The 108,083-nt window shown below is 43.1% G+C and overlaps 5 protein-coding genes across 14 annotated transcripts; 2 read left to right on the top strand and 3 right to left on the bottom strand.

The window, feature by feature from the left end:
* Positions 1-13,520: 13,520 nt before the first annotated feature.
* On the bottom strand, positions 13,521-21,919 carry LOC100009510 (butyrophilin-like protein 1). 5 transcript variants are annotated; one of them, XM_008249233.5, is made up of 10 exons: positions 21,647-21,919; positions 20,983-21,119; positions 18,120-18,470; positions 17,173-17,454; positions 16,838-17,038; positions 16,269-16,289; positions 16,156-16,182; positions 15,952-15,978; positions 14,954-14,980; positions 13,521-14,303 (listed from the first exon to the last, which is right to left on the bottom strand). In XM_008249233.5, exons 2-10 carry the CDS (start codon positions 21,062-21,064, stop codon positions 13,804-13,806), a joined length of 1,518 nt encoding a protein of 505 aa, XP_008247455.3. In that variant the 5' UTR covers positions 21,065-21,119; positions 21,647-21,919; the 3' UTR covers positions 13,521-13,803. The 5 variants fall into 5 exon arrangements, with proteins under 5 accessions (XP_008247455.3, XP_089189397.1, XP_089189398.1 ...); XM_089333271.1 differs by lacking the exons at positions 13,521-14,303; positions 14,954-14,980 and having other exon boundaries at positions 15,944-16,397; positions 21,603-21,919; XM_089333272.1 differs by lacking the exons at positions 13,521-14,303; positions 14,954-14,980 and having other exon boundaries at positions 15,944-16,397; positions 21,607-21,919.
* A 2,733-nt stretch (positions 21,920-24,652) lies between these two features.
* LOC100351205 (butyrophilin subfamily 1 member A1-like) lies at positions 24,653-37,610 on the top strand. Of its 2 annotated transcripts, none has more exons than XM_008249235.5 (10): positions 24,653-24,941; positions 25,394-25,511; positions 26,024-26,371; positions 30,560-30,841; positions 30,962-31,129; positions 31,982-32,002; positions 32,089-32,115; positions 33,243-33,269; positions 33,465-33,491; positions 35,275-37,610. In XM_008249235.5, exons 2-10 carry the CDS (start codon positions 25,433-25,435, stop codon positions 35,931-35,933), a joined length of 1,638 nt encoding a protein of 545 aa, XP_008247457.4. In that variant the 5' UTR covers positions 24,653-24,941; positions 25,394-25,432; the 3' UTR covers positions 35,934-37,610. The 2 variants fall into 2 exon arrangements, with proteins under 2 accessions (XP_008247457.4, XP_069930812.2); XM_070074711.2 differs by having other exon boundaries at positions 25,384-25,511; positions 35,275-37,607.
* Positions 37,611-39,714: 2,104 nt separating this feature from the next.
* LOC100348151 (butyrophilin-like protein 2) lies at positions 39,715-54,717 on the bottom strand. Its single transcript, XM_051835596.3, has 8 exons — positions 54,639-54,717; positions 51,943-52,290; positions 49,322-49,603; positions 48,142-48,162; positions 43,179-43,526; positions 41,952-42,233; positions 40,939-41,034; positions 39,715-40,374 (listed from the first exon to the last, which is right to left on the bottom strand). The coding sequence occupies exons 1-8, from the start codon at positions 54,715-54,717 to the stop codon at positions 40,163-40,165; spliced, it is 1,668 nt and encodes a 555-aa protein (XP_051691556.3). The 3' UTR covers positions 39,715-40,162.
* Positions 54,718-60,190: 5,473 nt separating this feature from the next.
* Positions 60,191-81,881, bottom strand: BTNL2 (butyrophilin like 2). 5 transcript variants are annotated; one of them, XM_089334114.1, is made up of 12 exons: positions 81,753-81,881; positions 80,067-80,932; positions 79,435-79,957; positions 78,019-78,337; positions 74,728-74,811; positions 72,068-72,415; positions 69,456-69,737; positions 68,280-68,300; positions 63,658-64,005; positions 62,433-62,714; positions 61,421-61,516; positions 60,191-60,856 (listed from the first exon to the last, which is right to left on the bottom strand). In XM_089334114.1, exons 5-12 carry the CDS (start codon positions 74,804-74,806, stop codon positions 60,645-60,647), a joined length of 1,668 nt encoding a protein of 555 aa, XP_089190240.1. In that variant the 5' UTR covers positions 74,807-74,811; positions 78,019-78,337; positions 79,435-79,957; positions 80,067-80,932; positions 81,753-81,881; the 3' UTR covers positions 60,191-60,644. The 5 variants fall into 5 exon arrangements, with proteins under 5 accessions (XP_089190240.1, XP_089190239.1, XP_089190241.1 ...); XM_089334113.1 differs by having other exon boundaries at positions 79,435-79,476; XM_089334115.1 differs by having other exon boundaries at positions 74,728-74,807; positions 79,435-80,932.
* An 18,575-nt stretch (positions 81,882-100,456) lies between these two features.
* RLA-DR-ALPHA (major histocompatibility complex, class II, DR alpha) lies at positions 100,457-105,065 on the top strand. The gene is given in 5 exon segments (NM_001171118.1): positions 100,457-100,604; positions 102,629-102,874; positions 103,337-103,618; positions 103,879-104,043; positions 104,684-105,065. Coding segments are annotated over 4 exon segments (768 nt in total). The 5' UTR covers positions 100,457-100,519; the 3' UTR covers positions 104,034-104,043; positions 104,684-105,065.
* The last annotated feature ends 3,018 nt before the right edge of the window (positions 105,066-108,083 follow it).

Below are 108,083 nucleotides of genomic sequence, written 5' to 3'. Positions count from 1 at the left end.
AACCAGGCAGAGCTCTCAGGCCCCACCCATCTCAAGCCTCCAAGGCTCCTCCAACAGCAGGCAGTCCACTTAACACGGACACAGTATTTAAAAAAAAAAAAAAAAAGCGCACAGTGACGCAAGAAGAATTAACTATGCCGAGTAACAAACACAGAAATAGAGGGAGCAAGATCAACGACGACACTATGATGCCTCCAAATAAGCAAAACACCCCAAGCCAAGAGTATGAAGATGATGAGATAGAAGAAATGCAAGATACGGATTTCAAAAAATTTATGATAAGAACATTTAGAAGTTTTCAAAAGCAAATCCTTGAACTACAGAAATCCTTAATGGACAAGATTGAAAATCTTTCTCGTGAAAATGAAATTTTAAGGAAGAGTCAAAATGAAACTCAGAAACTAGTAGAACAGGAAAGTGTAATAGTCAAGAGAAATCAAAATGAAATGAAGAGCTCAATAGATCAAATGACAAACACATTAGAAAGCCTTAAAAACAGAATGGGTGAAGCAGAAGAGAGAATATCGGACTTAGAAGATAGAGCACAGGAAAACATACAGTCAAACCAAAGAAAAGAAGAGGAAATTAGAAACCTGAAAAATATTGTTGGGAATCTACAGGATACTATTAAAAAAACCAACATTCGAGTTCTAGGAGTTCCTGAAGGCATGGAGAGAGAGAAAGGATTAGAAGGCCTTTTTAGTGAGATACTAGCAGAGAACTTTCCAGGTTTGGAGAAGGACAGAGATATCCTAGTACAGGAAGCTCATAGAACCCCCAATAAACATGACCAAAAGAGATCCTCACCACGACACGTGGTAATTAAACTTACCACAGTGAAACATAAAGAAAAGATCCTAAAATGTGCAAGAGAGAAACGTCAGATTACTCTCAGAGGATCTCCAATCAGACTCACAGCTGACTTCTCATCAGAAACCCTACAAGCTAGGAGGGAATGGCGAGACATAGCACAGGTGCTAAGAGAGAAAAATTGCCAGCCCAGAATATTATATCCTGCCAAGCTCTCATTTGTGAATGAAGGTGAAATAAAGACCTTTCATAGCAAACAGAAATTGAAAGACTTTGTGGCCACTCGTCCGGCCCTGCAAAAGATACTTAAAGATGTGCTACACTCAGAAACACAGAAACACGGCCATCAATATGAAAGAAGGGAAAGGAAGAACACCTACCAGTAAAAGAGCATGGGAAGCTCAAAGCATATACTAGAAAATATTTCCGGGAAAATGGCAGGGCAAAGTCACTACGTATCAATTGTCACATTGAACATTAATGGTCTGAATTCTTCAGTTAAAAGACACCGTTTAGCTGACTGGCTCACAGAACACAACCCAACTATTTGTTGCCTACAAGAAACACATCTCTCTAACAAAGATGCATGCAGACTGAAAGTGAAAGGTTGGAAAAAGATATTCCATGCCAACAGAAACCAAAAAAAAGCAGGTGTAGCCATATTAATATCAGACAAAATAAACTTTAATACAAAAACTGTTAAGAGAGACAAAGAGGGACACTATATAATGATTAAGGGTTCAATTCAACAGGAAGATGTAACTATTATAAATGTATATGCACCTAATTACAGGGCACCGGTCTATTTAAAAGATATGTTAAGGGACTTAAAGGGAGATTTAGATTCCAATACAATAGTACTGGGGGACTTCAATACTCCACTCTCAGAAATAGACAGATCATCCGGACAGAAGATCAACAAGGAAACAGCAGATTTAATTGACACTATTGCCCAAATGGATCTAACAGATATATACAGAACTTTCAATCCTACATCTACAGACTTCACATTCTTCTCAGCAGCGCATGGAACCTTCTCTAGGATTGATCACATACTAGGACATAAAGCAAATCTCAGCAAATTTAAAAGAATTAGAATCATACCATGCAGCTTCTCAGACCACAGCGGGATGAAGCTGGAAATTAGCAACTCAGGAAACCCCAGAAAGTATGCAAACACATGGAGACTGAACAACATGCTCCTGAATGAACACTGGGTCATTCAAGAAATCAAAAGAGAAATCAAAAACTTTCTGGAAGTAAATGAAGACAACAACACAACATATCAAAACTTATGGGATACAGCAAAAGCAGTATTGAGAGGCAAATTTATAGCAATAGGTGCCTATATCAAGAAATTGGAAAGGTACCAAATAAATGAGCTTTCAGCGCACCTCAAGGACCTAGAAAAACTGCAGCAAACCAAACCCAAATCTAGTAGGAGAAGAGAAATAATTAAAACCAGAGAAGAAATTAACAGGATTGAATCCAAAAAAACATTACAAAAAATCAGCCAAGCGAGAAGCTGGTTTTTTGAAAAAATAAACAAAATTGACACCCCATTGGCCCAACTAACTAAAAAAAGAAGAGAAAAGACCCAAATCAATAAAATCAGAGATGAAAAAGGAAACGTAACAACAGACACCACAGAAATAAAAAGAATCATCAGAAATTACTACAAGGACCTGTATGCCAGCAAACAGGAAAACCTATCAGAAATGGATAGATTCCTGGACACATGCAATCTACCAAAATTGAACCAGGAAGACATCGAAAACCTAAATAGACCCATAACTGAAACAGAAATTGAAACAGTAATAAAGGCCCTCCCAACAAAGAAAAGCCCAGGACCAGATGGATTCACTGCTGAATTCTACCAGACATTTAAAGAAGAACTAATCCCATTTCTTCTCAAACTATTCAGAACAATTGAAAAAGATGGAATCCTCCCAAATTCTTTCTATGAAGCCAGCATCACCTTAATCCCTAAGCCAGAGAAAGATGCAGCACTGAAAGAAAATTACAGACCAATATCCCTGATGAACATAGATGCAAAAATCCTCAATAAAATTCTGGCCAACAGAATACAACAACACATCAGGAAAATCATCCACCCAGACCAAGTGGGATTCATCCCTGGTATGCAGGGATGGTTCAACATTCGCAAATCAATCAATGTGATTCACCACATTAACAGACTGCAGAAGAAAAACCATATGATTATCTCAATTGATGCAGAGAAAGCATTTGATAAAATTCAACACCCTTTCATGATGAAAACTCTAAGCAAATTGGGTATAGAAGGAACATTCCTCAATATAATCAAAGCAATTTATAAAAAACCCACAGCCAGCATCCTATTGAATGGGGAAAAGTTGGAAGCATTTCCACTGAAATCTGGCACCAGGCAGGGATGCCCACTCTCACCACTGCTATTTAACATAGTTCTGGAAGTTTTAGCCAGAGCCATCAGACAAGAAAAAGAAATCAAAGGAATACAAATTGAGAAGGAACAAGTCAAACTATCCCTCTTTGCAGACGATATCATTCTTTACTTAGGGGATCCAAAGAACTCTATTAAGAGACTATTGGAATTCATCGAGGAGTTTGGCAAAGTGGCAGGATATAAAATCAATGCACAAAAATCAACAGCCTTTGTATACACAAGTAATGCCATGACTGAGAAAGAACTGCTAAGATCAATCCCATTCACAATAGCTACAAAAACAATCAAATACCTTGGAATAAACTTAACCAAGGACGTTAAAGATCTCTACGATGAAAATTACAAAACCTTAAAGAAAGAAATAGAAGAGGATACCAAAAAATGGAAAAATCTTCCATGCTCATGGATTGGAAGAATCAACATCATCAAAATGTCCATTCTCCCAAAAGCAATTTATAGATTCAATGCAATCCCAATCAAGATACCAAAGACATTCTTCGCAGATCTAGAAAAAATGATGCTGAAATTCATATGGAGGCACAAGAGACCTCGAATAGCTAAAGCAATCTTGTACAACAAAAACAAAGCCGGAGGCATCACAATACCAGACTTCAGGACATACTACAGGGCAGTTGTAATCAAAACAGCATGGTACTGGTACAGAAACAGATGGATAGACCAATGGAACAGAATTGAAACACCAGAAATCAACCCAAACATCTACAGCCAACTTATATTTGATCAAGGATCTAAAACTAATTCCTGGAGCAAGGACAGTCTATTCAATAAATGGTGCTGGGAAAACTGGATTTCCACGTGCAGAAGCATGAAGCAAGACCCCTACCTTACACCTTACACAAAAATCCACTCAACGTGGATTAAAGACCTAAATCTACGTCCTGACACCATTAAGTTATTAGAGAACATTGGAGAAACCCTTCAAGATATTGGCACAGGCAAAGAATTTCTGGAAAAGACCCGGGAGGCACAGACAGTCAAAGCCAAAATCAACTATTGGGATTGCATCAAATTGAGAAGTTTCTTTACTGCAAAAGAAACAGTCAGGAGAGTGAAGAGACAACCGACAGAATGGGAAAAAATATTTGCAAACTATGCAACAGATAAAGGGTTAATAACCAAAATCTACAAAGAGATCAAGAAACTCCACAAAAACAAAACCAACAACCCACTTAAGAGATGGGCCAAGGACTTAAATAGACATTTTTCAAAAGAGGAAATCCAAATGGCCAACAGGCACATGAAAAAATGTTCAAGGTCGCTAGCAATCAGGGAAATGCAAATCAAAAGCACAATGAGGTTTCACCTCACCCCGGTTAGAATGGCTCACATACAGAAATCTACCAACAACAGATGCTGGCGAGGATGTGGGGAAAAAGGGACACTAACCCACTGTTGGTGGGAATGCAAACTGGTTAAGCCACTATGGAAATCAGTCTGGAGATTCCTCAGAAACCTGAATATAACCCTACCGTTCGACCCAGCCATCCCACTCCTTGGAATTTACCCAAAGGAGTTTAAATTGATAAAGAAAAAAGCGGTCTGCACCCTAATGTTTATTGCAGCACAATTCACAATAGCCAAGACCTGGAACCAACCTAAATGCCCATCAATGGTAGACTGGATAAAGAAATTATGGGATATGTATTCTTTAGAATACTATACCGCCGTAAGAAACAACGAAATCCAGTCATTTGCAACAAAATGGAGGAATCTGGAACACATCATGCTGAGTGAAGTAAGCCAGTCCCAAAGGGACAAATACCATATGTTCTCCCTGATCGGTGACAACTGACTGAACACCAAAAAGGAAACCTCCTGAAGTGAAATGGACACTATGAGAAATGGTGACTTGATCAGCATAGCCCTGACTGCTAATGGACAACTTAATACATTATCCCTCATAGTATTTTTTTTTTGTCTGTTCTACTTAATATGACTGGTTTAATTCTGTAATTATCACACAGTTATTCTTAAGTGTTGAAAATTAACTGAAATGTGATCCCTGTTAAACATAAAAGTGGGAATAAGAGAGGGAAGAGATGTATAATTTGGGGCATGCTCGGGCTGACTTGCCCCAATTGGTAGAGTTGGAAACATACTAGGGGATTCCAATTCAATCCCATCAAGGTGGCATGTGCCAATGCCATCTCACTATTCCAAGTGATCAATTTCAGTTCACAATTGATCATAATGAAAGGACTAAGAGTCAAAGGGAGCACATAAACAAGTCTAGTATCTGCTAACACTAACCGATAGAATAAATAAAGGGGAGAGTGATCCAACATGGGAAGTGAGATACTCAGCAGACTCATAGAATGGCAGATGTCCTAAATAGCACTCTGGCCTCAGAATCAGCCCTAAAGGCACTCGGATCTGGCTGAAAAGCCCATGAGAGTATTTCAGGCATGGAAAGCCAAGACACTCTGGCAAAAAGATCTCTGTGAGTGAGATCCCAGTGGAAAGAACAGGTCTTCAAAGAGGGAGGTGCCTTTCTCTGAAGGGAGGAGAGAACCTCCACTTTGACTATGACCTTGTCTAAACAAGATAAGAGTCGGAGAACTCAAGGGGCTTCCATAGCCTTGGAAACTCATGACTGGTGCATAGGGAGATTACTGATACCATAAACAGGAGTGTCAATTTGTAAAGTCAACAACAGGAGTCACTGTGCACTTACTCCTCATGTAGGATCTCTGTCCTTAATGTGCTGTACACTGAGGCTTAATGCTATAACGAGTACTCAAACAGTATATTTCACTTTGTGTTTCTATGGGGGTGCAAACTGTTGAAATCTTTACTTAATGTACACTAAACTGATCTTCTGTTAAAAAAAAAAAAAAAAAGAAAAGAAACTATCAATTCCCAACTTGACTCTCACTGGGATTAAACATGACAATAGGTCTGCTCTGATTTCATCATCATTTAAAAAAAATCATCTATTATTTTTCACTTTATGTTTCTGTGTGGGAACAAACTGTTGAAATCCTTACTTAAGGTATACTAAGCTGATCTTCTGTATACTAAGATAATCGAAAATGAATCTTGATGTGAATGGAAGGGGAGAGGGAGTGGGAAAGGGGAGGGTTGTGGGTGGGAGGGACGGTATGGGGGGGAAAGCCATTGTAACCCATGAGACGTACTTTGGAAATTTATATTCATTAAATAAAAGATAAAAAAAAAATTAAAATATATATATATATATTCTTTTGAGTACTTTAAAAACATTCATTTACAGTTCTCTTACTTGCATTACTTGAAATATGGATGCTGTCATTCTTACCTTCGTCTTGTATTTAACATGTGTATGTGTGTTCATGTGTGTCTGTTTAGTTTGACTTCCTTACGGCTCTGATTTTGAATTTTTTTATGATTATGTGCTATGATATATTTTATTTAGATCTGTGCATTTTGTGTTCTTTTAGTTTGGTATTTTATAACACCCAAACATTTGGCTTTTCCAAGGAAATTCCAAAAATTCATGGAAATTTCATGATTATCTTTTAATTTCATTTTCCATAAACTTTTTGAAGCCCCTTCTTATTTCCCATCCTCAATCCCAGGCACAAGACTGCAGTTCCTATCTATGAGGCCTTTGGATGCTTTTCTGTGTCTTAGTGATGCTTTTTCAATTTTTCCAAGTAAGAAAGAAGTGTGTGTTCCAGTTGGAATAATTTCTATTTATCTATCTTCAAATGCATTAATCTTTTTTCTGCAATGGATAAACTGATTTGAATCCCATTGAGATATTATGAAATATGTATTTTTTATCCCTTCCATTTTTTGGCATGTAACTTCTAAAAACCCTAGAATTGTATCACACTAATGTGGGAGTACAGATTTCTCTTAGAGTAATTTGTTCTCCTTGGATATATACCAAAATCATACGGTACTTTTATTTTTAGTTTTTTGAGGGATCTCCCTGCTGTATTCCACCTACACTGAGTGTGCAAGTCTATTCAGTAAATGATGCTGGGAAAACTGGATTTCCGCGTGCAGAAGCATGAAGAACGACCTTACTTACACCGTACACCAAAATCCACTCAACAGGAATTAAAGATCTAAATCTACAACCCAACATCATCAAATTATTAGAGAACATCGGAGAAAGGCAAAGACTTCTTAGAAAAGACCCCAGAGGCACAGGCAGTCAAAGCCAAAATTAACAATTGGGATTACACCATATTGAGAAGTTTCTGTACTGCTAAATAAACAGTCAGGAAAGTGAAGAGGCAACCAACAGAATGGGAGAAAATATTTTCAAATTATGCGACCAATAAAGGATTAATAACCAGAAGCTACAAAGAGATCAAGAAACTCCACTACAACAAAACAAGCAACCCATTAAGAGATGGGCCAAGGGCCTAAATAGACATTTTTCAAAAAGGAAATCAAAATGGCCAACAGACACATGAAAAAATATTCAGGATCACTAGCCATCAGGGAAATGCAAATCAAAACCACAATGTGTGTGTGTTTGTGTGTGTTTGTTCGCATGTGTAAATTGTTGAAATCTACTTTGTAAAAGTTGGTCTTCTATGTATAAAGTTAAATAAAAATGTATCTTAAAGGATAATGGAACTTGGAATGAGCAAGGGAGGAGGAGTGGGGTGAGAGTGGAGGAGGGAGGGCAGCATAATGAGAAGAATCACTATATTCCTAAAGTTGTACTGATGAGATTTGTACTCATTAAATAAAATGTTTCTTTAAGATATATATATAAAAAAAAAAAACACACAATGAGGTTTTACCTCACCCCGGATAGAATGGCTCACATACAGAAGTCTACCAACAACAGATATTAGTGAGGATGTGGGAAAAAAAGCACACTAATCCACTGTTGGTGGGAATGCAAGCTGGTAAAGCCACTATGGAAGACAGTTTGGAGATTTATCAGAAACCTGAAATTAGCACTACCACACAACCCAGCCATCCCACTCCTTGGAATTTACCCAAAGGAAATTAAATTGGCAAATAAAAGAGCTATCTGCAACTCAATGTTTATTGCAGCTCAATTCACAATAGCTAAGACCTGGAATCAACCTAAATGCCCATCAACAATAGACTGGATAAAGAAATTATGGGATATTTACTCGATAGAATACCATATAGCAGTAAAAAAAAATGAAATCTGGTCATTTGCAACAAAAAGGAGGATTATGGAAAACATCATACTGAGTGAAATAAGCCAGTCCTAAAGGGACAAATATCATATGTTCTCCCTGATTGGTAACAACTACCTGAGCACCTAAAAAGAAACCTGTTGAAATGAAATAGACACTATGAGAAACAATGTCTTGATCAGCCCTTGTCCTGATAAAATAAAACTTACTATTTTATTCTTTTAGTATTATTTTATTATACTTAATACCATTGGTTGAACTCTTTAATTAAAACAGAATTATTCTTAGGCATTTAAAATTAACTAAAAATGACCCCTGTTAAATATAAGATTGGGAATAAGAGAGGGAGGAGAGTGGGAATAAGAGAGGGAGGAGATGTACAGTTTGGCACATGCTCACTCAGACTTACCCCTAATGGTAGAGCTAGAAATGTACCAGGGGATTCCAATTCAATCCCATCAATGTCGCATGTTCCAATGCCATCTTACTTGTTAAAGGGATCAGTTTAATTCATAATTGATCAAAAAGATAGGATTAAGTATCAAAGGGATTATATAAATAAGACTAATGTCTGCAAATAGATAGAATTAAAAAAAGAGAGAATGAGCCAACATGGGAAGCAGGATACACAGCAGACTCATAGAATGGCAGATGCCCTAAACAACACTCTGGCCTCACAATCAGCCCTTAAGGCATTCGGATCTGGCTAAAAAGCCCATGAGAGTATTTCAGGCATGGAAAGCCAAGACACTGTGGCAAAAAGAATGACCTAAATGAAAGATTTCTGTGAGTGAGATCCCAGCAGAAAGAATGGGCCATCAAAGAAGGACATACCTTTCTCTGAAGGGAGGACAGAACTTCCACTTTGAATATGCCATTGTCTAAATGAGATCGGAGTTTGTGAACTCAAGAGGCTTCCATAGCCTTGGCAGCTCATGACAAAAACCTCAGGGTGATTACTGATGTCATAAATAAGAGTGTCAATTGTTAAATCAACAATGGGAGTCACTGTGCGCCTGCTCCCCATGTAGGACCTCTGTCCTTAATGTGTTATACTATGCTAATTAACAACAAAACTACTACTCAACCAGTACTCTATATTTTGTGTGTCTGTGTGGGTGTAGTCTGTTGAAATCTTTACTTAGTATATACTAAGTTGATCTTCTGTATAGAAAGATAATTGAAAATAAATCTTGATGAAGAATGGGATGGGAGAGGGAGTGGGACATGGGATGGAGGTTATGGGGGTAAAAGCCGCTATAATCCAAAAGTTGTACTTTGGAAATTTATATTTATTAAATAAAAGTTGAAAAAATTTTAAAAAAGGAAAAAAATAAATAAAAGGTGATCTCATAGAAGTTTAGAGTATAGTGGTGGATTATCAGAGGCTGGGGAGGTAAGGGGAGGGGAGGGGTGAGGAAAGTTTGAATAATGGGTACTTTTTTTTTTTAAAGAGGCAGAGGATCTGGAGAGAGCTCTGTTTTTTTTTTCTTTTGACAGGCAGAGTGGACAGTGAGAGAGAGAGACAGAGAGAAAGGTCTTCCTTTTGCCATTGGTTCACCCTCCAATGGCCGCCACGGCTGGTGCGCTGCAGCCAGTGCACCATGCTGATCCGAAGGTAGGAGCCAGGTGCTTCTCCTGGTCTCCCATGGGGTGCAGGGCCCAAGCACTTGGGCCATCCTCCACTGCACTCCCTGGCCACAGCAGAGAGCTGGCCTGGAAGAGGGGCAACTGGGACAGAATCCGGTGCCCCGACCGAGACTAGAACCCGGTGTGTCGGCGCCGCAAGGTGGAGGATTAGCCTAGTGAGCCGCGGTGCCGGCCAATAATGGGTACTAAATCACAGCTACATGGGAATAAGATGTTCTAGGGTTTAGGGCAGTCATTTGGCATAGCAGTTAGGATACCACCTGTGCAGCCCAAGTCCTACATGAAGGTGCCTGAATTTGGGTACCATCTCCACTCCCAATTCCAGCTTCCTGCTAATGTGTATCTGGGAAGAGGAGGTGATGGCTCAAGCAGTGGCTCCCTGCCACCCAAGTGGGAGACCTGGATTGAGTGTTGGGCTCCTGGCTTTAGCCTGGCCCAGACTTGGCTGTTGCAGGCATTTGGGATTTGGGATGTGAACCAGCAGATGAGATATCTCTCTCTCTCTCTCTCCTCTCTCCTCTCTCCTCTCTCCTCTCTCCTCTCTTTCTTCCCTTCCCTCATTTCTCTTTCACTAGTTGCACTTAAGGCAAAATGAAATAAATTAAATTAAAATAAATAAATAAATAAGAAGTCCTGGGGTTTTGTTACACAGTAGAGTCACTGTAAGTAATGTTAGTGTACTGCATATTTCTCTATTTAAAAAAACTTGGAAGACAATATTTTGAATATTTTCACTATAAAGCAATGTTACATATTTGAGGATATATTTTTGCTATGATTGGTTATTACTCAGTATGTACATATATTAAAACATCACATGATATCATATGAATATGTGAAACTTTTCTGTGTCTTAAAAATGTAAGAAAATTTATTATTAAAAATAAAATCCTTGGACTCTTCCAAGTATAAGTTGTATTTTTGTATGCTAATGATTAGGGGGGTAGATTCTGGGCAGGGTGAGGCATGAGGGAGGGGGCCTTGTGCTGGTCACCAGAAAAATCAAGGTGGGATTAGAGAATTAAGATTTTCAGTCCCAGGGGCCAGCTTTATGGCATGGTGGGTGGAGCCAGTGCCTATGATGCTGGGGTCCCTTGTGGGCACCATTTCAAGTCCTGGCTGCTCTACTTCTGGTCCAGCTCTCTACTGGTGTACCTAGGAGGGTGGCAGGGGATGGCCCAAGTGTGTGGGCCCCTGCACCCATGTGAGAGACCAGGAAGAAGCTCCTGGCTCCTGATTTATGCCTGGCCCACCCTGACCATTGCAGCTACTTGGGAAGTGAACCAGCAAACCAGCGGGTGGAGGCTCTCTCCCTCTTTCTATCTCTCTGTTTCTCCCTCTCTCTGTGACCCTTCAAAAACAAAACGAAACTTTCAGTTCCAGAATCCAAGTTCCAGGGAGGAGAGAGGGGCTGAAGATTCGGTGAGCACTAAGGCCAATGATTTAACCAACTGTGCCCCTGAACATTCCATTAAATCCCAAAAGGACTGGATCAGAGAGCTTCTAGTGAACATGTGGAGGGGCCCAGAGTGTTCCACAGCCAGAAAGGGCATACAAATCCTTGTTGCACCCAAAACATTTCACCCTGTGCATCTCTTTAGCATCCTTCATAATGTTCCTTTATAATAATTCAGCAAGTATGAAAGTTTATCTGATTTCTGTGAGTTACTCTAGCTTGTTAGTTGAATCCTAAAAGAAGGTTGGAAACACTAAGAGAGCTGGTGAGTCAGAAATACAGATAAACAACCTGTGCCTTCAAGTATCATCTAAAGTGGATGCGGTCTTGTGAGAGCTAGCCCTCAGTCGGTGGTTTGATGCTGTCTCCAGCTAGATAGTGTCAGAATCAAACTGAATTAAGACATCCAGCTGGTGTTTCTTGCAGGATTGACTGCTTGCTGCTGTGTGAGGAATCCACCCCTCTCCCCGTTCTGGTGTCAGGAGCAGTCTTCGTATTGATTGTCAACTTAGCAAATAAGAAAAGTCCTTGAGTTTGTTTATCCCTGTATCCTCAGACTGATCCAGTTTCATCTTCATCTCACTTGTTATAGTTTTCATTTCTAGAAACTCAATTTGAATCTTATAAATTCAATCTCTATCATTTTGAACATTTGGAGATAGTTGTAACTTCTACTATAATGTTCTTGTCTGTTAATTCTAACAGCTGTATAAGTTATGTGTCATTTTAATCTATTGATTTTCTCTTTGTTGTTAATTATATTTTATTTTTTTCATACCAGGTCATTATTGATTGGATGTCAGACATTATGCATTTTACCTCATTGAACTCTCTTCTGGGATGAAGTTAAGACATTGCTAAACAACTTAGGACTTTTGGGTCTTTCTTGTTTTTAATATTTAATCATCAGAACTGTGGCTGTTTTGAGTCTAATGCTAATTATTTCCTGCTAATAAGACAAGAATCTTAAGTTCTTCATGTCCCAGTTTCAGTACCCAACGCCCACTGAATTTGCAAAGATTTCCAGCCAGGCTGATAGGAACATACTATTGCCATCCCTGTTTGAGTACTGGATACTGTTTCCTGTAATTGTTTGTTACAATGTAATTAATGGTTTTGATTGGAAGGGGAAAAAGAAGAATCTTCCCCCTACTTAGAATTTCCCAATATGTAATTATTCGCTTTATTAATATCTAAGGCAAAGCAATGGAATTTTCCTCTCTTCCTCCTCCAGTATGTGCTCACTTCATTATGGTGGCCCCAGAGCCACATCATGTTAACATCATCACATTTGTTAGAACTGGATTGTAATTGACATTTTTTTCTTTCCTACAATTATCCTTGCATTTAATATCTAATCTTGTCTGGTTATCAAATTAAAATTTAAGTTTTCTCCTTAAACATTTGTAAATAGCATTGTTTTGTAGTTTTATTCAGTGTTGCTGTTTTGCTCTTGAGAACTATGATGTTCATTTAATTTTTATTTCTTTGAACATTGCTTTAGCCATGCTAGTCTATGTGTAGTCCAAAGAACTGTGCTGTATACAATTTATTCTTCACCAGTTCTTTACTAAACAAACACAGAAAGAGTGTAAACAAAGCTTACAGAGCCAATTGATAGAATAATTTTACTTATACTGAATAGTTTTTAAAAAAATTTTTATTTGTTTATTTGAGAGAGAGAATTACAGACACAGAGAGGGAGAGACAAGCGGAAGGTTCTCCATTTGCTGGTCCACTTCCCAAATGGCCACAATGGCCAGAGCTGAGCACAGCTTAGCTGAGCTGAGCCAATTTGAAGCCAGGAGCCAGGAGCCTCCCTTGTCCTGGGCCTCCGACATGGGTACAGGGGCCCAAGCACCTGGGCCATCCTCCACTGCCCTCCCGGGCCACAGCAAAGATTTGGATTGGAAGAGGAGCAGCTGGGACCCAAACTGGCATACCCACATGGGATCCCAGCCCACCATGACACAGCAACGGCCCCTTATGCAGAATCGAATACTAAAATAATTGCCACGTCTTTCTAATTGCACATATTTGCTTTTATTCATGCCATTCTTGTAGCAGTTCATTTTAGGAAATTATCAATCTGGAAAATATTGAATATAAAGTTAGAAATTACATTTACAAAAATAATGAAAGAAACCTGATTCTTCTCTGCAGATTGTTCAAGGAATACCACTTTTTATGTAATAATCTCTATCCATGAGTACCCGTGGAGACCCCATGCTCAGTGGTGCCTGGGGTCACTGATCAGGACTGGAGTCCTGGGCTGCAGCATTTGTGTGAGATCTGCCTCTAAGTCAGTCAGTGGGCTGTGCACATATGGAGAACTCCACGGGTTTATGAATGAAGTAAGGATACAGTGATCCAGAGAAGCTGGGTTCAGTGAAGGAAAAGATGTGGTCACCACTATCTATGTCATAGAAAGAAACATCACTATCCCCATAATCTAAGAAAATCACAATCTTTTGTGGATCCTTTTCTATATGGAGAGTCTCCTCTTTAAAAATGTCTTGGAAACAGTAGCCAAGAGCCCGGTATGTACCTCGCTTCTTCTCTAAGACTCTGAATTTTTTCTTTGATGGTTCGCTGGATGATGCATTCTTAACCGTATTTTCTTCAAAAATGCCTAGCGTCCACTCATCAGCATCCTTAATGTCCACCTCCCAGTAATGTCTCCCTGATGTGAAATATCTTTGTTTCAATGAGATGAGATTCTGTGACTCCTTCCTGTGGTTCTCTTTTCCTTCTGTTCCAGAACTGTTCTCAGAAAGCCTTTCATTATTTATAGTCACCACAGCTAGAAGAACAAAAAAGAACCACCACTGAATATTTCAGAAAGTTGTTGCACAGATAAAACTCTAAAGAAACAAAGAAAATTAGGAGCTAGTGGTATAACAACACCTCTCATGGTGTGTATGTTGGGCTGGAATGTCCTCTCAAGGTGCATTTGATGGGACTCTTCTTGTTTTATATCATCTTTGCTACAATTAGCATCTGGGCAGAGTGCCAGAGTGGGCCAGGACTTGCAATATTTACTTGAGAATATTTTCTTTCCATGTTCTTTATAAATTAGGACCGTGATTTAATTTATAGAAGAATAAATGTCTACACATTCATCACCGTGTAATAGGTCTCACATAAACTAATCTCTAAAAATAGCAGCTGACTCTGCATTTCCAGCACCTATTACTTTGGGGTCTCCTCAGCTGAAAGGTTACATTAATTCCTGTTTTCAAAACTTAGTGGACCCCACAGACAAGAAAGCAGGCCAATATGTGGAGATGGAAACACAACCAGTTAATAGTTCAGGGTAGCATTTGATGACTTTCATGGTCTTCCATCTCTTTACCAGAATAATGGTACCTTGTCTTTTCCACTAGAAAATGGTGTTAATAAGGGAAAATGAGGAATGAAAGGTACATTGGAAAGAGGCCAAAAATCACTCACCAGGCTCGAACTTTTCCTTCCTCCAGTCTGAAAAAGAGCAATGCAAATTCAAGGGCATGCACCCAGGGAATGAAAAACAGAAGATGCTTCCTACCCTGGATGGCTACTTTCTCCTCCCAACTTTCCTCACTTCCTCCCAAAACCCCTCAGTCTCCAGTAGATCCAGAAACTATAGGACAAGTGAGATGCTGTCTGTGCTCTGTCTCAGCTTAGGTAGTTTTCCAAACTGTTTAAATCTATGCTCCTATATATCAATTCTTACTTGGTTTGTCTTGAATAGATAAAATTCTATTTAATATATACTTCCAGCTACAAAATATATTATCTGTTTTTATGTTTTAAGATTTATTTATTTATTTGAAAGGCAGAATTACAGAGAGATTGGGAGAGAGAGAGAAAGAGAGAGAATCTTTCATCTGCTGGTTTACTCCCCAACTGGCCATAACAACAGAAGTTGAGCCAGGCCAAATCTGGGAGCCTGAAACACCATCCAAGTCTCCCACATGGGTGGCAGGAGCCCAGGTACTTGGGTCATCTTCACTGCCTCCCCAGGCAAATTGACAGGGAGCTGGATTAGAAGTGGAGCAGCTGGGACTAGTACCAGTTCTCATATGGGATGCCAGTGCTGCTGGCGGCAGCTTGGTCTATTGCACCACAAAACCAGCCCCTATATTATTATTCTTTTATACCTTATTTGTTTATTTGTGGTATAAAAATACTGATGCAATAGATTCATTTTTTGACCAAAATCACTCTGAATTCTCCGTCCCCCTTCTCAACGTGAACAGACTAACAATGAGGCCTACACCAGCCTGTTGTGAAATTCACCAGGTAGTAATGACTTCCCCTTTCACTTTACCTCTAATTACCACACATTGATACCAAATACATTTCCACAAGTTGCAAGTGGGCAGGGGTATGTGCATGTACGTGTGTGTGTTTGTGGGACCCTGTTTAATGTCTATAGATACTAGGCAAGATTTAGGAGCATTATTTACCAGGATACAGCAGGGCCTTCTTCCAATCTGAAACAGAACAAACCCAGGTAAGCCAAGGTGAGGTAGTAATCTGTGATCTCACATTCCTTCCTTTCCTCCTCTTTTTCTTCCATTATTTCATCTTTTGTCTTTTCCTCTAAGGAGAGGAGCTAAGAAAGGATGAGACACCGGGGCATCAGGTAGGGGAAAGGCCAAGTCTCTTACCTTGAAGGTACAGTTCCTTACGCTGTTCTGAAAGAAACAACATCCCATGAGAGTCCCAGACAGGCATGAAAGGGGAAACAAACTACAGGGGCATGAGAGGCAGTAGGACTTACTGAGCTCTTTTTCGAGGCTTTCTGAAAGAGAAGGAGATATAAAACCCGTCAGCTGAGATTTTAGCTGTCCCTGAGTTTGGGGAGTAGTCAGATGAATTAGATTTGGCCTTCTCTTAAGGATCTCGTATTCTGGGTGAGAAGGGGCAGCAAACATGGATGCCCAGTCTAAAATAGCAAGTGCTAAGAAAAGTAGGGGATGCCTTGGGGTCACAGGGGAAGAAATAGCCATGCTTCATAAGACTTCAGAATTTCTTGGGTTTGTCAGAAGCTTACTCTTGAAGTACGAGTAGGGAGAGAATTCTGGGGAAAACATGTACAGAAGGAGAGAGAAATAGTTCTGACTGGGTGTGAGGCAGCCGTGGTGTGGTTTGAGGAGCCACATTTTGAGGCCTCCTTACCACGGTGCCCTGATCCAGCTTCCCACAGGGTTTTCTCCTCTGCACAAGACTCCTAGCTCTGCAGAATGCCTGGTCCCCTGTGTTTCCTGTGAAATCTCTGATTTCCCTATCTACCCAGTCCTCCCCAGCTTTTGCATGAACCTCTAATTTGCCCTGGTAACCACAATTTACCTTTGCTCTTAAATGCCTCTTCTTTTCCCTTCTTCACCCTATCTCTTTCTTTAGCTTTTCTTTCAGTTCTCTTTATCTCCCTCTCTTTGGCTTGACGTTCTCTCCAGCCAATGTAGGTGATCCCAACGAGGAGGAGACTCAGCACGGGGACCGTCCAAGCCAGGGCGGCTTTCCACGGAGACACCCTGGGGAAGAAGGGCTCTGCACAGGGGCGTACAGAGGCACTGTCAGCGACCAGCCTGGAGGAAGCGCTGCTGTTTCCCCAGGACTCTCTGCCGGCCTCCTCCCCACTTCCTGTCCTTACTCCTCCCTGGTGAGGCTTGGGCCCCAATCACCTGGGAGGAAGATGGCTGATGCGAGCTCCTGACGGGAGAGGGGATTCTGGATGGAGCAGGTCACATTGCCCAAGGAGCTGTCCTTGACAACGAGAGAAGCCTCCACCTGGAAGAGCCCATCGCCGTCCTGGGTCTGAGACTCGGGCGGCGATAGCAGCTTCCCGCCCGTGCTGTCTCTCCACTGCACCGTTGGCTTTGGGAACCAGCCTTCTGAGGAGCACAGCACTCGGATCCCACCGTCCTCAGGCCCCGTCATGTGAACACGAGGGACCGTGCCCAGGCCTGGGGAGAGAAAGCAGTTACCTGAGGTCTCGGGATCTCAGAGCGCAGGGTCTCTGAGGCCCTTCACTGAGGAGGAGACTGGAGCTCGGATGTGAGCCTTAGGCTGACTTGTGGCTCTGTTTTGAAATCAACTTACTGCCTTAGCAATGTATTTGGACTGAGAGAGCTTCTGGGTCATTTAGTGAAGAGGAAATAACAGGGACAGTTGAAACCAAACAAAAAATCTAATTCTGTTACTTAGTTTTCTCTCCTGATTAGGTTAAAATAATGCTTGAGGCTGTCAGTACTTAATACTACTGCTGAATAAATTTTCTGGGAACTTTTGTATGTCAAAACATCTTTTTTTTTTTTTTTTTTTGACAGGCAGAGTGGACAGTGAGAGAGAGAGAGAGAGAGAAAGGTCTTCCCTTTTTGCCATTGGTTCACCCTCCAATGGCCGCCGCGGCCGGCGCACCGCGCTGATCCGAAAACATCTTTAGATGTATTTTAGAGTGGTTAGCATAGACAGTCTTAGCCTTAGGTACAACCTAGGAAGCAGGCGTTTTACAAGGCAAAAATAGTGTGTCAGCACATCCCAGATGGCAAGCTGTGCAGGTGAGGAATCCAGAGGTCCTACCTTGCTCCTGGCTTTGCAGCATGCCCCACACGCTGCCAAGGTCACATACCTTCAACATTCAACTCCACAGTGGCCTCTCGCGAGATGTCACCGTCTCTAAAATAACACCGGTACTGGCCATCGTCAGAGGCCCGGACATTCTGTATCAGCAGGGTCACACTCCCCGTGTCAATGGAGTCGGTCACCAACTGGGTCCTGCCACGGTACTCCAGCATCTGCTCCTCACTGTGCTCCTGTCCGTCCTGGAAAACCAGCACCGCCGGGGAGATCTGCGCTCGGTACCACCGGATGTGCATGCCAGCGGCACTCTGCTCAGGGGACAGCTGGCAGGGTAGAGTGGCGTCTGCCCCAAGTGAGACCACGATAGGCTCAGCAGGACCCTTCACAGAAAACTGGGACCCTGCAGGGAAACCAGGCACAGATGGTGGGAATGAGTGACAGAGGTTGAGATTATAAGCCCAGTGATATTTCTTGATTTGGGAACTCAAACATATTTCTTATTTGTATAATTTTTCCAGAAAAATAATATGTGTTTTAAAATTTAAAAATTTATCTCTATAAAAAAATCTGTGCATATATAAATTTATATATATATACATGTATATATAATGTTTTCTCCAACTATATTCCTCTTACTCTCTTCCAACAGATTCCACTCATTTCTTCAGAAGTAACAACTATTGATAGTTTGGCATTTGAAAGGGCATTCCAAATAGTATTTATATGTAAATTATGTAGAAGAGATTTATTGATAATTAAATGTGGCAAAGTAACCCACTAAGCAATTATCTTTTCTGAAGGGGAGGAGAGTGGAGGTTATAACTCTCCTCACTCACACCTTTCTGTCCTAGGAGGGTAAGTAGACACTAGACATTTCTGACCTTGACCTTGCCCTGGGTTGGGAAAGGGAGACAAGATTTTATCCTAAAGATAAAAGTAGACTTTTAGGGGCTGATGCCATGGCACAGTAGGTTAATCTTTTGCCTGCAGCGCCGGCATTCCGTATGGGCACTGATTCTAGTCCCAGCTGCTCCTCTTCCGATCCATCTCTCTGCTGTTCCTGGGATAGCAGTAGAAGATGGCCCAAGTCCTTGGGCCCCTGCACCCATGTGGGAGACCCAGAAGAAGCTCCTGGCTCCTGGCTTCAGATCGGCACAGCTCCAGCCATTGCGGCCATCTGGGGAGTGAACCAAAGGAAGGAAGACCTTTCTCTCTGTCTCTTCCTCTCACTTTCTGTAACTCTACCTCTGAAATAAATAAAATATTTTTTAAAAAAAGTAGACTTTTAAAGGAAGATAGGGCTTTTTATTTATTTGCAAATAACTATGAAGGCTTTAAACCTTAAAGAATTTTTTCCTATGAAAATTACTTTCATGAAAAAGGTACAGGAAACAAAGGTTTGTGTGTCTGTGTTGAGAGGCAGGCAGCCCTTATTAAAGATGAAGGAGGTGCCGCAGAGAAAATGGAGATTTTGTCTGAGTTGTGAAATAGGCTCCTTCATCAAGTCACCTGAGCCATCCAATTAAAATTTTTAGTTAAAAAAAATTTAGTTGTTTATTTTCATTGCATTTGCAAGAGACATAAAGAGGAGTGAGGTCCTCATTCTGCTGATTTACTCTTCAAATACCCTCAAAAGATGGTGCTGGGCCAGGCAGAAACCAGGAGCCCAAAACTTAATCCTACTCCCATGTGGTTTGAGCCATTACTCACTGCCAGGGCGTGCATTTGCAGCAAGAAAACATCTTTATTGTAGAAACCCACGGTCACAAAGTGACTGGTAAAACTTGCATAGGCAGAGGCACAGGACATTGCGGTGCCCAGGTCCCACAAGTGTGATGATTCTGGGGTGGGAAGAATTCAGAACAGAGTGGCTGTGTGGGTGCCCAGGAGGACTGAGTACAAAAGGCAAGGGCATATGAACTTAGAGAAAGTGGCACTGACCAGCTGAGAGTGTGGACCAGACAGTCTAGGCAAGGAGAATGACAGTAGCCATTGTGCTGGATTGAGGCAGTGGTCCCCATTCTATTTCATCCCTGCATAAAATACTGGGTACTGTTGAAACTCAGGAGATATATGTTTTTAGCTACTTGATATTAGGATGTTGGCAATACACAGTGTGTGAGGAATTTAATTTAGAAAAAGGTATTTGGCATTACATGTAGCGAAAGCATAGTGGAAAAAATCATTGTGAATTCTTCATGTGAGATCATTATATAGCAACTGCTGCAACAACAGACATTTTAGTACTTGTAGTTGGCTCTACTTGTTTTTTCACTGTCTGCACCATCATTTTCAAGCTTTTCCTAAATCAGTGAATATTTACACTGCTTCCAACAATTGCTACAGACAGCATATCACACACATGGGAAAGCATTTCTGTAGAACAAAATTTTTATAGAATTTTTGAGTTAGCATGCATGTACATTGAAGTTTTTGGTACTCACCATCTAACTGACATCAAATTAAGGGGATGATAAGAAAAAAAATCATTCTTGTGATCTTGCATTTGGTTTATCTCCAAATCTGGCATCTGAAGCTTCATCCTATGGAACCTTTTATTTTATGAAGGGAAGACTCATGTCCCAGAAAGAATAGTAGTTTGTCCAAGATCTTAATCAATTAGAACTCAGAAGCTCTGGGTCTAAATTTGTGTACTCTAGACTTTCCTTGGCAGGGTGAAAATTACAAAGAATATTTTCACTAACAGATAAATCAAAGGTCAATAGGCTAAAGTCACCTATAATCAGTGACATTGTAGATAAATATTACAAGTATGATTTTACAAGATCTACCCAAAGGAGTAAGGGGAGATGATGTGAGAGAGTTTTCTTGACTGACACATATTTCCATTTATGTAAGAGGAGACATTGAAAAGAACCCAATAAATAAAAAGTATGAGGCAGAACACTGACCTGCTGAATACCAGATGAACATCTGGAGAAGGAGCGAAGGGAGAAGAAAACCAGATGGAGACAGCCTGGGAAAACGCAGCATCTTCGTCAGAGCAGAGGGAAATGTTCACTCTGACAGTGAATTATGTTGAATTATTCTGTAAGAGAAGGGGGTGAGACAGCCAGCAGTTTAAGAGTTCTTTAAGAAAAAAGAATTTTCTGTTCAAAGACTTAACTTTATATTTTATTTGGGCTAATTCCCCCTTACAGACCTTAAGACAAGCAGCATCAACTCCCCCTCCTCCCTGCTCAGTGGATTTTCCTTCTCTTTCTCTCTTTTTTATTTTCCTGAAAACCAACTGCTGCTACATTAAGTGTAGAATACTGTAAACTATTCTCTTGTGCTCTGCTTCTGTCTTGCTTCTCTGTAGAGTCACCTCACCAGGGCTCTCTTGGAATTGAAAACAATAAGTCAACACTGAACAATTGAAGTCAAACAGAACCAGATCACTCTCCTCAGCCAATCTATCTTCAGTTTTTTTGCATTTGTTTGTTTATTTACCAAAAACAGCTCTTGTGACTTAACTCCTTTTCTCCCCCTAAGCCCCAGAACTTAAGCCCCTGTTTGCCAGTAACCTCACCTACCACAGAAACCTCTGCAGATCACCACATATTTCTCTCTCACCATCTAGATGGAGCTGATGGATTTCTGGAAGCTTCTGGTCTCCTCAGTGCACCAATAAGCCTGGCTCCGTAGGCAGTTTGCACCTGGTTGTTCTCATAGTCAGCATCCAAGGGTGTGGCTTCAGGGTCTGGAGCTGGCAGGTTTCTAACTTCACTAAATTGGGAAAAATAGTCTTGAGAAGAGGGGCACACCTTGCTGCCAAGATGCACAGGTTTGTGAATGTCGTTCCCGGAAGGAATCTAAGAAGAAAACTGCAGCCTGACTTTGCTGAAGTCTTCAGTTATTTTAAAAGAGAAAGTAATAAAGTTCACTGCAGGGTACTTTGAACTGGGTTGGGTTACAGAGTAAGACCTGGAATATGTGCCCTTGTTGAAAATGTAGGTCCCTTCTCTCACTAGCAGAGGGCTGAAATCACATTATTCAGAGTGAAGGAAGCATCTTCCTGTGTGATGTTCAGATTTGTGCGTCTTTGCAATGTTCAAATTACTAAATCTATTTATTAGAGAATAAAAGCAAAAGAAGCGTAATTTCTTCTTACCATACTCTAATTGACATTAGAGGGCACTTGTAGAGTGGTGCAGGGGAAAGATCAGAGTTCAGAAATGGAGGGCTCTTTGTTCCACAGACTTAGGGCCCCCAATGGGAGACTAGAAAGAGTAACACGATTGTCCCAGACGTAGAATGTGTTCAGAGGAGCTTGCTTTCCATTTCATATTCTTCCTGAGCTCAGTTTTTCTTCATGTCAACAAGGTTTACCGATAATCAGGGACCCAAGCAATTGTCTAAATAGTAGGACTGATCTGCTAACAGTTTGGCTGAAGGCACCAACTCCTAAATGAATATTCTTTAGTCTCCATTAGGGGCATGCAGCTTTTTAGAAATCTAATCAATTAACATATAATCCACATACAGAATACATGAGTTTGGAAATGTACACTTCAAAGAAGTTTCACAAATGCTTACACTAATGTAACCACTACCTTGATCAAAATATAAAACAGTTTTGACTCTTGAATATTTCCCTCACATTCATTTTCAGCCACACCAGTCATATCAACAGTATTCTAATACAAATTATGATGGTTTAACCCTGTCTACTCTAAAACTTCAAAAACAACAACAAAAGGAATCATACACTGTATGAAATGTATGCTTTATGATTTGGATCCTTTGGCTAAACAAAATGATTTTTGAGATTTAGTGATGTTGTGTATATCAGCATTTTGTATATTTACCGCTGTTTAATATTACATTGTATGAATACCATGAGATACTTTGATACATGTATAAAATGTGCAATGTTCAAATCAAGATATGCATATCTATCTCTTAAAAATATTTATCATTTATTCACAGTAAAAAACATTCAAAATTCTTTCTTCTAGTTTTTTAAAATATACTATATATTATCTTTATCTATAGTCATGCTACTGTGCAATAGGATACCAGTACTTATGTATTTCTCCTAACTATAACTTAATACCCATTGATTAATCTTTATCCACCCCCCATACTCTCTTAAACTCTGGTAATGATTATTCTGTCAGCTTCTGTGAGATCAATATTTTCAGATTCCACATATGAATGAGATCATGCAGTACTGTCTTTCTGTACTTCACTTAACATAATATTCTTATCTCACTTAACATAATGTCCTCTAATTCCTTATATTACAAATAACTGTACTGCCTTCTATTACTGAATAGCATTCCATTGTGTGTATACAACACATTTTCTTCATCCATTCATCCACTGATGGACACCCTCTTTTATAGGACTGTTGGGAATATGAATTAGTGCAGCCGTTATGGAGAATTGTAGGGAGATTGCCCAGAAAACTAAAAATAGATCTACTATATGACCCAGCTATCTTACTTTGGGATATACATCCAAAGAAATTTAAATCAGCATATCACAGAAATACAGCTTTGTGTTCATCACATCACTATTCACAATGGCTAATAAATGGAATCAACCTAGATGTCTGTCAGTGGACAGGTGGATAAAGAAAATATAAATACATAATGAAAAATATAATATATATAAATACATAATGAAAAATACCTAGCCATAAATAAAAATGAAATCCTGACATTTGCAGCAAAATGAGTGAAATCAGAGGTTATTATATTAAGTATAATAAATGAATCACACGAAGACAATTAGTGTATGTTCTCACTATGGAGGCTTTAAAAAGTTGAGCTGAATTTAGAACTGTGATTACTAGAAACTAGGAAGGGTGACTAGAGGAGAAATAGGGGCAATTTTGGTAACTGCTACCAAGGCATAGTCAGAATTAAAAAAAAAAAAAAGGAAAGAAGGGTGGATTGAGTGGGGGAGGGAGTTTAAGAAGTAAGGTTATCTTCTTAGAATTGTCTCCATGAAGTACATGAAATCTGTTCTCTTTATATTAATAAATTTTCAAAAGAACTATGAAGGTAGAATTAATGAGTTCTATGTTCTACAGCACAGTGAGGCAATTGTACTCCTCAATACTGGATTATGTACTGTATAAAGAGGAGCTCATAACCGCCATACATAAAGAAAAGAGAAAGAAACATAAATGTTAACTACTTTTGTCAGTTTACATTTTATACATGTGTGGAATAACGTCATACTCCATAAACCTGTGCAAGTATCACATATTAATCTAAAAGTAGATATATGTTGCTGGCCTCTTAGTGCTTTGTGCACTACTTCACCTAATAATCACACAAAAGTTTCAGGGCATGTAGTATTATGACACTTATTGCCAGATGACAAAACTGAGGTGCAAAGAGACTGTATAACTTGCTCAAAATCTTAAGCTCATAAGTCCCCTCAGCAGGGTTAACTTAGGAAGTCAAGTTCTAACACCTGCGCTAGTAACTAGGCTCACACAGTATTTCTCCAGAAGAAAGAAATCAGTTGTTTCTGATCCTTTCTATCTCTTCTATGCATGTAATTATAAGATAAATTTATTATCTTTACCAGGTCAAAGTCCTTTTTTCTTGCTTTATTTTACTTTCAGTTTTGAATATGTTAGGGTGGCCAAGGAGAAGCCCGTTGCTGAAGGGATTCTGTGTAGGAGGCTTCTTGCTTCCAACTTCTGAATTCCTTTCGAAAGCTACCTAAGGTTACTCCTACGGCCCCACATTCTCAAAGCAGCTTAGACCAAGAGGCATAGGAGAGCCCTTTGAGCACCAAAGAAGGGAAGTGGAAAGAGTGGTAGGGAGGTGTTCAAGCTGGTGCCGGCGTAGTGCAGGGTCTGAGAAGTTCAGGATGCCTCCGTCTCTCTAAGAGGAACCTAAAAGCTGTGAGTGTTGCGCGAGCAGTTTCTGGGTGATGGGCAAGAGCGAGGGGAGAGAGGATCTGGGTCAGGATTGTGTGGGGTGGTGGAGGACCGGCTGAGTTCTGTCTGCTCCTTCTCTATGCAGGGATGAGTGGGGAGGCATTTCATGGAGCCCAGAGTGACGTTTGTGCTAAAGCCCTTTCTCTCCAAGGCTGCTCATGCCTCCCCTCCACCTCCTTACCCAAGAGACAGAATGTCTCCTTGAATAAAAGAAGAGTTTAGACAGGGTGTACCCTTGTGGAGGGTGGCTACTGACTGTTTACCTGGAGAAGAGAAACACAAAATATACATTGTGCGTCAAAGTCTTCCTCGGGTTTCCTGGCGGCTGTCTGAGGGACACAGGGGACTGCTTCTTAGAAGCCACAGTCTTTTGGCCCCGTGAGTCCCACTCTTGTTACCCCTGCAGTGATTTGCAGGACCCACCTCCACATCATCCCGCCCCCACGCTGGGAAACATGGCGAGTCCCCTGCACATCTCCATGCCAACAGAGCTCCTCTCTATCCTGCTTCTCCAGGCGGCCATATGGGGCTCAGGTGAGGATATTTTATGTTTTTATAACGAAGTTCTCTTGTTTTCTGAATAGAAGAATTGAATCACTTCTCATATAAATCTATGCTAATTCTAAAATCCTCTATTTTGCCAGAATGATTTATTCGCTTGTGCATCAGGACAAATTAGCCACCAGGTAGAATTATTTCACCTATGCCATCTGATTCATTCAGTTCTCAGCTTCATGATGAATGCATTTTCTGAATGCTGCCAAAGTTCTGGGTAAAAGCTCTAGCTTTGTGATTTTCCACCTGCTTCATAGAATTTACTACTCTTGCAATTTAAAAATCACTTGCTTCATGTGAAACTAACCTGGTGTTTGTAAGCTCCTCAAAAGCGGAAGCCCTTGTTGCCTTGATCCCTACCAGACCTTCAGGCTGAATATGCGCCGTCTATACTTGAGAGAATGAGATGTTGGTGGGCCTCTACTGGGACTGTGTTCTAAAATGCCCGGTCGTTCTGACACTCTTTTTACATTTGGTTCTGTTGATTCCAGATTCCTTCATAGTGAGCGGCCCCTCGGAGCCCATTGTGGCTAAGCTAGGCTCAGAAACCGTGCTGCCCTGTCAGGTGGACCCACCCATGAATGTGGAGACCATGGAGCTGCGGTGGTTCCGCTCGCAGTACTCAGAGGTTGTGTATGCCTATCGGGACGGAATGGCGCAGGTGGAGGAACAGCTCGTAGATTTCAAAGGGCGGGCAGAGCTGGTGAAGGACTACATCTCCGAGGGCAAAGTAGCCGTGAGAATCCACAGTCTCCGGGTCTCAGACAACGGGATGTACAAGTGTTTCTTTAAACGAGACAACGACTTTGAAGAAGCCACTTTGGAGCTCAAGATCATAAGTAAGTAATTCTCTGCAAATACAGGTAACTCAAGGAAATGTGAGTGACCCATATCTGATTTGATAAGATGATGTTAAATAGGGCACAAACCAGAATTAGAGGTGCTTGAAGCTGTTCAACGTTATAGACACTAGATTTTACCCCAGATGCTGTTGATCTGGGTGCACATGTATTATGCTATACCTTAAAGATGAGCCACTTCAGCGATTGACCTTATGCTCAGTGGATTAAGCTTCCGTGCCTGGGACCAAGTCCTACCTCTGCTTCTAATTCAGCTTCCTGCTAATACTGGGAGGTGGCAGCAGATGATGGCTGAATTATTTGGGTCTCTGCCATCCACTTGAGAGACCTGGATAGAATTCCTGACTCTTGGTGTAAGCTTGGCTCAGCCGTCTGTTGCAGGCATTTGGAGAATGAACCAGAGGATGAAAATCTCTCTCTCTCTCTCTCCCCTCTCTCTCTCTCTCTCTCTCTCTCCTCTCTCTATCCACTCTGGCTTTCAGATAAATAAACTTTAAAAATGAATTATTTCTATAAATATCTACTATGAAAATAAATAATTTATTCCCCACCCATGTCTCTCCTCATGACAGATATGAATGTCTTTTCATGTATGTCTCACTTTCCTGTTTATGTCCTTTAATTAACTGTGTGTGGCTTCATGGAGGGACTGTTTTCGGAAATTTTTTGTCAATTTATAGTCACTTTTTTAATCATATAATTATTGGAAGCATCCTTTCATCTCTATTTGTCTTATAATTGTATGCTGTCTTTAATTAGAAGAGTTTTTAAACATACATATAGAACTATCAACATTATCTTTCATTCTTCTTGGTTTTTTATGGAAGTTTTTATATCAATGTTGCCAAAAATATTCCACCTTCCTGTGTCCTGATACTTTTTCTGAAAATACACTGGAATTTTAATACTGGCTTTATATGTGTCACTACATAAATTTTCAAAAAATAAACTTGAAAAACTAGTTCCCAGATCAGGAAACAGAACATAATTAGAACCAGGGGGCCAGCGCTGTGGTGTAGGGGATAAAGCCACCGTCTGCCATGCTGGGATCCCATGGGCACCCATTCGAGTCCCGGCTGCTCCACTTCCAATCTAGTTCTCTGTTATGGCCTAAGAAAGCAGCAGAAGATGTCACAAGAGCTTGGACCACTGCACTCACATGGTAGACCCAGAAGAAGCCCCTGGCTCCTGGCTTCGGATTTGCTTAGCTCCAGCCATTGTGGCCATTTGGGGAGTGAACCAGCAAATGGAAGACCTCTTTATCTCTCTGCCTCTGCCTCTCTCTAGCTCTGCCTTTCAAATAAATAAATAAATAAATCTTTAAAGAAAAAAAAAAAGCCAGGAAATCTGTGTCTCCCCTTTCAGTCACTATTTCCTCACAGGAAATGACTAGCCTGATTTCTAACCTCAGAGATTAGTTTTGTGTTTTTTTTTTTTTTAAGTGAAAATTTATTTGAAAGAGTTACAAAGAAAGAGTGGAAGAGACAGACATTGTCCATCCACTGGTTCATTCCCCAATGGCTGCAATAGCTAGGGCTGGGCATGGCTGAAGCCAGGAACCTGGAACTCCATCAGAGTCTTCCAGGTTGAGTGACAGGGCCCAGGTACTTGGGCCATCTTCTGTTGCCCTCCTAGGCATATTTGCAAGGAGATGGATCGGAAGTGGATCAGCTGGGACTTGAACAAGAGCTCATGTGGGATGATGACGTCACAGGTGGCTGTTTAACCTGCTGCACCACATGCGATTTTGAATTTCACAAACTCTTTAATGTTTCTGTTTTATTGCTCAACATAATGTTTGTAAGTTTTCCCATGTAGTCACTTGTGTGTAAGTGTAATTCATTTCTGCCTTTTTAAAGTTATCTTGCTTTCAACATGTAAAACTTCAGCCTACAGAAATATTATTTTGGTGTAAAGTTTCATGGAATATCCAAAATATTTTCCAGTGTATGTTAGCTTATCTTTATGCCATTTGTAATTATTTTGGGAAATTTTAACCAATTTATACATATATCATTTTCCATTAATTTCTAGTGGAGATATCAGAGTGAAGTTTAAACTCTCTATATGATTATGGTAATTTATCTGTCCCCTTTTTTCACAGTGTCATGCTCTCAACTTTTTAAGTTTTGTATTTTTAAATTTTATTTTTTATTTATATAAAGGTAACAAATTTTATGTCTTTCAAATACACAGTTTTAAGAGCAAATGATACTTCCTCTCTTCCTTCCATCACACCTGCCCTCCTTCTTGTTTCCTTTCTTATTTTTCTTTTCCTTTTTGCAACGACATACTTTCAAAATACTTTATAACAACATGCTTAACCCTCTACTAATAAAGAATTGAACAAGTATTAAGAAAAAAAAAATCATTGTTCCTCAAGAGTATAGACAAGGGTTATAACAATGATCAAATCTCAACATTTCAATATTGCTCATATACATTACATTTTTTGGCCTCTTATATTAATAACTGTAAATAAGGGAAAACATGATATTTGTATTTTCAAGACTGGCTTATTTCACAAAGCAAAAGTGTCCAATTGCATCCATTTTGTTGTAAAAGGATTTCATTTTTTTAACAGCTGAGTAGTATTCCCTTATGTATATATACCACAATTAGCCTCTGCTAAGAGAAATTTTTTTCAACTGTGATATCTTTTTTATTTGTATGACCTGTCTTAAAGTAATAATTCTCAATGCTGTCTAGAATGGTATCTACAGTAGGCTCATGTTACCCATCTTTTTTATGTGTACTTTGCATAAGAAGCCAAATCCACTAGTTCTTGAAAGAAATAGTGACAAAATCTGTTCAGTCACATTACTGTGATTCTACTCTAGCATCCTCTCAGTGAGAAGTAAAAGATTTTCACAGACTCAGAACTCCCTCTTGGGAGTCATGCATTTGTCAGTATCTTCCCCGATCAGTCCACTGATTAATGGGGTACAAGTCTGACCTTTAGAAGCAAATGGTTTATTATATATCCATGCTTATCTTCCATTCTGTTAACCTTTGATATAGCCACTTCTGTGCTGAGGAATGGGTATCCCTTCTTTCTCAACACAGGTATAGCTTTTGTCTTCTTAGTTGGACTTGGAACTTCAACGGTTAAATTATCCCAGGAGGTTCAAGGTCTATTTTGTCTCTGTTCTCTTACTTCCCAATGTGACTCTGCTCCATTTTACTTAAGAACAGTTTCACTCAAACATTCACTTCCTTTGTTTAAGAGAGTTGGCAGCTCCCTTGAGTAATTCTGAGATGGATTATTTTCCAGATTGCTTTGTTTCCCTAAAGGGTATCCTCCCTAGGTCAGGGTCTGGTAATAAATATTAGCTCTGCTGTAATTTTTAGCACCAGAAAGATAGTGTAGTTAAAGTTCTTGATGCATGTCCTACATCTGAGATATTGGAGTAAGACTGAGCTAGACATACCATATGATATGAGGTACACTAATATGTAATCTTAGAAGTCAGGGTACTCACTGTCTGTGAGACATAGTGGGTTGTTCTAGAATCTGCTACTGTTATGTTCAATCTATTTGTAAATTCAATCTGACATGAACTGAAGAAACATAAATGTGTTGGCCAGGGAGAAGAAGGAGTAAGGTTTCAAAATAACTAGAAGAAACTTTACTTCTCCAGACACTCACATCATCTAGCTTCCTTCTTTTTATCTGTACTCTGGCAAAGATAGAAAATTTGGAAAAAATTGCAAAGGTAGATTGTTGAAGGAACTATCAGAAATCTCATTCTAAGCTCAAATAGTTTTCCTTGAGACTCCAGGAAATGGAATAGAAATTTATAAATAAAGATATGGAAATGTGGGTGTTTTTCTGAAACAATTCAACATAAACAAATTTCACTCAGCCCCTTTTCTGTTATCCTTCTGTGACCTAATTGCAAGTAAGCTTGGGTAGAGCGTATGTGACAGGCCTCAATGGATGTATTAATAACAGCTTCAAGTCTGCTATGATTTGTGAACCACAGATACTGATATCTGTCATGGGAGAACAGAAGCAGCCCCCTCCTCCCACACAGACCTTGGTCCTTCATCCATCTCCTGCAGACCTTGGTCTTTCATGCATCTCCCCACATCGGTGCTACTGTGTAACATTAGAGATTTCTGGACAAGCAACAGCAGGGTTTCACTTGAATGACTTCTCCACAGGTCTTGGTTCTGGCCCTCACATCCTCATGGTGGGTCCGGAAGATGAAGGAATAAGGCTGACGTGTACTGGCAAGGGATGGTTTCCCCAGCCTGAAATACAATGGAAAGGTGAAGGGGGAGAGAAGCTTCCATCGCTCTCTGAGGACGAGACCCAAGATGATGATGGATTGTTCCAGACAGAGGCATCCATCATCATTAGAGACAGATCAAAGAGAGAAGTGTCCTGCTCCATGAAGAACCCCTTCTTTGGACAAGAACAGGTGGAAACAATTTCTATCCCAGGTAAAGTCTTGCTTATTATGTGGATGGGGTGAGAGTCAGGAGGGAGTACTTGGGGATGAGATGGGGTAGGCTTGCCTGGTGTGTGTGTTTTTTTAATCACATGTGAGGGCTCTGCTTCAGAGTCCTTCTTCCCCAGGACCTCGCCTTGGAGGGCAGCATTTGCTGTGACTTTCTTCATGCTTCTGATTTGCCTGGGTGCTGTGGTGCTTCTGGCTTGGAAAAAAAAACAAGCAAAGAAGAGAGTGCAGAATGCCAAGGATGAAAAAGAAAAAGAAAGACAAGCCAAAGGTACACTGTGACTCATACATGGTGGGGTTTATAAATTTGTGGGTCTGTTAGACTGGCTTGATATAGGGTTGGCATCTGTTGGAACATGCAGATATATATACAGGTCTGCATTAGAATCCCAAGACCTTCAACAAACCATGGAGTCCAGGACCCCTGTGGGAAAAAAAAATAGAATCTAGTACTTGCTGATATAAACATGAAGTTAGAAAAACCAATCTTAGTAATTCTCAGCAAAGATACAGATTTTTTTGACTCAGTTAAAATTTAGAAGTATTTAGGATCTGGGCTTAGATTATAAACTAAAAAACAGACTTTAGATTTCTCTTATGTTTTTTTCCATTTTAGGATTGAAGAAAGAGCTTGATAAGGTCTCCTTTTTCCTAGCCTTGTAGAGAAATGGAGTCCTTACTCCATGCTTGGTGTCTCACATGCCATTATTTCTTTTCAGCCACACACAGCTCTTTATTTCTCTTGTGCTAGAATGACTCAGACATTGGAATTATCTGCTCTTCCAAAGTGTCAAGGCCTTTTATCCCCTTCCATAGATGTGTATATAGACCACACACAGTCTTGGAAATCTTCTCCAGTAGCCAAGGCCACTGCTTCACAATAGAATAATGCATCCAGTAATATAGGAAGGGAAGGGAAGCCCCACAGTTTGGGCAACATTGTCTTATATTTGCTGAGGGAGGCCATCAGTTCAGAGGCACTTACAGACCTGGGTCCATCAGTGTTAGAAAATGTGCTGTGTGTGCCCTAGGCCTGGTTGTGGGTCTGAGGGACATCATTGTTGGGAGCATCTTCATCTTTCTGCTATATAAAATCTATTCTGTTATTTTGTTTCCATTTTAGAAAACTTGGAGAAAGAGCTTGGTAAGTTCTCCTTTTTCTTTGCTTTGTAGAGAAATTAGAGTGTTTACTCCATGCTTGGCATCTCACAGGTCATTATTTCTTTTCAGCCACAAGGAAGGAACTGTATCAGCATGGTGAGTTCCACTGGTGTTATGGTTAAGCCATTCATCTCATCTGTCCCTCTGTCCTTTTTTTAAAAAAAATCATTTATTTATTTGAAAGGCAGAAGTATAAAAAGAGAAATACACACAGAGAGAAAAATATTCTATCCCTTGATCCACTCACCAATGGACACATCAACTAGGGTTGGGTCAGGCCAAAGCCAGGTGCCCAGAACTCCATCCATGTCTCCCATGCAGATGGCAGGGGCCCAAGTACTTCAGATATCTTCCACTACTTTCCCAGGAGGATTAGCAGGGAGTGCATCAGAAGTGGAGCAGCTGGAGCTCAAACCAGTCCTCTGATACAGGATTCTGGTATTGCAAGTGATGGCTTAATCCACTGAGCCACACTATGGGCCCCTGTCCCTCTGTTCTGATCACCTTCTATTCACCGTTTTTGGTGAAAGGGATCTTCCACCCTAAATTGCCTAAGATGGTGAAACACATGACATCTATACAGGACAGATGGAACTGAGAGCAGTGTATCAGTTACATGTACTCATGGCCTGGGGGAAGGGGACACTGTACATTACACAGGACCACAGAGGAGTTGCCCAAGAGAGTTAAGTGAACCATGAAGGGAGGTAAGAGGCAAACTGTAGCAACAAGAAGAGGAGGTGCTCACTATTTTCTGAGGAAGTAATGCGGCTTAGCTTGCTTGAATAAATTTGCATGCTGGCATGGAAATGATGCCCATTAGCTTGAGAACCAGGAGGGGCTCAGCTGGGTTGAGTATAGGGGTTTGAGCAGGGGAGGGAGCTTTCCTATCTGGTGGGGAGCAGGGGAACCTTTGTCACTTGAAGCAATGTGATCCCAAAGATGTCAGGGCAACACATAATATTTAGGCTTCAACATACAGCCCCACCTTCACACCTGCACCCTCTTCTCAAAGGACCAGACCCTTAGATTGGTGGAATGCTAAAAATGTCAGTAGACCAGAATATGTAAAAGAACACAAATACACTAGAATTATCATTAAGAGACAGACCACAGAAACAACACTTTCAGAAACCTCAGATTTCATATAGTCACAGTACATTTCATTCTCTGCAGTGAGGGCACCATGAATGGAAGCATCTAATTCTTTTCTTTTATTTCAGACTGGAAAAAAGCAAATTTATATGCTGGTGAGTAAATCTGATGCTGTCTGTGGCTTCAGCTGACCCAGGATCTTGTGAGATAGCAGACCATTGTCCAGAGACACGGCATCTTCTAGAGATTTTATTTTGAAACCAATGTGGGGTGGGTGGCAAAGGAATATCCCATTAGCTCACAAAATATGTTCTTGGCATGTTTTACCATAGAGTTTATTTTCTTTTTAGACTGGAGAAAGAAAAATTTCGAAGCAGGTGAGTTATTACCTTGTTCCACTCAACCTCTTCTATACAAATGAGAAGCACTCCTGAGAAGTCCTCTCATGGCCTTCATTCTAAGTCTCAATGGCTTCCTTTCTGTCCTGAGACCATGTATTCAAACAGCATGCATGGACGGTCTCTGACTTACAGCCTTTCAACTTTAAAATGGTAAAAAAGCAATTTGCATTTAGTAGAAACATTACTTCAAATTTGAATTTTGATCTTTTCCTTGTCAATGTATATCATGATGCTATTCTTAAATATTTTTCTATTTATTTATTTTCCTTTTATTTGAAAGTCAGATAGACATTGACAGAAAGAGACAGAGAGACAGAGCCATAGAGGCAGAGAGAGAGAAAGACAGAGGGAGAATATTTAAGTTGCTGGCTCATTTGCCAAATTTCCACACAACTGCTGGGCTTGGGCCAGGCAAAAGCCAAGAGCCCATAACTTCACCCAGATCTCCCACATAGGTGGCAAGGACTCAAGCACTTGGTTCATTAACTGCTGCCTCTCAGGTTGCACATTAGCTGGAAACTGGATCAGAAACAGCATAGTTGGGAGTAAAATCAGGCAATCTAAAATGCAATGTGGGCATCCCAAGTGTTTGCTTAAGCTGATTTGCCAAACATCCATCTCAACACAGTACTGTTTCATATCACTGGGCAGTAGCAGTGAGTTGCAGCTCCTGATCATCCAGGCAAACACTATCCAGGATAAACCACTGGATGCTCTGCAGGGTGCTGTGTTGATAGCATTTTTTGATATTGTGTTTTTATTTTGCCTCCCATTATATTATCAATAAATTACATGAAATTTTCAATACATTGTTGTAAAATAGGCTTTATGTTAGATGATTCTGCCCAACTATAAATGAATCTAAGGGATCTGGCTACATTTCAGATGGTACCAGGTAATCTATTTTTTTCAGGTAATCTTTTCTAGGATGTTAGGTAGAATAGGTGTATGAAGGACATTTTCAACTTGGTATTGTCAATTTACAACAGGCTTATTAGACCCACTGTAAGTCAAGGAGCATCTTTATATAACTATTTATTCAGTGCCAAGTAAATAAATATATCCTGATCTCTGGCTTAATAGGAAAATATTCATATAAATTGTGATACATATTTTGAAGGAATAAGAGATTATCAAGAATAAAAAAAGTGGATTAAAGGGTTTCCTAAACGGAATTATTATTTAAGCTGGCACTTCAGCAAATTCATGGATTTCTTCACATGAACAACATTGGAAGAATGCTTCAGTCAGAAGGAAGTTTATTGTATAACCAGCCTGACTCAGGAAAGAGCTTGTTGAATCACAATTAGAAAAATATAATAGGAGTACATGAGAAATAAATGATTTGGTCACTATATAAACCCATAGAAAAATGATACTGAATAGGCTTAAATGTAGGCAAGCACACAGTGACTGAGAAGATGACAAGACTTAACTCTTAAGAGAAAGAAAAAAAAATAACAGGCTATTTACAGAAGGGTGGAAGACCTCATCCTAAAATACACGACACTGAGGATTGTCAAAAGCAGTCATCCTGACTAGATTCTGGAACAGACGGTTACCTGAAGTCCTGTCCAGCTCTGGACTTCCACTTCCTCATGTGTCTCCTAGAACAGAACACAGGTTGTCTTGCCTACCCTTTGGTTGTCTTTGTCCTATTTCCTTCCTTTGTCCTTACACCGCGTTTCCATCTTTCTTAGGGCCAACAAGCCTCCCTGACTGACTGATCTTTTCTTCCTTGTTTTCCCCACCCCTGCAGTGGATGTTTCTCTGGATAAAAACACAGCTCACCGTGGCCTCACCATATCTGGGGATGGAAAACGTGTTTCTTTGGAAAAGAATGTTGTTCAGAACTCTGATGCTTCAAAAACACAGGGGACAGGAGGGTCTGGAACCATCTTCAGTGCTGTGGGTCAGAATTGCTTTGCCACAGGGAGATACTATTGGGAAGTAAAAGTACTTGGGGAGAAAGAAATGGGACACGGAGCTCGATGGGCTCTGGGTATTTGCCCTGAAACAGTGAATAGAGCAGGGTGGTTTGTGGAAAATACAGAGAAGAATTTCTGGTTGGTGGCCTACAAGGAAGGGAAGGTCACGACCCTCACCTCCAAGCCAGAGTCTCTGTCACTAAGAAGTTACCCTGAGAGGATAGGAGTTTTCCTGGACTGGGAGGCTGGGGATTTGTCCTTTTACAACATGGTGGATGGGTCCCACATCTATTCCTACACTGGCATCAACTTCTGTGGGAAATTCCAGCCTTATTTTAGCCTGCAAGGTGCTGGCACATCTATGACCATCTGCTCAGCTTCGGGTCAGACTGAAAATGTTCCCAGTTCTTCTGCAGAGACATCAGTAACTCACTTAAGGAACTCTGATACAGATGTCCCTCAGGAAACTAACACTCTATTATCTCCATAAGAAATAAAGTGTCAGCCCACAGGTACCCCGACTGCTTCTACTCAAGCTTCTTACAAGTGTGTTTTCCAAAAAGCTGTTCTGGGTGGAGTAGGTCCATTTCAACCCCTTTCAAAGAGGAAGAGGCAGGAAGAGAAACAGGGAAACTGGAAAAAATCCAGGGGGGATTTCCTGTACAGTTCTCAATGGGGAACAGCAGTGTCTTTGTGGACAGCAAGGTTTGTTACAGATAACGCCAAATAAGTATACGAGTCTTAAACCGTTGCTTAGTATGTGTTTATGCAAATACATTTAATTACATTAAAAATACCATGTATATGAGCAAAATTGACATTTTGAGATTTGATTGTTTCTAGCCCTTGTCTATACTCTTGAGGAACAGTGGTTTTTCTACTGACTACTTGTTGAGTTCTTTATTTAGTGGAGGGTTAAGCTTGTGATTATAAACTGTATTAAAACTATGTCATTGTGAAATTTAAAAGAAAACCAGGGGGAGGGAGGATGGGAATGAGGCAGGGAGGGAGGATAGGGTGGAAAGTATCATTATGCTATTAAAACTGTACATATAATAATATCTAAAATCTGTTCCTTTTATATAAATAAATAGTTATAAAATGAAAATATATATCTTCTTCTTTTTTTGCTGTTAGATGTGGAGGAGGTTGATGTTGTAATGGAAAGGTCACATTTCAATGAATTCTCAATACATGATACCACCATTGGAAATAAACAGAAATCTGCTAAACTCCATTGAAATGTAATAGCTCGGCTTGTGTGTTCTTCAGTTACCAGTGCTCCATGGCCTTCTAATGTTAGAGTCTGCCAAGGGGCAAAGTCCAATACAAAACCATAAATCAAGTCTTCTGAGTGGAGTGAGCCACTTTCTTTAGCAAATTCCCACTGTTTAATAAGTCCAAAATTGCATCCTTTGTGAGAATGTGAATGGCAAAGGAATTTGTATTGCAGTTTATATTTTCAGAGAGAAAATAGCTAAGTAGGAATGAAGAAACAACCGTATCCTTATGGATAAAGAGTCACTGCAAATATTACAACTTTTCTTTTTGACCATATTCTTTCCACTGTATGGATTTCTATTGGTCTTTACTGCATCCAAGCCTTCACCAGCTACTTAGCACCAAGGTTATGCCTTCAATGATATGATATATGAGCTTCTGTTGTTAAATGAATGCTGCTTTGTGGATAATAGAAAAGATACACTTAGATTTTTCTACACTACTGACAGGTCTTTAAGCTAAATTCTGAGAAGGTGTAGCCTCTTGCTGAAATTTCTCTATGCATAGTCACTAAGTGGTATTGAATACAGTATTTGTACCCGGGAAGAATCAATACAGAGCCCTGAATCCTAACTTCCACTTAAAGTAAAGAGAGGGCTTACACAGAGGTGATAAAGGCAGAAGAGGGGTTAATGAATGGTGGGAAAAATTAATAGGTTAATCAAATTAATGTGGTAAGGAGGGATTTCTGGACAACAGACTCTTGTACACAGGTGTCACAACAACAAATGGGAGTGAAACTATAATATAGAACAGAGACAATAATGGGTTCATTTAAGATATTTTACTTTTTAAAAATAAAATTATTTATCTATCATTATTTAAGAGGCAGGGGAAAGAGAGAGAGAAAAAAAGATCACTCCCCCAAAGACCTGAAATAGCCAGGGCTAGTCCAGGCTTGAAGTGGGATCCAGGAACACAACCCAGATCTCTTGAGTGGCTGGCAGGAGCGGAATTACCTAATCCATTACCCTTGCCTTCCAGGTCTGCACTAGTAGCAAGTTGTAGCCAGGAATGAGAGCTGAGAACTGAACCCCTCTCTTTTGTGAGAGATGAGCATCTTAACTGCTAAGCTAAATGCCTGGACCCTGAATATTTCACTCTTGTTGTACTCTTTGGAAATTCAGCATGAGATTTCCAAACGCATTTTTTTAAAACTTTTATTTAGCAAATGTAAATTTCCAAAGTACAGTTTATGGATTACAATGGCTTCCCCCACCCCATAACTTCCCTCCCACTTACACCCCTCCCATCTCCAGCTCCCTCTCCCATTCCATTCACATCAAGATCAATTTTCAATTATCTTAATATACAGAAGATCGATTTAGTATACATTAAGTAAAGATTTCATCACAAGCGCATTTTTAGAATCTCTTCTGCAGGGACCTAAATTCATGTTTTATTCTACAAGATTCTTCTACCCATCACATCTCCACTCATTTTAATGGGATTATGCCTTTCTGGAGGTGGACAATGAAAGACATTGTGAAGGTAGATGTCTTGTTTGATTCAGAGTTGTAGCAATGTCAGAGATACCAATGCCTGCATTAGCCTCATCTGTAACTGAGGGTAAGTTAACAAGCAGGGAGAGGTCTCCAAATAGCTTGTAGTTTCTGGAAAAGTAATGACCATAAATTCATCATCTGGCTTATTCCATTAATTCTTCATTGGTGGACAACTCTGGAAATCTTATTTTAATCAAGTTTATTACAATATGACAAGACATTTAAAAACTGAGTGACGACTAGAATGGTCAAATGCCTAAAACAAGAATTGTGTCTTATGTAGGATTATATCTCTATAGGTTGTATCTAACCCCAGGATGCAGTGAGCCTAAAGGTATGGACTCCTGCTTCTGGAGGTTGGTGCAATGATGATATTTGCCATTTTCCAAGCAGTGGGAGTCCTTTATTAGGATTGGCAATAAGCAAACCTGTTACACATTTGTTATTCCATTTATGTGAAATAACCAGAATAGAAAATTTCCTAAAGACAAAGGGTAAATTGGTAGTTGCCAGATGCTGGTGGGAAGAACAACTGAGGACCAACTGCTTAGTGGGTATGGAGTTTCCTTTAGGGGATGATGAAGATATTCTCCAACAAAATAACGATGGCGGTTGTACAACATTGTGAATATATGGAATAGTACTAAATTGCATGCTTTAAAATGATCCAAATGATGAATTGTACTTATTTTACTGAATTGAAATTTTTTAAATAAAATAAATATGTAAACACTTGTGGAAGAATAATACATATACTCCATATTCTCACACCCATTGCAATATGGGCTACTGTCTAAGTTCACCATGCACTGGTTACCTGCTTATCTGTGCCCGGTGAGATGGGGCACACACACACACACAAGAGGGTATGCGAAGTGGGTCTGTTATTTACAGACAAGCAAGGAGGGACAGAAGGAGCCATGGATCCATTGTGAGCCAGTCTCAAATATAAGTTCATAAGGGATGCAATATCATTAACCGATTGCTAGATATGGAAACTGAGGCAAAGAGAGGTTGTGCAGCTAATCAGATGTCAGATTGTGATCAGTAGGTGGGTATCACAGAGCTTGAACTAGGACATATCCCTGGCAGTTTCAGCCTTGGATCATGTTGGCGGCTGGAGTGAGGGTAAAGCACTCTCAGTTCCTTGATGATCACGCAAGCCCCTTTCAAGCCGTTGGTAACAGGAGAAATACATCTGGGAATCAGAATGCAACCCTGATTTCCAGATTCCAAGGTTGTTGAAGAGGCTCTCCTCAGTCTATGAAATACTCTGGAGAACCTCCATCGGCATACCAGAGAATGCAGAGCCCCAGAGCAGGAAGGTTTGGGGCAGGTGCAGATGTGGTGTATGTTGGTCATGTTGTGCGAGGAGAGGTGTTTGAGATCTAGTCAAGGAGATTCTGACCCATGGACGTTCTGATCCATGAACCACTTTCACGCAGAGATTTGGAGAATGGATGATGGCTCAGTATGCACTTCCTTTTTAAAAAATATATTTATTTACTTATTTGAAAAGGAGAGAGGGAGGATATATGTATACATGTGTGTGTGCATGTATGAAGAGAAAAAAAAGAGACAGATCTTTCATACCTTGTTCTATTCCCCAAATGGCTGCAACAGCCAGGGCTGGGACAGACAGACGCCAGGAGTTTGGAACTCCAACCAGGTCTCCTATGTAGATGGAAGGGACCCAGGCACATGGGCCATGCTCTGCTGCCTTCCCAGGTGCATTAGCAAGGGGCTGGATTAGAAGTGGAGCAGCCAGGACTCCAACCAGCATTCTGATGTGGGACATCAGCATTGCAAGCTACAGCTGAACCCACTGCACCACAATGCTGGCCTCCCAGTCCTCATTTCCATAATGATCCACTGCAATAGACCTCAGTCTCAGGTGACACAGAGGTGATGCCTTTCCTCACAACATCTTCCTTTACAACACTGGGGAGCTTTCCCCTCCTGTTCTCACCCTCCACCTCTCAGTCCCGCCTCCCTGGCTTGTGTGCCTCCTGGCCCTGCACGAGGAGCAGGTAGTCAGATCTCTGTTGGGTATCTGGCTGTTCAAATGTCCATGGGTCATATCCGTGGTTTCCTCAGAATCAATCGATCTTGAATGTGCTGTATTTAGATCTGGTATCACATCTGCTGTAAAGAAAGAAAATCTGTGATAATGACCCAATAACAGAAAGTATCAACTTCAAGCCATCAACAGGTAAGCATAAGTCTCAGTGACCCAAAAAATTTAAAGTGAAAGAACTTTCTGGAGCACACAAAACAGCTTCTCTATCCATATATGAGAAGTCCTTATCAGCAGAGCGGGAATCACCAATATGGGGGTCACCACGTGTACAAAGACCTTAATGAAATGAAAATGCCCACGCCAGCATTTCCAAGCTTTCAGCTTGGAAACAAGGACAACTGTGCACTAACCTCTTCCTCTCCCTTTACTAAATCACTGGGGAACAGACAGTAGGAAAGCAAATTGCTGCTGCTTAGTCCTTTGGCTTCTACCACTGCTGCAAATTCCAATCTCATGCAGCACTGATCCTCAATTATGTAAATGGAAACCATAGATTTTGATGTCTTGCTAATTACTAAATATTTACTGAGTGTCTGTTATGTGTGATGGCTGAAAAGAGAGGCCGGCAAGAGGGAGTAGTGAGCTTCCCATCACCAAGTATACTGCACCCTGCCACTCTTCTAACTTACCTTTCTTACGGCTCTTCCTCCTACTCAGGCCTACAGCCACAACAAGAAGCAATCCCAACATAAGCAGTATGATCCACAACAAATTCATCCTGGACTCTGAAATGGAAACCCCAGAGCCCCATTAATGAAATGGGAGAATATCGAGATTATTCTTTTCATCTGAGTGGCTCCCTGCCTGGAGAGGAGATGAGAATTGGGCCTCTTGAGGAGGCACTTGGTCCACTCCTGCCTGCTCCATGGATGCTGAGGAGAGAACACGTTTGTGTCTTGCTTTAGTGCTTACTCCTCTCAGAAACACACATGCAACACCCACAAATGTTTCCCCCTATCTTTCCCAACTACATCACACCATCCCTGGAATAGCTGAAGTGCAAAAGGATAAAATCGCACAGTCCACAACCATGAACAGGCAATAAGGAAAATTGGGTTTTTTTTTCCAAAAACTTTTAAAATTTGTCTACTTTATGAATTCAAAAGGCAGAGAGGCACAGAGATCTCCCACCTACTGGTTCGTTCTCCAAATGCCCATAACAGCTACTGCTGGGAGCTGGGAACTCCAACACTCACTCCCAGGTATATAAGCCACCACCTGTTGCCTCAAGGATGCACATTAACAGGAAGCTGGAATTGGAAGTGGAGCCAGGACTTGACCCCACGCACTCCAATAAGTGATGTGGGTATCCTAACCAAGTGTTCCTTCCTGGAAAATTGATTTCTGATCTGCAAGAAAACTCACCATGAGGGGAAAACACAAGCAAAGTGCTATTTATTTTCACAATAGAAGAAGGGATTTTTCAGATACAGTAAAATGGAACTTAGTGTATACCCAGTAATAAGCCTAACTTTAGGGATCTTGGCGGGTGTGTGAGGGAGAAACTCGGAGGAGTGGATCTCCTAAAGATCAGATTTGCGAGAGATAGCAGGTGTTTCATGAGAAGTAATAAAACAAATAAGTCTGGGTTGGTCTTGACAATTATTTCCCAAACTTAGCAGAAATAAATGGCATCACCCACCTGAGAAAGAAAAGGATGCTGTTTTCCTCTCACCCAAAAGGGGGTTGCTGATGGAACAAGTCACGTTCACAATGGAGCTCCTTGCCACCAATAAAGCCGTCTCCACATGGAACAGCCCACGGCTGTCTTGACTCAGGGCCTCAGAAAACGACGGCATTGCCTCTCCCTGTCTGTCCATCCACTGCACAAGGGGCTGTGGGAACCACCCGTCCGAAGTGCACATCAGCTGCATGTCTCCATCCTTCAGTCCTTCCATGGTGATCAGTGGGGAAGAGCCCACTCCTGGGGAAGAGAGATCTCAGATCTACAGTCAGTGACTCCCTGGGAGGGAGGAGGGGACTCAGAGGGCTTGCGGGAGACAGCAGATCTTAAGGGGCAATCCGCTCCACTCAGACGAAAGCAGCTGGAGCATGTCTTGTCTTGTGTGTAATTTCTGTTTGGGTGTTGTTGTTGTTGTTGCTTTGCCAAATCACCCTCGGATAGATTAATAAGTAAAACACAATTCCATACCAAACCTTTTTCTTCTGTCCCCGAGAACAAAATAACTTTACCAAGGCATGGATCACATGTGCAAGATAAAACATAGTAAGAGTGTTCTCTCAAACTCTTAAAAGTATCTACGTCCAATGGCAGAAAACAACGGAGCCCATTTACTTCTTGATGTGTCCTCCTATGGATACTTGCTAAGTGTGCTTTCTAATTTAGATTCAGAATGCATGGGAGGAACTTGTGTAACATCCAGGATTTTGGCCTGTCTTCAACAGCATTTGCTATCCCTGGAAAATCAATTCTCACAAATATCAGCAGTGAGGCGGGAAGTGGTTTCATCTTCTCCATCCCTGGCATGCATGCCAATCTTCATTTTTGTTTCCATGATAGATCTACTTTTGTCTACAAATTATTACACTTCCTGATAATCGCATTTTTCAGAAATTTAATAACAAAATGAGAAATAATGAGTTCTGTGTAAAATTAGGGAGTAGATGTCCCTAAACATATGGTTACTTTATGGACAGATTGAAAAGAATACAAGTTCTATACTCAAAGAATTAACTTTGGTCCATTTAAGCTTGTGATCTTTAAGTGTCTGTGACAGTTCTGGGCACCAGAGGATTCAATACACATTTGATAAGAAAATTTCAAATGCCAGAGAAATGTCCTAGGAGTTAGCATGTCAATATGTTAGGAATAGGTGTTGAACCCAGGACACATGTCTAGAATCCTTACCTACCACCTTCAGATCCATGCTGGCCTCCTGGTAGACATCATCAATTTCAAAAAGGCACCGGTACTGCCCATCATCTGAAGTCCTGGCACCATGTATCTGCAGTGTCAGTCTCCCCTCGTGGATCGCATCACCCACCAGAGCAGTCCTCCCTCTGTATTCCACCATCTGCTCTCCAGCCACATGGTCCCCGTCCACATACACTTGAACAGCTGGGTAACAGTGGGATCGGACCCACCTCACCTCCATGTTCTGTGCATTCACCTTGGGGGACAGGTAACAGGTTAACTCCACATCTTCTCCCACCCTGACAAGGATGGGATGGGAAGGCCCAATCACTGTTAGGGAAGCTGGTAAATACAAAGACAAAACACAAAGGAAAGAATAAAAGTGAAGTAAATGCTGCCACCTGCACCGACATCTCCAGTATTCAAGAACACCCCCGTGTGATGTCCAAGGCTGGCTTTTGAAAAGATGAGGGTTTCACAGACTCAGTATAGAGGTCATTCTTGTCCAAGGAAAAGCCATCTCATGATGTGTGCCAATCCCAATCACTGATTGAACCACCACTCACCCCTGCCTGTAATTTATTCAGTTTACGGATCAATAATAAAATGATTCCATCATTAAACATCACAGGATAAAATGAACACTATCACTTCAAATCTGGATGATATTAAACTATTTCTTAATATGTCTCTCACTTTCTTAAACTATAAAGATGTCGGCCGGCGCCGCGGCTCACTAGGCTAATCCTCCGCCTAGCGGCGCCGGCACACCGGGTTCTAGTCCCGGTCGGGGCGCCGGATTCTGTCCCGGTTGCCCCTCTTCCAGGCCAGCCCTCTGCTGTGGCCCGGGAGTGCAGTGGAGGATGGCCCAGGTGCTTGGGCCCTGCACCCCATGGGAGACCAGGAAAAGCACCTGGCTCCTGGCTCCTGCCATCGGATCAGTGCGGTGCGCTGGCCGCAGCGCGCCAGCCACGGCAGCCATTGGAGGGTGAACCAACGGCAAAAGGAAGACCTTTCTCTCTGTCTCTCTCACTGTCCACTCTGCCTGTCAAAAAAAAAAAAAAAAAAAAAAAACATAAAGATGTCATATTATTGCCAAAATCATTCAGTTGCTGTGAGATTAAACAAAATGACCAAGATAAAGCCCTTGGATCACCATACAATGTGACCAGAGGAGTATGGGCAAGATGCAAATGCTTTAAACTTGATAATTGGGAAGGAGTTGTAAATGGGTCTCTTGTGGATTTTTAGTGAGATAATTGAAGAAATCTTCCTCATGTTAGTATTTCTGGTACCTCGTAAGTCCAGTCCAGCCAAGGTTATATGTATGTGAATTTAAAGACACATACCAGATACAACGTCCTCACATAATTTAGAGTAAAACCTTAAGAGGAAGAATTGGTGCTCTTGACAGAACGCAGAATGCGGTACAACCATGAATCCAAGTTCTACCAGTATGGACAAGATCTTCACTGAGGGCTTTCCTGGACCACAGCTGTATAACAATTTCAATTCCCACAGGCCATGCCCTGCCAACTTTGCTCTATTATAATTCGAAGGTTGTCATTTTCTGACAAATGTAAAGATGGTTTAATACATGCTGAGACCACTTACAATAGAAATACGGGCATACAGTTTCAGATTCTCTGCACAGAAATCAATGGCCAAAACCATAACGTCCTTATTATATCATAGTCAAAATCTGCAAAGCGTATTTCTAGAGAAGAAATTCACTGTCAACACAATTTTAGCATTCAGATTATTCCCTTCTAGTCTATCTAAAATGTGACTCCAGTTATTTCCAATATGTTTTTGCTTTATCTTTTAAAATTTACCAAAAGCAATATTATCATCATCCCATGTATATTTGTTGAAATCCGAAGACAAGGGTAAGAATCCGAAAAAAATAAACTGAGCAATAGTTTGCTACTATTTTTTCACCCATAAATCTCAAATTACTTAATGGAAAAGGCCATTTCTTCTTCTCTGTCATTGTTAGGAGGATTTTTCCCCTTGTCTGTGACCTGTGGCACATATCAAATCTCAAACCAGTTTACCCTACTAGACATGGGTAATTAAGAGCAAATGTTAGGCCAGTGCCACGGCTCACTAGGCTAATCCTCCGCCTGCGGCACCGGCACCCCAGATTCCAGTCCCTGGCTTTGGATTGGCGCAGCGCGCTGGCTGTAGCAGCCATTTGGGGGGTGAACCAACAGAAGGAAGACCTTTCTCTCTGTCTCTCTCTCTCTCACTGTCTAACTCTGCCAGTCAAAAAAAAAAAGAGCTAATGTTGGTTTTAATGGGAACTAAAGGAAGCAAAATATAAATATGGAATTCAGTTAATTGGGAGTATTATAGATATACAAAGCTCCCATTTCTCCTGAATTCAAAGTTTAAAGTTCTAGGTAAATCATTATATCTTAATATTAATAATTGGTATTCTATACAAATATGATCACCTGGGGAGCTGTATATAATCTCCTTTTCCTATAAATTTTAGCATCCAGCCTTTCACACCATTAGTGCTCAGATTTATTGTCTGGTTTTTTAATATTGGATGTATGTTCCTGAAATCCTTCTGAATACTCACTTGAAAATTAAATCACATCTGTCGTGTGAAGTGCACTGAATTGTGTGCTAATCCCCTGAAACCGGACAGTCTTGTCATCCTACCCTCCCTGTGCTGTCAATCAGCACCTTCAGTGACGTGCTCTCATCACTGAATGCCAAGTTGATTCACCTTACATCCAGTGTAGTAGAACTGGGCACTATCTTGCAACTTAAGTTCAATCTGTTCATTTTAAAGAAGGGAAAAATAGAGACTAGTGGGTTGCCAAAACTGTGGTGACCAAGAACTTGCACTCTTAGGTTAGATAGACAATGATTATAAAGGAAAACACCAGAATTTCTTACAGTTTTCAGCAAACCACACACGCCTCTAAGATTGCTTCCTAAATAGAAAATGAGGATAAATCTGTTAACCTTTATAACTATAAGAAAAAATGAAACAATTCTTACAAAGCACTTGGCATATTGCTTGGAACATAATATTTCAAGTAACCAGTCACTGTTTTTTACAAACCAATAGCATATTTTGCCAGAGTAGGAACTGGAGTTTTAGTCTCAGGACCTGTGAGCAGGCTGGGTTTGCAGCAACCTCGTGTGTGGGTCCTTTCTCTTGGCCTCTAATTCATGGCAAAAGCACAGAGACAGCCACAGAGCACCTGGGCCTTTCAGCCATTCAGCACACCACCCTCCAAGCTCCTGGGGCTCAGCCCTTCTCCCCCAGCCTGACAGTGGGCAAAATGAAGCTCAAATTTTCCACCTTGTCTGTGTTCCCAGAAGTGAGCATGATTTGGGAAGAACCTGACAGGGATTGCATTTTGTGTCCCTGGTTTACAATGGGCATGTGGAGGTGGCTCAGAGAACTCAGGGATGATTCTTTTTATTTATTTTTTTTTTGACAGGCAGAGTTAGACAGTGAGAGAGAGAGACAGAGAGAAAGGTCTTCCTTCCACTGGTTCACCCCCAAATGGCCGCTATGGCTGGCGTGTTGTGGCTGGCACGCTGCGCCGATCCGAAGCCAGGAGCCAGGTGCTTCCTCCTGGTCTCCCATGTGGGTACAGGGCCCAAGCACTTGGGCCATCCTCCACTGCATTCCCAGACCACAGCAGAGAGCTGGACTGGAAGAGGAGCAACCAGGACAAAATCCGGCGCCCCAACCGGGACTAGAACTCGGGGTTCCAGCGCCGTGGGCGGAGGATTAGCCTAGTGAGCCACGGTGCTGGCCTCAGGGATGATTCTTTACCTCAAATCTCACTGTGGGACAACAGTTGGGTCAACCTACTCCAAACACCAAATTGAAGTCCTGATCTGTCACTAACAAGCTCCATGGGTTAAGGTTTCTGTCAGAACAGGCAGAAGACGAGCTGCCTTAGACGGATAGGGCTCACAGGCACCTGTCTGTCCCCAGAATATGGAGTTACCTTTGACCTAAGGCCCATTCCTTATCTTTATGGTCTGATGGGGTCAAATGTTTCACTCCAGAATCTAACAGAAATCAGGGTGTGTTACCCTGATCTTCCTCAATAACTCTCACACAGACTGAAAGGAAAGGTATACTTAAGCTCTACTGACACACACGTGGGGGCACACACACAAATGCACACACATTCCTGTGACAGGTGTCTCGATGGAGGGTGGGTGGGCATTTATGGGAGAAGGAAATGAGTGACCCAGGTTCATATGCACTGGGGCAGAAGCAGCCACCATGGGCTGGTAGAAGAGACCTTGGACAGGAGTAAGGCGTGTAAGGTGGAAAAACAGAAAATGAAAGAGGTTACAACAAGTTATTTTTTAAACCACTTAACTGCACTACAATAAAATAAGAGCAACAGCCCAACCATAAAGTTTAAAAAAATGCAAGAAAGTTATCACCCCAGTCATAGGGTTCCAGGTGGCACCTGGGAAAGAAAGTAACAGCCTCCTCTCTGTAGTGATGAATTCGGGGATCTACTGGGATGAGGAGCAGGTGCAAAACCCATGGCAGGGTTAGAGAGTGGAGGCAGTGACCTCCAATTATGATGAAGACACCGCCCTTTCTCACTCTAGGAAAGTTTGAAAATGGCCCCCAGGGCTGGCCAACTGCCAGGTGCCATTGCCAAACACTCAGAAGGCAGCTCTTTCGTCTCCTACACGGAGCAGAGGTGGTGTCTGTGTCATCTAGGTGTCCATCTGAGGCTCGCTGGAACCCCCCTGGCAGATATACAGTGGGAAAGGCCCTAAAAGAGACCGTGGTAGCCTGCACTTGGCCAGTCCCACCAATATGAACGGAGCCTAAGACTTGTTGAATCCATGCCTTGGTTTCCCATTTGGGTTACACGGTCTCAGCCTGGTGCCACAAGCTGTGTGCCCACAAGGCTCACCAGGCATGGGGGGAGGGGCAGGTCCTACTCACCCATCTCAGACTGGAATTTCTCTGGAAAAAGAATGAGAATAACATATTGAGGAAATTGGTCTGAAAGAAAGGAGAAAAGTTATCTAAAAAGATAAAATAAATCAAGTACAGTAAAATGAAACAAAGCAAGTTCTACATTTCATTGGAGAGTTCAATATGCAATGTGAAATGATGAAAAATGTTGATTTTTTTTACCACAGATCATCTAGTATTCCTGCTAGTTTTCCTTTTTTCTGAACAACAAAAAAATGCTCTCAGTATTATCACCCAATAATTCTGTTTGTTTCTGCAGATATTTAACTACCAGTTATAAAAAGCATACACATTAATTTTGTAAATACTCAGAAAATATAAAAATATGAGGACATAAACTTCACATTTGTAATTCCAAACTGAGACATTATAAGCTCATGTATGTATATATATATATATATTCACAAATATATTAGTCTGATTCATGTAAATGAGTAAAGAAAAATTAAATGTTAATAGTTAATATTTTATAAATATATATGTCTTCTTTTAACATCAACACATAACATTTAATTTTTCTTTTCTCATTTACATGAATCAGAATAATAAATACAGCCTCAAAAATCTTAATCCAGTTTTGTGATTCAAAGTCAATAACCTATGTGATTCAAAATATCTATTTATAGCTATATAGATAAATATGATCTTTATCATTAAATAATTTATCAATAGGATTAAGCCAGTAAAATTATTTGAAAATATTTTTGTTATTTTTATAGTGACATGAGAAATTTAACACTATATCATTTTATTGGGTTTTCTTTGGTTTTTGTTGTTCTTGTTGTTTTATAAGTGAGAACACTATTAAGATGCTACGTAAGTAGTTTTCTCCACCTTGCTTATTTTTGTCTGATAGGTCCCTAGGCCTAATTGGCAGAATGCAGCATAGGAAAAAAATTCAGTTGAAGGAATATAGTTTTGTTTTCCTAAGAATACTTGTGGTTAAAAAATCAATGCAGAAACAAGGTAGAATTTGAAAATAACTGCAGTACTTTCAACAGTTATTTAGTCAAAATACAGTGCATCTATTCCAATTATAAATGTTTTATAGGTTTTAATAGAGATTACTAAACGTGAGATTTGTCCTGACCAGAAACACAGGCGCCATGGCTCCCTGAGCAAGCTGGTCCCAGGGCGGAGCACTGACCTGAGAGGGCGATGACAGACACCTTGTCCTGGATGAGGACAGGGTTGTGGATGAGGCAGGACACGGTCTCTGCGGAGGCATCCCTGACCACAAGGGTGGCTTCCACGTAGAACAGACCATGTTCATCTTGGATGTGATGCTCAGAGACAGACAGCAGCTGCTCTCCCTGGCCATCCTCCCAGCGCACCTGCGGCTCCGGGAACCAGCCCTTTGCAGTGCACACAAGCTGCACTCCACCTCCCACAGGCCCCTCCATGTGGATCTGAGGGGCTGACCCCAGGCCTGTGGAGAGAAGTCACAGCCTTGAACCCCAAATGATGGCAGCACAAATCACACACAGTGGGATCCCAGTGATGCTGCCCACGGGAGAGGGTGGGCGCTCAGGGGCCAGGAAAGTAGAAGGTGGTCTAAGGCGTTCTTCTCATCAGATCTGGAGTTCAGGTCCACTTCCTTCATTCTCCAGTCAGTATCTTTTCTTTTTTAAAAAAGATTTATTTATTTATTTAAAAGGTAAAGTTACAGAGGCAGAGAGAAAGACTTCCATCTGCTAGTTCACTCCCCCAAATAGCCAGCCAGAGCTCGGCTGGTCCAAAGCCAGGAGCTTCTTTCAGGTCCCCCATATGGGCTCAGGGGCCCAAGGACTTGGGCCACCTTCTACTGATTTCCCAGGTCACAGCAGAGAGCTGGATTGGAAGTGGAGCAGCTGGGACTCGAACCAGTGCCCACATGGGATGCCTGCACTACAGGAGCAGCTTTACCCTCTATGCTACAGTGCCAGCCCTTATAGTATCTTTTAAGTTCAGCATCTGAGTGTATGCTTCTTCAGATGCAGACAGGGGAATAGGAGACAGGAGATACAATAACATTTTACTTCTTTCTTTAATACAGCAAACAAAGATGTGTCATCACTGACCCATGAATTCTTTGATGCCACTAACCCTGCCTTTTAATCTTAATATTATTTGTATCAGGCACTTCTTTTTGACATTTCAGATGATAATATGATCTAATTTAAACAATATGGAATTGTTTATATTTAATAACAATATTAAAGATAAAGTCACAAATCACCTGAAAGAGAATTAATCTCCTCTCTCTCTGCTTTTTTTGTGGGGGGAGGTTGGTGGTAGTGACCTTGGGATAGACATAAACTGCAGTGTGTGGAATGCAAGTTCCATGCAGAGTTCCTTGTGTCTAGATATCCCCTTCAATGGCAAGAGTGGCTTTGAGAAATCCTACTTTAGGATAACTTACAGAGCCATGAAGTTCTTTCTCTGTCCTACACTACACTTCCCAAACTCAAAGGGAACTATATTTTCACAAAGTACCAAAACCTGTAAAATACAGCAAAAGCAGTATTAACAGGAAAGTTGGGGGCTGGTGTTGTGGTGTAGCACGTTAAGCTGCCACCTGCAATGCCAGCATCCAGTGTGAGCACCAGTTCAAGTCCCAGCTGTTCCAGTTCTCTGCAAATGCACCTGGAAGACATCCCAACGACTTGTGCCCCTGAGCCAATGTGAGAGATAGGGACAGAGTTCCAGGCTCCTGGGCTTAGCCATGGTAGATCTAGGCCACATTTGGGGTGTGAAGCAGAGAATGGAAGAATACAACAGCATTCTTTAGAAACTGCCATTCACAGGGTGTCCCTACACCTCCTGCAAGTGCCCCGTTTGTTGAATGGTGGAGCACGAACATCTCTGTGAGAGCACAGTGTTAACCTCTTCAGCCTCATCACTGGCTCTCTGACCAGGGCATTGACAAAGCAAAGTTCTCACACCTCAGTCACCCCAAACAGAAGGACTCTCCAGAAAGTTCACAGAAAATGCCTATCGTGAGATTACCATGCATAGATTTCAAAAATTTTCCACCAAAATAAATTAAGCTTTTAATTCCACTTCCATGGACTTTTTGAAGTCCGCAAGGGGGATAAGGAACAACTGCTTCCACTGAGACACAGATGAGGAGCAGGAGCTGGGCTCACTCACTCAGCAGTCAACTTGCTCTGGCACACCAACCTTAGGTGGCACAAGCTCTTACCTCAGAAAAACTGCTAATGAATGGGGTAGGTGCTGCAGCTGGCATGTTAAGCCACTGCTTGGAATGCCCACATTCCATGAGGCAGTGGGGTTTGAGTCACAGCCACTCTGCTTCTGATCCACCACCCTGCTTATACACATGGGAAGCAGTAGATGATGGTTCAAGTACTTGAGTTCCTGCCATTCAGGTGGGAGGCCTAGATGGAGTTTCTGGCTTCAGCCTGGTCCAAACTGAGCTGTTGCAGCCATCTGGGGAGTGAACCAGAGATGCAAGGTGTCCTGCCCCCATGACTCTGCTTTACAAACAGGTAAATAATTCTTTCAAAGTTTCTAGGAACTATATGTTTTATATTTCAAATAATCCTCAAGAACAGTCAACTGTGTAAGTTTTAAATTTGGAAGAATATTTCACAAGTGAGCTTGTTTTAAAGATTTCAGAACCGTTTGTTTCAAGTGCCTCAGAGTAGACTATGGGGCACCAGGAATGGCTTTGACGACTCAAAGGGAATTCTTCAACTGCCAATAACCTTCCCACATGTTAATAAGCTCCTCTCCAGAATCCTACGTCTTTTCCTAGATATTCACCTGCTACTTTGAGCAGCAAGCTTGTTTCACTATAATAGTTGCCCTCTTGGAAACGGCACCAGTATTGCCCGTTGTCGGAAGCCTGGATGCTGTGTATCTTCAGAGCCACACGTCCCTCTGCGATGCCATCTTCTATCCACTCGACTCGGCCTTGGTACTCCTCCTTCTGCACCTCAGTCATCCCAGCTCCATCCCGGTATGCAATTACAGGTGCGCTGGGCTCTGAGTGGTACCACCTCACCTCCGTGTGCACTGCAGTCTTCTTGGGAAGGCGCTGACAGGTGAGTAGGGCCTCTTCCCCCACCATAGCCACAATAGCATGGGAAGGACCAGTCACTCTGAAGTCATCTACAAAGCAGAGCACAAAAGAGGAAGTGTCAGCCGGAAGCGCCAGCAGGAGGACCAGTGTGCTTGCCTGTGTTGTCCAACCTACAAAGACAGAGGGGGTGGGCTTTGCTCTCAACGTTTTAGAGAACTCCACCAGGATTCTTTGTGCACTCCTTTGTTACAGTCACAACCTTGTGTACTGAAAGAAAATGTAGTTCAAAAATTTGAGCACAAAAGCCAAACCTGTCACACACTAGCTGGACAATTTGGAGCAAATCTATTATTCTCAGTAAGTCTTTGAGGTTTATGATCTTAATTTCTTCATCTTTAAGACACTAAAACTATCATGTCTGGGTTGTTTTTGTACTCAGGGAAGTTAATACATAAATTTATTTATTTATTAAAAACTTATTAGTGATTAACATTTTAATTAGTTTCTTAAAATTTAGATAAGGAACTCATCGATTAGTCTTTTTGGCATCTCAGGATCACTCACTCTTGTCTAGGTAAGGCCCTGAGGTTTTCTTTTTTCTTATCCTTTCTCTAAAGAAGGTGACTGCAGTGACTGAATTAAGTACAATGCATGGTCCATGAGGACTCTCTGTGGTGGGTTAAGCACAGTGGTCCATAGAGAGTTTGAGTCCTCCAATCCAATTCTAAATCATGTCTGACCTTCCTTGCTACCTGCACATCAGAGATGTTTAATATTGGCACGCGTTGTTACTTTCAGGACCTCGTCTGTCATTTATGCTGTGCTCTTTCTATCTAAATGCCCCACAGCCACCTGACCTTTGTGCACACTCGTCCTCCAGGGGCAAACCTTTCCTTGTCAAATAGATGCTGCTCAAAAAGTCATCATTAAACTTGGGTGGAGATCTGTTTGTATTTTTTATTCCAAATATGAAGCAAGGGCTGAGGCTATGCCAGTCCTTTACAGACTAGGAAACCACAGCATGACTGAGAGAGGACGGCGGCCTCAGAACCTCACAAAACTTCCACGGCACCAAGTCTGCAGTCCACCTTCTGACGTCTTCACAAGATGTGTTTGTTTGTTTGTTTTTTGTTTTTTTTATTTTTTTATCAAATTGCCATTCTATGTTTTCCTTGGGGCTCTGATTTTTCTCTCTGACATCCACATTTCATAATTTTACTTCAAGGTATAACATTTTGACTGACAAAATTCAACTATTGGGGCCTGTGCTGTGGCACAGCAGGTAAAGCTGCCACTTGCTGTGCCAGCATCCCATGTGGGTGCCAGTTCAAGTCCCAGCTGCTTCTCTTCTGATCCTGCTCTCTTCCATGGCCTGGGAAAGCAGCAGAAGATGGCCCAAGTCCTTGGGCCCTTGCACCCACGTGGGAGACCCCGGCAGAGACTCCTGGCTCCTGGCTTCAGATCAGTGCAGCTCTGGCTGTTGTGGCCAACTGGGGAGTGAACCATCAGATGGAAGACCTCTCTCTCTCTCTCTCTCTCTCTCTCTCTGCCTCTCCTTCTCTCTCTGTGTAACTCCAACTTTCAAATAAATAAATAAATCTTTAAAAAACAAGTCAACCACTGAGGCTTCCAAGTCCATTTCTTGGAAGTCTCCTTCTAATTTCTTATTTCCAAGCACTTTTATGTTACTGAGTTCATGGTATGAGGCTGGCATTGTGGTGCAGCAGGTTAAGTCGCCATTTACAATGCTTGTTACCTCATATCAGAATGCTGGTTCAAGTCCTGGCTACTCCACTTCTGACCCAGCTCCCTGATAATGCACCTGGGAAGACAGTGAATGGTGGCCCAAGTGCCCTGTGGGAGACTCAGATGGAGTTCCTGGCTACTGGCTTCAGCCTGGCCCAGCCCTAGATGTTTTTGGCCATTTGGAGAGTGAATCAGTGGATGGAATCTCTCTCTCTCTCTCTTTCTCTCTCTCTCTCCTCTCTACTCTCTCTACTCTCTCTCCTCTCTCTCCTCTCTCTCTCTCTCTTCCTTCCTGACTCTCAAATAAGTAAAAACAAAATCTTTAGAAAATAAAAAAGAAGTAGCTCTTTGTCTTACCCCCAAGTTCACGGAAGTAGGAGAATAGATGAAAACACTAACAAGTTCCAGCCACTGGTCAGGCGTTTCTCATTCATGGTCTCATTTGATGCTCAACCTTCAGGTGTACATACTGTCATTGTTCTGACCATAAATGTGGAGAAACCAAAGCATAAGAGGCTCAGATAACTTCCCCAGGGTGACACAGCTGGAAGTGGAGGAACCCGTTTTGGAACTCAGGTGCTTTGGCCATTGGGCCCACGCTCTGAAATCTTGTGCCAGTCCTTAGGACTGAGCCCCAGGACTGGATCTCCAGAGCATTACAGTGTGTAGAAAGGGGAGAAGGGGATCATACCTGGAGGCTTCAGGGTCAGCAGGATGAAGAAGAAGGAGGCAACCGCACCAGACAGACTGTACTGCAAGAAGTCCAACATCCTGCCTGGAGCAAGCATGAGAGAGCGTGAGACCCAGCATCCGTGGCTTCCAACGGCTGTGCAGTCTGAACAAGGAATGAGCATCCACCCCTCTACTGTCCAACAGGGAAGCAGGCTTGGCTCCCGGCTGCCTGGTTAGGGAGCACATTTCTCCCTTACCTACAGTATTACACTCTCAGCTATGTTTCAGGCCTTTTTTTTTCAGGTAATCTTTTCTAGGATGTTAGGTAGAATAGGTGTATGAAGGACATTTTCAACTTGGTATTGTCAATTTACAACAGGCTTATTAGACCCACTGTAAGTCAAGGAGCATCTTTATATAACTATTTATTCAGTGCCAAGTAAATAAATATATCCTGATCTCTGGCTTAATAGGAAAATATTCATATAAATTGTGATACATATTTTGAAGGAATAAGAGATTATCAAGAATGAAAAAAGTGGATTAAAGGGTTTCCTAAACGGAATTACTATTTAAGCTGGCACTTCAGCAAATTCATGGATTTCTTCACATGAACAACATTGGAAGAATGCTTCAGTCAGAAGGAAGTTTATTGTATAACCAGCCTGACTCAGGAAAGAGCTTGTTGAATCACAATTAGAAAAATATAATAGGAGTACATGAGAAATAAATGATTTGGTCACTATATAAACCCATAGAAAAATGATACTGAAAAGGCTTAAATGTAGGCAAGCACACAGTGACTGAGAAGATGACAAGACTTAACTCTTAAGAGAAAGAAAAAAAATAACAGGCTATTTACAGAAGGGTGGAAGACCTCATCCTAAAATACACGACGCTGAGGATTGTCAAAAGCAGTCATCCTGACTAGATTCTGGAACAGACGGTTACCTGAAGTCCTGTCCAGCTCTGGACTTCCACTTCCTCATGTGTCTCCTGGAATAGAACACAGGTTGTCTTGCCTACCCTTTGGTTGTCTTTGTCCTATTTCCTTCCTTTGTCCTTACACCGCGTTTCCATCTTTCTTAGGGCCAACAAGCCTCCCTGACTGACTGATCTTTTCTTCCTTGTTTTCCCCACCCCTGCAGTGGATGTTTCTCTGGATAAAAACACAGCTCACCGTGGCCTCACCATATCTGGGGATGGAAAACGTGTTTCTTTGGAAAAGAATGTTGTTCCTCCAACAACACAGGGGACAGGAGGGTCTGGAACCATCTTCAGTGCTGTGGGTCAGAATTGCTTTGCCACAGGGAGATGCTATTGGGAAGTAAAAGTACTTGGGGAGAAAGAAATGGGACACGGAGCTCGATGGGCTCTGGGTATTTGTCCTGAAACAGTGAATAGAGCAGGGTGGTTTGTGGAAAATACAGAGAAGAATTTCTGGTTGGTGGCCTACAAGGAAGGAAAGGTCACGACCCTCACCTCCAAGCCAGAGTCTCTGTCACTAAGAAGTTACCCTGAGAGGATAGGAGTTTTCCTGGACTGGGAGGCTGGGGATTTGTCCTTTTACAACATGGTGGATGGGTCCCACATCTATTCCTACACTGGCATCAATTTCTGTGGGAAATTCCAGCCTTATTTTAGCCTGCAAGGTGCTGGCACATCTATGACCATCTGCTCAGCTTCGGGTCAGACTGAAAATGTTCCCAGTTCTTCTGCAGAGACATCAGTAACTCACTTAAGGAATTGTGATACAGATGTCCCCCAAGAAACTAACACTCTATTATCTCCATAAGAAATAAAGTGTCAGCCCACAGGTACCCCGACTGCTTCTACTCAAGCTTCTTACAAGTGTGTTTTCCAAAAAGCTTTTCTGGGTGGAGTAGGTCCATTTCAACCCCTTTCAAAGAGGAAGAGGCAGAAAGAGAAACAGGGAAACTAGGAAAAATCCAGGGGGGATTTCCTGTACAGTTCTCAATGGGGAACAGCAGTGTCTTTGTGGACAGCAAGGTTTGTTACAGATAACGCCAAATAAGTATATGAGTCTTAAACCGTTGCTTAGTATGTGTTTATGCAAATACATTTAATTACATTGAAAAAATACCATGTATATGAGCAAAATTGACATTTTGAGATTTGATTGTTTCTAGCCCTTGTCTATACTCTTGAGGAACAGTGGTTTTTCTACTGACTACTTGTTGAGTTCTTTATTTAGTGGAGGGTTAAGCTTGTGATTATAAACTGTATTAAAACTATGTCATTGTGAAATTTAAAAGAAAACCAGGGGGAGGGAGGATGGGAATGAGGCAGGGAGGGAGGATAGGGTGGAAAGTATCATTATGCTATTAAAACTGTACATATAATAATATCTAAAATCTGTTCCTTTTATATAAATAAATAGTTATAAAATGAAAATATATATCTTCTTCTTTTTTTGCTGTTAGATGTGGAGGAGGTTGATGTTGTAATGGAAAGGTCACATTTCAATGAATTCTCAATACATGTTACCACCATTGGAAATAAACAGAAATCTGCTAAACTCCATTGAAATGTAATAGCTCGGCTTGTGTGTTCTTCAGTTACCAGTGCTCCATGGCCTTCTAATGTTAGAGTCTGCCAAGGGGCAAAGTCCAATACAAAACCATAAATCAAGTCTTCTGAGTGGAGTGAGCCACTTTCTTTAGCAAATTCCCACTGTTTAATAAGTCCAAAATTGCATCCTTTGTGAGAATGTGAATGGCAAAGGAATTTGTATTGCAGTTTATATTTTCAGAGAGAAAATAGCTAAGTAGGAATGAAGAAACAACCGTATCCTTATGGATAAAGAGTCACTGCAAATATTACAACTTTTCTTTTTGACCATATTCTTTCCACTGTATGGATTTCTATTGGTCTTTACTGCATCCAAGCCTTCACCAGCTACTTAGCACCAAGGTTATGCCTTCAATGATATGATATATGAGCTTCTGTTGTTAAATGAATGCTGCTTTGTGGATAATAGAAAAGATACACTGAGATTTTTCTACACTACTGACAGATCTTTAAGCTAAATTCTGAGAAGGTGTAGCCTCTTGCTGAAATTTCTCTATGCATAGTCACTAAGTGGTATTGAATACAGTATTTGTACCCGGGAAGAATCAATACAGAGCCCTGAATCCTAACTTCCACTTAAAGTAAAGAGAGGGCCTACACAGAGGTGATAAAGGCAGAAGAGGGGTTAATGAATGGTGGGAAAAATTAATAGGTTAATCAAATTAATGTGGTAAGGAGGGATTTCTGGACAACAGACTCTTGTACACAGGTGTCACAACAACAAATGGGAGTGAAACTATAATATAGAACAGAGACAATAATGGGTTCACTTAAGATATTTTACTTTTTAAAAATAAAATTATTTATCTATCATTATTTAAGAGGCAGGGGAAAGAGAGAGAGAAAAAAAGATCACTCCCCCAAAGACCTGAAATAGCCAGGGCTAGTCCAGGCTTGAAGTGGGATCCAGGAACACAACCCAGATCTCTTGAGTGGCTGGCAGGAGCGGAATTACCTAATCCATTACCCTTGCCTTCCAGGGTCTGCACTAGTAGCAAGTAGTAGCCAGGAATGAGAGCTGAGAACTGAACCCCTCTCTTTTGTGAGAGATGAGCATCTTAACTGCTAAGCTAAATGCCTGGACCCTGAATATTTCACTCTTGTTGTACTCTTTGGAAATTCAGCATGAGATTTCCAAACGCATTTTTTTAAAACTTTTATTTAGCAAATATAAATTTCCAAAGTACAGTTTATGGATTACAATGGCTTCCCCCCCCCCATAACTTCCCTCCCACTTACACCCCTCCCATCTCCAGCTCCCTCTCCCATTCCATTCACATCAAGATCAATTTTCAATTATCTTAATATACAGAAGATCGATTTAGTATACATTAAGTAAAGATTTCATCACAAGCGCATTTTTAGAATCTCTTCTGCAGGGACCTAAATTCATGTTTTATTCTACAAGATTCTTCTACCCATCACATTTCCACTCATTTTAATGGGATTATGCCTTTCTGGAGGTGGACAATGAAAGACATTGTGAAGGTAGATGTCTTGTTTGATTCAGAGTTGTAGCAATGTCAGAGATACCAATGCCTGCATTAGCCTCATCTGTAACTGAGGGTAAGTTAACAAGCAGGGAGAGGTCTCCAAATAGCTTGTAGTTTCTGGAAAAGTAATGACCATAAATTCATCATCTGGCTTATTCCATTAATTCTTCATTGGTGGACAACTCTGGAAATCTTATTTTAAACAAGTTTATTACAATATGACAAGACATTTAAAAACTGAGTGACGACTAGAATGGTCAAATGCCTAAAACAAGAATTCTGTCTTATGTAGGATTATATCTCTATAGGTTGTATCTAACCCCAGGATGCAGTGAGCCTAAAGGTATGGACTCCTGCTTCTGGAGGTTGGTGCAATGATGATATTTGCCATTTTCCAAGCAGTGGGAGTCCTTTATTAGGACTGGCAATAAGCAAACCTGTTACACATTTGTTATTCCATTTATGTGAAATAACCAGAATAGAAAATTTCCTAAAGACAAAGGGTAAATTGGTAGTTGCCAGATGCTGGTGGGAAGAACAACTGAGGACCAACTGCTTAGTGGGTATGGAGTTTCCTTTAGGGGATGATGAAGATATTCTCCAACAAAATAACGATGGCGGTTGTACAACATTGTGAATATATGGAATAGTACTAAATTGCATGCTTTAAAATGATCCAAATGATGAATTGTACTTATTTTACTGAATTGAAATTTTTTAAATAAAATAAATATGTAAACACTTGTGGAAGAATAATACAAATACTCCATATTCTCACACCCATTGCAATATGGGCTACTGTCTAAGTTCACCATGCACTGGTTACCTGCTTATCTGTGCCCGGTGAGATGGGGCACACACACACACAAGAGGGTATGCAAAGTGGGTCTGTTATTTACAGACAAGCAAGGAGGGACAGAAGGAGCCATGGATCCATTGTGAGCCAGTCTCAAATATAAGTTCATAAGGGATGCAATATCATTAACCTATTGCTAGATATGGAAACTGAGGCAAAGAGAGGTTGTGCAGCTAATCAGATGTCAGATTGTGATCAGTAGGTGGGTATCACAGAGCTTGAACTAGGACATATCCCTGGCAGGATCAGCCTTGGATCATGTTGGAGGCTGGAGTGAGGGTAAAGCACTCTCAGTTCCTTGATGATCACGCAAGCCCCTTTCAAGCCGTTGGTAACAGGAGAAATACATCTGGGAATCAGAATGCAACCCTGATTTCCAGATTCCAAGGTTGTTGAAGAGGCTCTCCTCAGTCTATGAAATACTCTGGAGAACCTCCATCGGCATACCAGAGAATGCAGAGCCCCAGAGCAGGAAGGTTTGGGGCAGGTGCAGATGTGGTGTATGTTGGTCATGTTGTGCAAGGAGAGGTGTTTGAGATCTAGTCAAGGAGATTCTGACCCATGGACGTTCTGATCCATGAACCACTTTCACGCAGAGATTTGGAGAATGGATGATGGCTCAGTATGCACTTCCTTTTTAAAAAATATATTTATTTACTTATTTGAAAAGGAGAGAGGGAGGATATATGTATACATGTGTGTGTGCACGTATGAAGAGAAAAAAAAGAGACAGATCTTTCATACCTTGTTCTATTCCCCAAATGGCTGCAACAGCCAGGGCTGGGACAGACAGACGCCAGGAGTTTGGAACTCCAACCAGGTCTCCTATGTAGATGGAAGGGACCCAGGCACATGGGCCATGCTCTGCTGCCTTCCCAGGTGCATTAGCAAGGGGCTGGATTAGAAGTGGAGCAGCCAGGACTCCAACCAGCATTCTGATGTGGGACATCAGCATTGCAAGCTATAGCTGAACCCACTGCACCACAATGCTGGCCTCCCAGTACTCATTTCCATAATGATCCACTGCAATAGACCTCAGTCTCACGTGACACAGAGGTGATGCCCTTCCTCACAACATCTTCCTTTACAACACTGGGGAGCTTTCCTCTCCTGTTCTCACCCTCCACCTCTCAGTCCCGCCTCCCTGGCTTGTGTGCCTCCTGGCCCTGCACGAGGAGCAGGTAGTCAGATCTCTGTTGGGTATCTGGCTGTTCAAATGTCCATGGGTCATATCCGTGGTTTCCTCAGAATCAATCGATCTTGAGTGTGCTGTATTTAGATCTGGTATCACATTTGCTGTAAAGAAAGAAAATCTGTGATAATGACCCAATAACAGAAAGTATCAACTTCAAGCCATCAACAGGTAAGCATAAGTCTCAGTGACCCAAAAAATTTAAAGTGAAAGAACTTTCTGGAGCACACAAAACAGCTTCTCTATCCATATATGAGAAGTCCTTATCAGCAGAGCGGGAATCACCAATATGGGGGTCACCACGTGTACAAAGACCTTAATGAAATGAAAATGCCCACGCCAGCATTTCCAAGCTTTCAGCTTGGAAACAAGGACAACTGTGCACTAACCTCTTCCTCTCCCTTTACTAAATCACTGGGGAACAGACAGTAGGAAAGCAAATTGCTGCTGCTTAGTCCTTTGGCTTCTACCACTGCTGCAAATTCCAATCTCATGCAGCACTGATCCTCCATTATGTAAATGGAAACCATAGATTTTGATGTCTTGCTAATTACTAAATATTTACTGAGTGTCTGTTATGTGTGATGGCTGAAAAGAGAGGCCGGCAAGAGGGAGTAGTGAGCTTCCCATCACCAAGTATACTGCACCCTGCCACTCTTCTAACTTACCTTTCTTACGGCTCTTCCTCCTACTCAGGCCTACAGCCACAACAAGAAGCAATCCCAGCATAAGCAGTATGATCCACAACAAATTCATCCTGGTCTCTGAAATGGAAACCCCAGAGCCCCATTAATGAAATGGGAGAATATCGAGATTACTCTTTTCATCTGAGTGGCTCCCTGCCTGGAGAGGAGATGAGAATTGGGCCTCTTGAGGAGGCACTTGGTCCACTCCTGCCTGCTCCATGGATGCTGAGGAGAGAAATGTTTGTGTCTTGCTTTAGTGCTTACTCCTCTCAGAAACACACATGCAACACCCACAAATGTTTCCCCCTATCTTTCCCAACTACATCACACCATCCCTGGAATAGCTGAAGTGCAAAAGGATAAAATCGCACAGTCCACAACCATGAACAGGCAATAAGGAAAATTGGGGTTTTTTTTTTCAAAAAGTTTTAAAATTTGTCTACTTTATGAATTCAAAAGGCAGAGAGGCACAGAGATCTCCCACCTACTGGTTCGTTCTCCAAATGCCCATAACAGCTACTGCTGGGAGCTGGGAACTCCAACACTCACTCCCAGGTATATGAGCCACCACCTGTTGCCTCAAGGATGCACATTAACAGGAAGCTGGAATTGGAAGTGGAGCCAGGACTTGACCCCAGGCACTCCAATAAGTGATGTGGGTATCCTAACCAAGTGTTCCTTCCTGGAAAATTGATTTCTGATCTGCAAGAAAACTCACCATGAGGGGAAAACACAAGCAAAGTGCTATTTATTTTCACAATAGAAGAAGGGATTTTTCAGATACAGTAAAATGGAACTTAGTGTATACCCAGTAATAAGCCTAACTTTAGGGATCTTGGCGGATGTGTGAGGGAGAAACTCGGAGGAGTGGATCTCCTAAAGATCAGATTTGCAAGATTAGCAGGTGTTTCATGAGAAGTAATAAAACAAATAAGTCTGGGTTGGTCTTGACAATTATTTCCCAAACTTAGCAGAAATAAATGGCATCACCCACCTGAGAAAGAAAAGGATGCTGTTTTCCTCTCACCCAAAAGGGGGTTGCTGATGGAACAAGTCACGTTCACAATGGAGCTCCTTGTCACCAATAAAGCCGTCTCCACATGGAACAGCCCACGGCTGTCTTGACTCAGGGCCTCAGAAAACGACGGCATTGCCTCTCCCTGTCTGTCCATCCACTGCACAAGGGGCTGTGGGAACCACCCGTCCGAAGTGCACATCAGCTGCATGTCTCCATCCTTCAGTCCTTCCATGGTGATCAGTGGGGAAGAGCCCACTCCTGGGGAAGAGAGATCTCAGATCTACAGTCAGTGACTTCCCTGGGAGGGAGGAGGGGACTCAGAGGGCTTGCGGGAGACAGCAGATCTTAAGGGGCATCCGCTCCACTCAGACGAAAGCAGCTGGAGCATGTCTTGTCTTGTTTGTAATTTCTGTTTGGGTATTGTTGTTGTTGTTGCTTTGCCAAATCACCCTCGGATAGATTAATAAGTAAAACACAATTCCATACCAAACCTTTTTCTTCTGTCCCCGAGAACAAAATAACTTTACCAAGGCATGGATCACATGTGCAAGATAAAACATAGTAAGAGTGTTCTCTCAAACTCTTAAAAATATCTACGTCCAATGGCAGAAAACAACGGAGCCCATTTACTTCTTGATGTGTCCTCCTATGGGTACTTGCTAAGTGTGCTTTCTAATTTAGATTCAAAATGCATGGGAGGAACTTGTGTAACATCCAGGATTTTGGCCTGTCTTCAACAGCATTTGCTATCCCTGGAAATCAATTCTCACAAATATCAGCAGTGAGGCGGGAAGTGGTTTCATCTTCTCCATCCCTGGCATGCATGCCAATCTTATTTTTGTTTCCATGATAGATCTACTTTTGTCTACAAATTATTACACTTCCTGATAATCGCATTTTTCAGAAATTTAATAACAAAATGAGAAATAATGAGTTCTGTGTAAAATTAGGGAGTAGATGTCCCTAAACATATGGTTACTTTATGGACAGATTGAAAAGAATACAAGTTCTATACTCAAAGAATTAACTTTGGTCCATTTAAGCTTGTGATCTTTAAGTGTCTGTGACAGTTCTGGGCACCAGAGGATTCAATACACATTTGATAAGAAAATTTCAAATGCCAGAGAAATGTCCTAGGAGTTAGCATGTCAGTATGTTAGGAATAGGTGTTGAACCCAGGACACATGTCTAGAATCCTTACCTACCACCTTCAGATCCATGCTGGCCTCCTGGTAGACATCATCAATTTCAAAAAGGCACCGGTACTGCCCATCATCTGAAGTCCTGGCACCATGTATCTGCAGTGTCAGTCTCCCCTCGTGGATCGCATCACCCACCAGAGCAGTCCTCCCTCTGTATTCCACCATCTGCTCTCCAGCCACATGGTCCCCGTCCACATACACATGAACAGCGGGGTAACGGTGGGATCGGACCCACCTCACCTCCATGTTCTGTGCATTCACCTTGGGGGACAGGTAACAGGTTAACTCCACATCTTCTCCCACCCTGACAAGGATGGGCTGGAAAGGCCCAATCACTGTTAGGGAAGCTGGTAAATACAAAGACAAAACACAAAGGAAAGAATAAAAGTGGAGTAAATGCTGCCACCTGCACCGACATCTCCAGTATTCAAGAACACCCCGTGTGATGTCCAAGGCTGGCTTTTGAAAAGATGAGGGTTTCACAGACTCAGTATAGAGGTCATTCTTGTCCAAGGAAAAGCCATCTCATGATGTGTGCCCATCCCAATCACTGATTGAACCACCACTCACCCCTGCCTGTAATTTATTCAGTTTACGGATCAATAATAAAATAATTCCATCATTAAACCTCACAGGATAAAATGAACACTATCACTTCAAATCTGGATGATATTAAACTATTTCTTAATATGTCTCTCACTTTCTTAAACTATAAAGATGTCATATTATTGCCAAAATCATTCAGTTGCTGTGAGATTAAACAAAATGACCAAGATAAAGCCCTTGAATCACCATACAATGTGAGCAGAGGAGTATGGGCAAGATGCAAATGCTTTAAACTTGATAATTGGGAAGGAGTTGTAAATGGGTCTCTTGTGGATTTTTAGTAAGATAACTGAAGAAATCTTCCTCATTTGTTAGTATTTCTGGTACCTCATAAGTCCAGTCCAGCCACCATATTTTATTTCCCCAAGGTTATATGTATGTGAGTTTAAAGACACATACCAGATACAACGTCCTCACATAATTTAGAGTAAAACCTTAAGAGGAAGAATTGGGGCTCTTGACAGAACGCAGAATGCAGTACAACCATGAATCCAAGTTCTACCAGTATGGACAAGATCTTCACTGAGGGCTTTCCTGGACCACAGCTGTATAACAATTTCAATTCCCACAGGCCGTGCCCTGCCAACTTTGCTCTATTATAATTCGAAGGTTGTCATTTTCTGACAAATGTAAAGATGGTTTAATACATGCTGAGACCACTTACAATAGAAATACGGGCATACAGTTTCAGATTCTCTGCACAGAAATCAATGGCCAAAAACATAATGTCCTTATTATATCATAGTCAAAATCTGCAAAGCGTATTTCTAGAGAAGAAATTCACTGTCAACACAATTTTAGCATTCAGATTATTCCCTTCTAGTCTATCTAAAATGTGACTCCAGTTATTTCCAATATGTTTTTGCTTTATCTTTTAAAATTTACCAAAAGCAATATTATCATCATCCCATGTATATTTGTTGAAATCCGAAGACAAGGGTAAGAATCAGAAAAAAATAAACTGAGCAATAGCTTGCTACTATTTTTTCACCCATAAATCTCAAATTACTTAATGGAAAAGGCCATTTCTTCTTCTCTGTCATTGTTAGGAGGATTTTTCCCCTTGTCTGTGACCTGTGGCACATATCAAATCTCAAACCAGTTTACCCTACTAGACATGGGTAATTAAGAGCTAATGTTAGGCCGGTGCCACGGCTCACTAGGCTAATCCTCCGCCTGCGGCACCGGCACCCCAGGTTCCAGTCCCTGGCTTTGGATTGGCGCAGCGCGCTGGCTGTAGCAGCCATTTGGGGGGTGAACCAACAGAAGGAAGACCTTTCTCTCTGTCTCTCTCTCTCTCACTGTCTAACTCTGCCAGTCAAAAAAAAAAAGAGCTAATGTTGGTTTTAATGGGAACTAAAGGAAGCAAAATATAAATATGGAATTCAGTTAATTGGGAGTATTATAGATATACAAAGCTCCCATTTCTCCTGAATTCAAAGTTTAAAGTTCTAGGTAAATCATTATATCTTAATATTAATAATTGGTATTCTATACAAATATGATCACCTTGGGAGCTGTATATAATCTCCTTTTCCTATAAATTTTAGCATCCAGCCTTTCACACCATTAGTGCTCAGATTTATTGTCTGGTTTTTTAATATTGGATGTATGTTCCTGAAATCCTTCTGAATACTCACCTGAAAATTAAATCACATCTGGCATGTGAAGTGCACTGAATTGTGTGCTAATCCCCTGAAACCGGACAGTCTTGCCATCCTACCCTCCCTGTGCTGTCAATCAGCACCTTCAGTGACGTGCTCTCATCACTGAATGCCAAGTTGATTCACCTTACATCCAGTGTAGTAGAACTGGGCACTATCTTGCCACTTAAGTTCAATCTGTTCATTTTAAAGAAGGGAAAAATAGAGACTAGTGGGTTGCCAAAACTGTGGTGACCAAGAACTTGCACTCTTAGGTTAGATAGACAATGATTATAAAGGAAAACACCAGAATTTCTTACAGTTTTCAGCAAACCACACACGCCTCTAAGATTGCTTCCTAAATAGAAAATGAGGATAAATCTGTTAACCTTTATAACTATAAGAAAAAATGAAACAATTCTTACAAAGCACTTGGCATATTGCTTGGAACATAATATTTCAAGTAACCAGTCACTGTTTTTTACAAACCAATAGCATATTTTGCCAGAGTAGGAACTGGAGTTTTAGTCTCAGGACCTGTGAGCAGGCTGGGTTTGCAGCAACCTCGTGTGTGGGTCCTTTCTCTTGGCCTCTAATTCATGGCAAAAGCACAGAGACAGCCACAGAGCACCTGGGCCCTTCAGCCATTCAGCACACCACCCTCCAAGCTCCTGGGGCTCAGCCCTTCTCCCCCAGCCTGACAGTGGGCAAAATGAAGCTCAAATTTTCCACCTTGTTTGTGTTCCCAGAAGTGAGCATGATTTGGGAAGAACCCGACAGGGATTGCATTTTGTGTCCCTGGTTTACAATGGGCATGTGGAGGTGGCTCAGAGAACTCAGGGATGATTCTTTTTATTTATTTATTTATTTTGACAGGCAGAGTAAGACAGTGAGAAAGAGAGACAGAGAGAAAGGTCTTCCTTCCACTGGTTCACCCCCCAAATGGCCGCTATGGCTGGCGTGTTGCGGCTGGCACGCTGCGCCGATCCGAAGCCAGGAGCCAGGTGCTTCCTCCTGGTCTCCCATGCGGGTACAGGGCCCAAGCACTTGGGCCATCCTCCACTGCATTCCCAGACCACAGCAGAGAGCTGGACTGGAAGAGGAGCAACCAGGACAAAATCCGGCGCCCCAACCGGGACTAGAACTCGGGGTTCCAGCGCCGTGGGCGGAGGATTAGCCTAGTGAGCCACGGTGCTGGCCTCAGGGATGATTCTTTACCTCAAATCTCACTGTGGGACAACAGTTGGGTCAACCTACTCCAAACACCAAATTGAAGTCCTGATCTGTCACTAACAAGCTCCATGGGTTAAGGTTTCTGTCAGAACAGGCAGAAGACGAGCTGCCTTAGACGGATAGGGCTCACAGGCACCTGTCTGTCCCCAGAATATGGAGTTACCTTTGACCTAAGGCCCATTCCTTATCTTTATGGTCTGATGGGGTCAAATGTTTCACTCCAGAATCTAACAGAAATCAGGGTGTGTTACCCTGATCTTCCTCAATAACTCTTACACAGACTGAAAGGAAAGGTATCCTTAAACCCTACTGACACACACGTGGGGGCACACACACAAATGCACACACATTCCTGTGACAGGTGTCTCGATGGAGGGTGGGTGGGCATTTATGGGAGAAGGAAATGAGTGACCCAGGTTCATATGCACTGGGGCAGAAGCAGCCACCATGGGCTGGTAGAAGAGACCTTGGACAGGAGTAAGGCGTGTAAGGTGGGAAAACAGAAAATGAAAGAGGTTACAACAAGTTATTTTTTAAACCACTTAACTGCACTACAATAAAATAAGAGCAACAGCCCAACCATAAAGTTTAAAAAAATGCAAGAAAGTTATCACCCCAGTCATAGGGTTCCAGGTGGCACCCGGGAAAGAAAGTAACAGCCTCCTCTCTGTAGTGATGAATTCAGGGATCTACTGGGAGGAGGAGCAGGTGCAAAACCCATGGCAGGGTTAGAGGAGAGAGTGGAGGCAGTGACCTCCAATTATGATGAAGACACCGCCCTTTCTCACTCTAGGAAAGTTTGAAAATGGCCCCCAGGGCTGGCCAACTGCCAGGTGCCATTGCCAAACACTCAGAAGGCAGCTCTTTCGTCTCCTACACGGAGCAGAGGTGGTGTCTGTGTCATCTAGGTGTCCATCTGAGGCTCGCTGGAAACCCCCTGGCAGATACACAGTGGGAAAGGCCCTAAAGGAGACCGTGGTAGCCTGCACTTGGCCAGTCCCACCAATATGAACGGAGCCTAAGACTTGTTGAATCCGTGCCTTGGTTTCCCATTTGGGTTACAGGGTCTCAGCCTGGTGCCACAAGCTGTGTGTCCACAAGGCTCACCAGGCATGGGGGGAGGGGCAGGTCCTACTCACCCATCTCAGACTGGAGTTTCTCTGGAAAAAGAATGAGAATAACATATTGAGGAAATTGGTCTGAAAGAAAGGAGAAAAGTTATCTAAAAAGATAAAATAAATCAAGTACAGTAAAATGAAACAAAGCAAGTTCTACATTTCATTGGAGAGTTCAATATGCAATGTGAAATGATGAAAAATATTGATTTTTTTACCACAGATCATCTAGTATTCCTGCTAGTTTTCCTTTTTTCTGAACAACAAAAAAATGCTCTCAGTATTATCACCCAATAATTCTGTTTGTTTCTGCAGATATTTAACTACCAGTTATAAAAAGCATACACATTAATTTTGTAAATACTCAGAAAATATAAAAATATGAGGACATAAACTTCACATTTGTAATTCCAAACTGAGACATTATAAGCTCATGTATGTATATATATATATTCACAAATATATTAGTCTGATTCATGTAAATGAGTAAAGAAAAATTAAATGTTAATAGTTAATATTTTATAAATATATATGTCTTCTTTTAACATCAACACATAACATTTAATTTTTCTTTTCTCATTTACATGAATCAGAATAATAAATACAGCCTCAAAAATCTTAATCCAGTTTTGTGATTCAAAGTCAATAACCTATGTGATTCAAAATATCTATTTATAGCTATATAGATAGATATGATCTTTATCATTAAATAATTTATCAATAGGATTAAGCCACTAAAATTATTTGAAAATATTTTTGTTATTTTTATAGTGACATGAGAAATTTAACACTATATCATTTTATTGGGTTTTCTTTGGTTTTTGTTGTTCTTGTTGTTTTATAAGTGAGAACACTATTAAGATGCTATGTAAGTAGTTTTCTCCACCTTGCTTATTTTTGTCTGATAGGTCCCTAGGCCTAATTGGCAGAATGCAGCATAGGAAAAAAATTCAGTTGAAGGAATATAGTTTTGTTTTCCTAAGAATACTTGTGGTTAAAAAATCAATGCAGAAACAAGGTAGAATTTGAAAATAACTGCAGTACTTTCAACAGTTATTTAGTCAAAATACAGTGCATCTATTCCAATTATAAATGTTTTATAGATTTTAATAGAGATTACTAAACGTGAGATTTGTCCTGACCAGAAACAGGAGGCGCCATGGCTCCCTGAGCAAGCTGGTCCCAGGGCGGAGCACTGACCTGGGAGGGCGATGACAGACGCCTTGTCCTGGCTGAGGACAGGGTTGTGGATGAGGCAGGACACGGTCTCTGCGGAGGCATCCCTGACCACAAGGGTGGCTTCCACGTAGAACAGACCATGTTCATCTTGGATGTGATGCTCGGAGACAGACAGCAGCTGCTCTCCCTGGCCATCCTCCCAGTGCACCTGCGGCTCCGGGAACCAGCCCTTTGCAGTGCACACAAGCTGCACTCCACCCCCCACAGGCCACTCCATGTGGATCCGTGGGGCCGACCCCAGGCCTGTGGAGAGAAGTCACAGCCTTGAGCCCCAAATGATGGCAGCACAAATCACATACAGTGGGATCCCAGTGATGCTGCCCACGGGAGAGGGTGGGCGCTCAGGGGCCAGGGAAGTAGAAGGTGGTCTAAGGCGTTCTTCTCATCAGATCTAGAGTTCAGGTCCACTTCCTTCATTCTCCAGTCAGTATCTTTTCTTTTTTAAAAAAGATTTATTTATTTATTTAAAAGGTAAAGTTACAGAGGCAGAGAGAAAGACTTCCATCTGCTAGTTCACTCCCCCAAATAGCCAGCCAGAGCTCGGCTGGTCCAAAGCCAGGAGTTCTTTCAGGTCCCCCATATGGGCTCAGGGGCCCAAGGACTTGGGCCACCTTCTACTGATTTCCCAGGTCACAGCAGAGAGCTGGATTGGAAGTGGAGCAGCTGGGACTCGAACCAGTGCCCACATGGGATGCCTGCACTACAGGAGCAGCTTTACCCTCTATGCTACAGTGCCAGCCCTTATAGTATCTTTTAAGTTCAGCATCTGAGTGCATGCTTCTTCAGATGCAGACAGGGGAATAGGAGACAGGAGATACAATAACATTTTACTTCTTTCTTTAATACAGCAAACAAAGATGTGTCATCACTGACCCATGAATTCTTTGATGCCACTAACCCTGCCTTTTAATCTTAATATTATTTGTATCAGGCACTTCTTTTTGACATTTCAGATGATAATATGATCTAATTTAAACAATATGAAATTGTTTATATTTAATAACAATATTAAAGATAAAGTCACAAATCACCTGAAAGAGAATTAATCTCCTCTCTCTCTGCTTTTTTTGTGGGGGGAGGTTGGTGGTAGTGACCTTGGGATAGACATAAACTGCAGTGTGTGGAATGCAAGTTCCATGCAGAGTTCCTTGTGTCTAGATATCCCCTTCAATGGCAAGAGTGGCTTTGAGAAATCCTACTTTAGGATAACTTACAGAGCCATGAAGTTCTTTCTCTGTCCTACACTACACTTCCCAAACTCAAAGGGAACTATATTTTCACAAAACCTGTAAAATACAGCAAAAGCAGTATTAACAGGAAAGTTGGGGGCTGGTGTTGTGGTGTAGCACGTTAAGCTGCCACCTGCAATGCCAGCATCCAGTGTGAGCACCAGTTCAAGTCCCAGCTGTTCCAGTTCTCTGCAAATGCACCTGGAAGACATCCCAAGGACTTGTGCCCCTGAGCCAATGTGAGAGATAGGGACAGAGTTCCAGGCTCCTGGGCTTAGCCATGGTAGATCTAGGCCACATTTGGGGTGTGAAGCAGAGAATGGGAGAATACAACAGCATTCTTTAGAACCTGCCATTCACAGGGTGTCCCTACACCTCCTGCAAGTGCCCCGTTTGTTGAATGGTGGAGCACGAACATCTCTGTGAGAGCACAGTGTTAACCTCTTCAGCCTCATCACTGGCTCTCTGACCAGGGCATTGACAAAGCAAAGTTCTCACACCTCAGTCACCCCAAACAGAAGGACTCTCCAGAAAGTTCACAGAAAATGCCTATCGTGAGATTACCATGCATAGATTTCAAAAATTTTCCACCAAAATAAATTAAGCTTTTAATTCCACTTCCATGGACTTTTTGAAGTCCCCAAGGGGGATAAGGAACAACTGCTTCCACTGAGACACAGATGAGGAGCAGGAGCTGGGCTCACTCACTCAGCAGTCGACTTGCTCTGGCACACCAACCTTAGGTGGCACAAGCTCTTACCTCAGAAAAACTGCTAATGAATGGGGTAGGTGCTGCAGCTGGCATGTTAAGCCACTGCTTGGAATGCCCACATTCCATGAGGCAGTGGGGTTTGAGTCACAGCCACTCTGCTTCTGATCCACCACCCTGCTTATACACATGGGAAGCAGTAGATGATGGTTCAAGTACTTGAGTTCCTGCCATTCAGGTGGGAGGCCTAGATGGAGTTTCTGGCTTCAGCCTGGTCCAAACTGAGCTGTTGCAGCCATCTGGGGAGTGAACCAGAGATGCAAGGTGTCCTGCCCCCATGACTCTGCTTTACAAACAGGTAAATAATTCTTTCAAAGTTTCTAGGAACTATATGTTTTATATTTCAAATAATCCTCAAGAACAGTCAACTGTGTAAGTTTTAAATTTGGAAGAATATTTCACAAGTGAGCTTGTTTTAAAGATTTCAGAACCGTTTGTTTCAAGTGCCTCAGAGTAGACTATGGGGCACCAGGAATGGCTTTGACGACTCAAAGGGAATTCTTCAACTGCCAATAACCTTCCCACATGTTAATAAGCTCCTCTCCAGAATCCTACGTCTTTTCCTAGATATTCACCTGCTACTTTGAGCAGCAAGCTTGTTTCACTATAATAGTTGCCCTCTTGGAAACGGCACCAGTATTGCCCGTTGTCGGAAGCCTGGATGCTGTGTATCTTCAGAGCCACACGTCCCTCTGCGATGCCATCTTCTATCCACTCGACTCGGCCTTGGTACTCCTCCTTCTGCACCTCAGTCATCCCACCTCCATCCCGGTATGCAATTACAGGTGCGCTGGGCTCTGAGTGGTACCACCTCACCTCCGTGTGCACCGCAGTCTTCTTGGGAAGGCGCTGACAGGTGAGTAGGGCCTCTTCCCCCACCATAGCCACAATAGCATGGGAAGGACCAGTCACTCTGAAGTCATCTACAAAGCAGAGCACAAAAGAGGAAGTGTCAACCAGAAGCGCCAGCAGGAGGACCAGTGTGCTTGCCTGTGTTGTCCAACCTACAAAGACAGAGAGGGGTGGGCTTTGCTCTCAACGTTTTAGAGAACTCCACCAGGATTCTTTGTGCACTCCTTTGTTACAGTCACAACCTTGTGTACTGAAAGAAAATGTAGTTCAAAAATTTGAGCACAAAAGCCAAACCTGTCACACACTAGCTGGACAATCTGGAGCAAATCTATTATTCTCAGTAAGTCTTTGAGGTTTATGATCTTAATTTCTTCATCTTTAAGACACTAAAACTATCATGTCTGGGTTGTTTTTGTACTCAGGGAAGTTAATACATAAATTTATTTATTTATTAAAAACTTATTAGTGATTAACATTTTAATTAGTTTCTTTAAATTTAGATAAGGAACTCATCGATTAGTCTTTTTGGCATCTCAGGATCACTCACTCTTGTCTAGGTAAGGAAATGAGATTTTCTTTTTTCTTATCCTTTCTCTAAAGAAGGTGACTGCAGTGACTGAATTAAGTACAATGCATGGTCCATGAGGACTCTCTGTGGTGGGTTAAGCACAGTGGTCCATAGAGAATTTGAGTCCTCCAATCCAATTCTAAATCATGTCTGACCTTCCTTGCTACCTGCACATCAGAGATGTTTAATATTGGCACGCGTTGTTACTTTCAGGACCTCGTCTGTCATTTATGCTGTGCTCTTTCTATCTAAATGCCCCACAGCCACCTGACCTTTGTGCACACTCGTCCTCCAGAGGCAAACCTTTCCTTGTCAAATAGATGCTGCTCAAAAAGTCATCATTAAACTTGGGTGGAGATCTGTTTGTATTTTTTATTCCAAATATGAAGCAAGGGCTGAGGCTATGCCAGTCCTTTACAGACTAGGAAACCACAGCATGACTGAGAGAGAGGACAGCGGCCTCAGAACCTCACAAAACTTCCACGGCACCAAGTCTGCAGTCCACCTTCTGACGTCTTCACAGGATGTGTTTGTTTGTTTGTTTTTTTATTTTTTTATCAAATTGCCATTCTATGTTTTTCCTTGGGGCTCTGATTTTTCTCTCTGACATCCACATTTCATAATTTTATTTCAAGGTATAACATTTTGACTGACAAAATTCAACTACTGGGGCCTGTGCTGTGGCACAGCAGGTAAAGCTGCCACTTGCTGTGCCAGCATCCCATGTGGGTGCCAGTTCAAGTCCCAGCTACTTCTCTTCTGATCCTGCTCTCTGCTATGGCCTGGGAAAGCAGCAGAAGATGGCCCAAGTCCTTGGGCCCTTGCACCCACGTGGGAGACCCCGGCAGAGACTCCTGGCTCCTGGCTTCAGATCAGTGCAGCTCTGGCTGTTGTGGCCAACTGGGGAGTGAACCATCAGATGGAAGACCTCTCTCTCTCTCTCTCTCTCTCTCTCTCTCTCTCTGCCTCTCCTTCTCTCTCTGTGTAACTCCAACTTTCAAATAAATAAATAAATCTTTAAAAAACAAGTCAACCACTGAGGCTTCCAAGTCCATTTCTTGGAAGTCTCCTTCTAATTTCTTATTTCCAAACACTTTTATGTTACTGAGTTCATGGTATGAGGCTGGCATTGTGGTGCAGCAGGTTAAGTCGCCATTTACAATGCTTGTTACCTCATATCAGAATGCTGGTTCAAGTCCTGGCTACTCCACTTCTGACCCAGCTCCCTGATAATGCACCTGGGAAGACAGTGGATGGTGGCCCAAGTGCCCTGTGGAAGGCTCAGATGGAGTTCCTGGCTACTGGCTTCAGCCTGGCCCAGCCCTAGATGTTTTTGGCCATTTGGAGAGTGAATCAGTGGATGGAATCTCTCTCTCTCTCTCTTTCTCTCTCTCTCCTCTCTCTCTCTCTTCCTTCCTGACTCTCAAATAAGTAAAAACAAAATCTTTAGAAAATAAAAAAGAAGTAGCTCTTTGTCTTACCCCCAAGTTCACGGAAGTAGGAGAATAGATGAAAACACTAACAAGTTCCAGCCACTGGTCAGGCGTTTCTCATTCATGGTCTCATTTAATGCTCAACCTTCAGGTGTACGTACTGTCATTGTTCTGACCATAAATGTGGAGAAACCAAAGCATAAGAGGCTCAGATAACTTCCCCAGGGTGACACAGCTGGAAGTGGAGGAGCCCTTTTTGGAACTCAGGTGCTTTGGCCATTGGGCCCACGCTCTGAAATCTTGTGCCAGTCCTTAGGACTGAGCCCCAGGACTGGATCTCCAGAGCATTACAGTGTGTAGAAAGGGGAGAAGGGGATCATACCTGGAGGCTTCAGGGTCAGCAGGATGAAGAAGAAGGAGGCAACCGCACCAGACAGACTGTACTGCGAGAAGTCCAACATCCTGCCTGGAGCAAGCATGAGAGAGCGTGAGACCCAGCATCCGTGGCTTCCAACGGCTGTGCAGTCTGAACAAGGAATGAGCATCCACCCCTCTACTGTCCAACAGGGAAGCAGGCTTGGCTCCCGGCTGCCTGGTTAGGGAGCACATTTCTCCCTTACCTACAGTATTACACTCTCAGCTATGTTTCAGGCCTGAGGATGTTTTCTGATTGAAATGAAGAGCTAAGTGCCAATCTCATTAAAAACAAAACAAACAACAACAAAACCCTCCTGAGGTTCTGTCTGTGATGAGCACAGAAAATTGCAGAACAGGTTGCAAACATCTTTTTCTCATCCTCCTTCCAGCTCTTCCTGCAAAGTCCTTCTTCACTAAGGTTTCCTGGTGCAGAAAGAGCAGGGAGGCTGTGTCCCGGGGCTGCAGCAGGAGCCAAGGGGCATAGGGTGCTCTGGAATGTTATGGAAAGAGTCCTGGGGCAGTGCTGTAGAACACAGCAGGATGACTGAAGCAGCCTGTCAGGACAGTCTCAGAGACACTTGGGGAAGAACAAGAGAAACATCCCCACTGGCAGGCCCTGGCAAATCCTACAATCCCATCGTACCAATGTAATAAAAATACTCTAGCAGATAAAAGTCTAAAACTTCCAGGACAAAAACAGTGCTAATGTTAATTGAATGTTGAACAATTGGAAACTCAGAGTGAAAGAAGCCAAATGCCTGTTGCATCTGTTGCGGCAGGTGTTTATTGAAAGAAAGAATTACTTCACGCCGAATGGAGCAATGCTGAGCCATGACTCCTTCCCTTTGCCAGAATCTAAAGCAGTCATCTGTTACGGACCAGAAGAAAAACTCAACAGTAGAACATGGAGATTGTGATTCAGGTGCTTCAGGAGATAAATGCTACTCTGATGCTTGTCTATTTGCTTTATAAAAATGCATGATTTCATTTCAGATATCACTAAAAACACTGATAGGGGCCCAGCCACAACAGCTAAGCCTAAAAGAGCACTAAAGTATTTACATAAAAATGAGACAGAGGAGCAGGCATTGGATGCAGCAGCTAAGATACTGCTAGGGATGCCTATAACCCACACTGGAGTGCTTGGGTTTGAGTTCTGACTCTGCTTTGATCCAGCTTCCCGCTAATGTGCTCCCTGGGAGGCAGGTGCTGTCTCAGGTACGTAGGTCCCTGCCACCCACATGGGCGTCCCAGATGGAATTCCAGGCTCCTAGCTTCAGTTTAGGAAGACCAAGAATCCCATACAACTGCTGTTGATACAGAATATGGTAAACTTTGATATTGTTGAGATCTATGAGCTAAGACATATATGTCAAGGCTGGAGAGGGTATTTGATGGAGTGAACCCCAGCAAATAGAAGACATCCTCTTTGTCTGTCTGTCTGTCTCTCTCTCTCTCTCTCTAACACAATTTTAAGAAAAGGATGAGCCTTAGCATCACAAGACAGCACAGACCTTTAGTAACTGCCACTTGAAACTCACCAGCCACTTCCACCAAGGCAGATGCTTCCTCGCCTTCTCTTGTAAAAAGTGGAAATATTCCCCCCTCCTAGTAAGAGCAGAAACAGCCCACAAAGTCCATGCCACACAAGCCACCAGTTGTGTGAATGGAAAAGATCCCACACGTGCTGCAAACCACTTTATAACTTTGTGTTACTTTAGGTCTTAAATGCACTCCACATTAAAAAAAAAAAAGTCAAAATCAAGGAAGCTTTTGAAGATGTTATGAAAATGAAGCCCAGTCTTCTCTGTGCTCAGCGCAGATTTGTAGAGGAGCAAAGGGGAGAGCAGCTGCCTCAGGCCAGGGTTCCCAGTGGAAGGGCAGCAGCCCGGTGCTGGAGGACATCTGCGCTATGTGGAGGCATCTTGGGTTATCACTGGGGGTGGGGTGGGTGGTATATTGGTAGAAGCAAGATGCTGCCAATCATCCTGAAACTCACAGCAGGGACCCAGCCAGCATAGAGCATCAGGATGCCAGAGGCCCAGGGAAAAGCTTGCCATGGACTAGCTGCTGTCAGCTCAAAATCACCAGTTATTTTCTATAAATAAATAACTTGACTTAAATGTCAAACGTTAAATTAATACCTTTTAACTTAATTTTTGCCATCTCCAATTTACCGTTTCAACATAGACCAAGAATCCCATACAACTGCTGTTGATACAGAATATGGTAAACTTTGATATTGTTGAGATCTTTGAGCTAAGACATACATGCATCACTAAATTTCCAAAAGCTCCCCTTCACTTAATTTTCTGAATGAAGTACAAGTGTTCAGTTGTAATAGGAAGTGGAGGTTTATGTTTAGGCACTTGGTGAATAACAATTCTGAGTTCCAAGGCCTATCCCTACGCTATTAAAATCCATGTCAATAGGTCTGATCTGATTTCATCATCATTTAAAAAAGTCATCTATTATTTTTCACTTTATGTTTCTGTGTGGGAGCAAACTGTTGAAATCCTTACTTAATGTATACTAAGCTGATCTTCTGTATATTAAGATAATCGAAAATGAATCTTGATGTGAATGGAGGGGAGAGGGAGTGGGAAAGGGGAGGGTAGTGGGTGGGAGGGACGGTATGTGGGGGAAGCCATTGTAATCCATAAATCGTACTTTGGAAATTTATATTCATTAAATAAAAGTTTAAAAAAAATCCATGTCAAAGAAAATTGCAAGTTACTATATATTCTGAGTTATCAGAATTTGTTTCTCTAACAAAAAAAAATATCCTAGAATGGTAAATCCCCAAAATGCCAAGCAGCCACAATGTTTGCCTGGTGAGAATGAATCAACTGAGTTTTGTGAAGTTTGGAGCTTGCACACTCGTATAAACTTTAAAAAGAGTGTCTCCTCTGCTGGTGTCAATCATTGTTGAGGGTCCCAGCTGCGCACCGGGTGACAGACAAAGCAGTCAGGGCCCAGAGCCGCCGTGACAAAGGTGCAACAGGATCCTGGCTCACTGATTGTTGATCCAGGAGCCCCGCCTCACCCAGCCTGCTTCACAGGAACACTGAGCGGATCCCCTGAGCTCCCAGAGCACTTTGAAAGGTGTGGGGTGAGACATGCAAGGCTTTACAAGAAGTGAGAGAGTTGCCTACCAGGACGCGTCCTCACTGCCTGTGTGCCCCACTTGTACTCCGTGGTCCACTGCCCCAAAGCCCCAGACCGCCCTTCCCCAGGGAGTTTGCAGACCACTCACGTGCCTCCCTCTCTTCCTTGTGGTGAAGCCCGCAGCTGCCAGAGTGTCCTTCCTCCCCACAGCAGGCGTCCACAGAACGACCGGAGACAACCGTGGGACAGCCAGCTAGGGGTGGAGGCGGCTCCCGGCTCCCCAGGGCTTTGGGTGAAGGGAGGATCGATGCTGCCTCATGCAAACTGACAGCAGAGCCAAATCCCCCAGGCAGGCTCTGAAAATGAGAGTCCAATCGGAACAGCAGTCGCCTCCCGCCAGTGCAGTATGTCAAAAGTGAAACTCAGAGGAGACGTGGACTTTGATTTCAGCCGTGGGTCCTTCAGACCTGCAGAGAACACTGCGATGTTGCAATTTTCCTCACCCTCCCTGGAACATCAGGGCTCTCTGGCTGTTCTCCATCTGACACCCACCCGTGCCACAGCTAGTAAGGTCCTCACCCACACCGGGAGCCCTGGCAGCACCCAGCCTGGGTGTATGTCTTCACCCTTCCCTTCATTTCCACACATCCGATTCCCCGCCTAGTGCCAAGTTTCCACCAGAATGTGGCACTGTTCGGGCTGCAGCGCTGGAAGTACACTGAACTAAGTATCCCATGTGTCTTACAGGAAGTAGAGCCCAGAGATTGAGTTACCTTCTCCTGGGCCAGAGTCCCAGGCTGCGGTCCCCTGAGGGCTGGTTTACTGCTCTTTTTCCTTTGGTTCTTTATCTCCCATTGCTAAGTAATAAAGGATTTAACCACTCTCAAATCCTTACCAAAGACCTTCAATAAGCTTTTTAATATAAAGCTAGGGCACTTTCACAGGGACATTTTTTTTTACATGCTATTTCAGCCAGGTGTTCTGCCACATGCCCTTTGAGTCTGCTCTACTCTGTAGGGTGTCTGAAGATATGTTGTCATGATTTCCAGAGTTCTCTAGAATAAGGTTCAACTTAATTTCATATTTCCATTGTGTAATAATATAATCATATGCACCATTACAAGGTTATAAGGTTTGAATTTATTTTGTCTAGAAGTTTCTTGCTCTCCTCTCTTATGATCCAACAGGGAGACCCTATTTAGGCCCCCCATTTGAGGTCACTGGTTTTTTTTATAAATTAATTTATTTATTTGACAGGCAGAGTTACAGAGAGGCAGAGGCAGAGAGAGAGGGGAGAGAGAGGTCTTCCATCCTCTGGTTCACTCCCCAAATGGCCACAAAGGCCAGAGCTGGGCCAATCAGGAGCCAGGAGCTTCTTCCAGGTCTCCCATGTGGGCATAGAGGCCCAAGAACTGGCACCATCTTCTACTGCTTTCCCAGGCCACAGCAGAGAGCTGGATCAGAAATGGAGCAGCCAAGGCTCGAACTGGCTCCCGCACAGGATGCCGGCACTGCGGACAGCTGCTTTACAGGCTACGCCACAGCACCGGGCCCTAGGTCTTACCGTCGGACCGCCAGCTTCCTCCTCAGTCTAAGGGCCTCCTCACTGTGGAGGGGGAGGGCGTTGAAAAGGAAAGAAAAATCATTAAACACTGATGAGGGGACGAGTGTCTCTTGACCCCGATTCTCTCAGTTACAATACAGGGGTCCCCCCACCTGGTTCCGCAGACCACTCCCTCCCCACCCCCAGTGACACGGAAGACTCGCCACAAAGGGAACGCTGTCCATGGCAAGAAGATGTGAACCCTGGAAGCCCCGAGTGTCTCCCGGGAGGCTACAGCAAGAGCGCGCTCTGCGGAGACAGCAGGCAGTGCCATCAAGGCGGGGAGACGGCACCGGCCAGGGAGCACCGCCAGAGGGCGACGTCCCAGGACAGGTCATGCTGGAAATAAGGGGCGGCCTCCGGCGCCTGCCCCGCCCACCTCCTGCCTCAGAACCTGAGAGCAACCCTGGGCAGGGGCGAGAGTGTCTTCCAGGGCTGGGAAAGCCGCTGAGGTGTTCCGGAAATCACCGGATTCATCGTTCTGCTGAAAAACACGATAGTGCTAGGCATAAAAATTTAGTGGTAGGAAGGTACAGGATTTTGTTTCCTCGCACTTGAATTTGTGGTGTGCAAATAGCGTACCGATCACATACCTGCTTTGCCACTTGGTGCTGGAATCTTCCAGAAGTCTTGTCATGTGTTGTGTGCGGTCCGCACGTGAGCACCACGGGCTGCTTACAGAACCTCTGTTTAAACTCGTGGACACCTTTTCTCCCGAACCATTCACAAGCACTTTCTTAGAGGTTTGCCCATTTTTAAATCAGAACCGTGTCCTACATAACGCTATGTGTTATGGGGGCGCTCTGTGTGTAGGTGCATATCGGTGTGGGAGAGAAAAACCAAGGCAGATCTCTGCCGTTCTGACGAGAGGAGTCCCCGTGCCGGAGCTCAGGCAGGACAATGCCCACAGCACAGCCCGAGTGACAGAAGAGCGGGGTCCCCAGAGGGGTCTGCGGGGAGAGCCGCGCGGAAGGAGCGTCCTGGCTCCACACGGCCACCAGAGGGCAGCAGAGCCACGCCGCGTCTCCCCCGTGGTGCAGGAGGACCCTGTCCCTGACAGCAGTTCCAGGAAGGTGCACCCTACGGGGTAGTGTGTTCCAGCCATAAATAGCGTGAGGATGTGCTCAAGCCCTGTGGGGATAAAACAAGTTACTCCGTGTCCGGGAGCATGTTGTAGGCCCCTCTGTGATATCCCGGGCCCGTCAAGACAGGTGATGGGCACGTGAACTCTCAGGAAGCAGCTCCCAAGGCTCCGAGGTGTGTCGGCCCCCTCCTCAGACCCTTCCCCGCCCAGTGTCACCCTGGCCTCCGCAGCAGGCGCACACCCAAAAAACCGGGCTTCTGCTCCTGAGGCCACGGCTTAGCGCTGCAGGAGGTCCCTTCAAACCAGGGGGCAGCCGGAATCGCCATCTGGGAGGAGCCCATCAGCCACAAAGTGCGATCCTCCGCATTGAGAACCCTGTAAAGGACGGGAAGATCGTGATTGCTAAAGTTCACGCCTCAAGGACCCGGAGACAGCAAATGCCCAGGGACTGACTCACCCACACCAACCTTAGCATTAGATTCCCACAGCAGGGGTTGGCCAGTAAGTGTGTGTGTGCGGGGGGGGGGGGGGGGGGGGCATGTAGGAATGCGGCTGGGGCAGTCAGCTCTGAGGACCTGTAGTCTGAGCTGAAGGGCACTGTTAGATCTCTCTTAGAATCCAAAAAGTGACAAACCAGTCCTCTAAGATTTTTAAATTTTGTTTTTAGGGGCTGGTGCTGTGGCATAGTGAGTAAAGCGGCTGCCTGTACACCACATCCCATACGACGCTGGTTCAAGTCTCAGCTGCTCCACTTCTGATGTGCTTGAGAAAGCAGCAGAAGATGGCCCAAGTGATTGGGCCCCTGCACCCACATGGGAGACCTGGAAGAAGCTCCCGCTCCTGGCTTCGGCCTGGCCAGGCCTTTTGGGAAATGAACCCACAGATGGAAGATCTCTCCCTCTCTTTGTGTGTCTCCCTCTTTCTTATAACACTGACTTTAACATTAAAAGATTTAATTTGCTTTTAATTTTAGTCTTATGAAAAAGTTACAAGAGGATAAAACAATAAGTATCATCCTTTCTGATCTGAAAATGATAGTCATGTACAGCTGATTCCATCGCGGATTCAGCCTATAAGAACAGCGTTCTTGGGAGGAGTCGTACACACTGGTGAGAATCACACCAGTCAACTGGCGAACCAGGCAGGTGTCTCCCCTGGGCCACACTCCCCCCAGCACCAGAAAATCTGCACTCACAGATATCCAGGCACGGCTCACGGGGTGAACAAAACAGTCCTCCTGATCGTGGCAGAAGAAGTTTAAAGGAAGCGCCCGTCTGCCAAGCCTCCTGCGTTTGAGTCCTGCCTCTGGGTTCTGTGGCTTGGCCCTCCTGCTGCTAGAGAACGCCGTCTCTGAAGAGCGCATGCCCAAGCAGCCTGTTGCAGTTCCGAAACCCGCCAGTAGAGGGCATGTTTGTTCAAGGAAGCGCCGGGGCTTCAGGAGGGCTCAGGGACTTCAGAGGACTGAGAATTGCGTTAAGCGTCCCACAGCTTGATTTCTAATCCTTTCCTTTATTAGTGGCGTTTTTATGTTTTAGTGGTAATTGAAGGCAAGAGTAGGAAAACTGCTGCCGCTGAACCTGCTTCAGTCTCTGCGGGTCCCACACTCGGGGTTAGGACGGTGGGGGCAGGAGGGAGAGGAGGGGTGAGGGGTGTGTGGGGTGCACTGCTTCACTTCTTAAATATTTTGTTACCACATTTCCTTCCTGGACTCTTAGCGAAGAAAAATTGAAAATCGTAAATCCAGAGCTCAACATCTGCAGTTTTAAGAACAGAAAATGTAGGTAAAATAATTTGTAAGAATTCAGTGACTGTGATGGAATCACAAAAATCTTCATGGGATAAATCTTGAGACCCCGGCTATCTGACTGTGGTTGCTCTGGCAAGAAGCTGGAGCAAGCTTTATTGGAAACACATTTTCAGCCTCAGAGAAAAATGCATCCATGTTTATGAATTCCACACCCTTGCATTCCAACCAACCTTGGGAAAAAAAAATACATCTTCACTGGAAATTTATAGACTCATATTTCTTTAAACAATATTATTTTTAGGATTAATGTGAGCCAAGCAGATTTCACACAATTTCAGACTCCGTTCAGCAAAGAATGAACACTGCAGCCTGGCAAGTGTCCTTGCCCATGTGTGAAATCCTGAGAAAGCAATCCCTGGGATGTGTGAATTTAGCAATGGCAAAATACAAAAAAAAGGTAATTCTGTGTACCACCACCAGCATATCACACATAACTCACAATGGAAGTCTGTTGTTAGAATAGTAATAAAACAAAACCCCTCAGGATGAGCTGAGCTGAAATAGATGCATTCTCTGAGTGAAGAGGAAGAACTAATGAAGTCCCAGGTACAGAAGGTCTTCAAAGGACGGGGGAGAGAAGAGCCCTGGAGATCCGCAGGTGTGAACCTGATGTCACGGAGCAGCGGTCGGCAGGAGCCCTCTCTGCTGCAGCTGAGCCCCGGAGCCTGAGCTGCTAACCTTCCTCTCTGGAGGAAACTCCCAGTCTCCATTTCAGAATGGCAGTGCTCAGCCTGGCCGTTGTGTTCCAATTACCATTGGAACAATATATAATACCTAATGCCTATTTACAGGAAATTAATACAGTGGGAGATGAGGGTTTTAGGATTTCGTGGATTGGGAGCCGTTTGCCCTTTAATTAAAGAGTCCACCGTCCTCCAGAGGGAAACGCACACTCTTCGTATCGAGTAACTCCTGACGTAGCCATAGCCGGAGCTTCCCTTTCCTTCTTCCACCAGCAGCAGGCATGACCACAGCTCCTCCAGGACTGACCCACCAGCTGGCTTCCACCTGCCACCTAGCGTACCTCCACCTTCTGACATGCACTCCTGGACAAATTCTTTAACAGAGTAAACCAAGGACAGCAAAGATGTAGGGAAAGAAGGAAGGTGGGGACTGCAGGAGGAAGGGAAGAAGGGAGGGAGGAGGGGAGAAGGACGGAGGGGAAAGGGAGAAAAGGAACGGGGATAACATGAAATAATCCTCGTGTTTAATGACTTCCAAAATATTCATGTCTTGGTGTCTATTTCTGTTCACAATGTATAATTACATTACCCCCTCCCACTCCTGGCTGGGGATAGACTCCCCCACACTCCAGCCCACCTCCCAGCCCCCATCCTGCCCTCTCTGGGTTAGCCAGTTGAAGCCCACCATGCAGAAGGCCCCCAGGCTGCCCTCACCAGCCCACAGGTCGTCCCCCATTAGACCCCAGGCTTAGTTCGACCTGCAGCATGCTGCTGTCTGCATCATCAGCTTCCTGACTGCCTCCCCAACGACATCTGCCGTCTTGGGTGCTGTCAGGGCTGCTCATCCACATCAAGACATGGCCTCTCTGGACTCCTCTTTCCTGCAGATGTATTCCTAAAGGAACCCAGAACTCACATCAGTTTCCCTACAATTACAGACATCAGCTTCTTGTGGAGAGGGGAGGCCAGAGGGTCGAGCCAGGCTGCAGACATGTGAGAACCAAGAAAGAAACGATTTCTCCAAAGCCTCCTTGTGCACTGTCGTTGGCAACCACAAGTGCTGGCTAAACTTTCATTTTTCAGTTTGCGTTGTCCTTGGGCGTAACTCTTCGTGGGGCCTCGGTCACAGTGCATGTCTGCAAAGATGGACATGTGGACGACACCTGCCTGCCTCCAGATTCAAGTTGTCTCTCTCTTCGTGTTCCTATAAACAAGGAATCGGTGAATAAACAGAAAAAAAGGAGGCTCGGGAGAGACATGTTTTGTAGTTCTGATCAAAGAGGAGGATCTCTGATAAGGGCTAGAAATCCTAATGTGGCTAGCTTTCTGGTGATTCTTGCCCAATGCAAGCACCATGTAGCAACCCATATGATAAGAACCAGAAATGCAGTGCTCCCAGAGAGGAGCCCAAATATGCCATCTTACAAGCAAAGAAAATAAATCAATAGCCCCCATTTTATTTTATATGTCATTGGTATTTTTTTCTCTTCTGTGGCCTAGTCACACAGGTAGCAGCTCTGGCTTATGTCACTGGATAGCAGAGACCACTGAAGGTCCAGTGTATGTGAAGGCTCTGATTATTTTTCTAAGATTGAATGGTTAATTTGAAAGGCAGAAAGAGAGAGAGAGGAGAGAGAGAGAGAAAATCTTTCATCTGTTAGTTCACTCCACAAATGTCCACAGCAGCCAGGTCTAGGCTAGGCTGAAGGCAGGATCCAGGAACTCCATTCAAGTCACCCCTTTGGGTGTCAGGGGCTGAAGTACTTGAGCCATCATTAGCTGCCTTCCCAGGCACATTAGCAGGGAGCTTGACTGGAAGCAGAGCAGCCAGGACTCAGCCTGACGCTCCCACTGTGATGCCAGGATCGTAAGGGTGCCCACAATGCCAGGCCCAAGGCTCTGAATTTCTGTCTGTTCACCTCAGCTCTCAGACCTGGTACAGGTGGCCCAGAGTGGGGTGGTGGGGAAGATAACTCCAGCTAGCTGTGTGGAGCTGAAACTCTACATTTATAATTATCCAGGAAACTACCCAGCCCCCAGTGATCTACTATCTGGAGGTTCCCTTGGGTAAGAGGAACTAGATCCTGGCCAAGATCCCATGAGAGAGAATCATGGTGACAGGTAATGTCCATCACCAGTGAAAGACCAGAAAAAGTAAAGGCACAGACAACATTGTTCCTCATGATTCAGCCCCAGTTTGATAAGAGAATAATGCATATGAGGAAAAAACATACATTCTTTTTTTAAAGATTTATTTATTTATTTGAAAGTCAGAATTACACAGAGAGAGGAGAGGCAGAGAGAGAGAGAGAGGTCTTCCATCCATTGGTTCACTCCCCAATTGGCCACAACAGCCGGAGCTGTGTCAATCTGAAGCCAGGAGCAAGGAGCTTCTTCCGGATCTCCCACACGGGTTCAGGGGCCCAAGGAGTTAGGCCATCTTCTACTGCCTTCCCAGTCCATGGCAGAGAGCTGTATCAGAAGAGGAGTAGCCGGGTCCTGAACTGGCGCCCATATGGGATACTGGTGCTTCAGACCAAGGTGTTAACCCACTGCACCACAGTGCCAGCCCCAAAACATACATTCAATACTTAGCTCAAATCAGCTACACCAGCTTCCAGATGGCATTCAATATTTGCTTCTTTTAATCTGACTCAACTCACATCATACAAATACACTCACTGTGTATTTGTACATTGGTGGGTGTTTCCATGTTTATGGTGCGAGAGAGACACATCCAGAATCTATAGCTCACGAAAGAGAGGCCCTCAAGGTAAAGGCACCCTTTCCGTAAGAACCCTGAAAGTCTAATACGAGGAATCAGGGCACACTAGACATAGATTTTCCTTCACAGGAACCGAAGCCAAATTACATCAACCTGAATCTAGACCACATTCAGCTGATCCAGGGATACTGCTGCCCTAGCTTCTGCCTGATGCAAGCAAAGTCAACTAACCTCTGGGGAAATACAACACTGTTTGGAGCCTCACATTATCATTCATATTATTCTTCTGCAATGACCTCCATAAAGAAGAAGCATAAAGAAAGACCAAAAGTAACAGAAGGCCAGGAAAATAACAGTAAAGGACTTGGACTCTGACTAATGTAGTTACAGTCAGGTCAATACAACAGAATAACTTTTTTAAAAAAATTAAGAAGCATAAAATATATACTCACGGGAGGGAAGAGCCCTGGAAGCAACACAGGTCAGGTGAAATAAAGTCGCAGACAAGGGCTGGTCCTTGGTGCTCTGGGGCAGAGGAGGGGTGGTCCTTGGTGCTGTGGTGCAGAGGAGGGCTGGTCTTTGGTGCTGTAGTGCAGAGGAGGGCTGGCCCTTGGTGCTGTGGTGCAGAGGAGGGCTGGTCTTTGGTGCTCTGGTGCAGAGGAGGGCTGGCCCTTGGTGCTGTGGTGCAGAGGAGGGCTGCTCCTTGGTGCTCTGGGGCAGAGGAGGGCTGCTCGTTGGTGCTGTAGTGCAGAGGAGGGCTGGTCTTTGGTGCTGTAGTGCAGAGGAGGGCTGGTCCTTGGTGCTCTGCCAGTGCCCGCTGACTCCCACCACTTGTGGGACTATTGCCCATTCCCAGCGCTGGCTGAGCAGACATCAGGCCAGGCAGAGGTTAAGAGCCGGACAAGTGGGAATCTAGCAAGGCCTTAGCAGTGACAAAGGGAAGGGCTTCACGTTCACGGCCAGATCCCATCACAAGGTATTTCTTGAGCACTGGTACAACACAGAACTCCAAATCAGGCCCAGAACTTCTGAGGCAGAACGGAGACATCTCCTTGTCAGCCATGCTCAGGAAAACCAGGAGATGCTTGGGATCTGGGTCTACCTCAAGCAGAAGATGAGTCTTTCCCTTTCTACTTTTCCCAGCTCTTGAAGCTACCTGGGGAACGAGGCCAGAGAAGTGCACCCCACACACTGAGGAGCAGGGCTGCAGCTTGCACTGAGCATGGCAGGGACTGAGACACTAGCGAAAGCTGTGGCAGGGGAGCTGGGGCCCTGCTACTGCTGGAGTGGCTTACACTGAAAGAGCCCTCTTGCTTCAACAGTTACACATACTGGCCATCTTTTTTAAAAAGTGTATTTTATTACGGCAACAGCACTTAACATGAGATCTGCCCTCATAAGAGATTTGATTTTTTTAAAGATTTATTAACTTATTTGAGAGGTAGAGTTAGAGAGAGAGATGGAGAGACAGAAAGAAAGGTCTTCCATCCAGTGGTTCACTCTCCAAATGGCTGTGATGGCCAAAGCTGAGCCAATCAGAAACCAGGAGCCAGGAGCTGCTTCTAGGTCACCCACTCAGGTGTAGAGGCCCAAGGACTTCAGCCATCTTCCACTGCTTTCCCAGGCCATTAGCAGGGAGCTGGATCAGAAGTGGAGCAACCAGAACTTGATCTGGCACCCATATGGAAAGTCAATGCCACAGGCAGAGGCTTAACTCACTACACCACATTGCTGAGCCCCTCATAACATATTTCTAAGTAAATGCATAGTTGCAGTGTCAACTGTGGGTGTAAGGTCATATGGTAGGTCTCTAGAATTTACTTGCAGCATAACTGAAACTTTGTGTTGATAGAACAATCACCCCCATCTCACCCTCTCTCACCCTCTGGTAATCATCACCCAACTCTGTTTCTATGAATCTGTCTTAGATACCACATGTAAGTGGAACCATGCAATGTGTCTTTACCTGACTTACTTCACTTACTATAATATCTTCCAGGTTCATCTATGTGGTTACATGTAACAGGATCTCCTTGGTTTTTAAGGTTGAATAATATTCCATGTCTCCAAGGTAAATGTCACATTTCTTATATCCATGCACCCAAGTAGACAGACATTTGTTTCTCAGCTACAGTCTTGAGTCACCTGTGGTATTGTGTGAACAGTGTGACCAGGGTACATGCCCCTCTATCAACCCTAAATCAACTCAAGTTGGACAATCACTGGTAATTTACATAGTGCTGCACTTTGCATGTGATCCCCAAAATGCACAGCGTGGGGCCTAAGACCCAACGTATTAGTACTTGCATGACAAGGCAGAGCCTCTAGGAGGTTACTAAGCCAAGAGAGCTCCGCCTTCATGAATGGGCTTGAGGAGCCATGCAAGGCCCCTGCCCTTCCAGCCCCTCCACAGTGTGAGAAAACAGAATCAGCCCCTTTTGCCCGCTTTCCCCACTTCTACCTGGTGAAGGCACAGCAAGGAGGCCCTCACCAAACACCAAATGTCGGCACCTGAGTTTTGGACTTCCCGGCTTCCGGTCCTGTGAGGAATAAATTTCTGTTCTCTGTAAATTACTCCTCTGGAGGTGTTCTGCAGCAGGAACAGACTGAGACACATGGCAAGTCTCAGGGCTAGGCGAGCTCTGCCTGTCTGCTCTCTGTTTCCAGGGGCACTGCCCACTGTTCGGATCCCATCACAGCTCGCAGGCCTCTTGGATCACGGTTATACAAATGGTCAACATCATAGTGTGCTTGCTTTCTCTCTCTTCCTCCCTCTCTCCTCATCTCCCTCTGTGAATAAAGAGCTACATGGCCAGTGGATCTCAGTTATTCTTCCTGATTTTGCCCAACCCTTTAAGCTTCTCCACTGTGGTACTGCGGTGAGAGCTGGTTATTGCCAAGTAATACTTCACCTCAAAAAGCCAAGCTTATTGCATTAACTAGAACTTTGTAGTTGGGAAAAGGTCAGTGAATTTATATATTTTTGTATATATACAGATTCCCAATATGCTTTCCTTACATTACATGAAAATACAGTAGTTTGGAGAGAAAAAGACTTGTTGACTGCACAATTCCCCCATTAAATATTGAAAGGAGATATTAGCTCTACTTCAGGCAGTACTGTAACCTTTAGATCATAAAGTTATGCTCCCAATGGCCCCTCAATGGAAAGTTATTAAATAAATATATGACTCTACGCAACTGGGAAGAGGAGCTTTAATGCAAATATTCTCTTGAGTGTTTAGAGGGAACGGACTAAGTGCTGCCATAAGGGACGTGCTCATTCTTTGTTTACAAAATAACCCTGGTGGTCATGTAAAGCCACCTCCTTTGGTGACTCCTGTGCAAAGGAAAGGAACACACCTAGGTGAAGACTTTACTAACATGCCTCCAACAACAATTAAAAATATCTTCTAGCTTTTATTGATACCTTCACAGGGTTAATAGCTTTCCCAACTCGAACAGAAGTCACAAGAGTTATCCAAGGCCGGCACCGTGGCTCAATAGGCTAATCCTCCGCCTAGCGGCGCCGGCACACCGGGTTCTAGTCCCGGTCGGGGCACCAGATTCTGTCCCTGTTGCCCCTCTTCCAGGCCAGCTCTCTGCTGTGGCCCGGGAGTACAGTGGAGGATGGCCCAAGTGTGTGGGCCCTGCACCCCATGGGAAACCAGGAGAAGCACCTGGCTCCTGCCATCGGATCAGCGCGGTACGCTGGCCGCAGCTCGCCAGCTGCGGCGGCCATTGGAGGGTGAACCAACGGAAAAAGGAAGACCTTTCTCTCTGTCTCTCTCTCTCACTGTTCACTCTGCCTGTCAAAAAAAAAAAAAAAAAGAGTTATCCAAAGCCTTGCTGAAGGACATTGCACTATGCTTTAGACTCTCACTGTAACTCCAGAGTGACAATGAACCTGCATTTGTATCTAAAGTAGCTCAATAGCTACTCCTGCTATAGGAGTTTCTTACCATCTCCATGCCTCTCAGTGACCTCAATTATCAGGTAAAGCTGAAAAGGCTAATCATAGTCTTCAGAAAATTCTAGCTAAGCTTTTCCAAGTTATCTCAGAAATGTGGCTATTACTGTCCTCAGGATGTGAATAGCACCCAAGACTGACCTAAAGCCGAGTCCATATGAGATGCTAAATGGAAGGCCCTTCCTCACCTCTGACATCCTCTTTGATTCAAAGATTCAAGATCAGATAAAGTATTTTATCAATTTAGGCCAGGTACAAAAGGCTCCAAGGGAATGTGGTAATAAAGTTCTCCCAGTGCCAGATCTTAAAACTCATGCACAGCCTACTTCCCTAGGAGATTTAGTTTTATTAAAAACTTGGAAAGAAGGATCCCTTAAGGCCAGTTGCAGCCTGAATGGAAGGGACCCTACCAGGTACTACCGAGCACACCCACCTCAATAAAATTACAAGGCATCCCAAGCAGGGTGCATTTGTCAAAGATTAAGCTTCTACCTCTGAGTCATCACAGGTGAACTTGGAAGATAAGTCCGCCTACTCCTGTGAGCCAAAGACCTCAAATACCTCTTCAAAAAGATGAGTAAAGCTTTTGCTTTTTCCGCATCAAGACTGCTGCACTTTAAGGCAGACATGTTGTACCAGCCTCTTCTTTTGATTCTTTCTGGGAGCTGCTATTGGCAGTAAAACTCCTTAGTGGGTTCTTCTATTATAACACTAGAAGATCCTGGAGTGCCACATGAAGCTGATTTTAAAAGTCTGATATTGCTTTAGACTTACACTTTAGGCCAACTTTTACAGCAAGTACTTACATCCGCAGACACTCTGTGCAAGGTAGTTATGGACAACCAACAGGTCTTGGAATATATACTGATGGAACAAGGAGGAACATGTGCAGTGATTAGTGGGATATGCCACTTTTACTCAAACAGTAGTATGTTTACTGAAGGAGATAATAAAATCTCTATGCTCAGGCTAAATGGTCTAACAATCTGCATAAGAACAGCCTATCACTACCCAGTATCTATAATATATTAATATATAATATATTCTTTCCATCTTAAAGAGCACCCACTTGCAAATTTTTTGTTCTAGTTTTGCTTATACTTGTTGATAAACTTGTGTGTTTCACAATTCAACAACTTCTGAGAGCAATGATGACCATGAAGGGAACACAGCCATTGGCGGTGACTGAAAATTCTCCAGCTCATGAAACAGATTCATTAGATGAGATAGGAAGAGATTTATGGACCCAAGACCAGCAGGACTCACATCTATGATCAGCAAGAAGTAGATACAGATGACATAATGAGTCTACATCTTTCAGCATCCCCTTGAGATTAAGGCTCAGGAATCTCTGAGTGGGGGATAATGCGGGAAAACTCAAGGTAGATAGATAGTTCATGAGCTGGAAACCACACCTTCCCTACCCCCAAGTAATCCCATCAACCCACCTGTCAATCAGACTGTGTAAGCACTCCCCTTCTGGAAGTGGATAAGAAGCTTGGTGAAGGGAAAGGCACTCTCTCCCTCTCTCTTCTCATGGACCCAGGGAAGGTCTCTTTTATCCTTCCTGGTCCACTCTCCCTCAATAAAGTTTCATGTTCCTGTATATTCTTCTCACTCCATAAATATCACTCTGCACATCATGTTTTGTGCCTGTACCTATAATTCTTCTGTAAGTAAAAGACAAGAGCCTGAAATAGGAGATTGATTCTAACCTAGCCCACAACATGTTGACACCCACATTGAGTGATTTTCTCATTTATTTCTCACAGTTATGGAGGCTGGGAATTCCAGGATCAAGTTACCAGAAGGCTCACTTCCAGGCAAACAGAACTCGGACCTCCTCTGTAGGCAGTGTGGAACTGCAGGGCAGATGTAGAAATCCAGGATCTCCAGAAGGTCTCCACTTTCAGGGTGCTGACTGGGAAGGATTGGGACGCTTTTTGACTGCTCCCTACAGCCTCCACTCCCAACACCAGGGTAGTAGAAGTGCCTGATGACATCAGAGCAGGGAGGGGAAGGTCCAGCTTTCCACCTGGCACCCTCAGACAATACCCTGGCAGAGAGCACTCTGCGTGGGTTAAGGTGCCTGTTTACACCTGGTAGAGCAGAAGTCCTGGTTTTTGGTGGTGACCTCACTAACTCCACCGTGTGGAGGTGGCTTACTCCTGACAGGCAGTGGTGAAAGTCCTGGTCCCCAGTTAGCTTCCCTTGACCCCACCTGCTGGGTTTAAGGGATGGGGGTCACTCTAAGCTCCTCACTGGACATTGCTGATGAAGGTACCTGTGGGAGCCACAGAGCTTTCCATGTTTGACCCCAGGAGTGCATTTGTTGTCTGAGTTTTTTGCCTTACTAGTCTGCCCTTTCCTGTTCCTTCAGAGAGAGAAAACACACTTTCCTTGAGACATTTTTGTCAGTGTCTTTGGTGTTTTCTGTTTTTAGTTTCTCCAGCACCCACCAAGCAAAAAGAAAACCTGATGAACTCACCACCATGTTGATCCTCAATCCCAAGGTCTATGGCCAACCCAACTCTCCTCCACATCCATAGCCTTCTTATAGTTGTCTTTGCTGGTTCTTAGAAGGAGGAATAGGAAGGATTGTGCCGACTCCATCTTGTCCAGGACCAAAAGTCTCTCACCATTATTTTTTAATATTGTTTTACACACATTAAAATATTTCAGGAACCAAGAGCAGAGGCATTGCTGTACGTGACTCCTGGGCTCTCCTCTAGTCCCTAGGGACTGTGGCTGCTCAAGGGACTTTGACTATGTCAGGGTGAGTCACAGCAGACTTGCCCAGGGGAGAAAAGGTGGGAAAAAAGACCACCTACTTGATGGCTGTCCTGACAAATGCTTCAGATGATAGGATGACCCTTGTGAACTGGGAGTGAATTGGGAGCCAAGAAAGAAAGGCATTTGTGGAAGGGAGCTTTGTTCAAACTATCCATGCTTTCTGAAGATGATTATTCTCCCTTTCCCATAAATAAATCAATAAACATCTTTAAAAACTTTAAATGTTTTTTAAAGATGTTTACTTATTTATTGAAAGTCAGAAATATATAGAGAGATCTCCTATCTTCTGGTTCACTCCCCAAGTGGCCACAAAGGTCAGAGCTGGGCCAGCCTGAAGCCAGAAGCCAGGAACTTCTTCTGGGTCTCCCAGGTATGTTCAGGGGCCAAGCACTTGGTGGTGAGGCCAAGGTAACTTTGGCTGGCTGACAAGGTCACAGCAGAAGGTCTGTCTCAGCAAGGCATGAGAAGGACAGCTGCAGTCTTCTTGGTGGTTTTAGGTTTGTTGGGAACTACACTCTACTTAAGAAAGCCAGAGCTTCCTGGTGGTCCTGCTAATGCTTGCTGTATTCCTAATTTTAGGGAAGAACGCTTAGTCTCATTATCCCCAAACTGTCCATTGCTTTGTAGAATTTTAATCAAGCAGAATGTTAGTGTAGGAGAAAGGGTTAATGCTTTATGCAAGGTTGAGCTGTTTGTGGAAAAGAATTAAAAGGCAACAGGCTCCTGGTATATACTTCCCACTAGAATAAAGATAAATGTTATTAAAGCTTTAATTCAATATAAGCTACAAATACTACAATGGTTAGGATGTCAAAACTGTGGAATAGATCTAAGGAACCTTTAAATAAATACAATAAAGAAATTAAAGAATTACAGAAAGAACTGCAAAGAGGGGATACATTTTAAAAAGGGCCTGCTTTGAATTTGGGGCTTCTAGTAAAGATTAGATTAGGAAGGTACTGTTCTAGCTTGTGCAGCCAATTTCTGCACAGCTCGACAGCACTCCAGGCCTTGGCTTGTGTGAGCAGCCCTTTATCTAGCACCTGTCTGTGATTGTAACCCATGCTCTGAAAATGCCCTTGAAAATCAAAGAAATTGTAATTAGAAAAAAATGTACAACAGACTTATTATTGTGAGAAAAAATAATCATTATGTGGCTTATGATATAAAAATAAAGTCTGGTGCTTGAGAGCCAGAGCCATGCCGTCAGCCTTGCTGTGAGTGTGTCTCATTTCTTCAAGCACTGACACCTCTCACACCTTGGGACCCCTGGACTGGCTGGAGCTGGTGTCCAGTACTTGGGCCATCTTCCACTGTCTTCCTAGACACATTAGCAGGGAGCTGGACTGGAAGTAGAACAGCCAGGACACAAACCAGTGCCCATATGGGATGCTGGCACTACAGGCAGAGGCTTAACCTTCTACACCACAGTCCCAGCCCTGATGTGTTCAAACTGTTAGCTAAGCCACCCGATTATAACAAACACTCTCAGAAATCTTTGAAGATGTATATGAGGAAAAAATTAGTTCAAGTATCCTGAATTAATAAATTCTTGATCTTTCAGAAACTGAATATGCAATGTCAAAAACAGTTGTGATGAACTCAATACTATTGACCACTAGAGGGAAGCCAAGGCCCACTTATACTGTATGTGTCACACGGGGAGTGGGAGGGGGAGGCACATGTTTCCAGAGAACCTGTGTATGAACCCAGTGCACAAAAAGACAAAGCAACCTTCACCCCCAACTTGGGCTGTATGCGTGGCTGGAGCAGTTTTAGTGCTTTAATGGACTCATAGAGTCCACATGTTACCAGCTTCCAAGTTCAGGGACTTGATTTAAAACACCTGTTCCTGGCCGGCGCTGTGGCTCAATAGGCTAATCCTCCGCCTAGCGGTGCCGGCACACCGGGTTCTAGTCCCGGTCGGGGCGCCGGATTCTGTCCCGGTTGCCCCTCTTCCAGGCAAGCTCTCTGCTGTGGCCCCGGGAAGGCAGTGGAGGATGGCCCAAGTGCTTGGGCCCTGCACCCCATGGGAGACCAGGAGAAGCACCTGGCTCCTGGCTTCGGATCAGCGTGGTGCGCTGGCTGCGGCAGCCATTGGAGGGTGAACCAACAGCAAAAGGAAGACCTTTCTCTCTGTCTCTCTCTCTCACTATCCACTCGGCCTGTCAAAAAAAAAAAAATGGAAATACAGTTATCACCTAGTAAGTATAACAGTAAGACTCATGAGACTCAAAATGGTATTGATTATCAGTAGTAATATAAACTCATGATGAAGAATTTCTGGCCTATTTCTGACCGTTATTTCTAACTTTAAAGTCATTGTTTCCTATTGTCATGCTTGATTCTTCTAAAGTACTCTGCAGCCTTGACCACTCCTTGTGCATTATCACTTCAGACTGTCTATTCTCTAGATTCCTTTCATCTACTAATGTCATTTAACAAATTTCCCTCTCACACTCTGCACTTGATCTGTGCTGTGCTCAATGCAAGCAAGTGTCACCATCATCACCTCCACTTTTCATGAAAATTTTTCGTGAAAAATTACTTCATCATTCATGAAATTTAGACTTCATGAAATTCAGACTTGAAAACCTTTTCATTTAAAGATTTATTTATTTGAAAGGCAGAGTTACAAAGAGAGAGGGAGAGACAGACAGATTGTCCATCTGCTAATTCACTTCCCATATGGCTGCAACAGCCAGGGTTGGGCTAGACTGGGTCTCCTATGTGGGTAGCAGGGGTCCAAGTATTTGGGCCATCCTCTGCTGCCTTCCCAGGCTCATTAGCAGGATGTTGGATGGGGAGTGGAGCAGTCAGGATTTACATGGGCATCTATATGTTGTACCAGCATTGCAGGCAGTGACTCAACCCTCTATGACGTAAAGCTGGCCCCCAGACTTGAAATCTTTACTGCTTAAGTACTTTGGGATCATACCCATCACCTGCCTCACCCCAATCCAATCAGACATCAAGTTCTAGTGAGTTATTCTCCCATTTCTTAACCTCTCATCTTTATTCTCCTTGTTTTCTCTTCAAAATTTCTACAATTAAGTGTTTTTCATATTTAGAATCCAATACTATGACTGTTGACCAAATATATTAAATAAACCATTTTTAGGATTTTAATTGCTTACCCTCAATTACACACTTAGTAAAAGAGTAAAAGTAGAAGGAGCTACTGTAGAGACAGTCTCACAGGCTTCAACAATGAGCAAGGACCATGCTTAATGGATAACCATTTCCAAACAATGCTACATCTGCCCAGAGAAATGGCAACAGCAATGCCCATCATCAGGTGGCACTCTTGTCTGGATGTGGTCCCTTCTCAGAGTCCTTAAATTCTCTCCTAACTAAAGTAACAGGTCCTTATAAAAATCCTGCTGCTTTCCTCTGAAAGAACAATCTTTAATTAAGCAGTTGTGGTTTTCATGTAGCATGTGCCCAAAAACAGATGTCTCTTAGTAAGTTAAAAATAAGCATCATTGAAATATTTAATATAACAGAAAGCGGAAGTTGATGTCTCAAATATCTTTTTACTCTTGAATTAAAAAGAGCAAGATATGTAAAAGAAAGGAAAAGAACTGAGAGGGAGCTTCCGTACAATGCTTCATCTAAAAAAAAAGTCATCTGCCTACAATTTTCAACTATCCTGTAAGAAAACTGGACTAAGAAACACTGCTTACGTGGTCATTTCCTTTACTGTAAGCACGTCTGTGTGACCAGTAAAATCATCCCCTGTTCACAGGTGAAGGCAGGTAATTTCAGATTAAAACTAAATTTGCCCTGGAATTTCCTGTGTTCTAATTATTTGTGCTGGCTTTGGAGTGGCAAAAATGGTAGAGTTGGATGCAACTCTGAAAACAAGTTGCTAGAATGTCCAACAACCAGGAGGAGCATTCAATGTGTAATCAAACTACTGATCTGCCACGTGGGGGCAGCTACTGGAGCCAACCGCTCACACTTGGGCTTCTTTGGTGATTTTCAAGTTCATTTTTCCCTTCACGAGCTCTCATTTAAAAAGCCCAGCTTGTGCTTCTTAAAACAAACAGAAAGTGAAGTGTTGCAGAACAATCTGGCTAAAGATGTGCAAGTTAAAGTAAGAGAACCCATAGGTGAGTGGCAGAGAAGGATTCTGAAATGTAGAATCAAAGTTTCCAAACACACACACACACACACACACACAACCCACAGTCCTGGGGGTCTGTATACAGAAAACTCAGATCTTTGGGACATCAGGTTTCAGGTGAAGCCCTTTATCAACACGGAACATGGTAAGAGGCCCATTACCCTACCCCCTAGCACACGTGCTAACAGCAAAGTTCAGTTTTCACTCTGCTAGAGATTGATTTCCAGGGATTAGTTTCTGCCACCTCTGAGGATGTAGAGAAAAGCCTTTAACAGGAAAAGTTTCTTGTCTGGTGAGCCGGAAAGAAAATGCCTGGGTCAATATCCCCTCAGTGTCTCCGGTGGGGAGGCCTGGGGAGAGAGGCACTGGGAAGACCCTGAGTGCTAGAGGGAAGTGGAATCAGGAAGGGAAGTTTAAACGGGGCTGACACTTCTCAAAACCCAAACCACACAAACATATGATGTATTCACGTCCCAGACTTGAGCTGAACCCATGAGAAAGACATCACACTTCCAAACCCTAACCTACTCCGGTTTCTCTGGCTTTATGCTGTGAAGAGAAGTAGGATGACCTTTGGTGATTTTCTACAAACGCAAGAGGACTTCAGATGGTTCCTGGAAAAAACTCTGCATGGAGTTCAAAAACATTTTGCATCAAAATAAATTTATCTTCTAATTTCATTGTCCACAAACTTTTTGAAGGACTTTCATGTAGATAGGTAGATAGATGTGGAGAGAAGACCTTTTTTTTTTTTGACATGCAGAGTGGACAGTGAGAGAGAGAGAGAGACAGAGAAAGGTCTTCCTTTTGCCGTTGGTTCACCCTCCAATGGCCGCTGCAGCCTTCGCGCTGCGGCCGGTGCACCGCGCTGATCCCAGGGCAGGAGCCAGGTGCTTCTCCTGGTCTCCCATGGGGTGCAGGGCCCAAGCACTTGGGTCATCCTCCACTGCACTCCCTGGCCACAGCAGAGAGCTGGCCTGGAAGAGGGGCAACCGGGACAGAATCCGGCGCCCCGACCGGGACTAGAACCCGGTGTGCCGGCGCCACAAGGCGGAGGATTAGCCTAGTGAGCCACGGCTCCGGCCAAGAAGACATTTTTATATTTCCCCTGCTATCAATGGCAGTGAGGATGTTACATTTCCCAGGTCTCTGTGCCCTGAATGAATGTAGCATCCATTTTCCAGTGAAACATAGTATCATGAGATTTGGGAGATGGCAGCTGGGCTGGGGGCATCTCAGGCAGCTGGCACAAGGTTCCACAGACATGAGCTCCGGCAGCAGCAGACATGAGTGGAAGGCACTCCCCTCTCTGGGGGCCCTAGAGGAGCCCCTAGGGAAGCAGAGGCTCCCCATGAGGCTTTGAGAGGTTCCTGACCCCTCAAAGTTAAGGGTCTGTGCTGGCTTGTGCTGCTCCACACTTCCTAGCATTCCTAAGTGATAACTCCATGGGATAGACTTAATTCTGTTCAGAACGTCTATGGTGATTTCTCTTTCCTGGCTGGACTCGGACTACAGGTATCATCAAATTTAATGTCATCGAGAGAACCTCAGTCAGAGGCTGTCAGAAGTTCCCTCACGCACACAGGAAACGAGAGTTTAGGAAAAAACGGGGAACCATGAACAGTCTCAGAATCAGGAACTTCTGTCCTCACACAGAGAAGGGGAACTGAAAGTCTGGTGTAACATCTCCCAAATTTGGTGATCTCAGGAGGAGAACCAATCAGTGTCTTAGGACTGAACAATGTCATCAGTCGTTGAGCAACACCTTGAGATTGAAGGTGCTAGTACAACATGTAAAATGCCTTTGAATTTACCATGCACTTCTTAGGCACCTTGTAGTAACAAGGCATTATGGAAGCCAGCAAAAATTGTACTATTTGATATTTACCTCTGGAAGAGAAGATGCCAAGTTTAATATAGGACCATTTTTTAGCACAGAGTAATACTATCAAACACTGACCTGGCTCATTCCTATGCCACCAGGAAATAAACTTCTGAGCAATTTTATGGCAGAAATGTGTGGTGGACCTCCTTTCAATGCTTTAGGAGTTAATGTCGGGATGTTTGAAGCCCTTAGATGTGATCAGACAACCAGTAATATGCAGGTGTTTGCCTTAATTGTGTGTAAGGACAGCTGCATGACAGAGTAAGACCTCAGCATAACAGTGTGGAATGTCTACCTTAAGCAAATGTGTCAGGACTGATATTAAACCATGGATTCACAATCTGATGGGCTGCCTCACTGTCAGGTTTCTGATCACTGGAAGTATTTGGATGTCGGTCCTTTCTATATATGGCTTAACATTTTGCTTTTCTTTATATTTATTTATTTATTTTTGACAGGCAGAGTTAGACAGTGAAAGAAAGAGAGACAGAGAGAAAGGTTTTCCTTTTTCATTGGTTCACCCCTCAAGTGGCCACTACGGCCAGCGCATTGCAGCTGTCGCGCTGTGCCGATCCGAAGCCAGGAGCCAGGTGCTTCCTCCTGGTCTCCCATGCGGGTGCAGGGCCCAAGGACCCAGGCCATCCTCCACTGCACTCCCTGGCCACAGCAGAGAGCTGGACTGGAAGAGGAGCAACCGGGACAGAATCCAGCACCCCAACCGGGACTAGAACCCGGGGTGCTGGTGCCGCAGGCGGAGGATTAGCCTAGTGAGCCATGGCGCCTGCCCAACATCTTGCTTTTCTATTACACTGTATTTTCAGAAAAGGGTGAGTTAGACTCTCTTAACTTTCAGTATGCTCTTTGGTAAACATCAAAATATACATTTTGGATCAGAACTCTGGTAATTATATGACACAGGGAAAGAAATGGTAAAGCCCCCCTGGGGGAATTATCCTCAGTGCTCCAAGTAAAATAAGCTCTAATTTACTCTAGCATGTTTGTTGCCCTGAGTCCTTAAACGAGGTGTGTCCCTAGAAGACTACTCCAATCTCTGGTGACATTTCACAGGATGGAGGCCAAGAGAAGCTACCACTATTGCCGGCAGCCACTACTCACACCCCAACATATATAACTTTCCAATACCTCTCCACATCTGGAAATGTTGAAACACAAGCTTTCTCCTTGGGTATTCTCTAAATACAGGACGATGTCAGGGATCCCAAGCTCTTGGGCTGAGTTTATCCTATGGAGTCTAGGGCACTGGAGAAGCATGTCACAATCAGGAGCTTCTTAAATGAAGCTCTGTTGCCAGGCACCACCAAGATCCAGGTGTTTTCCACGGCCTGACACTCTACCTGTTCTTTAGATGATTCATCATCCCTCAGATAAAGTCCAGCTGTCACACCACAGAGGCGTGGTCTGCATTTATCTATCTCGTTAGGATATTTTCTTTTGTTTTTCCCCCTATTTGAGTTTGACATGTTGAATCACTTTTTTTAATTTAGTGGCAATGGACAGTCCTAATAGCTCAGCTAATTTGAAACTAACAATCTTGCTGCACAAAAGGAAAAATATGGTGTTTGTGTTCAGTAAATATTTGAAAAAAGAAAAAAAAGGATATTTTCATTAATTCTATTTCCACTACTGTGTTTCAGACATACCCCTTTCTAGAACTGAGTTGGGATGAAAAAGTCTGACAGATCAACCAAACTTCTCGAATGATTTTTTTTTTTGTTTTGTTCAGAACTTCTTATCTAGTGAACTATTCTTGTCTTGCACCCTGTACAAGAGCCCTTCCCCTAGCAACAGATGTGTCATCACAAAAGATTTTTCTGATTAGCTTAACACTCAGTTGATTTAAATTTTTAATTGTCGGACTCTATCACACTCCACCTTCTCTTTCTTTTATTCTGGTCTCTTCTGCCTCACTAGTGGTTCCACTGACACCCATCAAAGAAACTAAGAAGAAAATGGCCATAAGCGGTGGAGTACCAGTCCTGGGCTTTTTCATCATTGCTATTCTGATGAGCCCTCAGAAGTCTTGGGCTATCAAAGGTAGGTGCTGAGAGAATCTAACCCTGGGGCAGAAGACTGGGAAGCATTGGAGAAATGAGGCGGGGCATCTGCAAAATAATCATTGGAGAGAAAGAAAAGTGTGGCAGATGTTATGAGTGTGCAAATCTATCATAAATTGTAGTTTAGAGGAGTTCTTCCCTCCTCAAAAATTAAAGTCAAATTTAATTTACGGAACAAAACTAAGTTGAATATTTATTAACACAACTGACTTGATACTAGCCAAACTTGTTAGGATGTAGGGAATATATACTGGTGGTATTAAGAGATTCTAACAGTGAGCTTTAATTTTTCTTTCCAGAAAATTATTAATATTAAGAACCAAAAGCCTTACATAAATTTGTGAGAATAAGAAAAAATATAAGACATTCTTAGCTCTGTTCCTGGCTGAATATATGGTAGTTAATTTTTGGATGTATATCCTATAAGCATCTCTGAGCACAGACATTGTTGGAGATCACTTAAAAAAAAAAAAAGGCCCCCAAAGGTGATGATCTACCCAAGGTGGGAGAGAGGGCAAGCAAACCGATGTGAACTGCATTTAATTTACAGTCTTAATAATGTGTTAGCCACCTTCCCCTCCCTGCCACTGCACCCCTGTGCCACCCTAGATCTTCCATGATCTGTCATTGTTATGTGTATTTCCAAAAGAGCAGAAAAATGAGTAAGGAAGTGGGTAGTCTGACATTGCTCTCTGCAAACATTCACTCTGTAGTAATGACATGTTGCAAAAAGAAAGTATTCTTCACCCAGCTGGCTCCACAGAAAGTGACAGGTAGGCTGGAAATAATTACCCAGCTCCCAGACCCATGATGCCAATTGCAGACCTCTACTACCCTCAAAGAACCATGTACGGGGGTGCTTACCTGGAGAGATAGAGGCTCTTCCCTTGAATTGGACTGGGACAGATAGAACATTTATATTGGTATATAGATGTAAATACAAAGTAAGAGTCTGAGTTTATCAATATACAGTCAAATGTTAAAATTCTTCCCCTTATCTCTGAAGGCCAATTAGAGAAGCAATCCCCATCTCATCTGCACACACCGTGAAAGCTGCATCCCCATCAACTGTAGCTTTACTTCTTCAGGTTGATCATTCCCTTGGTGTTGGTTATTCTCAGCATCAGCCATAACAGAGTATATCCCATAATAACAGTCCCAGTCTGAGGAGCTGGGGTTAGGGTTAGGGTTAATATAAAAGTTGAGTTGCCAAAAGCAATTCAAACATGACCCTTCTTACAGAGGTATCTATGTTGTGGATTTCAATTCAGAGAAGTGAGTATTCTACAACATTCCAAGGCGTCAATCTAAATTTCCTGCCTTGAGCCTTGGTTAGATTTTCCCTGGGTCTGTTACCTAAATATAAAGAAGTTTCTGACCCTAAAATGTGACTGGTGCTTGTTATAGGCCTGATGATATACTAGGAAGTTACTTATCTCATTGAATCTTGAAAACAAACCTATGGCAGAATCAAGACACAGCAGAATTGTGATTGAAAAATTACACACAGGTAGGTAGAATAACTTGCTCACGTTTACTAAGTAGCTATACAGGAAATCAAGATTGTATTTGCTTCTGGAGTTCAGAATCCAACCTTTTAAGCAGGGTTTCTTCTTTAGAATACAATGTTCTGAGAAAGACGTTGTGTGGAATTCTGGCCTTGCTGTGTTTAATGATTAGTATAGAGAATGAGAGAACATTCCTCTTTTAGGGGCTACTGCTGAATTCCTAAGAAAATCATCTGGACGCCAAAGGACAGCTTTGCAAGACTGTGGTCTTTTCAGCCCTCAAGTCCTTCCGTCCGTCCTCTCTAACACGGTCCTTTTCACTCCCAGCTTTGTCAACACAGCTGAACCAGACTTCACCTTTTCACTCAGAGTTTCTCTCCACCACTCCTACAGTCCGCTTGGTCCTTTCCATCACCACCACTTCCTGCCTTTTTGCATGTGGGTTCTGCATCTCCCTCTGCTGATTCCCCGCTAACTTTTGTTCCTTCCATTTCAGAGGAACATGTGATCATCCAGGCCGAGTACTTTCTGTCCCCTGATGATTTAGGAGAGTTCATGTTTGACTTTGATGGTGATGAGATTTTCCATGTGGATATGGACAAAAAAGAGACAGTTTGGCGGCTTAAAGAATTCGGACAATTTGCCAGCTTTGAGGCCCAGGGTGCACTGGCAAATATAGCAGTGGACAGAGCCAACCTGGACATCATGATAAAGCGCTCCAATCACACCCCGGACACCAATGGTACCTTTCTCTGTGTTGCACCCCTGAATGTGAGAATGCACAGCTTTTAAGTCGATGCCTCTGCCCTGTGTGTTACATTATGACTGACTTGGCCTCCCCAGAGTCTCCCCTTGCCTAAGCAAGTTCCCAGTTCTCCTGCCACAGGCCTGGGAATTTATGTGTGTGTCCCTTTATCAGTGTGCTCAGATCTTGTCTCTGCCATCCCTGGTGACTGTGCTGCTTGGGGAACAAGTGCTCTGGCTGTCTGATGCCTCAGTCTTGGCTCCAGCTCATTCCAAAGGCTGTCAGAGTTAAGTATCAGAGAATGTGGCAAAGACTTCTCAGGGCACAATCTCAACTGCCCTAAAGCTAAAAGCTTCTTGAGTGTGAGAGTCCATAGCTGGGTTTATTCCACCACTCACTGTGAGAGGCAGAATGGCAAGCCCAAGCCACAGATGCTAATTTCTGTCATGTTTCCCTCAGTGCCTCCAGAAGTAACTCTGCTCCCAAGCAGCCCTGTGGAACTGGGAGAGCCCAACGTCCTCATCTGTTTCATCGACAAGTTCTCCCCACCTGTGATCAATGTCACATGGCTCCGAAATGGAAACCCTGTCACCATGGGAGTATCAGAAACAGTCTTCCTGCCCAGGGATGACCACCTTTTCCGCAAATTCCACTATCTCCCCTTCCTGCCCTCGACCGAGGACGTCTATGACTGCAAAGTGGAGCACTGGGGTTTGGAGGAGCCTACTCTCAAGCACTGGGGTATGGTCCATCTTTCCGGCTCCTTTCTCATAAGATTGCTTCCTACGATGCTGTCTGCACCCTCGGATGCAGGGTACTGTGTCATAGCATCTGCCACAATTCACACCTGTCTTCTTTTATTACCCAGCTTCTTCCACTTTCTAACCACAATTCCCTTGATACATTATCTTCATTCCTCTTCGATCGATACCCTATATTTCATTCTAAACTCTACCCCCTACCACATTCTTTACCATGTACTCTGTTTTATTTTGCTCCAGAGTTCGAAGCACGAACCCCTCTCCCAGAGACTACAGAAAATGTGGTGTGTGCCCTAGGGCTGGTTGTGGGTCTGGTGGGCATCATTGTTGGCACCATCTTCATCATCAAGGGCGTGCACAAGGGCAATGCTACAGAACGCCGGGGGACCCTGTGAGCACAGGAAGGTGGGTGAGGCATGGTCAGAGAAGGACTCATATGGAAGTCGCTAAGGGTGGAAGACAAGGTGGGGGAAAGGATGTGTGATGTTTTTAAGAGAGAGGTGTAGGAAAAGTTGTTGTTCTTTATTTCTCTTTTGCTAGAATGACTCAGATATTGGAATTATCTGGTGTCCCAAAGCATCAAGGCCCTTATCCCCTTTCAGAGATGTGTGTCTAGACCACACTTTCTGTCTTGGAAATCATCTCCAGTAACTAAGGCCACTGCTTCACATTAGAATAATGAGTCCAGTGATCTAGTATGGGAAGCCCCACCATTGGCTTATATTTGCTGAGGGAGACTATCAATTAAGAGGCACTTACAAGCCTGGGTCCACTGATGTTAGAGGTAACATCTCTGCATGCAGTGGAAATATTTTAGAGGCCAAGACGATTTCTGTCACTCCTGTCTGAAAATTGCTATTATAAGCTCTGAGGGGGGGGGGGAGAAGGAGAGGGAGAGGGGGAGGGAGAGTGGGAAGGGGAGGGAAGAGGAGGGAGGGGGTAAGAGAGGGAGAGGGAAAGAGAGAGAGAGAGAAGAAGGAGTCAAATGCAAAAGCTCAAAATATTCATCTTAAACATTTTAGTAACTGCATGTGTCCTGTTACAGGTGATTCCTTTCTTAGAGAGAACATTGAAGATTCAGTGTCTGATGTAATAATTTTACAAGCCTGGCAGTACTTCAGTGGTCAGCCTCTGCCGCCATCTTCAGCATTTTCCAGACATCTAGCCACCCCAGGGATACTGACACCTTCCCTGAGCCTTCCGCTCTCTAGCATCTGGATGGCCTTCCCTCTTTATCACTATTTCCTGTATCTGCTTTTCCTGTGTTTCCTACCATCTTGTCATCACCAGGCAATACCTCTGTAATAAACCCCACAAAATTCTTTCACTGCTATGCAACTTTCTGAACATTTCATGAGAGCATCTCCTGTGTACTTATTGCTTAGGATTTCTCAAAACTGTGATTTTTTTTTCTTAAGTACAATAAACTGGTTTTGGGGAATTTGGTGTCTGAAACAGATGTTTTGTTTTGTTTTTGTTTTGTTTTATTTTGGTGGGAGCAACAGATTTGAGGAATGCATGTGGTCCTTCCCATCAAGAAATACCTGAATATTGAAAAAGCCCTTTATATTATGGGATTGACCAGAAATATCCAGGTTCACTAAGGCTTGGTCTCACTGTAGGCCTCTGAAGGCAATCCTGTTGCTGTGATCAAACCTCACCAGGGAAACCCTGTGTCAGGGCTGGTTTGTTTGGTGATCTCTACTCATCAATGTGTTCAGCATCCAGTTTTGGTTATCAAACCTCCAAGTCAAGGAAATAGTTGTATCTTCAGTAGAGTGAGTCCCAAAGCCCAGATTTTGGCCTCGGTACTAAGGAAGGCAGAGAGAGGGGAGAAGATGGGGGTAGGATGGGGAGTAAAATGAGAAAAGCATTCATATATGTTAAAGGATTTACAAATCAACTCTACACATTCCAAAATCAATGAAGAATGAGTCTAGACACCAAAGAGTGGCATTATCAGTTCTGTGAGACAGCCTTGAGCACCTGCTCACGCCTAGAAGACTCTAACTTATTACTGAATCCATTTTTTTTATTAGAGAGGTAGAGTTATAAACAATGAGAGAGAGAGAGAGAGAGAGAGAGAGAAAGGTCTTCCTTCCATTGGTTCACTCCCCAAATGGCTGCCACAGCCAGCGATGCACTGATCTGAAGCCGGGAGCCAGGTGCTTCCTCCTGGTCTCCCATGCAGGTGCAGGGGCCCAAGCACCTGGACCATCCTCCACTGCCCTTCCAGGCCACAGCAAAGAGCTGGACTGGAAGAGGAGCAGCCGGGACCAGAACCCAGTGCCCATGTGGGATGCTGGCACCACAGGCAGAGGATTAACCAAGTGAGCCACGGTGCCGGCCTGGATCCATCTTATATCTGGAAATGTGCCCTTGAGTGGGAAAACAGTAATGAGAGGAAGGACAGGGTGCAGCACTAAAATGGGAGGAAAACTCATTATAAACACAATGAGCTATGGTTCATTTGTTTGTGAAAGTTTGGTGATTTTCATTTTTAAGATGGTTACCAGAACCTACCAAAAACCATGAAAATCAACTACCCATGGCAGTGGAAGACTGGCAAATAAGAACTTTGGAAAGACATTAGACTGGGCTTTCATTTTGGCTCTATCACTTAGTAGAGGTACATCCACCTGTATCTTAGCTTCAGATTCCTTGTTATAGTACTGATGTCAATTTTTAATACACTGGGTTATTATGAGAATTAAAAGAAAAACTCAGGTGAAGTAATTAGGTACGATGTTTAATGATTGCAAAATTGCAAAAACTATAAATTCTGTTGTTTTCCCCAAAAGTTATACAGCATGATGATAAAAATCTAAGAAAAACAAAACAAAACACACACAAATCTATGCAGAATGACCTCATAAGACTTACTACTAAAAACTGGCTTCTGTCAAAGCAGAATCTTGACAATATTGAAGACAGAGGCCGGCGCCGCGGCTCACTAGGCTAATCCTCCGCCTTGCGGCGCCGGCACACCGGGTTCTAGTCCCGGTCGGGGCGCCGGATTCTGTCCAGGTTGCCCCCTTCCAGGCCAGCCCTCTGCTGTGGCCAGGGAGTGCAGTGGAGGATGGCCCAGGTGCTTGGGCCCTGCACCCCATGGGAGACCAGCAAAAGCACCTGGCTCCTGGCTCCTGCCATCGGATCAGCGCGGTGCGCCGGCCGCAGTGCGCCGGCCGCGGCAGCCATTGGAGGGTGAACCAATGGCAAAGGAAGACCTTTCTCTCTGTCTCTCTCTCTCACTGTCCACTCTGCCTGTCAAAAAAAAAAAAAAAATATTGAAGACAGAATAGGCAGGGGTATTTGTCTTACACAACTCCCAATTTGTATTATAAAGTAAATAGATGTACAATGGGGAACACACTAAAACTCAGACAATTATGCAATAAAAAAGCAAAAAAATAAATCTAGATCCTCCATATAAGAAAGCTACTTTTTAATATACTTTATTTTTTAGAGAAGTTTTGAGTTTGCAAAAAATTGTAGAAAAAAATAGAAGAGGCCATGTGTCCTCTGCAGACCCTCCAGTTTCTCCTATTATTACTATCTTGCATTAGTGTACACTTGTTACAACTGATTAACTTAGACAAATACTTGCTATTAGCTAAAGCCCAGGGTCACACGAGGATTCACTTTCTATTATACAGTTCTGTGGGTTTGACATACAAGATGCCATATATTTACAGTGTCATAAGAGTTTCACTGATCTAAAAATGCTTGTGCCATCTATTTGTCTATACAGTCTATTGTGTAAAAGTTACCCACAACAAAACCCCAGATTTAAATCTCTTTAGTTGAGCCCATCTGAATCTCTCTTAAATAAGGAAAGAAATAAATAGCACTAATTTATACAAACTTAGAAGAACTAGAAAAAAAAGAAAGTGCTTTCCTAAGATTGCTATAACCTTTACTTCAAAACCCGACGAGGACTCTGCAACAAAAAGTAATTTGCTGACATACCACTCACAAACACAGATGTCAAAATCTTAAGTAAATAGAGGTCGGTGCTGTGGCTTAGTAGGTTAAGCATTCACCTGTGGCACCAGCATCACATATTGGCACTGGTTGGAGACCCAGCTGCTCCATTTCTGATCCAGCTTCCTGTTGATGGCCTGGGAAAACAGAAGATGGCCCAAGTGCTTGGGCCCTGCTCCCACATGGGAAGAAGCTCCTGGCTCCTAGCTTCAGATCGGCCCAGCTCTGGCTGTTGTGGCCATTTAGAGAATGAACTAGCGAATGCAAGACCTCTCTCTGTCTCTCCCTCTCTCTGTCTGTAACTCTGCCTCTCAGCTAAATAAATAAATCTTTTAAAATTTTTAAGTAAATATTGAAAATTGAATCTACTGATAGATGTAAAAGATGCTACACCATGATCAAGTTCAGTTTATTCCAAGAATACAAGATTGTATGAATTTAAGAAATCAAATGATGAAATT

Source organism: Oryctolagus cuniculus, chromosome 5 (genome assembly GCF_051225735.1).
Source record: "Oryctolagus cuniculus isolate XC-2025 breed Fujian yellow rabbit chromosome 5, ASM5122573v1, whole genome shotgun sequence".
Classification (NCBI taxonomy): Eukaryota; Metazoa; Chordata; class Mammalia; order Lagomorpha; family Leporidae; genus Oryctolagus; species Oryctolagus cuniculus.
The sequence above is the reverse complement of the archived record's forward strand: the minus strand, read 5'-3'. Positions and strand labels throughout refer to the sequence as shown.

Bases quoted from the DNA above. Each gene is read 5' to 3' on its own strand.
- BTNL2 (XM_089334115.1), bottom strand. From the start codon at position 74,806: ATGTTGGACTTCTCGCAGTACAGTCTGTCTGGTGCGGTTGCCTCCTTC. The intron at 72,416-74,727 runs GTATGATCCCCT...TCTGCTTTGTAG, and splicing joins GCTGACCCTGAAGCCTCCAG to ATGACTTCAGAGTGACTGGT. The intron at 62,715-63,657 runs GTAAGGATTCTA...TCTCTTCCCCAG, and splicing joins CATGGATCTGAAGGTGGTAG to GAGTGGGCTCTTCCCCACTG.
- LOC100009510 (XM_008249233.5), bottom strand. From the start codon at position 21,064: ATGCTGCGTTTTCCCAGGCTGTCTCCATCTGGTTTTCTTCTCCCTTCG. The intron at 17,455-18,119 runs GTATGTGACCTT...TTCTCTCCCCAG, and splicing joins TGTGGAGTTGAATGTTGAAG to GCCTGGGCACGGTCCCTCGT. The intron at 14,304-14,953 runs GTGAGTGATTTT...TTGTTCTTCTAG, and splicing joins GAAGGAAAAGTTCGAGCCTG to CTGTGGTGACTATAAATAAT.
- LOC100351205 (XM_008249235.5), top strand. From the start codon at position 25,433: ATGGCGAGTCCCCTGCACATCTCCATGCCAACAGAGCTCCTCTCTATC. The intron at 25,512-26,023 runs GTGAGGATATTT...TGTTGATTCCAG, and splicing joins GGCGGCCATATGGGGCTCAG to ATTCCTTCATAGTGAGCGGC. The intron at 26,372-30,559 runs GTAAGTAATTCT...ACTTCTCCACAG, and splicing joins TTTGGAGCTCAAGATCATAA to GTCTTGGTTCTGGCCCTCAC.
- LOC100348151 (XM_051835596.3), bottom strand. From the start codon at position 54,717: ATGTTGGACTTCTTGCAGTACAGTCTGTCTGGTGCGGTTGCCTCCTTC. The intron at 49,604-51,942 runs GTGAATATCTAG...TTCTCTCCACAG, and splicing joins CTTGCTGCTCAAAGTAGCAG to GCCTGGGGTCAGCCCCTCAG. The intron at 42,234-43,178 runs GTAAGGATTCTA...TCTCTTCCCCAG, and splicing joins CATGGATCTGAAGGTGGTAG to GAGTGGGCTCTTCCCCACTG.